This window comes from Notamacropus eugenii, chromosome 2, assembly GCF_028372415.1.
Source record: "Notamacropus eugenii isolate mMacEug1 chromosome 2, mMacEug1.pri_v2, whole genome shotgun sequence".
NCBI lineage: Eukaryota > Metazoa > Chordata > Mammalia > Diprotodontia > Macropodidae > Notamacropus > Notamacropus eugenii.
Window position 1 is genome coordinate 350,928,857 of NC_092873.1, and position 144,179 is coordinate 351,073,035.

The 144,179-nt window shown below is 41.8% G+C and overlaps 2 protein-coding genes across 7 annotated transcripts; both read left to right on the forward strand.

Moving 5' to 3' along the window:
- Positions 1–9,292: 9,292 nt before the first annotated feature.
- Positions 9,293–105,482, forward strand: FAM117A (family with sequence similarity 117 member A). Of its 5 annotated transcripts, none has more exons than XM_072646107.1 (8): positions 9,293–9,320; positions 84,856–85,025; positions 95,828–95,923; positions 98,009–98,119; positions 98,651–98,785; positions 99,554–99,755; positions 101,203–101,353; positions 104,163–105,482. In XM_072646107.1, exons 1-8 carry the CDS (start codon positions 9,308–9,310, stop codon positions 104,470–104,472), a joined length of 1,188 nt encoding a protein of 395 aa, XP_072502208.1. In that variant the 5' UTR covers positions 9,293–9,307; the 3' UTR covers positions 104,473–105,482. The 5 variants fall into 5 exon arrangements, with proteins under 5 accessions (XP_072502208.1, XP_072502204.1, XP_072502205.1 ...); XM_072646103.1 differs by lacking the exon at positions 9,293–9,320 and adding an exon at positions 54,760–55,025; XM_072646105.1 differs by lacking the exon at positions 9,293–9,320 and adding an exon at positions 68,004–68,218.
- Positions 105,483–108,146: 2,664 nt separating this feature from the next.
- Positions 108,147–114,677, forward strand: SLC35B1 (solute carrier family 35 member B1). Of its 2 annotated transcripts, none has more exons than XM_072646108.1 (9): positions 108,147–108,546; positions 109,524–109,627; positions 110,266–110,396; positions 110,638–110,668; positions 111,314–111,471; positions 112,307–112,433; positions 113,116–113,222; positions 113,386–113,539; positions 114,349–114,677. In XM_072646108.1, exons 1-9 carry the CDS (start codon positions 108,326–108,328, stop codon positions 114,399–114,401), a joined length of 1,086 nt encoding a protein of 361 aa, XP_072502209.1. In that variant the 5' UTR covers positions 108,147–108,325; the 3' UTR covers positions 114,402–114,677. The 2 variants fall into 2 exon arrangements, with proteins under 2 accessions (XP_072502209.1, XP_072502210.1); XM_072646109.1 differs by having other exon boundaries at positions 108,322–108,546; positions 110,188–110,396.
- The last annotated feature ends 29,502 nt before the right edge of the window (positions 114,678–144,179 follow it).

A 144,179-nucleotide genomic window follows, 5' to 3' on the forward strand; every position in this document is an offset into this window, starting at 1 on the left:
AGAACTGGAAACTCAGGCAAGTGTCCATTAAATCAGGGAAGGAAAAAACCTTATGATACAGGAGTGTAACAGATCACTACTGTATCGTATGAAATTAACAAAGGGTTAGTTTCAAAGAAACTTGATACAACTTATACGAACTGACGCAGAATGAAGTAAGCGGACAATATAACAGCATTGTAAAGTCAGCTTTGAAAGACTTAAGAACCCTGATCAGTGCAAAGAACCAACCAGGATTCCACAGGACCAGAAGACCGTATGCTAACTGCTTCCTGACTGAAAGGTGATGAAGTCAAGATACAGAATGAGACATATATTTCTGGGCCTAGTTAGCGGAGGAATCCATTTTGTTTAACTGTGTGTAGAGCCCTGGACCTGGAATCAGAAAAGGCCTGAGTTCAGACGCTAACTCTAGGAACCTGGGCAAATTAACCTCTTTTTTCCTCCACTGTAAAATGGGGAATGACACTTAATTCCCAGGGTTGCTGTGAAGATCAATTGAAAAGCATCTACCTTCCTGCCTAGTGAACAGTTAGCGCATTGTAATTATGATACACTTTTTCTTTCCAACAGAAGTGGGGATGGAAGGGAAATAAAATAATTACTTGTTACTTGACAAACTAAGGAATTCCTAAACAAAAGAATCCAAACTGATTCACAGTTATATCTCTCAATCTATAGAGATTGATTAAGCACTTCCTAGTCTCAGGCACTGTGCTAGCCACTAGGAATACAGTGACACAAATGAAAGTCCTTGCTCTCAATGAGACATGTTCAGATGAAACTATATACAAAAAATAAGATAAAAATTAAGCAACAGCGCGATTTCCAGCTCTGTGTACAGAGCCCTGATTTGGGTGGGGTACGAGGGCTGAAATTGTACAGAAGGAAAGAAAGGCCTTAGTGTTCTGAGCCCTCTCAGCGTGTCTCACATACCTATGGAGAAACACACAAGATGTATGAATTGTGAAGACAACCAATAGTGAAATTCAAAAAGTCTCAAAAATCTTCCTATTCATTCAACAATCAATTTTTGCGGTCATTGCCAGTTTGGGGTGGGGGAGTTAATATAATTAAAGTCAACAAGTCTGCCCTCCTAAAACCAATTACAGTCTGATAAAGGAATTAAAACATACTTCTTCAGTACTTGGAAAGATCTGTGATTTTTCTGATGTAGGTAGCTGAGGCCACTCCAAGAGTCAGATATTTCTCACTTCTTTTCTCCCACACCCCTCTCAAAGGGAGACTTTAGTTCCTTCTAGGAGGGGAAGTAGGAGGTTGAGGCCAGTGGCTTCTCTGCTGTCCTCAGAGATTGGGGATCCCAGGCTAGAATTACATCTATCTACTCCCTTAAATATTATTAGCCTAAGGGATATGATTAGGTTCCATCTAACTTCTGATCCCTTTGTCACTTTAGGGGAAAAGGGGAGTTCAGATTCTATATCCGAAGCTTAACCCTTTCCCACCTAACACCAATTCCACAATGAGTACCTATAGCTAATAGCAAAGAAACCTATTTATCCAAGGCAACATCAAAATAGGAATCAGAGAAGGTATATATACACATAAGAGAATATATGCCAGAAAATACGGAATTAAAGGAGAGTGAAGTAACTCAGTTCAACCAATAGAGAGGGTCCTGAATCTCAGCAAAGGGGAAACTCCCCAGTCTCTAGAGTAGCAAGCCAGAGACAGTGACATGATGGAGACTGCCAGTTCCTCTCATGTCTTCCTAGAATCTTTTCCTTTGGCAACATGAAGTAGGATTGGCCTCTTCCATCTTCCTTCTCAAAGTAGAAAGCCAAGAATGCCCTAAGCAATTTGATATTTAAAGAGTGCAGAACAGAGAATGGCCATGAAAAGTGTTGAAGGGGAACAGCAGAGAACTGAAGCTCTCTCTGTCTTTTGACAGCTCCAGCCCACCCCCAAGTAGAGCTGGACAGTCATCTCCACCAATAATGAGAGTGTCTCATACTAAATGACTTTGTCAGGAATTACAATTATATGACCAACAACTTAGATACTGCGGTAGGCCCTGAAATTTAAAAGCAAAGATTTGAACAGTGCTTTCTTTCCAGGAGTTTACTATTTATTGATTCCCATACACATACAAACAAATACAAAGTATATATGAGGCAAATTCAAAGCAATGGGGCTGGAAGGGACCCTAATGGCTGGGGAGGTCTGAAAAGGCCACTTAAGGCCAGGGTGGAAGGGAGATAGGCAGTGTAAGAGGAAGGAGACCTGCTTCTGTAATCTGAACCTTTCTAGCTTTGATGGAACCAGTTTATCTTCCATTGGTCTGGCTATCAAGAATTCGGTGGTCATTTCCATGAGGCTTGGAAGGAGAATTTAGTAGAGGATAAGAGAGACAGAGAAAGAGAGAGAGACATACAAATGGTACCAGATAAAAGGTAAAAAATAAATTTGTTTTATTTGTAGTTGCATGGGGTAGGATTTTCTGTGTGTTACAAGATGATTTCAACTCTAAATCCTATTAGACCATAATCTGGCTAGTGAATTGGGAAAGTGGAGAGGAAATTACTTTTGAGCTGATTTTTATGGATTTTCAAATGAGATTTCTTTAAATCAAATCTCACATATAGTTCTAAGTTTATAATGTATCATGGCTTTTACAAATCTTGGGTATATGTTAGCTATTATATTTTTTTCTTATTTCTCTTTCTAGACTATTCTGTGATCAGTTTCTAAGTAGTCTACCCTATACTTTATCCCTTCTCCAATGTATCCTTCAAACTGATGAGGTAGGAAAGAGTGCTTGAGGCAGATGGAGCAAGCAGGATGCAAAATGTAAGATGAGGTAAGATGCAGGATGTGACTGTTGAGGTCAGGGAACCATAAGGTTGAGGTTTGGGGTGCTTGTGATCCCAAAATACCGATACCCCCGTCCTACTGGAATGAATTCAACCCAAGCCTTCTTTCAGCCAAAGTAAAACAAAGTTTATTAAAGACTCGCCATATTTCGTTGACTCTTAAGACTCACCATTTGTGATGCTTGTATTTACAAGCAGGCCAGATAGAATCTGAACTAGATTGAATCTAAACTAGATATAACCTAAACTAGATAGAACCTGAGGTAGATAGAATCTGAGCCCCTTCAAGGAGGCAAATGAGATTTTATTATATACAGAAAGACTGTAGGAGGGATCTGGGGGGGAAGGGGGGTCTAGTAGATGGGAGGAAGGGTTTAGGGAGCGTCTTGAGGAGGAGTCCAAGGAGGATCTTAATGGGATTGTCAACTGATCAAGGGTGGGAAACTGCTGGAGGCAATCAGGGAGGTATCAGACAATGGAGGGCTTGGGTGGGAAGCTGGTGAGGCAATCCAGAGCTAACAGATAATAGAGGGCTTGGCTAGATTAAGGGAAGCAGATTTGGGTATAAAAAACCAGATTAAGTGGGAAGGTTCTAGGGAGAGTTCCAGGAGGTCCCCAGAATCTGTACCCCATCATGACCAGCCAGAAAAGTGATCAAAGAAGACTGTGCATTGAAGCCCCTCACCGTGGACTTATGTTTGTGCTTTCACAAAGCACCCCCATTTACCTAACATTCTCGAACAACTCTTCTCCCCTTTCCTCTTCTTCTTGCTTATATGTATGACAAAGGCGCTTCTGGACTACCCGATATTCCAGGCATTCCAGAGCTGTACTCACCTCTCTTCCCTTCTCCTGATCCCCTTCCCCCTATCCCATCAAACTATATAGCACAGAATGAATGTTATTACTAAATAATAACTGTTTCTCTTTTACTCAGGAACCTGAGGGTCTTCCCCTCCCAGTTTGGGGAATTTTTTTCTTTTATTAAAAGGGGCCATTCCTTGAGTAACTACTTAAAGAGGCCTATTCGTTGAATGGGTGTATCTCACTCAAAGTGAGAATCTGATAAGATCTTAGCCCAAAATGGCCAAGATTCCACATAGCATCCTAGCCTGTCTCCAGTCCTCCTGAGGAATATCAGGCCTCTGAACCCAGATGGCTCTGAAGGAGAAGTGAGGCTGGTGACCAGCACAGCCCTCCCTCACTCAAATCAAAGTCAACTGCAAGTCATGCCATCATCTTGATGTCATGGTCCTCTTTGAGAACAAAGGACAAACACCACAACAGTAGATCAAACACCTAATCTGGCAAATGGCCCTGCCTGCCTTAGAGGAGCAGGACCCACCTATTCTCTGCCTCATATGGGAGCAGACCCACTAAGTAATAGTACCCATTAAGTAGACTCATATGAGTGCATCCCCCCAGTAAATGCCTTTCTTTAACCTGGAGAACTGTCTGAGTGAAGTTCTTTCAGGACCTTAAGCCCACATGTCCTTACTCCATAATTTCTGGTGGCAACCCCAATATTCTTGGGGTTCACTATGAAGTCTTCAAAACCATTGCCAAATTAATCTTTCTAACATACCGCTCCAGCCTGCTCTCCAAAATCGTCAGTCTCTCATTGCCTATTGAGTACTGTCTAATCTAAACCCATGCTCACCCTGGCTCTTGTTTAGCATCTAGTTGTCCTTTAAAAAATCATTGTTGAAATCTTGACAAGGTCAGGTTATATTTCATGAGTTATATTTAATGCTACTCCTTTCATATAATCTAAGATCTGATCAAAATAGTGTATTCTCCCTATGCAGTTCTCCTATCCTCCTCTTGTCTTTGTCCATGCATTTAACCTATATCTAGAATAGATTCCTCACTCTCCTTCCTATCCTTTCCCATCCCAAACTTCATCTTTTGAATACCTTTTCCTTCCCTCAAGCCTCTACTAGAGTATCATTTCCTCCAGGAAGCAAGTTCACTCCTATCATCTCCACCTTAGCTCAAAGTGATTCCTCTCTCCTTACATCTTAGCAATTTACACTTATCACATTTACCCTAGCTATAAACCTATATCACTCCCATTATTAGATTGTAAGCTCTCTGAAAGGAAGATCTGAATTCTTTTTAGTCCCTCTGTTTAGTATTATCTTTTGCAGAGAATAAACACTTAATAGTTGTAGAATTGAATTGAATTCATGTGGAGGAGACCCTAGGAGGACTTTCCAAGTGGAAGGAGGAAATTTAAAAGGGAGAAGGCTGGCCTATTCATGAACAGTGAGTAGTTTAAAATTCACAATTGTTGCTAAGTGGTAAATGGCACTCCTCCCTTCCTCCTCCACAAAATATACATGAATTTCAGATTAGTCTTATGTGGCTGGGGTAAGCATAATCATGACAACTGGGTTTAAAACATGGTTTTAAATAGGGCAGTTTTTGAGGACTATTTGAGAAGCTGGCTTTAGTATGTATGAACTATGGAGGCTCATAAAAAGAAAAATGGAAAGATTTAGAAAACACAGAGGAAGAAAGCAAGTGTAATAGTATCTGTTTTAAGGCAACTAGGAAGGAGGGAAACCAGCTGGAATTTGTCAAGAGTTCATATTAGTTACAGGAACAGCCAAAAGAAGAGGTAAATACTATCCAGGCAGGCAGAAAACTTCTGCAGAAAAGAAACTTAATAAGTAGATTCCAGGTGGGATCTAGGGAAACAAACTGCCTCTAAGTCAGCTTCCAGGTAGCTGCAGAGAAAAATTTTCACTTGGAACTTGAAGGGTGGAACTGGAGCTCTTCCAGGAAGGACTGAAAGACTTCGAGGATTAGGGTCAAAAACCTGGGATCAGAAGATAAATGAATAGTCTGTAAATGTCTATTAATACATTAAGCCAAGTCAAAATGAATTGATGAGTGAAACTGAACTGAACCAAAATAGAGTACTCCCACCCACCCAACCTTATGAATGGTAGTGGCATTGTTTTTGCAACCTAAATTAGGGAGGGGGTTGCAGACTTACTGCCTGGGCCAAACCCAGCTGGCTTGTTTTTGTACAGTGAGCAAGCTAAGAATGTTTTTAAGTTTTACAGGGGCTGGCAGGATTTGGCCCAACAGCTGAAGTTTGCTGACCCCCTGTTCTGAATGACTGATGCGTTGCAGAGAAGGGATACTAGAGAAAATTAAAAAGAGATAGTAATGGTACAGCCCAAAGAAAGAGACAGAATCTGATGATTCCTCAAATAATGTCAAAAGAAATTATATCTTCAATGAAGTGTCAAAAAACCTTCTGTTAGGCAGTACCCTGAGCCCGTTTTTTCACTGGCCCTTTGAAAAAACTAATAACAAGTTTTTAAAATGTTCTCCGTGTATTTGTTTACATAAATTTATACATTTCATCCATACTACTGTAATATCTTTGATGTATACATTAGTCACTTTGTAACTTTTATGATATCTTCATTGCAGGGATGTGCTGCTTCTCAACCATACTGTGAGTTTTACTTGGTCAAGGACCACATTTTCTATTTTTTTTGATTCCTCATCAAAACCAATGTTTAGAAAGACTAATGTTTAGAAGTTCCATGTGCAGTAATATGCACTTAGTAAATGCCCATTCACAAGCTTACTTGTCACTGCTAAAGAATGAACCTCCAGGATTTGTAACTAAGAACCCTTTTGTACATTAGTTTCCTAGAATTAATGAATAAAGCATTTATTAAGCACTTACTATGTACAAAGCACTGGGAATACAAACAGAAAACTAAGATAGCCCCTCCTCTTAAAGAGTTCACATTGTAACAGAAGAAACAGCACATGCAGGTTTCAGCTGCAAGTCAGATGGGAAAGTCCCATGGTCCTTTGGGTGCAGAGGCAAAGTGAACGGGTATTAATGCCTTTTCTTGAATGTCCTTGCCACTGATGAAATGATATCAATTTCTGATGCAGAACCATTTGACAATGCCAAGGACTTTGGTGGCAAGAATTTTCTTTTCTGTTATTCAGTAGCTATGTGTGTTGGTGGCCTTCCAGGACAATGGCTGAGGGCAGATCTGGAAGCACTGGCATTCCCAAGACTCAGTTCAGAGTTGGGATCGTGGGCTATCTCCATTAAGATCTGAGAGAAGATGGTGGTCAAGTCAAGTGGGGACAGTAGTCTGACTTGCCTAGAACATGCTGACTCCCATCTCTCTCCTCAGGGTGCTTTGCTTAAAATATATTTCCCCATGCAGCTATATCTCTCCTTTTCTTTCAGAACTTAACTCCTTCAGGCAGCCACCTGTCCTGATTCTACTTACCCTGCCTTATTCTCATCCCCTTAGTCACTCCAACAACAACTTAAGTGCTTGTATAATACTCTAAAGATAAATATCTTTGCATAATCTAATAAACATTTAATAAACATCTGCTCCAAGAACTTGAATAAGTCAGTAGTAGTCTCTAGCAAAGATACAAAGTTGAGATCAGAGATGCCCTCAAGCACCTTTCAGCTCATAATGATGAAAATTCCCTTAGTGGCGCAGGGTTGTTGTGAGGATCAAATGAGATAACATGTAAAGTGCTTTGCAAACCTTACAATGCTACATTACTACATCAGATCCTTATCAGAATGAACTTGACTCTACCACTTAAGAAAAAAACCTAATTAGCGATCTTCCCAGAGGCAGAGAATAATAACATCACTGATGTTGAGCTGGAAGGGAACTTAGAGGTCATCTACACCATGTCCCTCATTATATATAGATCATGGATTGGCAAACTTTTTTTGTAAAGGGCCAAATATTTTTGTAAACTATTTAATAGTAAATATATTGGGCTTATTTTAGGACAAGAGGCAAAATAAAGACTGGTACTTCTATAACAAGAGAAAAAACAAACTTTCATAAATTTCTGTTGATAAAATTCAAAATATAACAATAATCAAGTACAATTTTTTTTGGTAATACAAGTCTACTAATGAGAAGAAAGGGATTATTTTTGAGAATACCATTTCATTTAATTAAGATTTAAAGTTAATGTTCCCTATCTTCAAAACTGATAGCAAAATGTTTATCTTTCAATTCTGATCTATAAGGAGATTTTATGTATTTCATCTTTGAAAATGTCTTTGCACATAAATAGGTACTTCCAAATACTGATATCTAGCCACAAAAATGTTATTTTAACTGAGCTGAATTGCTAATAGTTTTAAACAAGTTTGTTTACCCTGGACACATTTCTTCAGCTGCTGCAATCAAATATGATTTAATTAAATCACCACCAGTAAAGGCTTTCCTTGCTTAGCTAACCAATGAGCCACTCAAAAACTTACTTTGATTGCAGCCTCATTTTCATTTAAAAAAAATTTTTTGTCAAGAAATTCTTCTGTGATGAGATATTCCATTTTAAATTTTCTAATTTTTCCCTGCTATTACTTTTCTGAGTTGGGAGTACTATGATGAGTACTTAGTCTGGTAATGTATCCTTTTGGTATAGTTATAGTATCCTTACATAATGAACACAAATACTTTGCCATCTAATCTATAATAATCTACACTCCACTGTGACTTAAAAGCTCAATATTCAAAACTCTTTTTTCTTTTCTTGTTTTGATGTGATGGATATGCTCTGGTAGCTTTTTCTTTTAAATGTCACAGTAGAGCAATGTATATGGCACTCAAAATGCAGTCAGGTTGTAACTGCATCACTGTGATGTGTAGTGCAAAGTCTGCTGTTAACACTAGAAAGCAGCCATAGATGATTCATAAATGAGTGAGTGTAGTTGTGTTCAATAAAACTTTGTGGACAATGAAATTTGAACTTCATATAATTTTCATGTGTCACAAAATATTTTTCTCCTTTTGATTTTTCCAACCATTTAAAAATGTAAAAATTATTCTTAGCTCTCTTCCTCTCCTCCTTTGAAAGGCACTTTCTCAGCAGCAGCACAGGTGGTGACATGCACATGGCATGAATACCTGTGCTTGCCTCGGTGAGCCTGAAACTGGATCTCAAATATCTAGCTATGTCTTCTGCTTTGTTTCTTTTCCTGAGCACAGGTGACAGAATAGTGAGTCTGAGATGGACATTTCTAGCCATTGAGGCTGGAATATAATGGATAGGTAACACAGCAAAGTGTGCAGGTTAAAGCAAGAGTGTACTTTGAGGAGTATGAGCTCTCAAGTCATGAAGAGAGCCAACTATGGGGGAAGGAAAAAAACCCAACTCTTTGGAGGGAATCACTCTTCACCTCTTGAGAGAAAAAGGGATTTCTCTCTATTTCTTTCCCCTTCCCTCATATCTGTCTTTCAGAAGAGCCAATCACCCAGTAAAAAACAGCTTTTGCTTTAAGGCTCTATAGATTTTCCAGGGGTTCTAGGGTAGAAGCAGAATGTTAAGAGAGTATAAGAAAAGCTGATTCCCTTCTCTTTGGTGTCAAGCTTTCCCAGTACTGAGCCCAATCTTCATGAGCCCAAAGAAGGAGCCCTTTGTGAGAGGACACCTCTTCAGCCATGGATAACAATGGTAAATAATCTTAACCATAAAGTACCCCCTTAAAAACATATAGTTAGTTGAACCACTGATAGACCCTCCTTTCTTATTCTTGCTTTGGTTGGAATTAAGTATCTCTTATCTTTCTGGTCAGTCATTAATTTTGTTCTTTCTCAGGACACCCCCCCGCATGAGAGGAAGTCATTGGACAGATCCCAACAGGATCAGGCCACAGTCCTCCAGCCTCTGCAGCTGGGGTTATAAATAACTGCCAAAACTAAACAGCCAAATAACTGCATTTTGAAAATTGCTTTAAAAATCACTGTGGAATCCTGATTCGATAACACTCTACATACACACACACACACACACACACAAACACACACACACACACACACACACACACAATTTTTTCAACTTGCCTTTTCCTAACTCCCCTATCTTATTGACCCATAGCTCCCCAGAGAAGACAACAGTAAACTTGAATACAAAGGACATCTTGTGATGAAAGAGACATTCTCTTCCATATTTAATGGGACCAGAGCAATCCAGAATGTAGCTGCATTACATCATGCCATGTTGTTATGGCAGCAGAGACCTCTCTGTAATAGACAATTCTTCCCTGGGATCTCGGTATCCAAAATTTACTTACCAGGAAGACCGGGGAGTTGTTTTTATGATCTGGCCTTCATTTTGTTTTTCTGTCAATGAAGCCAAATACCTTTATTACCACTTCCCAGGGAGAAATATTCTGAAGGAACAGAAAGCTAGGCTGCAGTCTCAGGGGTAACATTAATCTCTAGTTAGTGTTACCCAGAGGACAGGGATTATGCTTTCTATTTCTTTGATATTTCCCCTTCCTCTCCTATCTTTCCCCTCCTGCTCCTTACCCCAGTTAGCCTCACTGGGAACAATATACAGAGTAGAAATGTCAGAATATCTTTTTTAGTGGGAAGGAAAGAGAGAAAGGACACAAATAGAGGGAATGTCAAGGTCCACCATTATGAAAATAAGTCAGATAATACTTAGATCATGTTAGAGGCTGTTGCTCATGAAATGTCCATGAAATGTATTGGCTCTGTGGACTGACTAATCTGCTAAGTAGTCAAGGCAGTAGACAAACCCAGGGAGAAGGTTTAGCTCATAGGGAATCAGCTTCCTATGTTTATTAGCCCCAACAAAAACAAGATAGCCTCACTGGTTCTGCATCAGTAAGGTGTAGGTCATCTCATGTGCTGGGTTGTTTTCCCAGGAGTAGAGAGTGAGGATGGGTCATCTTTGTGACTGACAAGATGCATTTGTCTATCAGGTAGCTAGAGATGCAGTCTCTGACCAATGAACGTTTTCTCTGTGACTAATTTGACCACACTACAATCCAACCTACTATTCTGATGTTGCTAGTACCGTGATCTAACTAGCTGAGCCTGGATGAGATTGTGGAGGAGAGTTATTTTCCTTTCAGTTTAAGAGTTGTACCTAAATGGAATGGTGTCCGGGTTTCTCCAGACCAGACTCTAAAGGGAATTTTCTGTTCTTGGTCATTTCAATACCAAGTTAGCCTTACTTAACTTACTTCACATATTGTTTCTCCAAGGATCTTAACAAAAATTAAAGGACAGAATGGATGCAGAGCTTTCAGATCCATCCCTGTTCTCTGATAGGGGTCATATTAACACACATCTTCCCTTGCAAACAATGCAAAAAATAACCTTTAGGGGGGCAGTAAGCACTTGCATAGACCTTGGCCAGGATCTTTAGTATTGGCAGTTTCATAACTCTTATCCAAGGGTCTCCTCTCTAGATTGGGTGGGAACATAGATGAGCAGAGAGACCAGATCTCTTAAAATGGGGAATAAGTGATAGGACTATCTGAGGATGAGAGCCATAGTCCTGGATCTATTCCAAATGCTACTACGAAGCTGATATCCTAAGCAAAGCACTCCACCTACCCTCCACCCCTTCCCTGCTGCCACACCAACAAGGATCAACCTATCTCACAAGGATGCAAGGATGTGGGAAAAGCAAATGAGTCATCTAGCAGTTCCTCGCCAAACCCCACCAGGCACAAGCCACAAGATTCCAAAGTGATTTTCCTAAAATTCAGATCTGACCAAGTATGTCATTCACCCTACTCAATAAACTCCAATGGTTCCCTGTTGCCTTTAGGATCAAATAGAAGCTTCTTCATTTGATTTTTAAAACCCTTGACTCCAACCTTCCATTGCAACTTCATTAAATATTATTCCCTTTTTTGCCTTCTTCCAGTCTAGCCAACTGAGAACTGCAAAATAATCTATCTCCCTTTCTCATTTCTGGATTAATCATCATCCATTCCTAGAAAGCAGCACCTCCTCACCTCCACCTCTTAAACCACTTGCTTCCTTCAAGACTCAGCTCAAGCACTACCCTCTAAGCTTTTCCTGATCTTCCCAACTGCTAGTGTCTTTCCTCCCTGAACTACCTTCTACCTGGTCTGCATAATATGCACATGTTGTCTTCTCTGAAAGAATATAATCCCCTTGAGTACAGAAACAATAATAGTGGTAGTAGCTAGTATTTATATGGTACCAAGTATGTGCCAGACACTGTGCCAAGTGCTTTACAAATATTAACTCATTTGATTGTTGCCACAACTCTGGGAGAGAGGTGCTATTCTTCTTCTCATTTTACAGATGAGAAAGCTGAGATAAAAAGAGGTTAAATGACATGCCCAGGATCACACAGTGAGTAGGAGTTTGAAACTAAATTTGAACTCAGGTCTTCCTGACTCCAGCTGCAACACTCCATCCACTGAATCACTCAGCTGCCTGACTGCATTCTTTTTGTCCTGGCATACTCAAGCAATCTCAGTAGCTGGCACGTAGTAGCTTAATAAATATTTGTTGAGTGCATAAAAACACTGTGAAGTTGGAATTGTATCATTTAGAAAAATATTATAAATCCTAATTAAACAATCATGTATTAAGCACTTGCTCCATAGAAAACCCTGGGCTATATTGGAAGAATTTGAAGGCAAACAGAAAAAGAACAGCCCCTGTCCTCAAGGAGCTTACATCCTATTGTTTTATTGTATTGTAATTATTTTGTATTTAATTATCCTATTTACTTATTTTATTGCAATTATTTATTATGGTAATTTATATTGTAATTAAAACAGAAAACGTAGTCCTGGAATGACACACAGCCATGTCTATCCACATCTACATATAGCATGCAGTTCTGATTCCTGGAAAGACTTAATAAGAGATAGAAAAGGTCCAGAGAAGGGCAACTACATCGATTAGGATAGGGAAGGGAAAGACTGTCTCACAGACATAAACTAAAAAGATTAGGACTTTCCCACCTGAAAAAGTGAAAGCTGAGAGATTATCCAAGTATATGAAATCGTGAAGGCTTTGGCCAAAGAAAAAATGGGTTCGTTTATCCAAGCCCGCTACAGGAGAACTAGGGACACTCCTTGGAGCTTGAAGATCATTTTCAGGAAATTAGTAAAAACATAGAATTTATTACCCTGGGGAGTGACAGAGGCAGAAAATATATCAAAAATAAGTTGGAAAATGGTTTAGATGATACAGAGAGAAGGAGAGAGAACGAAGAGAAGGATTTACACCATTCATCCTAGCCATACCTTTGCAATAATGTAAAGAAAACAATATTGAAAGATAGCAGAGCTCTGGCCAATGCACTGAGCAGTGTCAACTCGCCTTCCACCAGAGTGATGGGTGAAACATGCCTCCCTCTCAGAAGAAAAGAAGTTATGGAACCTTAATGTGGAATGAGAGTTATCAGGCCAAGATGTTGATGTGTTTTGCTTAACAGTACTCCTTGGGTACAAGGGAGGATTACTTGAGGGCAAAAGAGGAAGGAGCCACTGGGAAGTGACCCGGGTGTAAAAAAGGAGAAGCAAATTACTTTTTTTTTGAAGAACAGGTCAAGTATCCGAGAACCATTTTAACTTTAGGTCTATGAGCTTGTGCAGTAAATCTTTCTAGGTTTCAGTTTCTTTGTAAAATAAGGGGGTTGACTTGGTGTCTAAGGTCTCTTCTGTGTCTAAATCTATTATCCAAAGGCATTTGAATGCTCTAAGCGTCCCTTTTGTAATCCAATTTAGTTCAATAAACATTTATGAAACATTGAAAAAATGAAAAGGTGCAAATAAATGAATAGATAATGGTTTCATAATATATGAGAGTTAGGAAAGTATGGGACCTGTTCCTTAACCTTTTGAGATCATCTTCATGAAAGAAAACTAACATGATTCCTATGAAATGTTCCCTGGTTTTACTTTGAGACAGACTACAGACTCAATAGATCCTGCGTCTGATCTAATATGGCATTTCTCTTCTCCTTCTCCAGGACCTTAAACATATAGCCCAGATCTGTTATGGGTGCAATCCATAACATTGAAAGAGATTAAATTTCAGAAGTGTTGCATGTTGTTTAGAAATAAATGTAGTTGCGTCTCAGAAAGCAACTAGTACTGTGAGATTAAGGGTTCCCAGGCTGACAGCTGGGAAATTTTAGTTGCTGTTTCATCTCTGGTATTTAACAACACGTCCCTGGTACTTATTCCCCTAGGTCAAGGGGTGGGAGCATTTAAAAGTTGTTTCCAGTTATTTGGTACTGGTTAAAAACAGAAAAGTAGGTCAGTGGAAAACACTTGATGAGCAAGAATCAATAGTAAAAAAAAAAAATTATCCCAGTGTTTGCTGCATCCAAGAATATAAATTACTGGGGGTAAAGATTCTCTTTTAACAAGAACTGCTGGGAAAGCTAGAAAATGGATCAGCAGGAATTATAGTTAGACCAATAACTTACACCATGTATCACAATAATCTAAAATATGTATATAACCTGATGAGAAAAGGTCACAATATAAAATACAATTAGAGAAGGATGAGATTGTATACAATGTTTCATAATTGTGGCAAGAGGGAGAATTCTTAACTAAACAAGGGCTAGAGAAAATATTAAAAGATTAAATAGATAACTTTTACTAAGTAAAATTAAAAAGCTTTTGCATGAATAAAATTTTAAAAGACAGAATTAGAAGAGAAATATCAAAATGGGAAAAATATTTGTATCAAATATCCCTATAAAAGTCCGATATCCCAACGCATACAGGGAATTGACATGATTAAATAACACCAAGAGTCATTCCCTAATAAATACATGACTTAAGGCTATGAACAAAAGCTTTCAAAAGAACATATTCTAAGTACATATAAAGTATAGATAAGAACTGGGCATGTAATTTCATTGATATAGGGATTTCTTAGATGAGGAAATTCCCTCTACAAGTATAGGTCATCACCTTCTCTGAAACTTAGAGGCAACTTCATTGAGAGGTTAAGAGACAGACCCAGTCACACAATTAATTTTTGAGGGAAGTGGAACTTAAACTCAGGTCCTCTTGGATTCAAGGCCAGTTCTCTTGCCATTATACCATGCAGCCTCTAAGGTACAAACAATCCCATGAAAATATGCCCTAATAAAGGAGAAATGCAAATTAAAATACTTCTGAGGTTTTACTTCACCATACCGTTCCACTAATATGGCTCTATACAGAATGTCCCTTGATTCTTCTCTGAGATATAGCCTAGTAGGCTCAGTAAATCTTTAGTCAAATCTAGTATGACAAATTGGCAAAGATAAAGATGTGAATGTTGGTGGAGTTGTAGAAAGGTAGGCACACTGATGCGCTGATGGTGATGCTATGAAGTTTTCCAACCATTCTGGATTTTAATTTAGAATTATGTTTTTTTAAAGTGTAAATTCTCTATACCCTGACTCAGAAATGTCACCAGTGGGCATATACCCCAAAGAATTCAAAGTCAGAAACAAAGGTCTAATAAATACCAAAAAAATCCTATTAGCCTTCTTTGTAGTAGCAAAAAAAAAAAAGAAAGAAAGAAAGTAGACAGTCCCCACTAGGGAAATGGCTAAAAGAACTATGGTTTTATGTATTATGAGACTGCAAAAAAATTATGAATATGAGAAATTAAGAAAAACATGGAATGATTTATATGAACTGATGCAATGAAATAAGGAGTACCAAGAGAATAATATGTACATTTATTACAATAATGTAAGTGAAAAAAGAAGTTGGACTCTGAATTACTGATGAACTGTTGATATGACAAAAAAAATGGAGAAGAAATTAAAAAAAGATACATCTTCTCTTACAACAGAGAGGTGGGGGACTACCAGGACTGAAAATGGTATATTTTGTCAGGCTCTGTCTTTTTAAATGATGTTTTTGCTTAATTGATTTCCTTCAGTTTGAGCAGTGGCCAAAAGACTGTAAAGTAAAGACAAAATACATACAGATGGGCACATTGATACTTGTAGACTCTCCCTCTGCTGTTATCACTGAGCAACCTCTCCTCTGAATTCACTCTATCTAAATTTATCACCCAATCCAGATCCTGTGGCTATTATCTATTGGTCCCCTGGTCATTCTCCCTCATTTCTCTATGAGATCAGTGCCTAGCTCCCAGTCTTCCTTTCCATCCCAAATCTGCCCTTATACTATCAAATGTAAAATCTACTATTTGGTTTATAAAGCCCTTCATAATTCCTCTCCCCTCTTACCTTCCCAGTCTTCATATACCTCACCCCAACATACTCTGCAATCCAATGGCACTGCACTCTTAGATATTCCTTGCTCATGACACTGTCTCTTGCTTGACTGGACATTTTCACTGACTGTGTTGTTCCATGCCTGGAGTTCTTCCCCTCCTCTCCTTCACTGCCTAGTTTCCCTGCTTCCTTCAAGTTTTAGCTAAAATCCCACCTTCTGCAAGAAGCCTTTTCTGGTCTCCCTTAATACTAGCATCATGCCTTCCTTCTGAGATGATCTCCAATTTGTCCCATATCTAACTTGTTTGTACCTAAATGTTTGCATGTTATCTCTCTCCATTTGAGAGGAAAGATTATTTTTGCCCTTCTTTGTATCCCAGCTCTTAGCATAGTGCCTGGCACATAGTAGGTGCTTAATAAATGTTTGTTACTTTGACTTGACAACTTTACTGGGACACTTCAATATACTAAAACCCCCCAGATCATTAGTCTGCTCAAGTATTTTGACCCTCTTCTACACTTCTTTTCATCTACACTCAGGGATGGTCCTACCCTTCATCTTGTCATCATCTGTAAGTATTCAATTTTCATGATTAAGAATTCTGAAACTCTTATCAAATCAAAACTTCCTATAATTACATCTCTCTATGCCTTCCTTGTAAACCTATTCTTCATATTCATGTCTTCATGTCTAATCCTTGAACCCCTCAGGACCTTCCCTGGCCATCACCTCTGCTCTAGTTATAGTCTGCTTACCTTCCAATCTCAATTTTTTAGTGAATCAATTCAGCTCTACAGTTAATCAGTTCAACTCTACACTACCCTCTGTTCCTTTGTCCCATCACTGCTCATGATTTGCCAAACTCCAAATCTAGATTTTTCTAATTATTTCTCTCTCTTGCCCCTATATAAGTGAGGCCTAATGGAGCCTGAGGAAGTCATAAACCTGTTGACCAAGTCCACTACACATTTATGCTGTATGATCTCAACTCAAGCTCTCACTGCAGCAAAGCAATCCTTTTACTCCTCCCTAATTGGTTTTCCATCCAATTCACCAAAGCAGTTAAATCAAACCTCTTTTCAACCCTTCTAGTATCTTCTGCCCCTACTTGTCAAGTGAGAATTTTGCTTCACACTTTAATGAAAAAATGGAGGCTATTCAGCATGCTCTCCCTTCTTTCTCATATCACAGCCTATTAATATCATGCCCTTTTATCTCCTTTACTTTAGTCCCAAAGCCAAATCTTCTACATGTACCCTTGACCCCATTTACCTGCCATCTTTTCCAGTGGTTTGCTATTCCCTCTCTCCTATTACTCCCTCTCTTCTTCTAACCTTCAGTCTCTCTATTTATTGGCTTATTCCCTGCTACCTAGCAGGGAACCAAGCCCTTCCACATTCTTTAAAAAAAAAAAAAGCAAAAAAAAGCCCTTATTAGACCCTGCCATTCTATAAGCTATTGACTCATATATCTTTTGTCCCTTTCTCAGCCAAACACCTTGAAAAAGCTGTCCACACTTGTTGCCTTTACTTCTTCTCCCCCTTTTCCCTCTACAGTCTGGATTCTTGCTTCATTACTCAACTGAAACTGCTCCCTCCAAAGTTACCATTGATCTCTTAATTGTCAGATTTAATGGCATTTGTTCAATCTTCAACCTTCTTCAACCTCTATAAAGCAGTTGACACTACTGACCATTCTTTCCTGGGAAACTGCTTTTTCCTGGTTCCCTTCCTACCTGTCTGATCACTCCATGATATCTTTGGTTAGACAGATGATCATCTATATCATATCCCCTAACTGAGTGTGTCTGAAGACTCTGTTCTGGGTCTTCTCTTTTTTCTTTACATTCTCTCACTTCATGATCTCATCAGTTCCCATGGGTTTAATTATCTATCATCTCTATGTAGATGACCCCCACATCTATATATTGAACCCAAGATACTTCCCTAAATCTAGTCCTATATTACCAACTGCTTATTAGAACTTTTGTAATGAATGTCTTGTAGGCATCTCAAATACATGTCCAAAACAGAACTCAGTAACTTTCTCCTCCAAATCTACCACTTTTCCATACATCCCTATTTCTCCCAATCACCTAGGTATACAATTTCAGCATCATTCTAGATTCTCACTTATCACATATATCCAAGTAGTTTCCAAATCTGGCCATTTCTTGTCTCCACAACATCTCTCACCTATACCTCCTTTCCTCCATTCAGACAACTACAACCCTGGTTCAGGCACCCATCACTTCTTGCCTTGACTGTTGTAATAGCCTCCTAACTGGTCTCATTTCCTCAAATCTCTCCCCACTACAATCCTTCCTCCACATAACTTCTAAATTGCTATTCCTGGAGTACAAATCTGACCATGTCATATGTGATTTATGACTTAATAAATTTTTATGGCTTCCAATTCATTCTAAAATCACAAGCCCTTCATAGCCTGGTCCCATCCTACCTTTCCAGCTTTATTGCACATTTCTCCTTTTTGTGAATGCACTCTACAATCCAGTAAAACTGGCCTTCTTACTTTTTTCTCACATGGGACATTCTGCTCTCTATCTCAATGTATTTTCACTGGTTATTGCCCATGCCTAGAATGTACTTGTCCTCTTTACTTCTGCCTCTTGGAATTCCTAGTTTCTTTCCAGACTTTGTTCAAATTCTGCTTTCTTCATGAGGCCTTTCCTGTTGCCCCAGTTGCTGGTGTCTTTTGCTCTGAAGTTGCCTATTATAACAGACTACACAGATCCAGGGTCCTGAGGCTCCCTCTCCCCTTAAAGGGCTCCATCTCTGGACTCACACAGACTAGGTTCATTTCTAGGGCTCTCTGAACTCTAAAGAGAAGGATCACGCGCTTTCTCCTGTTATTTGACTCTTTATGTCCCCATTCCATGGCCCCAGGTAAATTCATTTAAAACTTAGCATTTAAAAAACACCTAAGATCTCCCAAAAGGAATCAATAGGGTCCTTTCTAGAAAAGTGCTCAATTTACAAAGTAAATAATGTCTAAGATATTTGTTTCCTCTTTCACATAGTGCTCTGCACATAGTAAGCACTTAACAAATGCTTTCTCATTTTTTCATTCATTTCTCCACAACAAAAGAACAAATGAGTGAATTGACAACAAAGCACACCACCCAGCAATAATACCATTTCTAGGGCAGTACCCCAAAGAGATCATACAAATGAGAAAAGGACCCACGTGTACAAAAATATTTATAGCATCTCTTTTTGTGGTGGCAAAGAATTGAAAATTGAGGGGATGTCCATCATTTGGGGAATGGCTAAACAAGTTATGGTATATGAATGTAATGAAATACTATTGTGCTCTAAGAATTGACGAACAGTCAGACTTCAGAAAAACCTGGAAAGACTTATGTGAACTGAAGTTGAGTGAGGAGAGCAGAACCAGAAGAACTTTGTACACAATTACAGTCACATTGTTCAATGACTAATTTTGATAGAGTTGGTTTTTCCCAGCAGTGAAAGGTTCTAGGACAACTCCAAAAGGCTTATGACATAAAATGCTATCCGCATCCAGAGAAAGAACTTTGGAGTCTGAATGCAGATCAAAGCATTTATTTGCTCTCTCTTTTTTGTTTTATTTCTTCTTTTTCGTGGTTTATTCTATTGGTTACAGTATGACTAAAGTGAAAATGTTTAATGTATCAGATTGCATGCTCTCTTGGGGAGGGGAGAAATGAGGGAAGGAGAGAAAATTTAAAACTCAAAAGCTTATGGAAATGAATGCTGAAAACTAAATATAAACAAATATAGGAAAAAATTTAAAAAACAGTACACAAATCACTTTATGTGACTGTGGAATAGACATTTAATATTCATCTCACCTCTATACTGTCTAGACAATTCACACAAGGTCTGTATCTTCTGTGAACTTAATGCCTGACTTCAGCTCATCCTCCTATCTGTGGGCACCTTCTTCAAGACAGAGTGGTAGAAAATTTGTCCTGCTCTCAGTCAACACTGGAGGGGGTAGGGTGTGTTCAGGGAAGATTAGCACCTCTGGTGTGAGGGCAGCTTTCCACCTTTGGTGTCTATTTGATTCAACCAACTTGGAACCTATGACTCCAAAAAGTTGTAGCATGCACAGAAGCCAAAACCCAGAAAACCATCTGAGCAGATGGGCTAAACCAGATTGAAGGTAATTGACCCACTGGTGAGTTGGGAGGTGGGAGCGGGGGGGGTGGAGATAGTGTCTACTCCAACCATGGCAGAATGGGCAGATGAGAACAACTTGTTCCAACATCCATGAAGGCAGCTGTGGAGCGCTAAGAGGTTGGTTAGACATTGAAGATGCCAAGGTACTACATCCTGAACCATTACCAGTCATCTTGATTTTTGTCTTACAGCTGGACTTTGATGACTCTGGAAGAGAGTGAGGCCAATGATTTTGTACAACTCTGCCTCACTTAAATCCAATTTATGTGCTAAACGAAAGATATCACCCATGACAGGAGGTGACATGAGAAAGGGATTTAAAAAGGTGCCTTAAAAATTGTCTATTTCACCCAACCCTTTACCAGGACTGGAGTGGATCCCACCATGTGGTCAAAAAGCACTCAAAAAGGCAAAAAACTTTTGCAGAGGTGATTCCACTCACCATTGGTAAGTGGAACATGCACACATTTATGGACAAAACAAAATCCAGTAGACCTGAAAGATGAACAGCTCTTGTTGTAAGAGAACTCAGCAGTTATCACATTCAAGTAACAACCCAGGGTGAAACAAGGCTGGCAAATGAAGGCCAGTTTATTCAAGTTGGAGCTAGATACAAGTTTTACTGCAGTGGGTCACAATGGAGGGGACCGCCTTGAAGCTGGAACAGGTTTTGCAATCAAACACAATCTAGTCAACAAACTTGTATGCCTACCAAAAGGAGTGAAGACAGGTTCATGACAATGTGATTAGCACTTGTAGGAAAGTGCCATCCACCATTATCAGTGTGTATGATTCCACTATGATAAACCCACAAAGCCAGATAACTACTAGAAGACTTAATGTCAACAGATTAGAGTGCCTCTCACTTCTCAGAGTGGGATCAGTTGTTAACTTGGAGGGCAAGCTGAACCAATACAGTTGACAGTGTTCACAGTTGACAACGGTGAAGAAGAAAAGGAGTAAGCAGTTTTGATTATACAACATTGCATTTACTCCTCTGGGTCAGAACACTCACAAACATTAAGACTGGTTTGTCAAAAATGATGAGGAAATTCAACATTTGCGAAATGAAAAACAAAAACTCCGCAGGGTTTTACCAACAGGGTAATCTGTCTCCATCAAAGATAAGGTGGAAGAGAAGTTTAGAGAGATACAGGATTCTTGGCTCAGTAAGAAGACAGATGAAATTCAGTTCTACACTGATAGTAACAATCCAAAATATTTTTATGACGTCCTGAGGGCTACTTATGGACCAAAAACCTATGGTGCATTTCAACTACTTAATGCTGATAGAACCAGATTGATTAGTAATAAGGACATGATCCTGGAGAGATGGACTGAACACTTCTACAGTGTTTTTTAATAGATGGTCATCAATCAATGCTAAGGTCCTTGACTATACACCTCAGATTGAAGTCAATCCCTCTCTAGCTGAACTTCCAACTGAAGAAGAGGTTTTGAATGCCATTAGGCTCTGCCATGTAGCAAAGGACCTGGTACACATTCCATTCCAGCAGAGATCTACAAGACAGGAAGGCCTCTGCTCATACAAAAGCTGACTGAAATTTTCTGGGTTATATGGCAAGAGGATAATCTCTGATTATCCCTCTGGAGTCCAAGGATGGATTCATTTTTTCATATCTATAAATGTAAAGGAAATAGAATGTCCTGTGACAATCATGTGAGGTCTCTCTCTTACTCATTGTTGTCAAGGTTCTTGCCAGTGTCCTCCTTAATACAAAAGGGAATCCTTCACCTGAAAGGTGGTCATTTACCTGAGAGCTAGTGTGGCCTCAGAAAGGGCCAAGGAACAGTTGATACATTGTTAGCCGCCCAATGACTCCAATGCTAGGAGCAGAACACAAAGTTCATCAATCTGACCAAGGCATTTGATGCTGTCAGTCATGAGGGTTTGTGGAAAATTACAGCAAAATCTGGGTGTCCAAAGAAGTTCATCAGTACTGTACATCAGCTTCATAATGGCATGCTTGCATAGGTTCTGGGTAATGGATGATGCTCTTATGTTTTCCCAGTCACCAATGGAGTGAAGCAGGGCTAACGTGCCTACTTCCGTGCCTTTTAGCATGATATTTTCAACAGTGTTGTTAGATGCCTTCAACGAGGATGGAAACAGCATCAAGGTTAGCTACTACACTGAGAGTAAATTATTTAACTTGAAAAGCCAAGACTAAAGTGGAGGAGAGTTGGTGCTCAATATTTTGTTCACAGATGATCCTGCACTCAAGGCAACCTCTGAGGTTGAGATGCAGTGGAGTATGGATTTATTCTCTGCCACTTGTTCTAATTTGGCCTAACAATTAACACCAAGAAAATACAGGATTTCCACCAGTCAGCACCACACCATCCATACATGGAATCATTGGTTACAGCAAATGGAGAAATATTGAATTCTGCGGATCAGTTCACTTACCTTGGTAATACACTTTCCAGGGATGTCCACATAGATGATGAGGCTGACCCACACATTGCCAGAGCTAATTTAGTGTTTGGGATGCTCCAAAAGAAAGTGTGAGAACAAAGAGATATCAGACTGTCTACCAAGCTGAAAGTCTACAGAGCCATTGTGCTGACCTCATTGTTGTATGCCTGTGAAACCTGAATCATCTACCAGCATCATGCCAGGAAACTGAATTGCTTCCATTTGAATCGTTTTAGGAAGATTCTGAAGGTTACCAGGCAAAATAAGATAGCAGATGCTAAAGTCCTTTCTTGAGCTAAACTGCCAAGCATTCCAACTCTACAGCAGGGAGCACAATTCCAATGTTTTAGCTGTGTTCAAATGCCAAAGGTACATCGGCCTAAAAGATTATTTTACAGAGAATTCACACAAAGCAAGTGCTCACATGGAGGTTAGAAGAAACAATACAAGGACACTTCTCAAGGTCTCTTTGAAGAACTTTGGAATCAACTGCATGTTATGGGAAACACTGGCAAAGGACCACCCACCATGGTGTGCCTGCATCAAAGGAGGTACTATGCTCTATGAGCAAAGTAGTAACTCAAAAGAAACATGAGATAGGTAAATTTAGAGACATTTCCACTCCAAATATTCCCGTAGACTCTGTGCCTGATCTGTGGTAGAAGCTTCTGAATTCATACTTGTCTGATTAACTACAGTCAGACACACTGTACCTTGACTCTAACATAGTGATGCCATTTTGGCCCTTTTTGAGCATGAAAGACAACAACACACCAGTCAACACTGACTGGATGACCTAAGAGCTTCCAGTCTCATCAACTCATGAAGCTGAGGACAGAAACACTTCTCTTGGGATTACCATTCAGTCCCTCATAGCCAGGGAAAGAAATACAAAGCAGAAGAGGCAGTCAGAGGGGTGAGGTCCAGCATTAGGTTCATCAAGGCCAGCACATGCCACATGTAGGCAGTTGCTCTTCTGCCAGGGAGATGTTGAGTCTGTGCCACAAAAAGCCCAAGCTACATGTTCGGAAGGGAGGAAGCCCACATCAAGAGTAGAAATCGTCTCTGCCTTTGAAGTCTGTTGAGTGGGTGACTCTAGCTGCTTAGTGGCCTCTTGAATGCAACACTGACTCCATCACTGAGCTGTGGGGGGAAAAGGATGAGGGGATGATTCATTGGAACCAATCAGAAGCCTCTAGCTGTACCTATATCAATGGATCCTCCAGACAGGGCCAGAGCCTGGAAGGGTTCTGTTCTCGGGACAGCACACATGTCATCAGAAGGGGCCCAATTCCAGTCATGGTCCCTAGAAGGGATGGTCACTGTTATGCTTGTATTTGTTTCATCTGTGTTTCTATATACATGTTGTTTCACTCATCAAAATTGTGAGCTCCTTGAGGGCAGAGGTTTTACTTTTTGTCTTATATCCCCAACCCTAGCACAATTCCCAACACATAGTCAGTGCTTACTTTAATGATTGTTCAATAGACATTTATTAAGTGTCTGTAGACTTACAAAGACAAGGTTGTGCAGAGGATAGAGCACCAGGCTTGGAGTCAGGAAGCCTAGAGTTCAAATCCTACCTCAGACACATACCAGCTGAGTGACCTTGGACAAGTTGCTTAACCTCTGTGTGCCTCAATTTCCTCAACTATAAGATAGGATTGATAATAGCATTGACTCCAATGGTTATTGTGAGGATAAAAATGAGTTAATATTTGTAAAGTGTTTTGTAAACTAAAGTCCTGTATAAATACTAGCTATTATTATTAATAAATGTTGGGATCTGGGAAGTTTTCGTAGAGAAAGGAATACTTACATTAAACCGTGAAGGATGATAAGGATTCTGGGAGGTGGAAGTGATGAAAGAGGACTTCCCAGGCATGGGGAATAGTTTATGCAAAGGATCAGAAAGGAATGCTGAGTTCAGGAAAGGGGCAGGTCAGTGTGGCTGGAGAGGACAAGCTTGGAATCAGATTGAAAAAGGCCTCTGATGCCAGGATGAGTAGAATATAATTTTTCTCATAGGTAACAGGGAGTCACCAAAGGTTTTTGAGCAGAAGACTGAGAGCAACTAATTCACAAACAAGCATTAAGTACTTACTATTTACCAGGCACCATACTAACAATCCAAAGACAAAAATGAAACAAACCTTGCCCTCAAGAAGCTTACATTCTGTCTGAGGTAAAAACATGCACACATATGGTCAAATCTGTACCTTAAGAAGATTATTTTGGCAGGTACATGTGCAGTGGATTAGAAAGGAGAATGTATTAGAAGCAGAGAGACCAAATAAGGAGGTAATTACAATTATCCAGTTGAGGTGATACAGATTTGAACTAGGATGGTGGCTATGTGACTATAGAGAAGGGCATAAATGCAAGAGATGTTGGTAGGTAGAACTGATGAGACATCAGCTGATCGATATCTGGAGTAAGGGAGAGAGAAGAATCAGGGATGACACAGAGGTTTCAACTTGGGTAACAGATGATCTGGAACCTTTAACAGAAATTAGGGTTTGAGGCATAGTACAAAGTTTAGGGCAAAAGATAAATAGTTCTGTTTTGAACATGTCTATTTTGAGATGTTAGTGGAGTATCCAGGTGGAACTGTCCCAAAGGGAGTAGGAGATATGAGAGTACAGCTCAGGAGAGAGATTAGGGCTGGATGCATCACTTTGGGGGCAGCTAAGTAGCCCAGTGAATGGAGTGCTGGACCTAGAGTGAGGAAGACCTGAGTTCAAATCTGGCTTCAGACACTTATTAGCTGTAGGACCCTGGGCAAGTTATTGAACTCTGTTTGCCTCACTTTCCTCATCTGTAAAATAAGCTGGAGAAGGAAATAGCAAACCACCCCAGTCTCTTTACCAAGAAAACCCCAAATGGGGTCACACAGAGTTGGACATGACAACAACAATAACCACAATATCAGTTTGGGAGTCAGCAGCTTAGAAATGGTGATTGAATCTATGGGACTTCAAGAGATCATCAAGGGAGAAAGTGAGGGAAAAGAAGAGAAGAGAAGGCAGGACAGAACCTTAATTAGAGGACAGATGAAGAAGTAAGGAATGGATGAGGCAGGTGCAAAAGAGATGGAAAAGGAGGAGTCAGAAAGTTAGGAAGAGAACCAGGAGTCACCGTTACATCACAGAAGTCAAGGAGAGAGGATGCAGTGGATGATGACAAAAGCTCACAGAGGAAGGAAGTTGAAAACTAAGAAAAGGCCCTTGGATTCAACACTTAGGAGGTGGCTGGTGATTTTTTTGGTGAGAAGTTTCTGTAGAAACTAACTTCTAACTATTAGCTTGTCTATGAGTGTCTCATTGTCATATTTTATTGCAATTCCAAACTGGAAGCACCAGAGCAGACTGAATCAGGAACAGACTTTAACACAGTAGAGCTCAGAAGTCAGATTGTAAAGGGTTGAAACATTTTTTTCTAGTATTTTGGCAATGAAAATGAAAAGATAGGTAAGCTTGAGAGAATGGCAGGGTCAAATGCAGATTTTTTAAGTATGGGAGAGATGTGGTTATGTCTGTGTACAGCCACAAAGGACCCTGCAGACAAGGACAGACTAAATTCAATTCAGCAAACATGTATAAATTACAAACTATCCACTAAGAGTCAAAGGAATATATAATCATAGATTTAGAGTTGGAAGGGACATTAGATAGAGGACATATAGTCCATCCCCCACATTTTACATTAGATGAAGAAAGTGAGACCATGGAGTTTAAGTGACACAGGTAAAAGTGGCAAAGCTTATCCACCTCCAGAGAAAGGACCGATAGAGTCTGAATGTACATCAAAGCATACTATTTTTCCACTTTTTTTTGGTCTATCTTCTTTCTAAACATGATTGATTGGAAATATGTTTTGCATAATTACATATGTACAACCTATGTAGAATTGCTTACCATTTCAGGAAGGATGGAGGGAGGGAACAAGAGAATTTGGAATTCAAAATTTTTTTCAAATTAATATAAAAATTGTTTTACATGTAATTGGGAAAAAATAAAATTTTACTAAAACAATAAAAGTGGCAAATGAGATTTCCAGTGGACCAGACTGCTTGCTCTAACAAAATGCCAAATAGTTTCTGTCTTAAATCAGATTATCTGGAGTCTCATCCCTGCCACTTGCCACTGTCACTATCCAAAGACTACTGAACCTTCCCCTACCCCATTCATCTCTGCTTCCATTCTTCTCTGGGCACAGAGAGTCATATATATTCAGTCATGGATAAAAATGAGCAGGCTGAGAGATATAATGACATGGCAGCCTGCATGAAGTCTGTACCTGGGCAAGAAGCTGAATTACCCAATGAGGAAAGTAATCTACGTTGACTACAAAAATGTTGTGAGGACTCAAAGGTCATCTTAGAGGGTCCTTTCAAATATTGAGCAAAAGATAGAAGGTGCTGAGAATAAACAGCAGATGTCTGGAGAATACAGTGAGAAAATTGACACTGAACTAAGAAATAAGAAACATCTGTAATGATGTACTGTCTCTTTTGGAAAAGTTCTTGATTCCTCATGCTTCACAAATAGAAAGCAAAGTTTTCTATTTGAAAATGAAAAACTACTGCCATTATTTGGCTGAGGTTGCTGCTGGTGATGACATGAAAGAAATGATACATCAATCACAACCTGCATATCAAGAAGCATTTGAAATCAGCAAAAAGGAGATGCAGCCAGTGCATCCTATGAGATTGAGTCTGGCCTTGAATTTCTCAGCATTTTGCTATGAGATCCTGAACCCTCCAGAGAAAGCCTGCTCCCTTGCAAAGACAGCTTTTGATGAAACCATTGCTGAACATAATACGTTAAGTGAAGAACCATACAAAGATAGAATAATGCAAATACAGAGCAACAACCTGACATTGTGAACATCAGACTCCAAGGAAATGAAGCTGAAGCAGGAGGAGGGGAGAAGTAACCAACCTTCCAATTTTTGTCTACCTCATTCTAAAATGTATACAATAGATCATTTGTCATCCGTGCTATCCCACAAACAGTTTTTGTTTATGATTTATGACAGTTTTATGTTACGTCTGTTTGGATATCTATATATCTTGTTATGGTTTTTATGTTTAATATTAGGTAAGTAGAGGCACATGGCACTTGGGGAGTTATCTATTTTCATCTGAGGTGGCCAATGTGGGGATGTGAAATTTTTATACACATTTTACATGTTTGGCATGGTATTTTCAATATGTCATACATTCACAAGCCAATGTTAAAACAGCTTCCATGTCTATGCAAAGAAAACTGCCTACATATTGACCTGTTATGGTGGGTGGGGGGAAGGTGGGAAAAGGATAATTGGTTGCAGCCACAGGTGTAGTTTATTGTGGGTACTTTAGGGTTAGAGCATTGATGGCTGTGGTAGAAAAAGATGTTCTATAGATACTCTTTTGCATATCATGCCATGTATATCTGTGGAATACACAGACTCAACGGGTAAGCTGATTGCAGCGGCAAAAGTATTCCATAAGAAAGTTTTAACCCAGGGGTGGGCATGGAGCCAAGGTGGCAGAGTAGAAAGATGGACCTGCTCTAGCTCTCCTCCCATACCCCATGAAATACCTGTAAAGAATGACTCAAACCAAATTCTAGAGCAGCAGAAGCCACAAAACGACAGAGTGAAACAGATTTTCAGCCCAAGACAGTCTGGAAGGCTGACAGAAAAGGCCTATCACATTGGGCTCAGAGTGGAGCCCAGCCCAGCTGTGGTGCAGCAGGGTCCAGACAGGACTGGAACAGGCTTCAGGGTGCAGAATCATGGGTAGCAGATGTTGTTCCCAGATTTCTCAACCCACATAGGCCAAAGACAGCTTCAAAGGTAAGTAAAAAAGTTCTTTCACCTGAGTGAGAGGGGAGTTCAGTCTGGCCCCAGCCCTGACCCCAGGGCAGGACTTTTGAAGCCCTCAGCCTAAAGATCCTGGGGGAATTGAGCAGCTTGTCTGGATCTCAGTTCTGAGTAGCAGTGCTGGGGTGAAGAGGAGTGCTGGCATAGTGGAACTGGTTGTGACTGTGGAGAGGGAATCCTACTTGCAGAGCCACAGCAGAAAAGAGTGCTTGTGGTTGCTCATAGACCAGAGTGCAGGCCAGGAGAGGAATAAACTCCTCTCCCTTGATTGTACCACCTTGGAGGAACTGAGATACCATCCACTTGACAAAGGCCTTAAAAGTCAAGTAACTGGCTGGGAAAATGTCCAAAAAAGGGAAAAGAAATAAGACTATAGAAGGTTACTTTCTTGGTGAATAGGTATTTTCTTTCATCCTTTTGGATGAGTAAGAACAAAGCATACCATAAGAGGAAGACATCAAAGTCAAGGCTTCTACATCCAAAACCTCCAAAAAATATATGCAATGGTCTCAGGCTATTGAAAAGTTCAAAAAAGATTTTGAAAATCAAGTAAGAGAGGTGGAGGAAAAAATGGGAAGAGAAATGAGAGCGATGCAAGAAAATCATGAAAAGCGAATCAACAACTTACTATAGGAAACTCAAAAAATTACACCTTTAAAAATAGACTAACCCAAATGGCAAAAGGTGTTTCAAAAAGCCAATGAGGAGAAGAATGCTTTAAAAAGCAGAAGTAGCCAAATGGAGAAGGAGGTTCAAAAGCTCACTGAAGAAAATAGTTCTTTAAAAATTAGAATGAAGCAGATGGAAGCTAATGACTTTATAAGAAACCAAGAAATTATAAAACAAAACCAAAAGAACGAAAAAAATAGAAGACAATATCTCATTGAAAAAACCACTGATCTGGAAAATAGATCCAGGAGAGATAATTTTAAAATTATTGGTCTACCTTAAAACCATGATTTAAAAAAGAGCCTAGACATCATCTTCCAAGAAATTATCAAGGAAAACTGCCCTGATATCTAGAACCAGATGGTAAAATACAAATGGAAAGAATTCACTGATCACCTCCTGAAAGAGATCCCAAAAGGAAAACTCCTAGGAATATTGTAGCCAAATTCCAGAGTTCTCAGGACAAGGAGAAAATATTACAGGAAGTCAGAAAGAAATAATACAAGTATGGTGGAAATTAGGAATCAAAGGGCTTGAAATATGATATTCCAGAGGTCAAAGGAGATAGAATTAAAACCAAGAATCACCTACCCAGCAAAACTGAGTATACTACTTCAGGGGAAAAAATGGAATTTCAATGAAATAGAGGACTTCCAAGCATTCTTGTTGAAAAGACCAGAGCTGAATAGAAAATTTGACTTTCAAATACAAGAATCAAGAGAAATATGAGAAAGAAAACAGGAAAGAGAAGCCTTAAGGAACTCATTAAAGTTAAACTGTTTACATTCCTACATGGAAAGATATTATTTGTAACTCATGAGACCTTTTTCTGTATTAGGGCAGTCAGAGGGAATATATATGTGTAGGTGTCTATTGGTACGTATGTGTGTGTATATTATATATGTGTAGGTATGTATATACACATGTGTGTATGTGTGTGTGTGTATATATATATAGACAGCATATGTGTATATATGCATATATATACATATATATAGACAGAGGGCACAGGGTGAGCTGAATATGAAGAGAGAATACCTGAAAAACCCCAAAATTTACTGTTGAATGGAATGACTAAGAGTAAGAGAAAGGGAGAGATAGAATGTAGCAAATCATCTCACATAAAAGAGGGAAGAAAGAGCTTTTACAATGGAGGGGGAGAGCAGGAAGATGAAAGGAAATAATTGAACCTTACTCTCATGGGATTTGGCTTAAGGAGGGAATAACACACACTCAATTGGATATAGAAATCTGTTTTACCCTGCAGGAAGGCAAGAAGATAGAGGATAGGAGAGGGAAGATAATAGAAGGGACAGCAAATTAGGGAAAGGGATAATCAGATGCAAGCAGTATTGCGGGAGGACACGTCAAGGGAGAGAATGGAATAAATGAAGGGTAGGATAGGACAGAGGGAAATGTGGTTAGTCTTTTACAACATAACTATTATAGAAGTGCTTTGCATTGTTACACATATATGACCTATATTGAATTGCTTGTTTTCTCAATGAGGGTGAATGGGGAGGGAGGGGGAGAATATGGAACTTAAAGTTTTAAGAATGAATGTTAAAAATTGTTTTAGCATGCAACTGGAAATTAAGATATGCAGGCAAGGGAGTATAGAAATCTAGTTTGCCCTACAGGAAAATAGAGGGGAAGGGGACAGAATAAGGGTGGGTAATAGAAGGGAGGACAGACTGGAAGAAGGGGTGGATGGGGTGCACACTATCCTGGGGTGGGAGGTGGGGAGACATGGGGAGAAAATTTTTAATTCAAATTCTTATGGAAGTAAATGTTGAGAACTGAAAAATAAATAAATTATATATTAAAACTTTCAAAAAGAAAGAAAGAAAGAAAGTGTTAACCCAGTCAATTTACTCTGCAGAAGGGCAGAAACAATTCACATTCCATTATTTGTGAAGTTACACCTCCATTATTCTTGCTGTACTCATTTTATTTGTATTTGAAAGATTTAGGCAGCCTAAGGACAAATGTACAAGTAAAGATGTAGTAAAAATGAATTGCTCGATATTCATAAAGTCATTGTATATCAAGAACAATAGTAAAACCAAAAACTCATGTATTTTACTTTTTTGTTAGATTTTTTGCTTTTGTGATTTAAAAAAATACTTGCTTAACATGCATATATTGTAAAAATAGCTAACAGGGAAATAACTTAAGATGATGGCTAGCTTTTATTAATGTCCTATGAAATTTACATAAACAACCCAAGCATAATTGTTAAGAACATGTGTATTAAGTTCATGTAAGTAGTAAAAAAAGTTGTATAAATGGAGTTTTCAACTGAAAACACTGGGATTTCAGGAAAGGCCTCACATGGGAGGTGGATCCTGAGCTGGGCCTTTAAGAATGCCGGGATTTTAAGAGACCATGGCAAGAAGGGTGTTCATTCCAGTTGCGGAGAATAGCTTATGCAAAGGCATGTAGATGGGAAATGGAATACCAAGTTTGGGGAATAATGAAATCTGTGTTGTAGTCTAAGCCTGATTCATGCTGGTCCAGCACTTCAGGTCTAGAATTGGAATGAAATATGACAATGAGATATTCATAGACCATCTATCAGTTAGCAGAAAGAGCTTTACTTAGCTATGACAAGGCAAGAATATTCAACAAGGACATGGCATTGATTCAGTTGGGCATATTTTTTTCTGCCTTTGTGTTGGCTGTGATGACCAAGACTGAAGGAGGAACTCCTTACTCTTTGTACAATGATTTTTGTACTTAGACCATTAGGAAGCTTAATTGAGCCTCAGTCCTCTGAGCCAATTAATTTTCAAGGATAATTTCAGTACCTTTAAAGGAAAAATTAGCCTAGCTTATGGGGTATAGCCTTTGGATATTGTTCCTACCACACCCCAGCTCTTGGTGGCAATGTCTTAAATGTCTTCAAGAAGATATTCTACCACTTAAATTGTTTTAGGGCTATTCTTGGATAACCTTGTCCTCTGGAATGCCAGAAGCCTGACACAGGCAACATTGGAAGACAAAAAAAGAAATAAAAAGATAATTTAAAAGAGAGATTTTTTTTTGCAATTATGCAAAACATTTCCATATTAGTTGTTTTGTACAAGACTCAAATAAAAGGAAAAAAATGAAAGAGAGTGAACAATGTCAGGCTTCAGTCTGAAATGAATCAGTATCAGTTCTTTCTCTGGAGGTGGATAGTATGCATTATCATTAGTCCTTTGGGATTGTTTTGGATCATTGTAGGGCTGAGAATAGCTAAGTTATTCACAATTCTTCATCCACAATATTGCTATTACTGTGTATAATGTTCTCCTGGTTCTGTTGATTTCACATGCATCAGTTCATGTAAGTCTTTCCAGGTTTTTCTGAAATCACACTGTTTATCATTTCTTATAGTACAATAATATGCCATTACAATCATATACTCCAGCTTGTTTAGCCATTCCCCAATTAAGGGGCATCCCTTTAATTTCCAATTTTTAGCTACCACAGTAAGAGCTGCTATAAATATTTTTGTACAAATAAGTCCTTTTTCCTTTTGGGGGATATCTTTGGGATATAGACCTAGTAGTCATATTGCTGGATCAAAGGTTATACATAGTTTTATAGAACTTTGGGCATAGTTCCAAATAGCCTTTTAGAATGGTTGGATCAGTTCACAACTCTACCAACAGTGCCCCAGTTTTCCCACTTCCCTTCCAACATCCAGTATTTTCCTTTTTTATCATATTGATCTCTCTGATAGGTGTGAAGTGGTGCCTTAGAGTTGTTTAATTTGCCTTCTCTGATCAATAATAATTTAGAGCATTTTTCATATGATTATAGATAGCTTTGATTTTTGTCTGAAAACTACCTATTCATATCATTTGACCATTTATCAATTGGGGAATGACTTGTATTTTTATAAATTTGACTCTGTCCTCTATATATTTGAGAAATGAGGCCTTCCTCAGAGATACTTATTGAAAAATGATTTTTCCCAGCTTTCTCCTTTCCTTATAATTTTGGTCACATTGGTTTTGTTTGTGAAAAAAATTTTCATTTTCTATAATCAAAATTATCTATTTTAGATTTTGTAATGCTCTCTATATCTTCTTCATTCCTAAATTCTTCCCTTATACATAAACCTGACAGATAAATTATTCCATGCTTTCTTAATTTGCTTATGGTATCACCCTTTATGTGTAAATCATGGATCCCTTTTGACCTCATGTTGATATGTTGGTCTATACCTAGTTTATGCCATACTGTTTTCTAGTTTTCCCAGCACTTTTTATCACACAATGAGTTTTTGTTCCAAAAGCTTAGATCTTTGAGTTTATCATATACTAGATTACTATGGTCATAAGAAAGATTTTTTAAAATTACTTATGATGGTGCCCAGAGAAACTAATAAGGGTACCTCCTCCCAAAGCTTTGTACCAGATTGTCCTTGTAGCACTGTTTCCAATGACCTCCCAAAGGCCACATAAAAAGACCCAAACAGTTCCTTCAACACAGTTTGTAGGCAACCTCCAGTCTCCTCCACAGGAGGAGAAGGAAGACTAAAACTTCAAGGCATTGTCTTCCCACTTTGGAAGGACAGAATCTTAGATTTTAATGATCTGGTCCATGTTGTAGATGATGTCACTTCTTTATAGTTCACAATGTGTCTCCCTATGTAAAGCAGTACCGCGGTTAGAGCATTAGGCCTAGAGTCAGGAAGAGCAGAGTTCGAATCCTGTCTTAGAAATTTATTGGCGAGGTGAACTTGGGAAAGTTTTTAACGTTTTTTTCAACTCTAAAATAACACCTTCCTCCTTATTTGTGAAGATAAAATGAGTTAATATTTGTAAAGTTTTTTGTAAACATTAAAACTCTATATAAGCACTAACTATTATTATTACCAAGTGCTACTAATCTACTGATGCTTACCCGAATCAGTGGTTAGCTTGTTGAGCAGCCACTATTATTATCAGTCAAACAGTATAATCCTATACTTCTCAATCATTGTTCTTATGCCTTTAGCAGACTCATTGAAAATCACCTATTAACATCTGAATGAAGGGTTCAAGTAATTTAAACCAAATACTGGTCTTATTAAAGCCAACAGTGAAGGAAAACTCCTTCCTAGGACAATCAAGAAGAAGGTAATATACTATGCCATCAACATTTAGAGTTGCTATTGTCATTGAACTTTTCCCTCATCATGCCTGTGCAATTAGCGTATACATTCTTTATCCCATGATAAAGAAGAGCAGCTGTGAGAACATCAAGACCACAGTACAAATGATGACATTTCTGGAACAATCATTATTCTTCCTGGTAGGTCAGAGTCATAAGTAGTAAGGTAGCTAAGAGATCATTACCCTGTCCCAGTGCCAGGTAAATACCAAGAATCACACTTCTTCAATGTCTCAACCCACTACCCAGGCTTTCCTCTTCCTTGGGAGTTCCGAGGTAGTGACTGGGGAAGATAGAATACCAAATCTTTGTCCATTTCTCAACTTCTTCTAAGGAACTCTTTTTCCATAGGGACTAAGTGGACAGTTTTACTTTTCCCCTGTCACTAGAAAGCAAGCTATTTGCAAACAGTACCAAGCCTTCTCTGGGAGAACATTTCAATGATAACTGGCCCTTGAAGAGCCCCATTGATTCTGGATTCCAAGGGCTATGCTGGACCTGCCTTTGTCATTGCCTCTTTCAGTGCCCACTCTGTTGGGGATCCTTCTGGTATAATGGCTGCCTATTCTACTGCCTGATGCCCCTGAGTCTCCCCCCCCACTGCCCTCTCTGCCAAGAACAAACACTGCGCTCCCTAAGGCAGAGTCTGGTAATTCCCACTTGCACCAGGCCCAAAGCACTGTCCTCCTATGCATGGTGCCTCAGTATAACTTTTAATGCTGCTATGGTTCCCTTTTACCAGATACTACCACTGCTGAGGCCCAAGTGCTGCCTCCCTAAGACCTGGACTCCTTTGGGGTCCACTCTGAGGGAATCCCTCACTCACCTTTCTCTGGAAGTCCTAGGAGGAAAAAAAAACTTATAGTTTATACGAGTGAGAGTAGAAGCTATTTATACTTTTAAACTTTTTAAAAGTGATGCAGTCCTCCCTCCCCACCCTTAACCTCAGCAAATCAAGTTCATCTAGCCATTTGTCCATATTCCCAGTTCTGGAAAGGTCTATGAGTTCCCAGGGAGGATCAAGTATTGAATTTTCAAGTGCCTTCCCTCAGTATCTTGCAGCAAAGAGTCCCAACAATGTCCTTGTGGCACAGTTCCCAATGACCTCCCAAATGCCTCATAAAAATCTCAAGCAATTTCTTCAACACAGTTCTTAGAGAATATCCAAATACCAGTCTTTAGAGTGGGCCAAGGCCTACCACAGTGGGTGGGACTGGAGAGCAATATCACTCCTAACTACAAAAATTATGCAAATTTACAAATAACAGTTTGTAGCACTTATTTTCTTCAGGAAATGGTTCTTAAAAAAACCACACAGAGCATATTCATATCTATCTGAAGTGGTTGAGTGTCCACAAACAGTTTACTCTTTTATCCCACTACCCCCAGGACAATGGTTTACTCCAACAGAAGCATGGAGGTTTCCCAGGGCTCACCTCTCTCTACATCAATCTTTCCCCACTTCATTAAGGCAATTCTGATCCAGCAATGCCAAATGTAACCAACATTGTAGGCTAGGCTTGATGCAGGACAGTCTGGTACTTCAGGTTCAGAACTGGAATGAAATAAGACATTCATAGCTCATCCAGCAGTTAACAAAAAGAGGCCTAGTTAGCCACAGCAGGGAAAGGATATTCAGCAAAGATATAGCACTGTTTCAGTTGAGAAAAACTTCCCTGACTTTATATTAGATGAGCTGGTCCTGTTGTCAGAACTTTCAGGGAGGAGTTCCTGACTTTGCATGTACTGACTTTTACGTACTACAGCCACTAAGAAACGAGTCAGTGGTTGAAGCCTAGTTAACATATTTTAAGGAAAAATTTGTCTAGCCTGCGTGTTGGGCCTGAGGGTATTACTCCTCACCCCAGCCTTCTTGGAGATAACAGACCACGTAAAGAGCAAAACTAACCAAAGACAAATGGACTTTATCTCTTGCCAAGATGAAATCAGTCTGAAAAGGTAGGTGGGAATCAGGCTGTAAATAGCTTTAAATGTTAGGCTGAGGTATTTTTTTATGCTAGAGGAAATAGAAATCTACTGAGGATTTGAGTAGGGAATCTTCAGTACTTTGGAACTGATTGGCTATGGGGAGAAGTGAGGTAGGGAAAAGAGTCAAGAATGACTCTTGAGTTTCAAAACTGGGTAACTACAAGATTGGTGGTATACTTAACAGAAATCAGAAAATTTGTAGAAGGGGTAGTTTTGGGTGGAAAATAAAGAGATCTATTTGGGACATGTTGAGTTTGAGACACCAATAGAATATGCAGCCGATGATGTCCAACAGGAAGTTAGCCTCAGCAAAAAGATAGGTTGCCTCTTCCTCAGTGGAAGGAGGAAAGAAAGGTTACAGTGAATCTTTATTTAGGTAGATTTTGAAGTACCGGGTAGGGGAGATGAGGGAACTCACAAGAGGCAACTTCAATTATCTCCAAAAAGTAGAAGGTAAGGGGTCATATGGTCAGAAACAGGGGTTAGAAGGGATTCAGTTGTTTGACTTCACCTTAGCCCAGGATTCTGCCCTATAAGAGTGAAGAATCATGGAATTTAGAACTCGAAGAGAACTTAGAAGTCATCCCGTACAACTCTCTCATTTTATAGATGAGAAAATGGAGGGCCAAAGCTGTGTGCTTTGGAATCTTGGGATCCCATTAGTTGTGATCCCAGAGCCTCAATCTCTAAACCTCAAATGGAATGAGAGAGTTAGGTTCTATCTACAAGCTGGGCCTGAGAGCTCAATGGTGTTTAGATAATGGACATTTTTACCTATTGCCAAGTGAGTGGAGGGTCCATAGGAATATGGCCTAGGAGTTCCTTCTCCCCCCACTCCCTCCACCAGCCTCACATATAACTGCATGTCAAGTAATAGGAAGTCTAGACAGGGACAAACCTTGGAAGATGCAGCAGGGGTTCTCTTCCCTTAACCCCATCCTGGGGGGGTCTCTGTTGGGCAGCAGGCCCAAAACTCACAGAAGAGAAAGGAGAGAGCAGGCAGCAAACAGGAGTGCCCAACAATTACCAACCAAACCCAGCAGTCAGTCTTTCCAGTGGAGAGCTGGCAGACTGGGTGTGTGATGGGGCCAGCATTTCTTGGCAGTAGAGAGCACAGTCCATCTAGTCAATGCAAAGCTCCCCACTCCTCCCCCCAACTCCCTAAGCTCAACCTAAACTGGGTACAAATTTCCCCTTATCCTATTATTCCCACCCTCCCTCCTTGCCCCCTCCATCCCTACCCTGGGAGACAGGGAGCAAGGAGACCTCAAGAAAGGGTGAGGGCAAAGAGGAGAAAGGGTGATCATTGACTCTATTAAACAGAATGGGGTGTTAGGTTTGGAATTAAAACTTAATTTCCCTTCCAGATAAATCTTCACCCTCTGCCTTCCACTTAGTTCTGTGTCTTCTCCCTTAGCTACTTCTGACCCTGATACATTCCTTCCAGACAACGACAAAATGCTCTCTTACTCTACCTGGCACAGAGTGGAGGCTGCTTAAGTGGTCCCTGGCTCCCTGACCTTGGCAGGATTTCTTAAAAAACAACACTCCTCTGTATTCTATACCAATTCTCCCTCTGTCCTAGATGTCTCCTCAAAGGTAATGATTTCCCAGAGGGTGATAGTAAAGGCATGTGATCTTGAGGAAGCCCCTTTAGTTTTCTTATGTGCAAAATGAGGGAGCTGAGCTAGCTGATCTCTAAGGTCTGCTTTGACTTTCATAAATTCTAAGAGTTTAAGATTCTACTTATAATCTTGGGGAAAGGGCCATGCATGGGGTGTGACCAGCTTGTATTTGATCATAGGCTAAACAGACACCCTAGAGTCAGAGCCTTAAAGAATGATTCTTACATTCAGGAGTGTGTCTTACACAAATCTGCCCTGAGAACAGAAACAGATTTATAAGCAGACGCAGGGTTTCTTTTTCTTCCTTCTTTTTCTCTCTCTTTCTTTCTTTCTTTCTCTTTCTTTCTTTCCTTCTTTCTTTCCTTTTCTTTCTTTCTATCTATCTTTCCTTCTTTTCTTTCTTTCTTCCTTCCTTTCTTTCTTTCTTCCTTTCTTTCCTTCTTTTCTTTCTTTCTTTCTTTCCTTCTTTCTTTCTTTCTTTCCTTCTTTTCTTTCTTTCTTCCTTCCTTCCTTTCTTTCTTTCTTCCTTTCTTTCCTTCTTCTTTTCTTTCTTTCTTTCTTTCAGGGGGCAGGGGGAAGGGGAGGAGAGGAGACTTGGGTGGGGAGAGACAGAGAGTGTGAGGGAAGTGTGATCCAATGGTATACTGTCTATTCAGTGGCATAGACTGTCTGTACAGTATAGTGTATATACAGTGGTATAGACTGCCAAATTTAAGAGACTTGAATTTCAGTCTCTTTACTAATCAATCAACACACATTTATCAAGTAATTATTATATGCCAGAAAAGAGATACAAAGGATGGAATGAAGCAAGCCCTATTCTTAAACAATCTATATTCTAAGGGAAAGGAGGGGAAGCGGCTAGAAGTATATACAGAATAAATATAAAGAGAATAAATACAAGTCAATACTAAATAGTTAAATACAACGTCATTTGGGAGGAAAGGTAGAAGTTTGAAGAAATCAGTAAAGGTTTCATGTAGACAATAATACTTGAGCTGTGTCTTTTTCTTTTTTAATGTATATTTATTTATTTATTTTTAGTTTACAGAATATAACAAGCATTTCCATAACATAGTATAATAAAGATGATTGCACAGGAAACTACAACTCTATTATGTACAACTTGCTATTTCTTCTAAATATATAATGAAGTTATCTTGTCAATTTCTTTTTTTCTTCCTTTCCTCCCCCCTTACCCCACCCTACAGATGGCTACCATTAGACACAAATAGGTATTATATGTAAAATTTTCTATACATACTTCTACTTATCAGTTCTTTCTCTGGATTATATCATAAGGCAGTAATTATCAAAACTATCTGCCACTGGCTAAGAAATAGGTACATCAATGGAACAGAATAGACATATAATTTACAACAGCAAATAAATAGGATAACCTTATATTTGACAAGTATAAAGACTTAAGATTTGAAAATAAAAATTGATTATTTGGTAAATAATTTGGAAATTTGAGATGTGTTTTGAAGGAAGTGATGGCTTCTGTTAGGTGAAGGTGAGGAGGGAGTATATTCCAGGGAAGGGGGATGGCCAGTACTAAGGCCCTGTGACATCCAACAAGTCACCTAACATCTTTAGACCAAAGTTTCCTACTTAAAAAGTAAGGGGTTTGGACTAGATGACCTTTAAGGACTCTAAATCTATTATCCATGACCCCATCTTTGTACCCAAAAGAAAAACAACAACCAAAAATGACTGCTAGGTCATAGACTCCAAGTGAAGAACTCATCCTTTCTAAGCTTTGGATAACTTCCTTAGTGCCTAGAAACAGGTCTTAGAACATAGTAGGCATTTAATAAATAGCTGGTGAATGCATATATGTGTGAAAGCAAATGTTCAGGAAAAGAAGACTGTAGGACGTGGAGGTAATTGACAGCACTACAGCAGCAAAGGTGCCAGGAGTGATGTAATAGGGGTAGAAGAATAAATGGCTGTCCCACAAATTGCAATATGACTGCCTTTCCAATTTTGACCTTCAATATTCAAATAGTGAAAACTTAAAAACAAAGAGTAGAAAGGGCGTAGTCTGGGCACCTTTGATGTGCTGTCCCTTTTTCTACTCTGACCTAATGCAGTCATAAGGTTAAGAAATGTCTACTCCACCAGACCACCCATCCCATCCCCCTATTTTTTTATAAATAAGGAAAAAGATTTAAATGGTGATGGGAGCTAAATGGATGCTCTAAGAAGGAATCCAGCTCTACCACAAGTTCAAGATATAATCAGCTCAACCTTTTTCTTAGAGGTACATGGATTTCTGACCATATCCTCACTCATTTGTCAGGATTTCTATTTAATCTTGACCTAGAACAGTAATCATTATTTCTATGAGATCAGGGTACTTGGTTGGAGCCCCTGTGGTATCAGGAGAATGAAAGGATCTGGGTCATGGCTGTACCTAAAGCCATAACCAATAATTCTAATGTTTGGAATAGGTATCACAAAATGTGGGAATGAAGAAAGGCTGGAGGAGAAGATTGTATCTGGGGTGCTAGAAGGCATTGAGAATCCCACATCAGCCAGCAAATGTACTGTCCATTTTCCATTGGAATATAAGCTCATTGCAAGTAGGAATCCTTTCATTCTCTGTAAGGCCTCCCTGCTTTGAGTCTCCTAATACCCCAATCCAAGGATGGGGAACCTGCTGCCTCAAGGTCACATGTAGCCTTCTTGGTCTTCAAGAGCTACACTCGAGGACCTAGAGGGCCACATGTGGTTTTGCACACTTGAAGACCTAGAGGATCATATGCGGTCTCAAGGCTGCAGGTTCTCCACCCATGTCCCAGTCTATCCTCCAGTTAGTTTTCAAAAATGATTTTACTAACACCAGGACCATGTCAATTTCCATTCAACAAACTCTAGTGGCTCTCTATTGCCTCCAGAACCAATGTAAAATCTTTTGTTTGGATTTTAAAGCCCTTTATAACATGACCCTGTCCTACTTTTCCAGTTTCTATCCCACTTAGCAAAGATTCTGTCCTCCTTGGTGTTCCTATAGTGAGATATTTCATCTCCTGATTCTCTGCATTATTTCTAGTTGTTCCCCATGCCTGGATTCCTCTCCTTCCTCCTCTCTGCCTCTTAGCTTTCTTCAAGTCTCAGCTAAAATCCTACCTTCTGCAAGAAGCTTTTCCTGATCCCCTTTAATGCTAGTGGTTCCCCTCTGCTGATTATCTCCCATTGACCTTGGACATTTTTTGTTTGTGCATTTTGCTAGTCAGTTAATAAATATTTATTAAATGTCTACTATATGCCAGGCACTGTGCTAAGCACAAGGAATATAAAAAAAAGGTAAAGGACAGTTCCTGCTCTTGAGAAGTCCACAGTCTAGTGAGGAGGTGGCACACAAATAACTGCTTACAAATAAACTTCATAAAAGATAAATAGCAAAGAATCAACAGAGAGAAGGCATTAGAATTAAGGGAGATTGGGAAAGACTCCTGTAGAAGGTGAAATTTTAACTGGGGCACGAAGGAAGCCAGGGAAGCCAAATGGCAAAGATGGGAAATCGTTCCAGACATGGGACTGCCTGTGAGAATGCCCAGAGTTGGGAGATGAAGCATCTCATGGGAGGAAGAGCGAAGAGGCCAATGTCATAGATGTTTGTATGTAATCTCCTCCATTAGTTATACCTTCTTGAGAGCAGGAGATGCTTTTGCCTTTCTTTGTATTCTGAAGGTTTAGCACAGTGCCAGACATATAGTAGACACTTAATATTTGCTGACTTGTCCCAGCATTTCTACCCTAGAAAAATGGAGACCACCCCATATATGTATAATGATAATAATAATAGCTAGGTATTCATATAACACTTTAAGGTCTGGAAAGCATCATACACACACACACACACACACACACACACACACACACACACACATATGTATTTCTTACAACAATCCTGGGAAGCAGGTGCTATTTTCATCCCCATTTTACAAATGAGGAAACTGAGGCTCAGGAAGGTTAAATGACTTGCCTCAAGTCATACAACTAATAAATATCTGAGGCAGGTTTTGAAATCAGGTTATTCTGACTCCAAATCCCATATTCTATGGACTGCACAACCTAGCTGCCTCAACTATAACCAAGTTTTCTTCGGAATATGGTTACATGTGGATTCAGATACCATCTGGTAGCATCCTAATGAACCTGCTATAAAAGCCCTGTCCTTCCCACTCTATTACCCAACTCCTCTAAGCTCAGAACCACATGGGGAGCTAACAGAAGTAGATCTAGTAACTAACCTCAGCCACATATAACCTTGGAAATCATTTGCTGTGGAAGGATCACAGCTCTAAATACCACAAGGCCAATGAGAGAGAAAGAGGAAGAGGGCCAGTCCTGTCCTCAGAGAACTTTCCATAGAGCTGATCCAGTGGCTGTAGTCATCTTGTTGACCTGATGGCATCTTGAGTGAGAGGAAGCCAAAGAACAGGAACAATCCTCTACCCATTTGGGTGAAAGGTTGGAAGAGGATTCTTTCTTGTAAATAATTTTTCCATTTTTAAAAATAATTTTGGCTTCTACTTCCAGGATAAGACAGAAATGTCAGTTGGAGAAAAAGTTGATAAGTTTGGGTAAATCACACCTATTTAGCAACTGCTCTGTGAAGGGCTTGCACTTGAGGTTTCCAGGAAACATGAAAAATTTCATGGCGTTCACGGTGCTTCCTATCTTCAAAGAGTTAAGGAGATTATGATGATAGCTGGCACTTATCTAGTGCTTTATGTATATTTTCTAAATTAATCTTTACAACAATCATGTGGTATAGGCACCCTTGGGGCAGTTAGGTAGCACAGGGGATAGTGTGAGTGCTTGGCCTAGAGTGAGGAAGACTCATCTTCCTGAGTTCAAATCCAGCCTCAGACACTTACTAGCTGTGTGACCCTGGGTAAGTCACTTATGCCTGTTGCTTCACTTTTCTCATCTGTCAAATGAGCCAGGGAAGGAAATGGCAAATCATTTGAGTATCTTTGTCAAGAAAACCCAAATGGGGTCATAAAGAGTCAGACACAACTGGAAGAACTGAACAAAGGTGCCGTTATCATCCCCATTTTACAGATGAGGAAATACATGAGTGATGCCCAGGGTCACACAGCTTGTCTATGCTCCCTCTTGACTCCCAAGTCTAGAACTCTGGGTGATATAGCTTGAGAACAATGACAATACAATTGAGAACAAAAATAATTATTGAAGATAAAACTCACTTTGGAGTAAGTTGCTTTGATCGTGTACAAATCACTTTGCCTCTCTGGGTCTCAGTTTTCTCAACTACAAAATGATGGGGGTGGTATAGGTGGTATAGGGAGTGGAGTTGAACTATGTCATCTAAAATCTGTGAAACAACATGCTAAGTATCAAGTAATATATTATAAAACCAAGTATCGTAGTACCAAGAAAAGGATCAGAGTTGAGTAGAGTTCAATTCAGAAAAACTTCCAGGAGGAAGTAAGTTTTGAGTTAGTTCTTGAATTAGTGATAGATGTAAACAGAAGTGGGGGAGGTCAGCTTAGATAATTACAATGCCAAACCCTAATATATGTATCCAGTGAAAATATATCTCTATTATTCTTAAGTGTGAACAAAGCTTGGATACCTCCATAGATGTGACAGAAAATCTTTTCTGTTGGCTGCAGGACTTGGTTCCTATTTCCCCTCATCTAACCTGTAGGAACCACTTAAACTTCAAAGGATCCACAGAATTTGGGTTTTTCCCTTGGTGTCCCAGCAGTGTCCCTGGAACGGCTGATAGTACAGTCTGCATGGGGAACTAAAGATGCACTGGATGTGATGAAGAAGCAAATTTTAGACTCTCCAAAGAACCCAACAGAAAAAAATACATCATTCCTAAGGGGAGCATCTTAAGAATTCCAGCAAAAAGATTTCTAGAAACTGTGAGTTACCAATTTGCTGCAGGTGGTCTCTAAGTTTGAGTTCACTTACACCTCGCCTCCATATATACTTGTAGAAGAGTATATCAAAGACTTTTGGGGAGATGTTTTGTACCAGTTATGCCCATATAATTAACACCCTTTTCTAAAAGCTAATTAATATGGTTGACTCATTGATATCACTGATAATCATGGCCAGAAGCATATCAGTTGGTATTCATAAGCACAAAAGAAATACTTCCAACCCCTCAAGGATAACCTAGAGCCCTGAAATAAAGTGACCACTCCCTTGGGACCTAATTTGAGTGCAAATAGAAGTGTAGGAAAGTAGTCCAGAGCACATGCAAAGATTAGGTAAAAGAATGGGAAGAAGATATTGCAGATAGAATGTACAAAGGCATAGAGGAAGTAATCAAAGGAGAATATGTAATGAATTTTTACTCCTGGCTTTAAGTCTGGGTATCTTAAAATTCATTTCATAGCCTAGGTCTCCCCAAAGACTCTTGGTTCACAATGACCAGGTTCAATCCTAGAAACTGACCAGAAAAAGTTCGTTTCTTTTATTTGGCTCATAGCCCCTATCCTTCCTCTCTCTAGCCTAAGAGGTACTAATTTTAAAAGGGCTTGTCACTTAGCAAATAAGTATGACTCACTGAGAAACATGGATACTGACAATAGGGAGGAGAGAGACAGAGACAGAGAGAGAGAGACAGAGAGACGGAGAGACAAAGTTGGAAGATGGAAAGAAACAGAGCCCAGTGAGAAACAGAGAGAAAAATGTGTCAGTGGGGGGTAGACAGATATCAAAAGGAACTTGAGGTCCGAATTCAGAACTGTCCCACCTAGCGTGCGTCATCTGGTTACTTTGGGAGTAAAAGGGACAGCTCAGGGAGCCATAGCCTGCCAGTCCAGAGTTGTAAGAGATGCTGTTCCCTTAACCTCATTTGTTCCATGGGTCTCTCCTCCTTGTTCACTGCTCAGTTCCTTCAGCTCTGACCCCATTTCCTCTGGATTTCATTCCCTGAGGAACAGAGCCTGGCGTTTCAGACAGAGACTAGGTAAAGGAGGCAGACTGGGGAAAACTAGGAGTAGAGAGTCTTTCACTATCTCCTTCACTTTATTTAAAAATGATGGGGTTTGGGGCTAGCTGGAGAAAGCCTCGTTCATTTGGTAACTAACCAAAGATTTAGACGCTTGGGGATTCACTAGGATATTCATAGATAATCCCTGGAATAAAGAACTAACCAAATAGAACCAGTTTCTTTGTTCTTTACCAGATTTGGAATTTGGGTACTGAGTTAGATACAAATGAGGATGTAACCCTATGCTTGCTGATTCCAGTAGGTTGGCTGCTGATAGAGAAAGACCCCGGGTACAACCTGGAAGGAACATGGAGCATATCTTCATACCAAAAAGCTGCTCTTTGCATTAATCACAACCTTATTAATTCAGGGCCTGAGAAGAAATGGTTAGATCTTCCTATGATACCTCCATCTTGGCTCCCTCCATATATTCAATTCAATAAACATTCACTGAGCATCTGCTATGTGCAAGACTCTGTGCTGGTCCCTGGGGATACTAAGACAAATCAATCCTTGACTCAAGGAGCTTACATTCTACTAGAGCCTTAAACCTCCATCACTACAGAGAGTTTCCTATGCGATACTCACTGTCTTTGCTGGTCACTTAGTCTGTAATACCAAGCCTTTCTGGGACAGTAGCTGCACCCAATGACTCAGACTTATATAATAATTTACAGTACAGTTTGCACGTATCTGGAAAACAAAGGACTTTACATATTTCATCTAATTTGAACTTTGAAAGAACTTTGTTGGATAGGTACTGTAGGTGCTACAAATATATTGATATTTCCATTTTTCAGGTGAGAAAACTGAGGCTCTGAGAGGTGAAGTTATTTGCCTGTGGTTCTATTGCTAGAAAGTATTAGAAATGGAATTTGTTCCCATGTCTTTATGACTCCACGTCCAGTCTTTTATTGAACCACTCTGCCCATTTCTTGAGTACAGAGAGATGCTTAACAAGAAGAGTTAACCTAGAATCACAGTTGGGGGTGGGGTGTCAGTCAATCAATCAGTATTTATTAAGTGTCTTCTATGTGTCAAGCACTGGGGTATATAAAAAGAGGTAAAAGACAGTCCCTGCCCTCAAGGAACTTACAATGTAGTGAGGGAGACAACATGCACAAAACATATTCAAAGCAAACTATGTGCAGGATAAAAAGGAAATCATTAAAAGTGGGAAAGCACTGGAATTGAGAGTCTAGGGAAGACTTCCTGTAGAAAGTGGAATTTTAGTTGGGACTTATAAGGAAGCCAGAGAAATCATTAGTTGGAACAAAGGAAGGAGAACATTCCATCTAGATATGGGGGGCAACCAGAGAAAACACTCAGAGCCAAGAGATGGGGTGTCTTGTTCATAGAACAGCCTAGAAGCCAGTGTCACTGAATTGAAGAGTATGTGTGTGGGGGGAGGGGGTGGGAAGGAATAAAAAGACTTGAAAGATAGGAAAAGGCTAGGTTATGGAGGAATCTCAGTGCCAAACAGATTTTATTATTTGCTCTTGGAGGCAATAGGAATTTATTGAGTTGGGTGTGTATGTGTGTGAAATGATCAGATCTGAGTTTTAGGAAAATCACTTCAGTGGCTGAATGGAGAATGGATTGGAGTGGGGAAAGACTTGAGGCAGGAAGGATACTTCCCCCCTCCCCAAAGAAAAGCAGTCTACTGCAGTAATCAAGGCTTGAGGTGATAGCCTCAAGTAGTGGCTGTGTCAGAGGAGAAATGGGGACATATTCCTGGGATTTGGACATTTTACTATACAGATACACAAAGTAGATGGGATACAGAACAAAATTATATATTGCCATGTTTAGGCAACCCTAATTAACCCCCGTGTTTAGGGTTTATATTGTTCAACTCTTTGTATTGGCCTTCCATTTTCATCCTTGTTTCTGTGTCTCAGTCTCAAAGATCTAAGTAGGCAGGAATTCGGCCATTCATTTTGGATATCACCCAGCTTCATGCTATATGCAGATAAGGGCCTTATGACTTGTTGAAATTGACAAGGTTGATGATAGTGGTCATGATGATGGGACCATAAAATGAGGATGACAATTGTGATAAAGACTTTTCTATCAGGACAGTGTACAATTTTCTTTCTTCTATCTTCAGCATTGATTCTACAAAATAGAGTCCCTATTGCTGAGCAAAGAGAACAGTTGTTGGTATTTACAAAATCTTGTCATCCTCTCATTATACTCACCCCAGGGACAAGGGCCATTGATAGAGAAGAGAATAAGGAGCAGCTGGCAACTTTGATACCCAGGAGGGAGAGGCCTCTTCTCTCCTATCCTTTTTGCCTTCTTCCTTGCCCGTCCAGGTGGGGCAGAATTCTGCCTCCTTTGCCAGCTCCTTAGTTTATCAGGAGAAACCATGTCAATCTGGACATGATCCAATTCTTCCACGGTATCAGTAAGCCAGTCAACAATCATTTATTAAGCACTTACTATGTGCTAAGCACTGATGATGCAAAAAAAAAGCAAACATCATTCCTGCTCTCAAGGAGCTCACATTCTAATGGGGGAGAAAATATATTTAATATGAATATGAAAATAAATAGGTACATACAAGATATATAAGAATGGATGCTAGATAATTTTAGAAAGGAAAGGACTAGCAATTGGAAAGACCAAGAGAGGAGAGAGAGCATTCTAGGTATGGTGATGGAGTTAGGTTGTGGGGTGGGGTGGGAACAATTAATGCAAAGACACAGAGAAGGGAGACAGAGTGTAATGTTTAAGACAAGTAGGCCAACTTAGTTGAATTGTAGAGTATGTGGAAGGTCTAAAAAGTAAGGAGACTGGAAAGGTACGAAGGGACCAGTTGTCAAGAGTTTTAAATGACAAAAAGAGGACTTTATATTTGATCCTGGATGTAATAGGGAACTGCTAGAGTTGTGGTGAGGGGGTTAGAGGGTTGTGTATAAGCTCAGACCTGTGCTTTCTGAAAATCCCTTTGACAGTTAGTGGAAGATGGATTGCAGTGGAGAAAGACTTGAAGCAGGAAGACTACTTAGAAGGCTATCACAGTTGTCCAGGCAAGAGGTTAAAGTGCCAAACTAAGGCAGTATCTGTGTTACAGAAGAGAAGAGGGTGTATCTAAGAAATGTTGTGAAGTTAGAAATGGCAAGATAAGATGGTAGATGTGGGGTCACTGAGGGGAAAATGATACAGATTTTGAAACTGGATGATTGGGAGGTTGGTGGTAAGTGGTAAGTAAAGTTTAGAAGAGGGTTTTATTTTGGGGATGGAAGATAATGAATTCAATTTTGACCATATTGAGTTTGATCTGTCTAGTGACTATTAGTTCAAAATGCCCAAAAGGTAGTTAGTGATATAGAGACTGCAGCTGAGGAGAAAAACTAGGGATGGATACATAGACCCACAAATCATCTGCAAGGAGATAGTAATTGAACCCATGGCAACATCACCAAGTGAAATAATATAAAGGAGAAAAGTAAAGATGGTTCAGGATAGACTAGTTGTTCATTCCACTTCATAGGCCCTGGATGCCCTGTATCCAATCTGAGGTACAGAGATGTGAAACCCATTTGTCCAGAGGCCCAATAGAATATCCCCAGCTCAACTTCCTTCTGAGGTGGAAGGCTGGGCTTCTTTCATGAGCCTGTCTAATTTTTTTTAACTTTGTAGTACTCCACTTGTTATTGTTATTTTTTCTTAACATATTCCCTGGAACAGATAGAGTAGAGATGGCTCTGATCACATTAAAATGGAGAAACTGAGATCCAGGGATGTGATATGATGCCTAAAGTCTTATAGTAACTCATCCATGAAGTAACAGATCACACCTAGGTTTCCTAACTTCAAGCCAAGGCCTGCTCATACACTAGCAATGTTCTGTTTATCTAGTGACTCCATTGGGGAAGGCAGTTTTGGTATGGTAGAAAAGAACACTGCATATGGGGTGAGAGGAGCTGGGTTCAAATTCCAGCTCTACTATTTACTACTTTAGGCAAGTTGTCTAACACCTCTGGCCCTGCCTCAGCACTCCCTGGAAACCCCAAATGTAATAGTGAAAGGGAAGTTTCATTATGCAACATGTGACATCTCATCCCGGCATAGTTTGGGAATATATAAACTTCAATTGACCTTTCTGGGCTCATTTCCTCATTTTTAGAATGTCCCAGAGCCATCACAAGGATAAATAAAAGAACAACAATGAAAGTACTGCATACTATTTGGAATAAAAGAGCCCTACAAAGAAATGAGTTTAAATTTTAACGAGCTAAAGGAAAAAGGCAGAAGAACTAGTTTATTCCTTATTGCCTTTTATGAGACTATTCCATCTTTCTTGGAAAAAAATTTCTTCACTTTCTTGGTCAATTTAAAACATTCCAAATGACAAACCTTGAAAGAGTCATTTCAAACCCATTAAAAACCCTTCACAGTATCCTCCATGGCAAACATGGGAAGCCTGTCTTCATGTCTTCTTATTTGATTTTCCTTTGGTGTATAATAGATATGTGATGCAGTGAAAAGGTCACTGGATCTGTCACTTGAGGATTTCGGTTCAAAACCAAATTCTGCCACTTACAAAAGGTGTGACCTTGGGTATATCTCCTAATTTCGTTTGCCCCAGTTTCCTCAATAGCATAGACTATTGTTGTTCATGCAGAGAGAAAAGCATTGGACCTAATGTTGAAGTCTACCCCAAAAGTACAGTCAATGATAATTTGTAGCAAAATCATTTTGTGAGATGCAAGAGGTTGCCTGGGAATCTGACGTCCAGGCCACCTGGGCAAGCACTTGAAGTAGGTCATGTACTTTTGCCACAAATTTCCATTAACTGCTTCTGGTGGGAGGAGGGAGGGTGAGAGAGGGAAAAGCAGGTTTCTCCACCTTCTGAAAGTGGATTGGAAGTCAGAAAGGGAAAACAAGGGCCAAATAAGTCTCACAATATACTTTTATATGCAGGGGTGGCTTGTCTGAGTAGAGTCTGTCCTTTTGAGTCCCAGTCAACCAATCATCTTGAGTCCTATTCCTGCTTCCTATCTGTAAGGCACCAGTGGGTGTGCCCATATTCCATGGGGAGGAGCACTTTAGATATTTCCCCACAAACATACCTTTTAATCTCATCCTTTGTACTACAGAACTCAATAAACAGAACAGTGACTCCCCTGGGCTTCTCTTTCACACACAGATGTGGACTATACAAAAATAAAACTAAATGAATTTGGAACTAGATGAATGACTTGATTCAAAATGTATAATCTTTAATGGTGCAATGTCAACTGGTCAGTAATCTCTAGTGCAGTGACCCAGGGATCTGTACTTGGTCATCCTGTGTTTTATATTTTTATCGGTGACTTGAATAAAGGAAGTAGATGGTATGCTTATCAAATTTGCCAGAGATATAAAGTGGATTATGGAGTATATATGGCTAATACGTTAGATGACAGAGTCAGGATCCTGGTTGATTGTTGTCCTTTGTTCTCGAAGAGGACCAAAATGACATTATCACGATAAAGTGAAGTTTCAGTGTATATGACTGTGGCTGATCAGACCAATACGAGCTCAGAATTCTCTGTCATATTGGGCACAGATGCTCCGTGTGAACATTTGAGATGGTTACTCCAATTTGTGCATCCTACATTTCCTTTGTGCTGTTTCAATTCTGCTTTGCTCATAGAGCACAGCACCTTTTCTGACATGGGCACACTGTCCTGAATGGTCCTGTGCCAGCATCTCCCATATCCCACAATCAAATCCAAAGTTCTTGAGAGAGACCTTGACAGTGTCCTTGTATTGCCTCTTTTGACCACCATGTGATAGCCTGCCTCATGAGAGTTCGCCATAAAATGGTCTTTTTGGCAAGCATACATTTTGCATTCGAACAATGTAGCCAGTTCATTAGAGTTGCTCTCTCTGAAGCATAGTTTGAATGCTTGGCAGTTTAGTTTGAGCCAAGACTTCATTGTCTGGTACCTTATCCTGCCAGGTAATCTTCAGAATCTTCTTAAGACAGTTCAAATGGAAGCAATTCAGTTTCCTGGCATGGCGCTGGTAGACTGTTCATGTTTCACAGGCATACAGCAATGAGGTCAACACAACAGCTCTGTAGACCTTCATTTTGGTAGTCAGTCTAATACCTCTTCCCTCCCAAACTTTTCTTCAGAGGCTCCTAAACACTGAGTTAGCTCTGGCAATGAATGCATCAACCTCATTGTCAATGTGTACATCCCTGGAAAGTACACTACCAAGGTTAGTGAACTTATCCACAGCATTCAAAATTCCTCCATTTGTTGTAATTGATGGTTCCACATATGGATGGTGTGGTAGTGGCTGATGGAGCACCTATGTTTTCTTGGTGTGGATTATTAGGCCAAAATTAGCACAGGCAGCAACGAATTGATCTATACTTTGTTGCATTTCAGCTTCAGAGGCTGTATTGAGTGCACAATCATCTGCAACCAGAAAATCATGCACCAACACTCCCTCCACTTTAGTCTTGGCTTGTAGCCTTTTCAGATTGAAGAATTTACCATCAGTATGGTAGCTGACCTTGATGCCTTGTTCATTGTCATTGAAGCATTTGACAACATGGCTGAAAACATCATGCTAAAAAGCATGGGAGCAAGTACATAACCCTGTTTCACTCCATTGGTGACTGGGAAGACAGGAGAGCATTGGCCACTATCCAGAACCCGGGCAAACATACCATCATGAAACTGACGTACAATGCTGGAAGTTGGAGCTGGATACACATTTTTCTGGAGTGGTGGCAGTGAAGGGGAGCACAATGAAGCTGGTGTAGGTTTTGCAATCAAAACTAATTTAGTCAGTAAGCTGGTATGACTGCCAAAAGGAGTGAACGACAGGCTCATGACAATGCAATTGTCACTTGCAGGAAAATGCCATGCCACCATCATCAGTGCCTATGCTCCCACCATGATGAACCCTAATGAGGTCAAAGAAAAATTTTATGAAGACCTAGAGACCTTTATCCTCAATGTGCTAAAAGAGGACAAGCTTATAATTCTGGGTGACTTTAATGCTAGAGTAGGCTCAGACTACCAGACTTGGCAGAGAGTCCTAGGGAGGGATGGAGTTGAAAACAGCAACAGCAATGGTCATTTATCGCTGAAGACTTGTGCATTGCATGACCTTCTCATCACCAACACTGTTTTCCATTTACCTAAATGCAATAAAACTTCATGGATGCGTCCTCGCAACAAACATTGGCATCTAATAGACTATGTGATTGTAAGAAGAGACAGACAAAATGTGAGAGTGACAAAGGCAATGTGTGATGCAGAGTGCTGGACTTAGCCTTTCCAAGCTTAATATTCACATTAGTCTAAAGTGCTGCCCCCAAGGCAAAATGACTAGCAGAAGAATTAATGTCAACAAATTAGAGCTCTTCTCTGAGAGTAAACAGTTTGTTCCTACAATGGAGCAGTAAAGGAGTGGGCAGCTTTCAGAGATTTGGTGTACAGCACTGCATTTGCTCATCTGGGTCAGAATACTCACAGACACCAAGACTGGTTTGATGAAAATGATGGGGAAATCCAGAAGCTGCTAAATGAAAAACGAGAATTCCATAGAATTTACCAGCAGGATAGTTCATCCATCTCTAAGAAGGCAGCATTTAATTCCATCAAAAGTAAAGTACAAGCAAAGTTTAGAGAGATACAGGATTCCTGGCTCAGTAAGAAGGCAGATGAAATTCAGTTTTATGCTGACAATAACAATCCAAAGCACTTTTATGATTCCCTGAAAGCTGTTTATGGACCAAAAACCTATGGTGCATCACAACTACTCAGTGCTGATGGAACCACATTGATTAGTGATAAGGACATGATCCTAGAGAGATGGGCTGAACACTTCCATAGTATTCTCAACAGACCATCATCAATCAATGCTGAGGCCATTGACTGTTTACCTCAGGTTGAAGTCCATCCCTCCTTAGCTGAACTTCCAACTGAAGAAGAGGTTTTGAGGGCCATTAGGCTCACTTCATGTGGCAAAGCACCTGGTACTAATTCTATTCCAGCTGAGATTTACAAGGTAAGGGGACCATTGCGCATACAAAAACTGACTGAAATATTCCAGGGTTTATGACAAGAGGAGGTTGTCCCACAGAAGTTCAAGGAAGCCTCCATTGTCCATCTCTATAAAGGTAGTGGGGATAGATTGTCTTGCAAACATCACAGAAGGGTCTCTTCTTTTAGTCATTGCTGGCAATATTCTTGCTAGATCTTCCTTAATAGGCTGATCCTTCATCTGGAAGATGGTCATATACCTGAGAGCCAACATGGCTTCAGAAAGAATGGAGGAGCAGTCGATGTGATGTTTGCTGCCTGACAACTCCAGGATAAATGCCAGGAGCAGAACAGAGGTCTGTATGCAACATTTGCACATCTGACCAAGGCCTTTGACACTGTTAGTCATGAGGGCTTATGGAAAATTATGTCAAAATTTGATTGCCCAGAGAAGTTCATCAGTTTTGTATGTCAAAATCATCCTGACAGATTAGGGCATTGGACCAAATTGAATGAGATGAAATTCAATAGAATTCAAAAGATCGACTTCATCATGCTCTGTATAGTACAGCAGCACATTTTACAGGGATGGTTGGCTGTTGTCCTTCATTCTAGATGAGGACCAAAATGACATCATCATGATAAAGTCAAGTTTCAAAGTGCGCAACTGTGGCTGTTCAGACCAGTATGAACTCAGAATGCTCTGCCACAGATTGGGCACAATTTGGGGTGGATACTTCAAATTTGCACATCCTACATTTCCTTTGTGTTTTCTCAATTCTCCTTTGCTCATACAGCACAGCACCCTTTTTGATGTGGGCATGCTATGCTGAGAGGTCCTGTGCCAGTGTCCCCCACGTTGCACAATCAAATCCGAAGTTCTTGAGAGAGACCTTGAGAGTATCCTTGTATTGCTTCTTCATCATTAGAGGGATATTGATAAGCTGGAGAGCAACCAGGATAATGCTGGGCCTTGAGTCTATGATATATGAGGATAATCTGAAGGAACAGGGAATGTTTAGCTTGAAAAAGAGAAATGTCAGAGGTAACATGATAGTTACGTTCAAGAAGAGTTATGTGGCAGACTTGTTGGCCAAATACACCAAGAGAAGTGGCTGCAAGTTTCTAAGAGGCAAATGTAGACTTGATGCCAGGAAAACTTTCTAATAATTAGAGCTGTCCAAAAGTGGAATGGACTGCTTTTGGAGACTGTAGATGTCCCCTCCTCAAAGGCCTTAAAGCAGAGGAAGGACAATCAATTGTCAGGGTCATGTATTATAGTAGGAATTTCTTTTCAGGTATGGATTGGACCAGAGAGCCTCAGAAGTCTCTTCCAACTATAAAATTCTGATTCTTTAATTTTAGGTTGAGCTACTTCACTTGGAATGTAGGGGCTGGTGGAGATTTGGAGAAAAAGAGGCTGTGAGATGGGGAGCTGAGCGGATTTGGTTCGTTGCTATTTTAATGCAAATAATATGCAAATTACGTAATATTTTGGCATGCTTCTGAGGGAGATCCCATGAAGTATAGAGAACCCAGATTCAGATGATGTCATTAGGTAAAACTGAAGAATTTCTCAACTTGAACATTTTAATGTTGTCTCCTTCACTGGGATGCTCAAGATTCACCTGAAAAGATGTCGTGATGTCACTATAGACCCTGGCCACCCTGCCCTCCCCCTCTCCTTTCATCACTTGATGTCACACAAATCATTTGCATACTACCTGGGGCTGGGCGTGACGCTCCCCCTTTCTGGGTTTTTTCATTGGCAGCAAGCAAAGACCAGCCCCCTCCCAGGAGCGCCAATAGGAAGGGAAGGAGGAGTCTTGGGTGAGGATGGACGGAAGTCTCGTCCAGTAAGTTCTGACCAGAGAATATGCGAGCCGCGATTGGGCTCCGAGTTCGGGGCCTGGTAGGCACGGGCCAATGAGAGTCCGGAACAGGAGGGGGCCGGTCCCCGCCCCGCAGGGCTGATAAGCTGTGGCGGCGGGGGCGGGGGACGGTGTGGGGCTCGCTGCGGGGCCGAGTCGGGCGGGTTGATGGCTGGGGCCGCAGCGGGCGGCAGAGGCGGAGGGGCCTGGGGCCCGGGGCGCGGAGGGGCCGGGGGGCTCCGGCGGGGCTGTTCTCCCCCAGCCCCCGTCGGCTCTCCCCGGGCCGGGCTGCAGCCGCTTAGGGCCACCGTCCCCTTCCAGCTGCAGCCACCGCCGCACCAGCGCCGGGACGGGGGCGGTCGCGCAGGTGAGCCCGGGCCGGGGGGCCGGGGCCGGGGCCGGAGTCGGGGTCTGAGGAGAGCCGTTGGGGGAAAGGCTCGTGACGGGAGAGGGGGAGGGGAAACTTGAGGAGAGGGGGAGAGGACTCGCGTGATGGGGGGAGGGCTCGGTGACCACGGGGGTGACATTGGGGGCTGGGAGGAGGAGGGGGTATTGGAGGATAGCGGTGAAGGAGGGGTTGGAGAAGGGGTGAGTGATGGGGAGAGTTCTGGTTGCTTGGACGGGGATTTGATGCCTGCATGGGGGAGGGACGTGTAATTAAAGCACCCTGGACCGGGGTGGGGGGTGGGGTGGGGGGAGGAGGGGTTCTCCAAACTCCAGTTTGGCCCAGCCTGTTCCTTCACTACAGTTCCCCTGCCTACCACTTCGTCTGAGCTTCCCTTTGTGCCACTTCCTCCCCATTCCTGACGCTGGGCAGCCCTGAGTTAATTCCATCCAAATGTCTGGATTAGGTTAATTTAGCTGCTTTCACCTCCCTCCCCAAGTTTTTACTTGTGATTCATTCCCTTCTTTCCCTCCCAGGTGGAGTGTGGCTTAGAAGTTTTTAATTCCAGGATGATCTCTCTGCCTAGTGTGGCTGCCTCATTTTCACATACTGAGAGAGAGAGAGAGAGAGAGAGAGAGAAAGAGAGAGAGAGAGAGAGAGAGAGAGAGTGAGTGTGTGTGTGTGTGTGTGTATATATGTGCGCGCGCGTTAATGGAACCTAGGCATGGTTGTCTCCTCTCACCCTGTTAGTATGGAGGATGCGGATTTTGTTATTGATACATGGTGGCAAATATTTGCCCACTCAGTTTTCCTCTTGAGCACAGCACCCAGAATGGTATCTCATGAATAGCATGAGCTGAGGACCAGAGGATGGGAGGGGTGGAAGCATTATAGAATGCAAGATAGTAACAAGTCAACTTTTCTTTCCTACCCAAAGCTGTTACTAGCCCCACAAATGCAGTCTGCTAGGAAGGATGAAAAAAATGCACTTTCACAAGGTGATTGGCTTCAAGTTGAAAGTGATTTGCCTTGCTTTTGATTCATACCAGATGTGAGTGGAGATCCTCATCGACTGAACATCATTGAACACTTATGGCACATCAGGAGTTGTACTGTTCCTATCCTCAAAGCATTAACAATTTTGTCTAGATTTTTAAATGCTACACCTCTGACACTTCATACTCTAACCCTGTGCAGTGTAGTTACTAGCCAGATTCTCTGTTGGAATTAAGAGGTTTCCTGAAGTAGAACTACTCTGTTCCTAAAAATACTTTATTTTAGATTATGTTCAGCAGTGACCATCAAATCTTAGAATGGAGAAGAAACTTATCACATCTGCTAGCAAGATGGCGACCCAGTTGTAAAAATATGTCCAGAATCCAGTGGGGAAGAGAAAGGCAATGCCCAAACTAACTTATGCTTATTATTATTTGTAAAACAAACCACAGAGCTTGAAACCTGTTAGTTATGTTTTGACTCCTCCAAACTCAGAGCCCAAGAAAATTAGTGGAATAGCAGGTATTAGAACCTTAGTCACTTTAACTGGAAATCAATAAACATATGACCCATGTGGTAGTTGGAAACCTACTGGCAGACATATTTTAAGAACAAGTGTTCATGCAACTTCCTCTGGCATATCCTTTGGAGTAACTGTTCAGTAACTTTTCAGCCAGTAACTGAACCTAAATGGAAGGGAGATAGTGGATAATATGGGATGGGATGAGGGAGTGGACTTCTCTGCCTGGGTTCTTTGCTTAGTCTGCATCAGTTAAAGTTCCTGTTGCCCTGTGATCCTAGAGAGAAAACAGAATAGAGAGCTTTCATAACATGACAGATGATTTGGAACAAGTTGTATAGCTAGCACTTTTGTAAATTTTCCTAAGTGACAGGAATGATCACCCCTTCTCTTGATCAGGGAGGTTTATTGGATTTTTTATTTTTAAAAAATGAAGTCAGAATTGGAAAAGACTTCCAAAAATGGCAGGCAGGATTTTCTCTAAAGAGTTTGCCTAGTGGCTGTTGTTATAACCTGCCCATTAATCTTGGGAAAGGGAAAAGGGAGGAGGAAACAACAGCAAAGTCCAGGGCCTCTGAAACTTAGTAGCCAAGCATTCTGAGCATGTGCCTGCTCTGCCTTGGGATGAGAGAAGACAATTTTCCCTTCCCACTGTAGTTCCTAAACATTGGCAATTCCAGTGTTTCTCCCTTCAGTGTCTGCTCAAACTACCACTTTCACATTGAGAAGCAGCAAAGATGGCTTAATGAAGGACTGTAGGATTTGTGTTAAGGAAGGAAACCCCCTTCATTTGGAAACTGCCTTCCCCATGCCCTCCCCCCAGCCAAGTTGAGAGCTCTGTTGGCTGGAGCCCCATTGCCTTTTCAGGCTTCAAAGAACAAACTCAGGTTGGTAGGAAACCAGTACTGCAGGTTTCAGAATTTCAGGGCCTCCCCTTGCACTCTCTTACTCTCTGTCTTTTAAAATGAGCATTTTTAAACAGGGTTTTGAAACCCATCTGTCTAAAAATCAGGTGAGCCTGAGACTGGGTTTCAAGAAAAATTAAGTGTCCTTAGTGTTAGTATTTCAGTTTCCCATCTCCAAGTGATGTAACGTTAACTCCAGGCTGGGCAGTTATCTTTCTGCCCCACACCCTGTCCTGTTCTTGACTAGATCAGAGCTTGTAAAAAGATTATTAATGTAAAGAGGGGGATTTACCTCTGGCTGCTGCCATTCATCTACATGGGATGTCTTCTTTCAGTCATGTTGAAAGTTTAGAAAAAAATCAGTTAGCCTTAGTGCCTTATTTTATTTTAGAAACCCAGTGTCTGGTATGAAGAAAGCCAAACTAGGCAGCCTAGAGAAGAAAATTAAGAGATTCCAGGAAAGGCAAAAATGCTACTAGTGGGGAATGTGGACCCAAGATAGAGGATTTAAGGGAGTAGATTTCCATCTATCCTCCCACCCCCTTTTTACATTTCTTCTAGTGCATTTTATACCATCTGGAAGCTCTTAACTCTTATGCTTCTCCGGGATCTTTAATGATGGGCAAAGATCAGGAAGTGAATTGACCTAGATTCTAGTCCTGATTCATTCTGGGTAAAACCACTAGTTAATGCCTCAGTTTCCATATAGAAGAAATCAGTATAATGCTTAATTCAGCTTTGTAAATAATTTTCCTCAAATCTACCATCCTGTGAATAATAACTGGTCTCCAGAGTAGCCAGTACTTTCTGTTTACTTCCTCTGCCCACCAAAATTTACTTAGAAGATAACTGACCATTATTCCGGTATAAAAGACTAGTGATTAATATATTTAATAAACTACCAAACTTTACTGTAGAGGTTAGTGAAAGAGAACTATATGTAATCACTCGGCCAAGTTTTAGGGGAATTGGGGACATCTGTTTTCAGTTAGCTCTCCCATCTGCTTGGGGATGATCCACAATAAAAGTCCAGTCCCAATCTGACTCCCCACTCCTTCCTAGCATTTAGGGGTTACCTTTTTTATCCCCGTAGGTGTCAGTTGTAGTGTGTGTTTGTATATCTTGTCTATCAGGCACTGAAACAACATTAATAAATTGGTCTCCTCATTCTATCTTTTCTTTTCCTTCTTTCCTCTTTTTCTAACCCTCCCTCCTCCATCCTACAATAAAGTGCATTTCAAAGAAATTGTTTTTTGGCTAGTCTGCTGTCCTGGATACCAATATTAGCATTTGTTTCTATGTGTACAAAATTGAGTTGACTATATTCATAGCTTCCCTAACGGCCTATCTCCTTTATAGGGAGAATTAATTGTGTATGAAGTTGGTTGGACTTCCTGGGTTGACCATCAGAATATGAGGTAGCGTGGTTATTATCAGTAGCAATAATAATTATTTTGCCACCCTTTGTGTATTGTCTTCAAAACGCCCATCCTAAGGGTTGGAGAACTCTGTACAGGAGGGTGTCTGCTTATTGAAATGCATTAATCATGGGTATGAAGAAAAGAAACCACTACTGTAAAAGCCTTCTGGGTACTGGTACTGGAACCTGTTCATGGAATAGCTCGTTCGGAGTAGAAAATGATTTTTCTATTCTAGGGAACTGCCCTGTTGTAATTTTGGCTTGGAGGTACATTTAAAATCCCCCTTCAGAACAGCTACAATTGTCACTTCCAAAGCCTAGAATTGAGGCAGCTTCTGTAGTAGGGGGAGCATTTCAAAACCAAGCATTCCCAGCCAGTTTCTGTTCATCTGTTGCTCCAAATGGTTTTAGTAACACAAAGCACTCTGTAGACTGAAATGATACTACTAAAGTGTTCAGCTCTTTAAATATTATCACCAGTGAAAACACCTTTGGAATTTGGGACTGTGTTGCATAATCACTTTGTCCTCTCCTGTCAGGGGTGTATGTGTGTCTGTGTGTTTTTATGTGTGTGGCTTGTATAGTTGCTCCATATTTGGATAGCAGAAAGAATGCAGGCTGTGAAATTCTTAAATAGTAATTCAAGACAACAATCATTAAACATCTAGTATATTCAAGGCTCTTTGTTAGCTAGGTACCAGGGATACAAAAACCAAATAAAGAACAGCCCTGTGTCTAGTATGTACTTATAGAAGTATATACATGATGATTTGAGGAGGGTGAGAGAAGTTACTAACAACTAGAGGATCACATCAGGAAAGACTTCTTGTCGGGGTGGGACACAAACCAAGTCCTGAAAGAAGCTAGAGAGTCCGAGAGGCAAAGGTGAGGAGGAAATGCATGCCAGGCCTTACAGACAGCCTGCCAGGAGATTTTGGGTAATAGGATCTTTGAGGATCGTGGTGATAGAAAGTAGGGAAAAGGAATGAGTTACAAAGGAAAGAGTTACAAAACTCCCATAGCTTAAATGGCAACTAGTATCTTCCCAAGATGTGTCCAAAGCATCACTGGTTTGGATTGTTCTAGTGCATAGGGGTGTTGCTTTTTTGTCTCAGCCCTTGATCCATTGGCATCACTGAAAATAGAGTGTTTTCTTTGAGAATCTCAATATTCCTCCAAGAATACAACACAGCAAGAGGATACAGCACATTTTTTGCTTGGATGGGACAGGACCAGCTCTTGATTTTTTTAACCTCCGTTATGAGTCAAGTCTTACTTTCAGGTTTTTGTTTGCATTTTCACCTCCTATATATAATTCTGTACTTTGGCTTCGTTTTGTAAAACAGTAAAGAACTAGAATTTTCCATTCCCCTTCCATCCCCTACTGTAATAGATGTGAGGCAAGCAGGTAATAGAGAGAACTTTGCTTAGGATAGATTACATAGGTTTCTGAAAGATGACATTCTTTCTCTAGTCTGATGGAAGACAGATGTTAGAGCCAAGGACAGCGTTTAAAAAGTTGAACTGCTTTCAACCTTCTAATTTGAATCCTCAGTCTGACTTAGTATTTCCTAGAATACTAACTACACCCTGTTCATAAGTAAGATGGAAAACATTCCGAAGTCAAATCAAAAACTTTTTGTGTTATCCACAATTTATGGATTATCTATGCCTTTATTCCTCCCTTCCCATGGAAGAACCAAGAATTGCTATTGTCATATGAAACAGAAGATGACTCGTGGCACAAGCCCTTTTTACATATATAATTTGTTGCTTTTTAACCCTCCTAGTACCTTCTCTTTCCACATTTGTATCCTTTCCTTTTTGGATTACTATTGAATAGATAGCTTTACAGTCATTAAAATTTTTATCCCCCGACCTACATTAAGCCTCAGTTTACTTTCTGTATGTGTGAACACCACCACAAATTAATGGTGATTTTAATTTAAAGGAACATTATCAGAGTATTTCATAATATGAAAACTTGATTCAATCCCCTAGGGACTCTAGAACTGAAATCTGGGCCTTGTAGAGACGCTTTCCCCATCCTTAGGCAAGCATACAGGTTTGATGGTTTGCTCATAAGCACCAGAGAGCTGACAGGTATGGGGGAGGTGGTGGGATGAGGATGGGGGTTGAGATTGGTGTGGGAAGGAAATGGAACTCCTTCAGTTGAGGCTGCTTGTGGATTAGCTGTTCATGCTTTCAGTTGCCTGATAAAAGGGATGGGGGAGACCTAGAAAGACTTCAGAGAGCTTTTGTTGATCACTAGTAGGAGAACCAGCAAGCTTTTCCTAAGGAGAATGGGAATTTTCTTCTGTTGGCTGCCTAGAAGTCATCTTCTATTTTTAGATATGGCTTATTAGCTGATGGACAGCATTTGGCAGGGTAGCTGTGATGGTTTGAGATGCTTCTTTGCTGCCACTCATCTCTCCATCATGCTTCTACCACATATCAGTTTTAGGGAAAACTTGCTTATTAGGGGGAGGCTTTGGGTTTTAATAGCCCCAGCCTGTTTGGCCTGCCAGCAGTGCCAGCTGAATCATCTGGTGCCTGAATATAAATGAAGAGATGGCAGGTAGGTATTGTAGCATCTCTTAGTTATACAGCGAAGATAAAATTAGGGAGACAGATCGTAGGCTTTTAAAAGAATAAGTCAACATCTAATGCACAAATAAAGTACATATTGAGCATGTGAATACTAAAGGGACACAATAAAAATAATAATAGCTAATATTCATGGAATACCTTAAGGTTTGGAAAGATAAGCTTTACATTTCTCATTTGATTCTATGAGATAGGTGTCATTTTTAGCACCATTTTACAGATGAAGAAACTGAGGCTGAGAGGTTAAGTGCCTTTCATTGGGTCAAAGAACTTGGAAGTGCCTGAGGCAGGATTCTGTCTTTAGTTTTCCCAATTCTTAATCCAGTCCTTGCTCCTCCACTATACCTGCCTGGTCACCTTAGTTCTCAAGTGGGATCAGGTACAGAGGAGATGAATTAAGCAGGGTTTTGTTTGTTGAGGAGTCAGTCCCCCTTAGCTAAGGTTGAAATGGTTTTCTCTACCAACACCCTCCCCTAGACCAATTGTGATTGCCCTGGCCTTATCTGACTAGCTGTTGTCCCTGCTTCCCTTCAACGTTAGCCCTCCTTTCTTGCCTGCCCTGCTTTCAGATTGCATGCTGGGGACAGCAGGTAGCCTGCCCTTTTCTGAAGGAGCCCAGCACGCCTCTGAATCCAAGAACAGAGGAGCTTACTTTACCCCACAGTTTAAGTTGATTTTTTGTATTTTTGTAGAGGACAAGCTGGGGCAGTGTGCTTATCACTGTTCAGTGGATACTGGCTTAAGTTGAATGGGAGGAGAAGAGGGGAAGAAGAGCACAGTGCCGCTCCCCCAAGTCACCCTGGGTGCTGATCCCTTTGTTTGTCCAATCACACTCAAACTTCCTAGGCCTTCCTCCCACAACTTTCTCTACCTCCCTAAGTGCTAGTTTTACTTTTATCACCTAGATTACTGGCATGTTATTTTATTCATTCTGTTCTGGACTTGAAACCTAATTAGTTCCAAGACATGGCATTTCCATGGATTTCCTACATATTTGAAGTTCATGGAGGTCAATCCATGGAAACCACAAATGTTTGGGATTTAGTTGCTTGTGTAAAACAGCAACAAATGAGAGGCTAGTTTTCTTCTAGCTACTGTTAGGTTTGTACTGAATTCTTACTGGAAGCTGTGTGGTTGAGGGAAGAAAAGGAGGTAGAATTAAACTGGTGACCTTCCTAAAATAACCCCTAATCAAGAATCAGAAGTCAGCTTAATTGTCCAGGTTATCATGGTTGTGATCAGGGTGGGATACCCTCCGCAAAGCCCACCAGGCATAGTCTGGTGATACCAGTTCACTGAGTGGAGTATCCAGGGGCCCAGGCTATTGCTGTCATCCATTGTCATCCTAACTCTTCTCTGTGTCTCTCTCTCTCTCTCTCTCATACTGATAAATATAAAAAGCAGAGATCTTTCCCTGCCTCTGATGTGCCTCATTGCCCCCCTGGTCTTGCCCTGTCTTCAGTTGTCTCAACCAGAAGTAAAGGCAGAAGGCAGGCATGACTGAAGTGGTTTTTATAAGCCTGCCAGGCTGGGTGTAACATTTGACAAGAATGAAAATATGATTGGAAGAGAAGCCACTTCTCTCACCCACCTCCTCCCTTCCCACCCCTACCACACACTCCCTTTCTCTTAAGAGCTTTCTTCTCTTTGTGCATATTTGATCGCCTACACAATATTGATAGAACCACCACTGATAACACATGTGTCCTCCCCTACAGCTTCATGCTGCTTGAAATACTGCTAATAACTTCCATTTAAGCTTAGATCTGAGCTAAAAAGCCAATCCCAATCAGATTTGGCACAGTGTTGGGGGGGGGGGGGGGCGAGTTTAGCATTTGGGGAGTGGGGGGGGGGTGAAGCAGACTGAGTGATCTCAAAATAGCACATGGTCTGGGTTTAGAGATTGGTGTGTTATGTGTCCGGGATGTAGAGGGTAGCACCTGGAACCTTTCTCATTACAACCATAATTTTGTAGTTCAGTGTTCCTGAAGCAGCTGCTTCTACAGAAAAACTCCATAAACCAAGCCTCTAGAAGACCTGCAAACTTAGCTTTGTTACAACAAAGTTGAAAATATGACCACTTTGGGGTTAGGTCTTACATTTCTGTAGTGCTTTATAGTTCTAAAGCATTTTGACATGCACAATCTCTTGATTCTCACAATTCTAAGAAGTAGGGTAGGTATTGGTTTCCTTATCTATAATATGGTACTTAGGAGGTCTAAAAAGATTATGTTAAAAGTCACTGTTATTAATCAGTGGTACAGCCAATACTAGGACTTAGCTCTTGATGCTACTCTAGTAGTCCAGTGGTCGAAGCTGACATTCCTCTGGCACTTGCAAGTCGAGTGTTCCCAGTCATCTTGTGTGGTCAGCAAATAGAAATGCTTTTGAGTAACTGAAGCAAAACAGACTTAATCAGGGAAAGTCACTTGTATATCTCTATCTATATATATCTTATCACCCTGACTAAATTGTAAGCCTTTTGAGGACAAATGCATCAAGTCTTTAAAGCTTGTAAAAGCTTTAAAGCCTAGTATAAGTGACTTTGAGACCAATGCCAAGGATCTCCAAATATAAGTAACTGAGAGTTGACTGTGTTTAGTGAGTATGAGTGACATGAGGAGACCATGTGAGAGCTGCTTGAGCTCTTTCCTGTGTTTTATTTAGACACGCATTTCCTATCGTAGAGCAATTCGCTAACCACCCTTGATGGAGAGGGGAGCAAGGAGAATTATATATGTTATATATATGCTGTTATATATCTGTCTTGAGATTTGTTAAAGGGAGAAGGGGTCTAAAATGTAGAAAGTCAGAAGTGTTTGCTGAATGTCCATGGGAGATACTGAGAACCCTGAGGAAAAACATCAAAACAAAACTATTAAATAGGAATAGCTCTTTAACTTTTCAGATATAGAGGATAGTGATAGAGAACAGCATGTTTGCCATATGACCTAGACTCCATTCCTGCAAGACTCTTGATATCTTCTTCTTGCCTCAACAGGGCCCAGTACTGCTTCCTCCACCCCCAACTTCCCCTCCATATATCCTTGTGGTAAACTGGGCAGACAGACATTATCTACTCTAACACTACATTTTCTCTCCCCTACTCGTAGACAACACTCCGTTGGCTAGTTTTAGGTTACAGCGATAGGGTTGGGGTTATTGACTACAAATGACTAGAGATCATTCAGGCATTTGCCTAGGAGGAAGTGTGGGAGGCAGTGACTTGAGCCCCTAGAAAATTTCACCTGCGTATTTGCCTGGTTTATTTTCACAGAGGTTATCTGGTCTTTCCATGATAGGTGCTATTGTGTAGACAGCTCATAGTATCAATGTAGGATGAATACAGAATAATTCTTCAATCATATTTATGTAGCTATTTTTTTCACACCTGTTTAAATCACACAGCTATTAAACACCTATATGTACAAAGGTATTATGTTGGATGCTGTGGAAGATAAAAAGATGAAAAGTGAAATTATGTTATATTTAATGGTGACAAAGAAAGCTCTATATAATAAAACCATTTCTGTGGCTCATGAAAACAGTGGTTTGTTTTTGTTACTTATTTTAGTTCCTCAAGGATCTGTGATTTTAAAGTTATTTTTTTGGGGTATCTTTTGGTTTTTCATCACCCTCATTTTCCGAATGTCCCTTCCCCTTTGCCCACCCAGAGAACCATACCTTACAATCAAAGATAAAAAATTTAAAAGGCAGATAAATAAAACTAAGTATTGCAACAACTAAGACGACTGTATATACAGTATTCCTTAAGCATACTCCTCCACCTCTTCAAAGAATGGAAAGAAGTACATGTTTTTTATGTGGTGTTTTCTCTTCTATTTCTATGGATCATATAACCCTTTATGTATTAGTAAATTCTCCGCATAAGTTACTATGGACAAAAAAAATTATCTGGTAGCTAACTCTCTGTTAATGAACCTGTCCAAACTTAGGCTTGTCCTAGGATAATGGACGTGCAGCTTCTCACGAGGCCTGCACTAAAGAAAGATCCTTTGGTAAAACTGACAAGATCTACAGTGAAGTATCAGAGATCTTTTTTTTAATTCCAAAAAGTGAGCAAGTTCATATAACAAATACTTTCTCTAATCTCTATAGATGAGCTTTTTTTTTTCTAACCTTTTGGTATTCCTTTTTAACCTGATGGTATTCTTGGTGTGTTAATGTTGATAGGGAGAAGAAAACTTTACACTGACCATCAGGTACCTGGCCCATCAGTTTTGTACCCTTCCTTCACCCGTAAGCATCCCACCCATTGATGTATCCAAAATCCTACCCGAACAGAAGAGTCCACAGATGTACAGGACGGGGAGAAATAAGTGTGAGATGTGAATGCAGGGCAATTCTTGCTTTTCCATATTATAGAATATGTCTTCGCTTGCTCACTTGCTTTAGGAAGACTGAATTTCCGCTTTGATTCATCTTCAAGTCCAATAAACTGGGAAAGTGATTTCTGTAATTATAACCAAATGATATTACAACAAAATAAATTTAAGGGCTCGTGGAGTTCATTTTGATGAGATTTTTGTCAATATGTATTATCACAATAGCTCTTAAATCTCTCCATTTGACAGATGGGGCAACTGAAAAAAACAACCCAAAAATAAAGACACTATGTCTCATCTGAGTTCACATAAGCAAAAGAGGGTGGGGCTAAGACTTGAACCCACATCTCTTGCCTCTCAGGCCAAGCAGGCCACCTTCCACCCTCGTCTTTACAAGGACAGAGTTTGCCTCAATTCCTGGCAGTGCATTTGGTGTATACCATATATTTGAACCTTTTTAGTCTAGCGTTGGAAACAGCTCAGTCATAGGGAGATATGCAGCAGTCTGAAGTTCAGGGAATGCTGTCAGGATGTCCAGGTATCTTCTTGGGAAACCAGTTTCCTTGTTGGCTTTCTGTTCCAAGTATCATTCTGTACTGTCCTGTTTTCTCTCTTGAGATGCATTGTAGATTTCATAATGTGGAAGATGAGATTTAAATGATCTTTTGTGGCCATTACTCTGTGATTTAAGCTCTGTGGTTATGCCTTCTAGAAATGCAGTTCACAGCCCATCCATGCTGCCTCATAAACTCTCATCCATGTCTTTCCGTAAGTTCGCAACAGGGGCCTTTGTGTGGAAACTATGAAATAATACCACTTTGCATTTTATTATGATGAGATCTGAGAAATAGTAATTGCAGGTGTGGTGCTTATAGAAGTCCCTGGGAGATCATTTGGTCAAGAACATACTGTTAATGAGGCCAAGCATGTAGGTCTGATCCTAGTCTCCCTGAGTGACTCAGGTTTACACAGAGAGAAACTCCATTCTCTAGTAACAAACTACCCCCTCAACTGTCTTGCAAATGTATTTCTTTGGACATAAGAAAAACCAGGTAAGGGATTATGGGTAGCACAGCTCTTTTCCCACTGTGACCAAAAGGACACTGTGGTATCCTAGGAAGATCTCTAGATGAGTGGGAAAACCTGAGTTCAGGTTCTGGCACTACCACTTAGTGGGTGTGTGGGCAAGGCACAACCTCTCTGAGCCTCAGTTTCCTAATCTGTAAAACAGGGTTAATAATACTTATCTTACCTACTTCAGGGGAGTTGGAAGGATCAAATAAGTTAATTTGCATAATGTACTTTGTGACAAGGAAATGCGTTATAAATGTAAGCTAATATACCCTGCACATAGTGGGTCAAGAGAGTCCTTTCCATATAGAAAGACTAGTACATAACTTTTCACAGAACATAACACAATGGATTTCTTTTCTGGTAGCCATTGCTAGGCATCTCTACCCAGGGGATTGCCATTACAGTCTGGTCCCCAAAGCTGCATGTCATGCACCATTTTGTGCTTCTCAAATGTGCTTGGCCTATACCTACTGTTTGCTTTAAAAAGTATCAGTTTCATTATTTTCCCCTTCTGCTTCCCTTCCCAGCCTCACTTTTTCATGTGTTCACAGTAGTAAGCCTTCAAAGCTCCAACTTTGTGCATCTTTTCTTTAGAAAATCCTGTCATGGGTTATCCTGGATGACGGTGGATTCCAGTCCCTTTAGTCTTAGGTGTATTTTCCCATTGACCACACCAGGGAAGGCCACAAACATTTAGTTTTTAATTTGTATACAATTTGTATTGACCCATGAAGGTGGTACACTGTTTTTTGGGGTTTTTTAAGTTAAAGGTTATTACTGCTTCATCCTTTTCTCTCATCCTTCTCAGAAATGACAAAACCATGAAAGAGTGCCCAGTACCCCAATTCCCTGCTGGGCCCCTGTTGATTACAGCTTGAAGGCCTGTGTTGGAGCAGCTGTGTAAACGGCTCTGCTTGAAGTATGCCATGTGAACTGAGCGGTTGCCCTCAAGTGGCTCTCAGAGACTTGACCGTGGAGACTGACTGGGGGGGAAGGGTGGGAGGTCTTAGAAACTGACATCCCACACAATTTCCATGGATCAGATTAATTCCCTGTTGCTCTCAGGAGTATAAGCTTTTTCTTTACCAGGTGAGTGAAAGATGGTGAAGTCTTAGTCGTGGCTTCTAATTTAAGGAAGGGCAGGTCCACAGCTTGTCTTATGAAGCAGAAGATGGTGGAAAATGTTTTCCATTAATGCTGAGGTGACACGCCCTGCTTTGTCTCCTCCCTTTCCTCTGGATGCAGGTGTTAAAGGACAAAATGACAACCATCTGCTCAGATACCATTGATGATCTGGAACACAAACTGTAAGAAAATCTCCTCCCTGAATGACTTACTTTATCAAAGATTCTTTCCTGAGGGGTTGATCAGGGGTTGTTTCTTGGACTGGACTTAATCTGGAGGGGCCACAATGATCTTTGAGCCTTCCTCAAGATATCTGAATAACTGGCAAAACTAGGTATTTGGAATGAGAGCTACCCTGGGATATTTATTGCCTAGAAAAACTTATGAATTATAAAAGTTTCATGTATGTTCTTTTTTTTTTCTTTTTATATTCCTGTTGCTTACTATTGACTCTCCTCACAGAACCCTCCCTTGTAACAAATAAATACAGTCAAGTGAAACAAATCAACCATTGGCCTTTACTTGATACCTATAGTCCACCATCTCTCAGTAGAGAAGTGGGAGGAATGCTTCCCTATCAATCCTCTGAAGTTACAATTGGTCATTGCATTGATTAGAGTTCTTAAATCTTTAAGTATTGCTTTTCTAAATTATTATGATCTTCTTTATACTCATACTAATATGCCCATCCATACCCCAAACATGGGCACCTATTTTCCTTCCAGTTCTTTTTTACTATGGAAAGTACTGCTATAAACTTTAAACTTTCCCTTTGACCTCCTTCGAGTATAGACTAGTAATGAAACTGCTAGGTTAAAGGTTTCTACAGTGACTTTTGTATCATTCAAAATTATTTTCCAGAATGGTTGGATCAGATTTGCCTTTCTTTCCACAGCCCCTCCAACATTTGCCATTTTAGTGTTTTGTCATCTTTGGGTCTGGATTGGAACCTTAGAGTTGGTTTAATTTGAATTTCCCTTATAGTGATGTGGAGCATTGTTAATATGATTCCTGTTAACCGTATTTCTTCCCTGAAAACTAACCATACAGTTTCTTTGACTGCTTATGTGTGGAAGAATGGCTCCTGTTTTTCTATATGTTTGTATCAATTAAAATTTGGGGATTTTGCATGGATGGAGCAGAGTATGAGATTTTGCAATTACTTTGAGGTTGTGCTGGTCAGTTCCACAATATTGAGGGCAAGGAAATGAAAACCCAGGAATGTAGAATGGGACATAGAAACTATGGATTAGAACAAGATGAGGGCTGATTTGATCAGCATCATTGATTGGCCACCTTCAATGACTAGCCCCATCTTCTGGGAGCTATGTAGGTAAAGGTGTACTGTATAACATCCTTCAGGAGCTCCCAAGTGAATGGGAAATAGAGGGTATAGAAACCGACCCAAATGTAGATGAATATAACAGCATAAAAGTTAATAGTGAGGAAACAAAAGCACCAACAGGTGGTGGTGATCAGAGATGATGACTTCCTGTAGACGAAGGGGGAGCTTAAGCAGGATCTTAAAAGAAATGAAGCTGTCTCAACTCACACAACGTTAGAATGAGGAGGTACCCTGTTGATGTTGGACTCTAGGCCCTTCATTGTCTAGCTAAGAAAAATGAGACCAGGGAAGGGCCAAAGATGGGGTATGCATATAGGAAGAATAGGTTATGTCCATGCCCTGAGGTGGGACAGAGAAAGTTGTGTGGGCACATGACTCTAGCAGCACTGTGAGACATGCTTCTCTCCCCTCCCTCTACCTTCCCCCTGGGTAAATGAATCAGAGTTTTTATTCTGAGTCTGGAGTTTTGACAGTCACACGCCTAATGAGGTGTTGCAGGGGAATAAAACATTGTACTTGAGGCTATGGTGCCTATGCAGTATTTAATCCTAGCCTGACCAGGGCTTTCTGATCATGTGACATGACCCCTGCTGATCCCTGCTTGTGGTGAGCCACAGGTAAATTGAGCTCTATTTATGCTTCTCACCTGTTGTTGGGGGGAGGGCACCATTGGAGAGACAGTGGCACAGCTGTCTGATACCCCAGTAAGCAAATTCTCCCTGTGATCTTATGTGTTTTTTTTAATCTTTTTAAATCCTTCCTCAAATAATACCTCTTTCTGAGCCCTAGTTTCCCAAAGGAGAAGCTGCTTAGTGTTTTTAATTTGTCAGTGGGCATTTTTTTATCCACCACCTCTCTTTAGGTTTAAGTACCATCCTAGAACTATAGAGTTAGAGTGCTGGATGGAGGCGATTCAGTCAGGTGAGTGTTTAACCATCTCGGATACATAGTTGTCCTTTTCTCTTGATTATCTTCAGGGTCTGAATCTCCCACATTCTAATATGAAATCTTTATGGTCAAAAAGTTCTCAGAGCCAATTCAGGTCTTTCTTTAATTGAAACCCATTTCTGTTGCTTACTTCTATAAAAGTGATACAGCCGCCACCTCAAAAAATCAAGCAACAAAAAACAACCTTTTTTTCAGATCCTGAGGAAACAGCATTAAGATTGCATTCTAGCTGGTCCTCCCTTTCGCCAGCTAACCAGCACAACTCTTTTAGCTTTCCCCCATGTATTCCTTTGTGCATTTTTGACCCTATTCTTTAATCAATCTCTCCACATCGCCTTTAAGAGATGAACTAACTCAGAGCATAGTGGGTCCATTTAACTATAATAACCACTTAAAAGTTCTGTTTACAGTCATACACTCTCTTGGACTTAGTATTTTGCTACTGTCCTTGGGATAAGGGCAAATAGGAAATAGGGATCCTTGTCTTAATTTGTATCACCATCCTTTTCATTTAAATTCTGTCACTATCTAACCCACACACAGGCTGTTCCTTCTTTGTGTATTCAAGACTCTCCATCTGGGGGAAGCTTCATTCACCCTGTTCAATTCTTCTCTCTTTCATTCTCCTTTCCCTCGATAGAGATCATAGTCCAACAGTAAGAACGTTGAATGTAACAAGGACCCAGGTCCAAATTTCAGCTCTACCGCACTACTTGTATGACCTTGGCCAAATCAGTTTAGCTTTCTGGGCCTCAGTTTCCTCATCTGTAAAATGAAGGGGTTGTATTACATAACTTCTAAGGTACTTTCTATCTCTCAATCTGCTTACCTTGTAATTCAAAGTTAACAAGAGCTTTTGAAAGTAGAAATATTCAGAGATCCAAACTGGGAAGTGGTTTGAACATGTGCCTTCTGAAATGCAATTATGCATTATCCACATTAATGACAGTGGGCAGTGGTATGAACAGTACCATATGAGGCATAATCTAAAAATAGTTTCTGTTGGGTTTGTTTGGTGACTTTTTTTTAAGAATAGAGGGAAAGCAGTGGCATTACGCTACCAAAAGTTTTTTCCCAATTCTGTTTTATTTTAATTAATGGTACATGTTTGCATTATCTAAGCATATATTAAACTCGTTGGGGCCAAGAAGTTTCCTTTGGGAGTGGAGGGAGAGACACAAGGGGAAGCCAGCCTGGGCTGCAAAGCCAATAATTCACATGTGGTTGAGTTGACTACAATCCTAAAGGAACATTTGTTTTCTTTCCCTTTATTCCACATTCTTCTGGATCAGGAAAGGAAGCCCTATGACCTGATTTCTTTGGTGTCTTCTCCCCCTGGGACATACCTGAGCAGTTTAGAATTCTTTGAGACCTAGGCATTTTCCATCTGGTCCCCAAGATGTGGTTTACTCCTCTTCTTTTTCAAGGGAGACAAGCAGTTAGAGGACAAGGACTTCTTCAAAAGAGGCCAATTCAGAAGAGGGAGACCTGAATCTCAGCTATTGTATGATCTTTCTGAACCTACTTCTTCTCCCTGAGACATGTCTGTAACTCATGGATCATTTAAACCTAAATGGGACCAGGGACCATGTAGTCCAGTTCTCTCTTTTTATATGAGGAAACTGTGACTTGCATGGTATTATCAGGATTCAAACCCAGATCCTATGAATCGAAATCAAGTGCTCTTTCTACTTTAGATTGCCAGATTGCCCTGCCTCCCACAGCAATCTCTTTCCTCTCTACTACATGATGATAGATGAAAATGTGTGGGATAATGCTTTAACTTACAAAACAGAAATCCAAGGTAGTAGTATAATCCTCTCCCTTCACTGGTCCTATTCCTACACAACTTACTGACTCAAAAGTCGACTTAAAATTTATTTTTGATATCTTTGATAAGAAGCAGTGACAAGTAGTGACAGTGCTAGAACATTTGTGCCAGTGAACTCTCTGGCTCCATAGACCACCCCAAATCCCTTATTTTCAAATACCTATGGAGTAAAGTATTAGAAAACCATTCTATTATGCTATTTATGGTAATCAGAGCAAAGGTCCAGCAATTTCCAAAGGAAAACATTCTTTAGTCAGGGACAGAAAGAGAGCACTAGAGGGAGGGAAGGAGAGAAGAGAGACACACAGAGAGGACGTTGAAGTGTGCTGCAGAGAATTTAGATTAAAGGTGAAAAGTTCACACTTCATTTTCTTCTAACTGCAGCTTCTTGAGAATTGAGCAAATGTCGGTTTGAATATGCGTACTGCCTTTGGAGTTGATGCTGTCCTCCTGGCAGGCCTGCAGTGCTCTATCCAGTGTTCCTCATATTGAGTGATTTCCTACAATGACATTTCCAGATGGGTCTCTCCTTGGGCCCCTTTTCCAGCTGCCTGCAGAGGCAAGCCTTATTCAGGGGAATGACTGTGAAGCCAGGAATTCTTTGACTTGGCTCCCCTATCCTGAGCTATAAACTATAACATAGTGTTAGTAATGAGTTCAGGCCCTTCAGAGAAATTGTTCATGTGAGTATACAACAAATGTGAGTTCTCTTTTTCTATTTATAACTCTTCTTGGTAAAGGGAATTGTCTTCTTATTCTGGTTATTTTCTCTCTATGATGTTTGATTTCAGTAACTACTGGTTGCTGAAGGAAATGTGTGAAGCCTCTCTTTTAGTATTCTCATCTGAAACACAAGGACTCCTTGTGTTGTTTCCAAGGAGCACTTGGAGTAGATGGTCAAATTGGAGACTTTAGTTTAAACACAACTTTCCTAAAGCATACTCCCTCCACAACTCTCATGCCACCCCCCCCTCCAAGTTGGACCATGAGGGCTTTGAAACCCTCAGTTTTGCTTATCCCAGCATTTGTATAAAACAGCAAAAGACAGAGTTGTTGGTGGTATTGTCCTTGCTTGCTGCAAATCCCTAGGCATCACTCCTTACTCTCTTCCAAATTGCTGTTTGCCAGAGTCAAACTAGGGCAGAGCAACAGGAGCTTTATTCCAGGCACCAACATTTTTGAGGCATACTTCTGAAGACCATTGTTCCTGTACCTTGTACCTCAGGGTACTAACTTCACTGACTTGCAGAACATGTGAGATAATGAAGGAGGGTAACGGGAAGGGGAGGGGGGAGGTAGCTGCAGCGGGTATCCAGGGAAAAGGAAGAGATGTGTGTAGACAGACCTGTCCTCTCTCTTCTTCCCCTGCACCCCCCCATTACATTTTTTTGGTTAGAATATCCCTTCCAGATCTAATCTTCCTTCTCCTGAAGGGAACAAAGGTAACTCTGGGGAAGGTAACTCTCTCCTCTCACACTTATTTTGTCCCTGATACTAAAATTCCTAGTTAGGACCCTGGAGTCTGCCACTGAGCAAACCCCACCCCTCGATATGCTCTTGTTCCTGCATCTCCATCACAGCTGCCAACTGCAGGTGTCTTGGAGGAAAGAGTGTTCTCCAGGAGAGCTGTAACCACCTTCACTGCACCCTCCTCACCCCAACCCTCTTTGAGCTTCTCCTTTCCCTGATGTTTTTTAGTTGCTTCTTTTTTCTTAATTCTGCAAAAGTCTTGCCTTTCTGAACAGCCAAGATGGTGAATTTATTAAGCATCTACTCTGTGCAAAGCACTGTGCTAGGCACTGGAGATACAGAGATTAGGCCATGTGGAGCTAAAAGCAGGCTGCTGTGATAACGCAGTACAAATAAGTATTGTTAGATCATAGGGTTTAGACCAGGAAAGGAATTATCTAGGAAAGGAACAGAGATGTAGTCCAGTGATTCTCAAAGACTCTTTTACAGTCCTAAAATTATTGATGACCCCACCCCACCACAAAGAGCTTTTGTTTATGTTGTTATATCTACCAATATTTGCCATTTTGGAAATTAAAATACCCTAGTATTACTTTGAAAATAATTTTGACCTTGTGGAGTTCCTGAAAGGATCTTGGGACCCCAGAAGTCCCCAAGACCACACTTTGAGAACTACTGATATAATCCATTTCTCTTATTTAACAAATAAGGAAACTGAGGCTCAGAGATACTAAGTGCCTTATCAGTCAACAAGTACTAAGTGCCTACTATGTCACAGGAATTAAAGATACAAAGACAATGAATAAAAAAACCATACTTGCAGTGATCATAGCGTGGAGTAAAAGTTTACAAGGCAGGCAAAGTGCTATAAGAAATCTGAGAAAGAAGGAATCACTTTTGCCTAGGGATCAGGGAAGGATGGCTTCTTTGGAAATTGAGCATTTGAGCTGGATCTTGAAGGATGGGTAGGATTTTAATTGCTAGACATGGAGAAGAGGGAAGACAAATAGGCATTCATGGTGCAAGGGGCAGTGTGAGGAAAGGCAGGGAAGTGGGAAAACATGGATCTCCCCTTCTTTGCCCTGGTCTTTCTTCCAACAAAGCTATGGTTCTGAAAATAGGTGTCTGGGCCATGTGCCCAAGGCCTAGGAGAAATCAGGTAGTGAGGCTAGAGAAGGAAAGATCTTTTTGACTTTTCCTTTACCTTCTCCTTTGATTTTGATCTCTATTTTTAAATGAATGCCTTTTGTTTTATATCTCGCTATATCACATTCATTTCCAAATATATCCTTCCCCTACCTTACTTTTGTTCCCTTATAACAAAGATTAAAAAAGAAAAAAAGAGAAAAACAGTTGAACTAAACCAACCTACACCCCAACCAGATCTGACAAAATATGCAACGTTACCCACCCCCACTAAGGGGGAGGCACCTGTTCTCACCTCATCTCCAGGGCCGACCTTGGTCTTTACAAATGCACCTGCATTTACTATCATTTTCTTCTTGCTTGTTTCCTTTATGCGACTGTATTCATCATGTAGATTTTTTTATTGATTATGCTTGCTTTGTTCTGCATGATAGATTCATACAAGCTTTTCCATGTTTCTCAGAATTCTTCACATTTGTCAGCAGTTTTTTATGGTGTAATTATATTATTTAGCCATTTACCAATCAGTGAACTCCTACTTTCCATTTCTTTGCTATTACAAATGGTGTTGCTTATGTGTGTGTATTGTATATGTGTGTATAGTGTGTATATATGCACACATACATATACACACAAAACACATTGCATATATATGTATTTATGGATGTTCATGTATGTACTTACATACATATGTATGCTGTTTTTTCTTTGATGTCCTTAAGGTCACCTAGCAATGAGATCTTTGAGTTAAAGGATATGGACATTTTAAACATAATTTTCCCATTTGATTTTTAAGGGTGCTCTCAGAATGGGGGGGGGGAGAAACATAAGGAGACCCACTTTTTAATTTTTGTAAACTGATATTTGTGTTTTGACCTGAGCTGAGGTCAAAGGGGCACAGGAAGAAATGTTGGGGAAAGTATCATTGGTCAAAGTGAACAGGGATTTAAAACATAACAGTATATGAAAGTAATTTGTATTTTATTTTTTCATTCCTCAGGTAATTATTAAGCACCTTCTATTTGCAAGTCTCTGTAGAACAAAGGTTCTTAACCTTTTTGTGTGACATGGATTCCTCTGGCTGGCTGTTAAAGCCTATGGTTTCAAAATAATGTGGTTTTTTTAAATGTATAAATTTAACATATAAAATGCATTTTTTAAAAATCCAACACATGTTCACAGACAGCAAGAGCCACTGTTCTAGAGTGTCTGACCATTTTACTTTCCATTTGGCCCTTTCTTAGCTGCTCAGTCTTGCCAATGGCAGAGTTTCTGGGACAGCTTTACTCTGGAGGATAACCTCATTCCCTTTTCTGGACCCATTCTTCCTTGCTGAGCTCTGAGGATAGTAAATAAAATAAGTGAAATTCACCTTTTTATTGTCCAGGCTAAATTGTTGTGGTGTGTAAGATCACAAGCTTATAGATTTAGAGTTGGAATGAATCTTACAGGTTACCTACTTTAATCCCTACATTTGCCATAAGAAAGAATGAGCTTGAAGAATTCAGAGAAGCTTGGAGAGACTTATTTGGATTGATGTAGAGTGAAATGAGCACTCTGCAAAAAAAAATTAAAATTTATCTCTTTATAAATGGAAAGAACCAAAAAACAAAAATCAAAACCATGCCTCCAAAAGACCAACCCCAAACTCTAAAACTTAACCCAAATACTCAGTACTGGAGAAGAAACAAGAATATACTTCTATAATCCTTCTTTGCAGAGATGGAGAAATAGGGGTATACTGTCAACTTCAGTTAATACGTTAATATTTGCTGAACTGCTTGGGCTTTTTTCCTTATCTTTTTTAGTTAACAAGGATAGGGGGATATATTCAGAAATGAAGGTGATGTAAGAAAATTTTTAGTTGTTATAGCCCAAACGAAGTTGGCCAAGGGCTATTTATTTTTCCACTCCTTCAGAGTCTCCATCCCCCATCAATGAGTCACTAGTCTAGCTGAAAACAGCAGCCATAGAGCTCTCTTCTCTTCCTGTGTCTTCTATATGCTTTTACTCTCCCTTTCCCAATGTTGTTCATGTCCTTTGTTCCCCCCTCTCTTTCCAGGGCAGGATGGGTGAAAGAAGAGGGAGAATTAGCCATAAAGAGTAAAAGCTAGGGCCATGTAGGTCTTGATCGAATTTTTAGGAGGAAGCCAGTGGAGAGAGAGAGAGGTGGTGGGGCTCCTGAGAAGGTATTTGCTCTCAAAAGTTGGATGGCAGTAATTTGTTGTGTCAGACAGAGGGAAGAGCTGCCTTGAGCCCCCTTTGAGACCTGCCAAGTGGCCTTAGCACTTGGGTTTGCTTGATTGGTTTGGAGGTTGACCTTTCTTTGGCTGAATCTGACCTTCGGGTCCTCATTATCTCAGGGTGATAATAAGGTGTTGACCTTCCGTGCATTGCTGGCTTTGGCCTATCTATGTCTTTTTGTGTGATTCACTGTTCATTTGTATTCTTTTCCTTACAGTACCTTTCCAAGACAGTAAGACACTTGACCTATTCTTTGCCCCAGCAAGGAAGCTATACAAGGGGGAGCAGCTGAGAAACAGAGCCAAGTGGTGCTGGAAGATAGCACCTGAGGCCTCTTATCTCTGGTGCCTTTTTCTTTACTGTTGCCCAAGAACTGAAAGCCCCCACCATTCTCAGCTAAAGGGTGAAGTGGCCTGGCCCTGTGCCAGGGTTCTCAGCCAGGTGGTAGGGCCTCGGAGGCTGGTGCCTGTGATGGGCTGATAACACCATCAGGGTGCTGTAAACAGGACACTCCACCCTTATTCAATGGCTTAGCCTCAGCCCCTAAAGCCTGTCCTGGCTATCCTGGCCTAAAACTCTGATTCTGGGCTTTATGGTTCCATGATCTCATTTCTGGTGCTGCATGCTTCTTTCCCTACGTGTTGATTGTCCTCCTCCCCCATCCCAAATCTGAAAGAAGGTACCCAATCCCTTCCCTAAATGAATCTAGTAGCCCTCTTAACCACAGACAGATGTGGTGACTTCCTCTTGTGGCTTTTCTTCCTCTTCCTAAGACCAGAAACTCTTCTGGGTAACGTCCAACACCCAAGTCTGTCTAAATCTTCCTTGGGAAGTCTGACAAATCCATGGGGGATAGAAACAGGGGTCAATTGACCCCCAAGCTTATATTGTGCCTACTCAGGTTAATTGAGGCCAAGATCTAGTTGGCTGAGCAGGCTTAGCTGTAGTTCTGTAGCTAGCTACTGATGCCTTTTTGAACTGAAGGCTGTCCTGGTTCCCTTTTAATAATAATAACAGCCATAACACATATTGCTACCATGCTATAAATAGGACAGTCCACCTCACTTCAACCTTTCCTCGGTGCATGGTCTTGGTAACAGAACTAGAACTCCAAATAATTTCCACAAGGACCATGGCCTGAATTGTAAATTGCCATTTCCCCTTTTCATGGGGGACATGGCAATAATAACTCACATGTAGCATTTTAAAGCTTGCAAAGTACTCTACAAACATGCTTTTATTTGCTCCTCAATTTAACCCTACAAAGTCCTGTCTTTTTCCCTCTCCTCCAGGCCCAAAGGAGGTGTTGCATTTATTTGCATTGCCCCGAGAAGGTATCTAGCTGGGCCAAGAATCTGTGAAGGGAAGAGGACTGGCAAAAGGATACATGACAGAGAAAGGTCATTTCTTTCATCTTGCACCTGACTATGGGCTGTAGCAAGAGAGGATGGTGTTGTTGTAGAGGTCAGGGACCAGGAGCCAGCTTTCTTTCTCCATCTTTCAGTAGAAGAATCTTGGTAGACCCATCAGTTCTACTTGATGACAAAAGGAGTCAGAATATAGTCCTGAATGCTCAGGTCAGAACTCTTTCTCTAGGTGAGTTGTGTCAATTTTGTGTCTGTGATTCAGTGGCTCCTGGAACCAGAGAGGCCAGTGATTCCAAGTGGGGAATATCCTGATTTTTTTCCTTGTTCTCTGCCTTTTAACTGTTAGTGTTGCTGTCTATAGCAGTAAGAGCCAGGGAAGGGGAAAAGATGCTAGTTAGTTGTTGGTCAGAGCACTAGGGAAGGACCAGGAAGTACTTATATCTTCACATATTCCAGCGTTGTAAGTACTCTGCATCTTTCATGAGTGTAGTGAATGCAAAATTTGATTATAGATAAGAAGTATCCAGTGCATGTTATTGGAAAGGGTGGTATAGAAACAGAAGTGATGTATGACTGGTACAAAATCCAGATAGATGGAACATCCTAGTCCCTTGGATAGCAAAGAGATCAAATCAGTCAATACTTAGAGAAATTAATTCAGGCTATTCACTAGAAGGTCAGACACTGAAATCTGAAGCTTAAATACTTTGGCCACATAATGAGAAGATGGAACTCAGTGGAAAAGACCCTGATGCTGAGAAAGATTGAAGGCAAAAAGAAGAGAGGACAGCAGAGGATGAGATGGATAGAGTCCTCGAAGCAATGAACATGAAGTTGAACAGACTTCAGGAGATGGTGGAGGATAGAAGGACCTGGCGTGCTACGTATGGTCCATAGGGTCACCAAGAATCAGACACAATTGATTGACTGAACAGCTACAATAGCAAAACATAGCCTAAGGGATTGGTGGAAGCAGCTCCCTTTCTCCCTGAGAACTGTGACATCCAGATCTCTTCCCTGCTCTGTGTTTTATGTTTTACCCTGCTGTCTACCTTTTTGCTCCTTGACATATAGTTTACATAAATTTGCCTTTCAGAGCTTGTGCCTTATCTGTGCATTTGTATGACTTTAGGAGAATGAGGTAACAATATTTTGCTAATAAGCTGCTCTGGGAAGTAAAAGCTCCTAAAAGAGTCAGATCTACCCTTTGATCTATAGTCAAAATGAAAGTAATATAAGGAGGCAGTGGAGAGGAGATAAAGCCTAGGTCCTAGGAGATGGAAATGATTTTTCACTGATATGCTTTGTAACTTAGGGCAAACTAATGACATTCTTTGCCTACAAAATGGTGGGAGTAATTCCTGTCTCTCCCTGCTTCAGAGGGAGAGTGAGCAAAAATTAATATAATCAAGTCTTAAATTATCATTACCAAGGGAGGAGACCATTGGTTCTGATAAAGCTAAGAACTACTAATTTTAGAAGTATTACCTTTAGAATAAATATCTTTTGATTAATAGCAGATTTGCTTTCCTAAACTTATTAAGCTAATGTTAAAAATGAATTTGTATTACATGATGATTTTTTCTTGCTTCCCTCCCTTGACATTGTAAAGTTTTGTCTTCCTTTGTTCAACAACGAGATGATTATAACTTCTCCTTTTTTGGAATCACCTGATACCTACTACATTTTGTTGTAGCCTCTCCTTATTCTGTGCATCTTTATTTTTATGTGTGTCTCTTGTTTGCAGCAAATTGTTAGATTTTTTTTAATATCCATTCTGCTATTCTTTCATTCTATTGGATTATTTAATCCACTTACATTTAAGATGTGATGGTTTTGTTATTTTCCTCTATTTCTTTTATATTGATTTGTTTATACCTTTCTTTTTTATAATCAGTACTTTGTCCCCACAGTTAGTTTTTGCTATTAGTTGACTACTTTGGTGTTAGTCTATCTCTATAAATTTACCAAGTTGCTTAGATTTACTTAAATTGTTCATTTCTCTTTCTTCCTATTTATATATGTATTTAATTATCTACCCTTCCTTTCCCACCCAGATAAGCCTGTGGTTAAAAATCTTTCCACTCCCTCTTTCTGCCCCAAACCACTTAGCTTAAGTAGCATTCTCTTGTGGTACCTCATTTTAAAAAAAATAAGTTTAGAATCCTCTTATTTCTGTCACGTTTAGTCTATTATCTATTCTCTGATTCATAAGCTGTCTATCCTTTGTTTCCTATGTCCTTCTTGAGAAGTAACATTTAGCAGCCAGATTTGGGGGAACCAGGAAAGGACTCCTGAATTTGATCTGAGTCTTAAAGGAAGGCAGAGAGTCTAAGAGGTGGAAATTATTAGAGGAACAGCCAGTGCAAAGGCATGATGATAGAGTGTCATGTGTGAGAACAGCACATATACCAGTGTGAATGGATTGGGTGGGGAGGAGGAGTATAAAATGTCAGAAGATTGGAAAGGTAGAAAGGAGCCAGGTTGTGAAGAGCTTTAAATACCAAAGAAAAAAGTTTATGTTTGATTCTAGAGGTAATAGGGAGCCTTTGGAATTTATTGGTTGCCAGGGTGTAGGAAGGGGGTTGTGGGGATGGGGAATGTGGTGACTTTTAGACCTATATTTTAGGAAAATCACTTAGGAAGTTGTGAGGATAGATTGGAGTGGGGAGGAAACTTGAGTCATGGAAACCACTTAGAAGACAACTAAAGTAGTTGAGACAAGATGACAAAGGCCTGAATGATGATGGTGGGTGTCAGTGGAGATAATGGAACACGGACAAATAAAAGTTGAACTTTACAACTCAGATGAGCTTTGTAACTCAGAGGTTACAAACTCAATGACTAGAAGGATCCTGGTGCCCTTGACAGTAATAGAGAAGTTCATAATGGGTAGGTTTTTTAGAGAAAAACAATGAATTCTTGCTTTGGACATGTTCCATTTGAGATATCTACAGAACATACTAGTTTGTAAACGCCCCATAGGCAGGACAAGATGGAATTCATAAGAGAGACTAGGGCTGGATATAGATCTGGGATTTGCATGGAGCTGATAATTGCTTTAATGGGAGCAACGGGTTCAGCAATGAGATAAAAGTCAGTAAAGGGCAGAGCCTTAGGGGACATCCACAGTTACTGGGAATGACATGGATGGAAATCCAGCAGAGAAGACTAAGAAGGGCCAGTCAGACTGGTAAGAGACACTGGAAGGGAGCGATGTTGTGAAAATCCAGGGAGGAGAGAATATGCAGATGTTATACTGATAGGGTCGGAGACTGCAGAGAAGTCAAGGATGAAGACTGAGAAAAGACCATTAGATCTGGCAATTAAGATATCATTGGTAGCTTTGGAGAAGGCATTTGAAAGTGAATGATGAAGTCAGAAGTCAGATTACAGAGGATTAAGAAGAGAGTATGAGGAAGGGAACTAGAGGTGCTCAGTGTAATAGATTTGGTTTGGTTTTTTTAAGGAGTTGAAATGAGAGATATAGGATAATTACTAGCAGGGATGGGAGTATACTAGTATTCTTTAAGGATGGGGAAAACATAGGCATGTTTGTAGTTAGTAGAGAAGGAAGCCTTCGACAGGGAGCAGTTGAAGGTTAGACAGAGTAGGGATGATTATGGCTGCCATCTATTGGAAAAGATAGCATCAAGGACCCATGTAAAGAGGTTGGCCTTTGCAAAGAAGAAGGACCACCTCTTCCTTAGCGACTGGAGTAAAGGAGGAGATACTGGGTAGTGATTTCAACGTGCCATATGAGAGAAGGGAATCAATAAAGGTTTTTGGTGAAGGTCATCAGCTGGGAGGGGTTGCCATAGGAGGCTTAAGGAAAGAATATGGCACCTTTGGAACAGCTGCTGTTTGTGAGTGGGCTAGACAGTCAATTAAGGAAGTACATAGGAGGATTACATTGGTGCAGTGAAGGCTCAGGTAATATTAGCATGAATTTTTAGTGGACCTATTCATGGTTTTGCCACTTCCTCCAGCTTTGTTCAGGAACATGACAGTAGGAGCAAAGAAAGCAGATGGTGGGATAATACAGATTTGGGGTTTGGCAAGGTATGTGACTGACAATAGGACAAGGAGGTGAGGGATTCAAGAGCAGAGGATAATATAGAGTGAATAGGTTCACTACCAGAGGGCCCAGATTGGGAAGTGACGAGAATATAGCCAGAGCAGGGGTGATGACTTGGGAAAGTACCAAGGAAGGAAAGACTTGGAGGTCATGGTAAAGATGAAAGGTAGATAGGATTAGGGGTTGAAAGGCATAGGGAGAGATGGAATGAAAAAAATTATGATTGGATAAAGGAATTTGGGGATTCATGAACATCGAAGCAGAACATGCTTGTGTGTACATATATGTGGTACAAGATCAAGGATATGACCATTTCTGTGAGCAGCAGAAAAGTAGTAGAGGAAAAATAGGTCTTCAGAAATGAGTAGACTGAGGAAATGGAAAGTTAGGGTGTTTGAAGGAACTTCGGTGTTTATGCTGAAATTCCCTAGTATGAGTGTAGAAGTTGTGGAGCAGGAATCTGTTCACTTAGGCTACCAGCATCTAGATTGGGTGATCAATTTGAAGACCTCAAAGAAATGCCTCTTTTCATTGGACATTCATCTTTTTTCATTAATGATTAAATTCAGCTTTGGAGCACATATTATTTTGGTTATGACTTGAGCCCCTTTGCTATTCTGGAGTTTCTCACTCTGGGGAGTCTGCAAAATTCTTTTTTCACTAGTGATTTTTAGTTCATTTTCCTTCATACTTATTCAGTGTTTTATGGCCTTAAATTTTATTTTATTAATTTTTGCCATCTTCCTGTCTTACCATTGGTTTATTTGCTTTGAATGTAGCCTTTTTCTTGGGCTTTTCTCCTACTTTTTAAAAAAACATTTAATTTTTAATTTATTTTTTTTTAAATTCTCAGTACCTTATCTGTGGATTTCTTCCTCTCTCTTTGACTCCTACCACTTCTACTGTTTCAGAAACACTCCCCCCCCAGAGTAAACTATTGGGAGAAAGGGCTGACCCTACATATTTTCCACTGTGGTGGAAACTCCTTTGATTTCCCTCCTCTCTTCCCCACCAACTCCCAATAGTGGCACTGACTTTCCTTGGCTAAATAGAATCAGCGACTTGTGCTTTCTATAGAAAGCCCATAGGGTTAATGGAGTGGGTGCCAGGGGAAATATTTTATAATACTTCTACCTTGTATGGTGTTTCTATCTTAGCTTTAATTATTATAGATTTGGGGACATATTTCTTCTTTTTTGATTGTTAGATCTACTGCTCTGCCATTTTACCAATTTATATGGCAGGTAGAAGTTCATCTAAATATTGCTTTGGATTGTGAGATATCAAATTGTTTGTAAACATGAAAGCATTTTGTTCTGTTTTAATAGAAATACACTTTTATGAATATATTATAGCTAAGATTCAATTATTGATGACTATTGGAATAACCTGGATAATTGAAACTTAGATGATTGAAAAAATTAAAAATTTGCCACCAGTTTCAACCTCTGCTTTCACTGTGCATCACACTGTATATACTATTGAAACAAATAAATTTGATTGGCTCCCTGCTTCCTTCTGCTTCAATTTCACTGCCTACTGAAAGGGCAGAAAGAAATCAATCCAAAGTCATGGATATTATCCAATTTGTATTCTTCATCCCCAGATAGTTCAAGTAGGCATTATTATGTTCATCTTGATTGCTTCCCTAGAATTGAATTCTGAGACAAGTATGAGTTGTCAATAACACAGACTGACTGCTTACTCTACTCAGGACCCTGTACTAGATACTGAGAATCCAAAGGGTAGGGGCAACCTAGGCCCTTTTCCAGAGAAACACAAGTCTAAGGAGAATCTGAAGACTTTTTTTCATCTAAACAAACCAGATTTGACATGGTGTCAGTAACACTGCATGTATAATTTTGTGGTCTCCTTGGAATGACTTGGCCTTCTCTAGATAGATTGATCTTTTATTAAATGTTTATTCTGTGCCAGGCATCGTACTAAGGCCTGGGTATACAAATGCAAGCAAGTAATATAGCCTCTTTCCTTCAAGACCTTACATCCTAATGGGGAAAGACAACAAATTAAAGGGCTTTCGAAAGGGGCTTGCAAGGAGGGCTTACCTATCATAGCTCGAGAAGCCAGAGGCCCCACATCCAAGGTTCTGGAGCAAGGGAGAGAAGAAGATGAGAGCTGAGAACAGCAGGCATGCTATGATGACTAATGACAAAGGGTCCCCACCTTTGCTCAAGTGTCTCTTTCTCACTTCTTCCTCTTCCCTCTCTACTTTTAAAGCAGCTAATCCAAAATAGTAAAAATAACAAGATAATTATAGAAGAAAAAATGATAAGGGTCTTAAAGAGTTAGGGAAGCTGTCTGACAGAGGGTGGTTACTGCATTTGATTCCTCTATGCTGATGTCAGCACATGGGCTGTGCTCTCTTCCAGCCAGTGTCCCGTGTTCAGTGGCCCCAGAAAAGTCGGTATGTAGGCACCGACCACCCCGAGTCCGACGCACATTCTCTCTGGACACAATCCTTGGCTCCTACCTACTGGGCCAGTGGCCAAAAGATGCTGATGGCACCTTCACCTGCTACACCAATGACAAGGCCACCCAGGTAATGGAGCTTTCCCTCATTTTCCCCAGCAGGGGTGGGACTCAGATGGGTGATACAACTAAGGGGCACTTGATCAATAACATAATTTATTCTTGCTAATAGTAAAGAGCCATGACTCATATAGTAGATATGTACTGGGATAATTTTCAAACCTAATGTTTTACCTACCTAGATTAATAGTAATACGATTTTCATTTCCTGAATACCCACCTGAATGGTGGAAGATAAAAGTCATCTTGGGATTTTAAATTTTGCTATGAATAATTCCTGTTTGGATGCCAAAATTGAGTTTGCTTTGCCTTTGGAATTAGTTACGATTATTTAAAAAGTAAATTTACCTTCCTAATGATATGCTTAAGACAGTAATAGATATTCTTCGAATATGCCCCAACTGGAAGGGGGTATGGTGACCTGGGAGTGTGAAAAAGGGAGAAATCAGACAGGAATGGAAAGTTTGCACATGTAGATAACTGAAAATTGACTTCTAGTTGTAGAGAAGGCGATAGATTTTATATCTGTAGTATCAAAGGTCCTACTTATTGGAATGTTATTTTCTTTCACCTGCTATTCTCCTATAGTATTTTTCATATTATTATTTTGTTAAACATTTTCTGATTACATGTAAAAAATTTTTTAACAAGCATTTTTTAAAGCTTTTGAATTTCAAATTCTCTCCCTCCTCTCCTCATCCTTGAGAAGGCAAGGACTTTATTTTTGATTATTCTATAATATTCTTATTGATTAATAAACCTAGCAATGTCCTTCAGAGAGCATCATCTTTTTTTGAGGTATGACACTACGCTTTCAAAGTTCTCTACCTTTCCCTCTTACCAGGAAGGAAAAGAACACTGAATTTAGAATCAGAAAATCTAGGTTCTAATCCCAGGTCTTCCACTTGATATACATGTGATCTCAGGCAAAACTTAACCTTTCTGGCCCTCAGTTTTCTCATCTACAAAATGAGATGACCTTCAGTTCATCTCAACTCTGGAGTCCTATGATCACTTGCTGTTTTCTCACCTTCCTGTCTTCTTAAGGGAAATGTTCCCCAAGATCATCCTTCCTCTTCTTATTCCTCCTCTTCTTATCCCCACTTTGACACCCTCATTTACTTGCAAAAATTCCAACTATTGCTTCTACATAAATAACTCCCAAGTCCTTATCTTTAGTGCTGACCTCTGTCGAGCTCCAGACCCATACTCAAAATGTTGAGAGAACTGACAGTCCTGTCAGCATGTCAAACTAAATATGATCAAAACAAATCTTCCCACAAAACCTCCTATTGACTCCTCTGTTTCTGTCTGTGAAAACACCATTTATCCAGTTTTATGTTTGAACCCCTGTTTTTTCCTTCTTTTTTTCTGTCTCCTTTCTCATAATAGTCAGTTGCTAAGTCCTTCCTGTGGCTCTGTTATCTCTCTTAAATATATCTTTTCTTATCTAATCCTACTGTCCCTACTGTCCCTCCTTGTTCAGACCCTATCACACCTGGGCTGCTGAAACAGTCTTCTAACAGATCTTCCTGCCTCCATTTTCCTCCCTCCTGCTCCGTCTTTCCCCATGCTGCCAGAATTATCTTCTTTATTCATGGATATGGTCTTGTAGCTTCCAAGTTCTTAAAAGTTCCTTAACCTTTCTAGAACACAATACCAACCCCTTAATATATAATCGGCTAGACTAGCCCTCTACCACCTTTCCCTTCTATCCTTATCTTAATCCCACTTATCCTCCATATACTCTGTGGTCCAGGTAGGCTAGACTCCCTCTCCCCTATGTATGACCGGCTCTTATGTAAGCTATATGAAGGCAGGTATCTTGTCTTTCTAAACTTTGTGTCTCTTCTTCCCCTCTCTGTGCCTAGGACACTGGTCTGCTTACATTAGGTACTTGTTGTTAGTTGAATTTAATTGATAGTATAACTCTCCCCAGAGAGTTATCTACCACCTAAAATTATCAATACACACCACAGACGTATTGTGGGTTTGGTTACAGACCACTGCAATAAAGAGAATATTGCAGTAAAGCAAGTCACAGGAATTTTAGTTTCCCAGTGCATATAAAAGTTATGTTTCTACTTGACTATAGTATATACTAAGTGTGCAGTAGTACTATGTCTTAAAAAATAATGTATATACCTTAATTTAGAAATACTTTATTGTAAAAAAAAAAAAATGCTAACCATCCTCTGACCCTTCAGCAAGTCATAATTTTTTTTTGCTGACGGAGGGTCTTGCCTCCATATTGATGGCTACTAACTGATCAGGGCAGTAGTTGATGAAGTTTGGGGTGGTTGTGGCAATTTCTTAAAATAAGAGAACTTAGAGGCCATTGTAGGGTTATTAATTGGCCTAATTTCAATATTATGTCTCAGGGAACAGGGAAGCCTAAGGAGAGGGAGAAAGATGGGGGAATGGCTGGTCAGTGGAGCAGTCAGAACGCACACAATATTTGTTGATTTAAGTTCACTATCTTATATAGGTGAAGTTCATGATGTCCCAAAACAAATAGTAATATCAAAGATCACTGATCACAATTCACCGTAATATATAATAATAATGAAAAAGTTTGAAATATTTCAAGAGTTACCAAAAGGAAATAGAAACATGATGTGAGCATATGTGGTTGATAGACTTGCTCAACAGAGTTTCCACAAACCTTCAATTTGTGAAAAAAGTCAATATCTGCAAAGTGCATTAAAGCAAAACGCAATAAAACAAGGTGTGCCTGTATGCACCTTGGTCCAGGGCTTCTTGGGGTTATTTTTTCCCAATAGCCATTCGTAAATCTTTTCCTGCTCAAGTTATAACCATTCCTTTTTGTCCTTATTAGAAGAGGCCAGGAGTTGGTCACCACCTTCTCTAACCCTTTCCTCATAGGTTTAAATCCCTCCTTCACACCCTTCTAAAGCCCTCTCTCCTCTCCTGGGCACATAATGCCAATTTTCACTTTTTCTTACAGGATATATTTCTAATGATCCATTAGCAAGTATTTCAGTGTCCAGCACTACCTTTCACATATTGGGATGAAGGAAATAAGATTGGGCTTGGAACTCAAAAAACTTGTGTTCTTGTTCAGAAAAGATGATCAATGTAGCCAGAAGGTGGGCAGCAGAGGAGGTAGAGAAATCAGACTCTCATTGTCAAGGGCAGTTGGCTACAAAGTGATTGACCACAGTTGGTGTTTGAGAAGAACAGTGAGGCAGGATGGTGGGACCTGGAGACAAATCTCTACATTGCTAGGTCACAAGGCTTTGTCCAGAGATTCAAGCCACTACTGTTCCTCAATCCTTAAAAAAGAGTGCCTTCTGCTACCCCAAATCCGGGGCACTTTCTCTGTTGTTCAGGTAGGAATTTAGATACTGTACTTTCTTTTGCCCAAGCAAGGGGGGACTTTTAGGAAGAATGGGGTTTTAAATGGGGACAGGGTCTGTTAGCTCTGGACGATACCTTGTTTCAGTCTACAGATTTCCTTGTACTTTGATCTGTACCCTTTCAGCCTTTGTTCCCAACTTTCGAGGAAGCCCTCATCCCCTTCCTTAGTTCCAGCTCAGGGCTGAGTTAGATTTTCCTTGGCTGGGTCTGAAGGCCTGGGCTCCAGGCTCTCTGTGTTTTTGGTCAAGCTGCAGCTGTAGGCCAGATCTTTTATATAACAGGCCCGGGCTCACTGCCACAGTGAGGCAGAGGTCAGAGATGCTCCCTCCTCAGGCTTGGCGGATACAGAGCCACACGGTTCTCTTCTTGTGGATGGGCTCCAGACCTCTAGGAACTCGTAGCAACCTGTAAATATTGTGTGGCAGCAGCAGCTGGAAAGGAGAATTCAGAAACTATGGGCATCCATTCTCTGCCTTTCTGTCTCTAAAGCAAAAGATCTGCTCTACCCATGGAGCATTCCGGTCTCTTCAAAATTTGTTTGTATTAAAGAGTCCCATTCCATTCAAGATAAGCATTTAGATCTCTCTTCAACCAAAGGGCTTCAGCTTGCTTGAGTCCACTGGAATGTGGACACCCATTAGAGGTGTCCACAGTGTTGTTTCTCTCCAAGAAATGGGTGTGTAGTCATATCACTGAATGACATGGTCCCCAAAAGAAACTGTTTGGAGAAGGATGAAGTGGGAGGGGCAGTGCCCATGAATCTTTGGAAGCTCTGAAAGCCAAAGACTGTTAAAACTTGGGGATGATGCCAGGATACACTGCTCTAACCAATGTAGCGGCTGTTACCACTCCACCCCAAACTTGTCTCCTTTCCTCTACCTTGTCACTTCTACCCATGCCAATATTATTGTCATCTCTTATACTCACTAAAACTGGGGTAGGGCCTTACCTTTGCCACCCAAGAGGAAGCAGCTGTACCTTGTATCTTGGAGCACATCTACCTCTGCTTTCCTGGCTGCTATATGTCTTTGCAGTAAGGCCTAAAGCAATGGCTATGGGCTGGGTTGCCCAGCCCTCTTCACCATCTCTAATAATGTAGATACTTTTTGAAGCAACTAAGGGTTCAACCTTGACATGGGCAGCAAACTCAGTAAATACTGAGCCCCTGCTGTATGCACAGCTGCCAGCGTTATGTAGTAGACTTGCTCTCAGAGCAGGTCAGGGTTAAAAACTTTCAACTGACTTTGACTACAATAAAACAGTCAGCAGGTATTTCCTGCCTGATCCCACAGGAGCAAAGTTCTATATTATTAGACATTTGGGGCACAGAGTAAATTCATCACTCTTTCCATTACCACACTGCCTTTCATGTGAATGGGTTCCATCTCTCCTATTAGACTTTAAACTGCCTAAGAGCAGAGCCTATGTGTAGTCTTTAGACTTAGGATACATGGGTTCAAATCCCAGGCATGACGCTTGCTAGTTATGTGGCCTTGCTAGCTATTTCAGCTTTCTGACCCTATTAGGTCATCTATAAAATGAGAATAATACTTTCACTACCTTTGTGTCAGGGTGATTGTAAATAAAGTACTTTGTAAACAGTATCATATGTGGATGAAGTGATTGTTAATAAGTACATGGTAATAATAATGACACCAGGCTGGATGGGCTCATGGTAGTAAGCACGTTAGCTGGGGGAGTGGATGGCATTGAGCCAGTGTTTCTTGGAGGGGACAGCCTTAAGTTGTGCATCTAGAAGCGTGGGTTAGATTAGGGTGAAAGAGAAAGAGGAGGAATTGGTCCAGATTTGTGGGACAAAGGAAAAAGAGGAGGACTAGAGACTTTAAGAAGTCTACTTAGATGGAGCAGACAGACTAGGTAGGAATGAAGCAGGAGCTGAGGACACATGGCAAAGGACCGTCTAGCTGGTAGAGCCTTGGAAGGCTGTTCACGTATGGATGTGATGCGGTGAGGTCACTGGAAACCGGAAAAAGACTCTAGACCCTGAAAAGGGTATTTGATTTTTTCTTAGATTGTCAACAGGCAAGCATTGAGCAGGGAGCAGACAGATGTAATAAACAGAGTGTTAAATGATTTATATAGCTGAAAAGGTATATACCTGGATGATGTGCATCTGCAGCTAAATCCATTTCTTCCCCCACACATCCTGGCGAAACAAATAATAAAAGTGGGGGGTCTCTGGCTAAGTAACTGATGGAAACATACTATCATTGTCACTGATCTGTAGGTGTTTCTGTGAGTACCTTTGAAGTATCTCTCAAGGATTTCTCTTTTTCAATAAGATGTAGTCTCTTTCCACCCTTCGCCTCTCCTTCCTCCTAACAGTTACTAGCTAAGGAGAAGCTGCCCAGCCAGCCATTGTGGATTTGTCCCGCCTAGTGAAGGGGCAGGGTTGGCAGCAGCCTGTGCCAATACCCCCTCTGCCTTCTTGCTGTGCAAAGCATTTTGTCTTCTTGTACTATATAGAGAGAGGAAGCGGTCTCACCACAGCTGAAATAACTATTTCAGAAAGTTCCTCTGTTGGCCACCTTCTTTTGTAGACAAGACACTGGGGTCCCCGCCCCTCCCTATCCCACACAGGCTTGCTCCCCTCTTTCCAGTTGTTCCTAGAGGATGTGGGTGTGTTCCCCACAGGTTGGGCTCCTTCTGGACTGACTCGGTCCTTGTAAATAGATCTAACTGGCATTTCTGAAACATGAAGGGAGGGGAAGACCAGAGGTACAAAGTTGAATATGGCTTGCTTGAGGAAATGCTCCTTCCCTTGTTCATCTTTTTGCCTTGTTTTCTGCCTCACCCCAACCCTAACAGCAGCACCTCTTTCCCCCAAACCAGTGTTGCTTTAATCTTTTTTTTTTGTGTTGTTTGAAACCAAGAAGAGATAACAAGGCCCTCCCTTTCTTAACACTGTGGCAGCATTGACAACTTATTTTGTGGGTTTATCACCCCTTTTGATAATGGGGTGATAAAAGCAATGGGGTCAGATGAAAAAAAATCAGAGGATTATTGGTCTAATTTACTTGCCTTTTGACTTTTTTGCACTTCCATTCTCCCCTATGAGAGTATGCATAGGTGTGCATGCATGTGCTTACAAGTGTGCATGCACACACAGGCATCTGGGAATGTAACATGCTGGACTTACGGGTCCTGGGTACCTTAGTACTTTCAAGCAGACTCCTGGTTCATAGACTTCTTAGGTTATCCACTTCCATTGGGCCACCCTGCTCTGCTTCAAACTGGGTTAGTCCCCAGCTGGCCCAGCTGCTGCATTACACCTAGGACATACTCTGCTGCGATAGTTAATCATAAACAAGGTGGGGAACAGGGCCCTTTGTGCTGTCTTCATGACCTTGGACGAGGCCTTTCTGGGGCCTTATTTTCCCCTGTCAAATAAGAGGGTTGGACTGTATTATCTCTTAAGTCCCTTCTAGCTCTAAATATGCTCAGTGACTGTGGTGTCTGTTACAGGCAAACAGATCTGGGTGGGTCTTGGAGACATCTTTTCATTCCAAATTGGATGTCGCAGTGACATCTAAAACTCCCAACATGTCCAAAATAGGGTGTATATGTCCTTGTTGTTTCTCTGGTTAGAATGTCAGTTTCTTGAGAGTGGGGATTATTTCGTTCCTTGTATTTGTTTCTCCAGCACCTAGCACTATGGCTAGAATATACTTAATAAATATTGATTGATTGATGCCACCTCCCTCCACCCCAACCTCTTTGTGTCCCTTCTGGACTATTCCCAGAGTGGCTCTTCCTCCTCCTCTGCTTCTCCCAGTTAAACTCCTGCATGTCCTAAACAATTATTGAGCTGCTGCCGCTCTGGGATTTCTTAACCTGCAAGTAAGGTTTCTAACGTCTGACCCACGTCTTGCTTTGCATAATCTAGCATCATCTGCACACAGTGACTGACGACACTGCCAGACATTACCACGTTTGTGATCAGGCCAAACTCTCCCCTGTGCCCTGGTGTTAAAAATAAGTCTGTTCTAGTGCACCGGTCCCCTTGATGAGGAAAATCTTTTTAGTCATGCTGTGCACTATTCCCCCAACCCCAGCAGATTTAGGACTATTTAGAAAGAATCTCCTCCAAGTACTCTGAGGCAGAGAAGGCCTGAAGGCCTGTTGATCTCTGTTGTGGCCAGGAGGTTAGAGCTTTGAAATGGATCTCTTACCTAGCTGTGACTTTGTTATACTTTTAACAATCAGTTCATTACTTCCCTGGTGCATATCCCTATGTTGGGCACTGGTATGAGACCCAGATGAACTAGGTAACAGCCTGAAGGGAAACATCATTGCCCATCTAGGAAAGACAACTTCTGCCTTTGAAACTCCCTCTTTGGTTGGAGAAGAATAAATACATATAACACTGACTTAAGAACACTTACACAGTGACATATAAACAAAGACAGAAAAATAATGATCTAATCGAGTCTGTTGGTACAAAAGGGAGGTGGAATAAATTAGCCATCAGAGCCAAGAGAGATATGCTAGGGAATGTCTCCTAGAAGAGACTAATGGGGGAAGAAGGAATAAGATGAGATGGAAAAGAACAAAGGAGGGAAGAACAGAGGGGGATCTGTGGAAGGGGATGCAGAACAAGTATGCCCAGCTAGAGAAGGAGGCTTTAGGAATGAGCAGGGAGAAAAAAGGAAGGAAAGGGGCTCTGAAGATTGGGTCGAAGAGCAGAGATTACACAATTGGCATTAGGAGCTATCTTTAGTTCCTAAACAGAGATTAGAGAGGGGCCAAAAAAGTGCTTAAGGGAAGAGATGATTCTGTATTTTAGATACTTACAGAGCTCTTACTAATAATTCATATCTGCTTCCATTCTCTCTCACACACCAGGAGAGAAAGTAGATGAAGGATAGATGATAGTAGACACTGAACACAAAATGGGCTGCTACTGGAACAGCTACCCAGAGGAGAGGGAATCCAGACTGTAGCTCTGGTGTTCCCCAGCCCTCCCACTCCAGCCATCGCCAGCTTCCCAGGTATAAAGGAATTGGGTAAGCCTCAAGGTTCCTGCTAGCCTACTGCACAGTCAAAGTGGAACAACTTCTTGAACCTCAGGAAGGGACAGTCACATACCTGCAGGGATAAAAGGGGTTCAGGAAAGAGAATGGCTGCCCAGTCTTCCTTTGCGGGGAGTACTTCCTTTCATAAGTGACATTTGTAGACATTGTAGACACCCTAAAGGAACTTCCTACTTTGGAGAGGAAGCTTTGGGAAGTATGGTAAGTTCCAAGGTTTTAGTTTACAAAAGTCCAGCTAGTAGGGCCAGAAAGTATGAGATTGGGAGTGTCAGGATGGATATGGCTTGTGTGCCTTATTTCCAGCCTTAAATATTCATGTCTAACCTCAGACTTAGGATTCCACATCTTCTCCAGAATGTCCCACTGACTTCTTAAGCTCTCCGTCCTCTCTAACCCATTTTTCACATAGTTGCCAATGTCTTTCCTAACGTACAATTCTGACCATGTCACTGTGTTTGAAAAACATCAATACTATTTATTAGGATAAAATATAAGTTCCATAGCCCAAAAGGGAATGCCCTTTACAACCTGGCTGGATCAGACTTCCCTTTCTACCATTCTTTTAGACAGCATTATTTCCCTTAACACATTCTTCATTCCATCAAACTAGGCCTTTGGCTGCTCTCCAAACTCATCCTATCTGCCACCTCTTCATTTAAGACCCAGCTCAGGTGCCACTTCTTCTCTCCTGAACCCTAAAACCCTTCCCTTTCCTAGCCACTGAAGGTGTTAACTCTCCTCCTCAGATTTTCATAGAATTCTTTTTCTAGTATATTCCTTTGCCTCACATTACCTTGGACTAAATGAATCTGTCCACACCTTGTCCTTCACACACATATACACTCCCATCATAAGAGTATAAATGCCATCATTTTAAAATCTTTGTATGCTAGCATCAGTTTCTTTTATGAGGTGGGTACTTCAATAAATATTTGTTGTACTACACTCTTTCCAGGTCAGTGGGGGAGGGGGAGCATCCTTAGCTTCTAGATACTGACCAGTGAGGGGATGCCCATATGTTTTAGGGAAGGTGTCCTGTCCAAAACAAGTTTGAATGAGATCCTAATAGATGAGTATCTGGGAAATGAAGGGGAGAGGAGACAAAAACCTGCTCTATGAGGCTGTGGTCCATCTTCATTCTTTTGCTCTGCCTCAAAAGGCAGACCGTCCTGACTGCAGTCACAGGAGATGGCTTCTGAATGTCTTCACTGAGTGACTCAATGGCTCTTGGGTTGTGGGGTGTTTTGTTTTTATTTCCTTTTCTCCGAATTTGCAGCAACCTCTTGGCAGGTGGGGGGCGCGGGGGGGGGAGCAGTTAGCAGAGGTGCTAGAAGAAGGCAGTTCCCAGACTCTCATGTTTTTGACAGTTTGTCCATAGAAGCTGGAGAGGAAATATGCCTACACTGGAAGCCTTCTTTTAGAATGGGAAGTGGAGGGTCCATGGAGCCATTGCAGAGAGCCAAAACCTTGTCATCAGACCTTTTGGGAAAGAAAAGCCTGGGCACGAGACACTGTGCCCCTGCTATAGCATTGCCAGCAAGTTGTCCTCTGACCTCTGCTTCAAGCACTCAAATAAGAGGGAACTTGCCTCCTAAGGCAACCCCTTCTATTCTGATAGTGCTTTAGGGAAGTTTTCCTTTATAGAGAGCTAAAACCTGTTTCTTTTCAACTTCCAGCTATGGCCCCTGGTTCTAGTCTAATACCTCTTTCAGACAGCAGGCCCTATGGATCCCAGCTGTCATGTCTTCCCCTTTCTTCCTCTCTCCCTTTTCTTTATCCTATATATCCCACCCAGTCTATTTACCAGATCCTTATATGGAATGTCTTCAGGCTCCCCCACCATACTGATCATTTTTCTGTGGATATGTGGCACCCAGAACTCATTAGCAGAGCCTAACCAAGTAGCTGACAGACATTTCCTGTGTTTTTTTGGAGTAGTATGCACCTGGAGTAACTGAACCAAGACCATGCATGGTCCCCTCCTGTTAGGGAACTACCTGCAGTCTGATTATCTCTACCATCAGGGTTCCTGGACAAGTTGGGGAATTGGAACATATAAAAATGTATACTTAGCAAGTTCAGATGTATTAAGTGCAAACTGCTGGAGCCTCTGGCGCAGGAGAGGATTTAGAGTCCCAAAGATATGAGGTTACTGCAACATATCAGAAAAGGTTTCTCAGAGGTGTCTTGGGAAGGAGGTGGGGAAGGTTCCAAGGATAGGCTGGAGGAACTAAAGTGGGAGGATACTCAGTGGATCCTGAAGGGATCTTTCAAGGGCCCACCTGATGCCCAAGGCTGAAGAGCTTTCTGCCTCTTCTTGCTTCCCCATAGTCTGCCATAGGAGCTGGTCCACCTCACTACATTTCTCTCCCTCCAGACACCCCTGTCCTGGCATGAGCTGGAAGGTGAGCAAACCGGCTCCTGCACCCACAAGCGCTCTGCCTCCTGGGGTAGCACAGACCACCGAAAAGAGGTAATGGTCGCTTTTCCTCTCTGGCCAGGGGATCTGCCCCTGCTCTCCCACTGCCTTTGCCCCATGGTGCTGTGCCTTCATCACGGGTTTCTTGAGTGTTTCCCCATTCTGGTTAGCTTGCTCTAGGCCACCTACCAACTTATGCAAGCTAACTCTTGTCCCACTGGCAGGAGAGGACCCAGGAGTTCAGACCCTCCTGCCAAGCATAGGCTAGGCCCAAAGCAGCTAATGATTTGCAGAAGCTAAGCACAGGGTTTGAGTCCCAGTTTGTCTCCTTTTATGACTCTGCAGCTGGAGCCAGAAGACACTTCATAGAACTAAGCACTGAAGAAAGGCAGGAATTAGGACCCTGGGAACTGACAAGCTCCTGTGGTGTTTATTACTTAATTGTATATCTAGTTTTAAAAAAAATAGCTAAAAACACTCACCAGCTCTGTTTTCCTGGTCTACCCTCTCCTCTGGTTGCTAAAAGCAGTGAACTTAAATAAAGAGCCTTAGGCTAAGATTCTGAGGTTCTAGGGCCAGCTCCATCCTCTCCAACAAAGCACTTGCAAGCTCCTCCTTTTTATCGAAGTGGGGGATACAGTATAATGGAGATGAAAATTCTTTGAAAGTCCAAGAAACATGGAAATGCATGGCTGTATTTATTAACAATGTTTAATTTTCAAGGTAGGTGAGGGATCTGTCCTCACTCAAAAGAGCCAATCACAGTAAAATCTCTTTAGTCACCTATACAAAGGGGAAGTCATGGTATAGAGATCTCAAGATAGTAAATGATCTATAATCATTTTGGAAGAACATGGGAGGACATCCCATGGCTTTGGGGCACTAAATTTACCCTCTGAATTCTATTTGGCTTGGGCTAATATTAAAATGAACATTCATTTGTTGAGTAAGCACAATTTGGGGACTTTGGGTATGGAACTGGGTATGTGCTGGGCAGAAAGGGGGCGAGTGAAAGGAAAGCAGTCCAAGGATAACACATTTGTGACAGATAATTGCAGTCCTCACTATTAGGGATAATGGGAGCCAGAAATATCCCTGGAATTCTTTCTTGAGAAAGAGAACCTTTCCCTTTTTCAACATGATTTAGTAAGAAAACCTTGGACTGGGAATTTGGAAAACTGGAGTTCTAGCCCAGACTTTGCTGTTAAGTCACTGACTCCTAGGATCCTAGATTTATAACTGGAAGGAATCTGAGGCTGCTGAGTCCAACCTCCTCACTTTACAGATGAGGAAACCGAGGACCAGAGAGGTTAAAATGACTTGCCTATGGCAGTAAATGTCAGAGGTAGGATTTGAAACCTTTTTCCTAACTTGAAATCCAGTCTTCAGTCAACTGAAGTAGACTCTGGGCCTTAGGTTCTCCAGCTGTTGGACACAGAAAATCATTTTACCCTATTTAACCCCAGGACAGGGCTACATTGAAGACCAAAATGAATTGGATGTGATCATACTTTGAGGAGTGAAAAGTGCCATGTGACTGCAAAGGAATTATTTATCATCTGTAAGAGTGTAGGACTCTGTTGTCCTGCAGTCTGTTGGATGAATATCTCAGTCTGAACTTTTGTGCCTCTTTAGTAATTGATAATTGGTGTTCACAGTGATAATAACCCTAAACTGCCTTCTTAGCCAAAGAACATTTATCACTTATGTTCAATATGATGTTACTGCCAGGTATATTTGGTGGTATTCTCCTTCTTTGAAAACTGGTGATTGGGATGCCAGATAAAGCAACTGTAGAGTTAGTTTTTATATTTTGGCTAGTAGATTATGTGGGAGAATAGACAGTTTACTGTTTTATTATCGTTGTTAATAATACTTCCCTTCATGAGAGCTGACTCAGTTGAGATTGAAGGCCCTTCAATCTACCCTTTAGTCCATCTGACTGACACTTGAGCAGAAAATGGCTCTCAAATACAAAGCTAGGCTCCCAGTCACAAAGGGCTCTCAGGGCAGAGATGGGAGTCAATTTTCGTCCTCGTGGGCTTCTTCTAAGAGTTACCACATGGGTGGGAGGGATACTTCGGTTCTTCTTGCTACTTCTGACCTCCTTTTCTCCTCTGGTCTACTTTGGGCTGCCAGATTACCAAACTGAAGCAACAGCTACAGAGGACAAAACTTAGCCGGAATGGGAAAGAGAAGGAGCGAGGCTCCGCGGTCCAAGGAGACCACACTGTTCGGGGAGCACTGAGGGTATGTGCCAATGCTAGCCTCTTAGGGTCCCTTCCTGACCCACATCTTTCTCCCCATGGGTCTGGTCATAGTTAGACCTGGATGTGAGTTTGGTCTAGCTGCTTCTTCCACTATATTGCATGGCTTGGTTGAGGGCTAGTGGCCAAATAGCTGACCAAGATGGATATTTTAATCCTGCCACTGATTTGGTGGGTGATTTTGCAAAGGTTCTTTGCTTTTTTTCTTTTAACTTTGGTCTCTCCTTATAAAATGGTAGCAGTGATACTACCCTCTCTACAAGGTTGTGGCCTCTCTCAGCCCTTGACATTGGGAAGAGCTACTTCAAATAGACACAGGGCCTTCAGCAGCATCCTCCATCACCTTAAAAGTTCTTGCTTCTGCTGGCCAGATGTTGGCAGCTCTACTACCAGCTCTTCTCAGAACCCTTTGGTGCCTGATCAGGTAGAAGAATCAGAAGCTCCAGATGCTGAAGAAATCATACCTAAAGCCCCTTTTATTTCACTTATTGGATTTATTTGTCTTTGCTCCTAGGCCTCCCCTCCCAGTTTTCCTTCAGGTTCCCCAGTCCTGCGACTGAGTCCCTGCCTGCACCGAAGCTTAGAGGGACTCAACCAAGAACTGGAGGAGGTGTTTGTGAAGGAACAGGGTGAAGAGGAGCTGCTGAGAGTGAGTAGTATCTCTGTTCTTTTCAGTATTCCCCCTGGTCCCACAAGCTCAAGCCCAAGGGTGTGGAGAAGAGCCCAAGTATCTGAATTCAAAGAACAATGAACTGATGCTTGAAATTCAGGAGCTATTAACTGTCGGTCCAAAGCTTGGATTGATTCTCTCTTGTGTGCCCAACTGAAACTCAATTATTTTGGGGAATAATAACAAAAAAATCAGGTCAGTCTGTGAGGGAAGTTATAAGACAGAGTTTTGGTCCTCTGTTGCCTAGTTGGGATATACTGCATTAGCATGGGAATAGGGGAGGAGAATGCTTACAAAGCAACATGCAAAAACAATTACAAATCAATTCTGACCAGGTCAGAATCAGAATGGCTGTAATCAGGGAAGGCTCAGAAAGCCTGGCAAGTTGAATTTTTTGAAGGGATTCAAAAAGATGAATCATGCCTTAAGGAAAGGAAGTTACCCTTGCCAGGAAGAATTTGACTGGTTTGGGGTTGGAGAAGAGATTTGTTTTCTTGGAAGTGAGAGTATATGGTGGACAGTGGTAAAAAATAAGGTTAAGATGCCAGGGAAAGAGGACGGTGGAGTGAAAAGAGATTTGAAGAGAAATGACATGATCCAAATCATGTTTGAAATAGTAGCTGTGAGAAAGAGATATCAGGATGTTAAAATTACCCAGGTGTTGAGGCCAAGTGTGTTTGTAATAGGTTGGTGGTTAAGTTGGGTTGATAAGCTGAGAATTTTTCTCATAACTTCTCTGTCTCCCAGATCCTGGATGTCCCTGATGGCCACCGAGCCCCTGCCCCTGCTCAGGGTACCAACAGCGATTCCTCCCTTCTTCCCCTGGAGCCAGGCAACCTTTCCCTCTCCCCTTCTTTGCCTCTGGCATCCCCCCAACTCACTGGCCAAGCCAGCCGTTTTGAACCCCGAGGTGCAACTGAGGAACTGACACCCAACCCCAAGGAAAAGGGTGAGTAGATGGGGTAAGGAACAGCCAGGCTGGGCTGGGGGCTAAAGGGGCAGGTGTCCCTTTCATTGCCTGCCAGGTCACTGAAAACCTTGCCTTTCTGCCTTATCAACCAATCGTAAGGTATTTATGACTCATTGACTTATTCTGATGATTATGTAAAGAGAATCAGTGTCTGTCTGCCTTTTAGGAGTGTACAGTCCAACATACCATGTGGACAAACATAGAGAAGACAGGCAGTGAACAAACATAAAACAGGTGTATTTGCATTCTGAATAGATGCACAATCTTTCCCCCAAATCCTGCCCCCTTCCAAATTTCTCTGTTACTATCAAGGGCACCACCATCCATCCAGTCACCCAGGCTCACAACATAGGAGTCATTCTGTATTCCCCATTCTCTCTTTCATCCCATATCCAATTTGTGGCCAAAGCCTGTCCATTTTGCCTTTGCAATGTCTCTTGAATACCTCTCCTTTTCTACTCTGATAATGGTACCACCCTGGTGGAGGTCCTTAGTCTTCACACCTGGCCTGTTGTGATGACCCACTGGTTGGCCTACCTGCTGCAAGTCTCTTGCCACACTAATCCATCCTCCACTCAGTGATTTTCCTAAAGCTCAGGTCTGACTATCTCAGTTCTCTACTCATTACATTTCAGTGTCTTTCTGTCACCTCCAGGATCCAATATAAAATCCTCTGCCCTTTATAACATTCCTCATGTATATTGTCCTCCTTTCATGTTCCTCAAACAAGACTCATCTCCTGACTCCATGTATTTTCACAGATTGTCTTCCATACCTGGAATGCTCTCCCTCCTCATCTCCACCTCCTGGCTTCCCTAGCTTCCTTCAAGCCACAGCTAAAATCCCACCAACTACAAGTAGTCTTCCCAATCTCCCTTAATGCTAGTACCTTCCCTCTGTCGACTGTCTCCCATTTATGTTGTATATAGCTTGTTTGCACATAGTGGTTTCCATGTTGTCTCCCCCATTAGATTGTGAGCTCCTTGGGGCAAGAACTGCCTTTTGCCTTTTCTTTGCATCCCCAGGCACAGTCTGGCACACAGTAGGTGCTTAATCCAGGTTTATTGACTGGGGAGAGTGGATAGAATTTTATGTTTAAAGTTGGATTATGGACTTTATGTTTAAAGTTGCTGCTGAGGTCAGGAATACTTTCTAGAAGAGAGGGTGGATTTCAGGAGCTATTGAAAGGAAAAAAAATGTCAGACTGGCAGTCAAGGCAGAGTATTACAAGCTTGGGTGGTAACAAGAAAGCAAAGGTTTGCCAGTGCTTGGTTCCCTTGGGCTGGGCGAAATTGGCATCATTGTGGGTGCAGATTTGCCATCTTTCCCTTTCTTAGCCCCTTATATCTTTCTAAGAGTTAGAAAAGAATTTGTGCCATTTCCCTCAAAGCCTGACTGACTGGCCTGGTACCTCCTCTCCTTTCAGCACCCTCTCCACCCCATGCAGCCCTGCTCGAGGATGACGGCCCATCTCCAGTGCTGGCCTTTGCCTCATCCCCTCGGCCCAACCACAGCTATGTGTTTAAGCGGGAGCCGCCGGAGGGCTGTGAGAAAGTTCGGGCCTTTGAAGAAGCTCCGTGAGTCATTCAAAGAGAAAGGGAAGGAGGGAGGGACTCTGGGGGTGGGATGGGGATAAGGATGGAAGAGGAATCCCACTCAGCCTCATCTTGGCACCTGCTCTCATGTTGAGCCCTCAGTTCATCCAAGTTGCCATCTTTTTTCTGTGGCCACTTTTTTTGTTCTTTTTACTGCTTAGATTATAGATATCTTCCTCTGTACAAGGCTGTTAAGTCAGGAGACACTGAAAAGGAAAGATTCTTGTTTCTTCTAGCCTTCTGTCCCCAGTGAAGATGTCGTATGGGGCACAGAAGCTTGCTCTGCTCAGCCAAAAAAAGTGGAGCCTTTCATTCCTAGCAGGGAGGAGTCATGGCAGAGTTAAACAGCTTTCTAGCCCCTCCTAGATGCTTCTCCACCTACCTATGTTATTTGAAGTCTCATGACTTCTCAGAGCAGCCAACTTAGTCACAAATAAATACAGCAGGTTCCAAAGTTGAGTTAGGAATTTCTGGATGATCTGTGCTATAGCAGCCCTCTCTTAGCAGGAGAATTGAGAGATGGGCTTGTCCTGCCTTGCCAAGCTCCTGCGTTCCCTTGAGCAGGAGCCCCAGAATCGTAGATCTAAAGCTGGAAGAGTCTTCTAGTCCAACCCTGTCATTTTACAGATGAGAAAATTGAGGCCTAGAAAGGTTAACTTGACTTCCCGAAGGCACAAAGCTAGTGAGTTGCAGCAGAGTGGGATGGCCTCAAATCCACTCTTACGTACAGGCTTTTCTACTATACCGTGATGAATCTCCATCGTTCAGCAGCCAGTGGGGAATTAAACCCTGGCAGGGAGAGATGGGACAGGTAATGAATGCTGGGACTTACAGTGTTTGTGAGAGAGAAGTAGAGGTGCTCAGAGTGGCCGCTGTGGTATGTAAGGGAAGAGAATTCTCCAGCATAGGAATTTAGGACTCAGTATTCTCTCTCTTTGCTAAAAAGGTTTTCTTTTCTCCTAAGAAGAGTTTTTAATATTCCTATGTGGTAATAGCTGCAGGAACGTCATAATGGGGGAATGGATAAAGTCTGGACATGGGTCGGAAGCAAAAGTCTCTATCCCTAGGACCTAGCTATCTCCTATTGTCAGGCATCTCCTAGAGGCTAATGATTAATTATTCCTCCAGCTACCCTTAATGTTGTGGGGGGTTTTAGCCTCTGCAGATCTGAAAATTGTTTTTCTCTTAGGTCCTTCTTGCATTAATTTTTTTTAATCTTATTGATAAATTTTATTTCAGTACAGCACAGATATTCCCAGTTGACTCTCTTTCAGTGTATATTCCCTGAAAACAGTTCAGTAAAACAACATTAGAGTGTAGAATTATATATAGTTGTTACTCTATACAGAGACCTAGATCTCCCACCAGGATACTGAGTTGTCGAGTCTCTTGGTCTTTTCATTGACTCACAGAATTAGAAGACACCTCGAGATTTTCTGGTTGGACCCTGTGCTTCTAGGCAAGCCTCCATTTCAACCATGGGTCAAGATCTCTCAAGGCCAAGATTCTGCACTTTCTTTTGGTTATTTCATCACTCTTTCCCTGAGGAATACCACATTGTTTCTTTCCCTCCTCTTTAGTTATGATTTCTAATTCCTTGATTCTTTTCCTTTTGAAAGACCTGGCCATATATTCCACAGAAACACTTGAGCCAGCAATAACTGGCACCTTGGCATTGAGTTCTGTGAGTCTAACCTTCCTTTCTCCCTAACTATGATATATACAACTGCTCCTTTTTTCCTCCCCCCATCCCTACCCCACCAGTAGAATTTTGTCAACTCCTTTCTATTGAGAGAACCCCTACCTGGGCTGTCACATTAGTGGGTGCAGGAATCATGGCAAGCCCTCTGCCTGTTCCCCTCCCTCACACCCATAGAATCTGGGACCTTCCTATCTCTCCTGCTCAGTTCTTTTCTCTTACCTCAAAGAATGTTTTGGAAAACCACAAAGGGCCATAGAGATGGGAGTTCATATTCATATTAATAGGAATAATTCTGGAACTAGAATTTCAATAATACCAATTAGGGAGAGTATTAGAATTTCACTCTTCCCTTCAGGATTTTACTTTCTCAAAGAAAAGTCTTCCCAACCCTCTCAGTTGCTTCATATTCAGAATCTCAAAGGATTTAAGTACAAGGCCTGTGATTGTCATAATCATCCCTTGAATTAATATTTTCTCATCTGAGTTCATTTCATTATTCCATTATCCTTAGTAGTAAAGAGAGTAAAGCTACAATTCAAAAAAGTAGGTAACTTGTCCAAGAAGCCACTGCCCAGAGCACAGAGAGTATAAGTAGCCAGTGGGATGGCTCCATGGGGTAGGTACAGAGAGCCTTTCCACTGTCCCAAGATGCCTCTCCTTTGTCCCCTTTGGGCATTCTGATATAGAAGGGGCGGTGTGTACTTCACCCTTTTCAGATGATCTTTAGAATGACCAGACCTCAATGAGGTCATTTGTCCATATTGCTGATTTCAGGCCGCCTGAACCTGGGGAGATCACTTATGGTCCCAGGGCCCCTTTTTTCACTGTCTCAGGAAGTTCTTCTTCCTGTCCAACTTTAGTCCCTCCTGATCCTACCCAGAGTCTATTTCCTGTTTTTCAATCATGCCTCTGGGAAGATGAACAACAGAAGGGCCTAAAATCTCTGTATCCAATCAGAGGCACCAATCAGCTCAGTGAGAAAAATGAGCTTCCCTTCTCCCCAAACTCTATATTTGTTGTTGCTTCACTCTATTTGTTCATCATGCCTTTCTCTCTCTCTCTCATTCTTTTTCTCTCTCTACCTTCTAGGTCCCTTAGTCCTGACCTGACCTTCTTGCCTTCCTGCCCTGACAAGAACAAAGTCCACTTCAACCCGACTGGCTCTGCCTTCTGTCCTGTCAGTTTGGTGAAGCCCCTCTTCCCCAGTATGGGCTTCCTCTTCCGAAATTGCCCCACTACCCCAGGGTCCCCCTGTCCAGCAACAGCTCCAAGTCCTTTCTTGACCTCTCCCCGAAAGGACCCTGATGCTCCCAAAGCACCACCACTACCCTTTGAACCCTGGCAGCGCACTCCACCCTCTGAGGAGTCTGTGCTTTTCCAGAGTTCCCTGGTAGTTTGAGGGTCTTTCCTCAAATCCCTCCCACCTTACCATGCAGACCAGTGCCTTTGTGGCTGGCTCCCCCTCTCCTCTGGATGGAGACCAAGGATTCCATCCTCTCTTGGCCTTTGAGCACCTTCCTTTTATCACATTGAAATGCCCTGATTCCTGTTTCTGTCGGGCACCAGCTCCTGGGAGGGGGAAGAAACCCGCCTTCTCCCTTGGGCTGGGCAGCTCACCACTCTTCAAGTCAGTGTTCTCATTCTTGATTCCCCTTGGAAGAGACCTGGCCATTGAGGCCTTGGCCCCTTCATCCCAAGCATGTGAGTACAGACAACCCCCTAGGAGACATTTGTCCCTTTCAGCTATCAAGGAAGCTGGTCGTGGCTCGGGGGAGGGCAAGGAAGGGGCCTTGAAAGGATCCCTTCCCTTTCCCCAGTAGAGAAGAAAAGGCCAGGAGAGAAAACTCATTGTCTCCCCTTATTGTACCCCATCCCTCATGTGTATTCCTTCATCCACGCCCTTCTCCTTGGAGGAGTCGATCCAAGCAGTTCCAAAGCCGGGACCAGCCCAGCTGTGGGCAGACAGGGGAATGGAGAGTGTTCCTGGTGACATTTTCATCTCGCCTTCATCCTGACTGAAGATTGTTGGGAGCTATGGTCCAGCTCACCTGCCCCTGGAGGCAGGTGGAGGGGTGGGGGGAAGGAGAGCTGGTGCCTCCCCTTCTAGGCCAGGCACGATGACTGAATGTATGCTGCTGCCTACCCTCTTGCCTCTCCCAGGTTCAGGTTGGATTTGAAAAATGCCTATTTTTCTTGTATTGATGTAGAAACTCTATTTTCTCCCAAAGACACTATTTTTGCAGCTGTTTGAAGTTTGTATATTTTCCGTACCGCAGAGCTTACACAGAGAAATTGAAGAGGAACGTTAATGTTGGAATTTCCTTGTCCTGTGTTTAAAGGTGGTTTTTTGTTTTTGTTTTTTGCAGATCTTGGTGTTAATAGTCCAAATAAATAAATATTCCCATCGATCATGAGCCTGATAGATTCTTCTGGAGGGGAATGGGGGAATGCTAGGGATAGAGGATCTTTTATCATCTTTCTCATCAAGCATCACATTCAAATTCAGAAACTGTGTACAAATTACCAGGCCCAGTAGGTGTAGACCCACAGAAGTCTACCTCTGCTGAAAATTATCCTTTCATTTCCATAACACTGGGGAACATGGCATGAAATGAACTCACCAGAGGGAAGCACCATTCATTTAAGGCATGAAGGACTGGATAGAGAATCTCTAAAATACTTTAGAGGTTTGCTCATTCATAATTTTTGTCAGAGAAATAAGATGGAAATTACGGGCTAGTAAAAGGCAGGGTAGTTGAGGGGAAGAATCATATGCTCTGGAGACAGAGGTCTTAGATTCATATCCTTTCTCTGATGCTTACACTTTGTGGGACCTTGAGCAAGTCCAGTAACTTCTTGAGCCTCACTTTCCCCATATGTAAAATGAAACTTGGACTGACCTTGCTCTGAGGTCCCTTTCAGCTTACTCTTTCTAGCTCACTTCTCTGTTGCTCCTGCCACTAGAACATAAGCCTCTTGAGAGTAAGGGACTGTCTTCCTTTTTTGTGTTAATTCCCTAGCACTTAGCACAGTAAACCTGGCACATAGTAAGCACTTAAATGCTTTATTTGTGATCCAACTACGTATCAAACACTGCCAAGTGCTGAGGGGGGTTAGGGTTTAGATAAGACACCATAGTTCCTATCCTCAAAGAATTTGGTCTGGGAAGGTGTAGTACTCCCGGATAACTGTAAAGCACCGTATTATGTGCTTTACAGCAGTGCTGAACAAAATGTTAATTGTAAGAAAGAAGAGGCAAAATTCTGAAAGGATAATCATGGAAAGCTTTCTGAAAGGAGAGGGCATTTCAACTGACCTTTCAAAGGTGAGTATTTAGTAAGGAGAGAGAGGGATGACATTCCAGGCATAGAAAAGCAACCAGAGCAGAGGCTGGGAAGCCCAGGGCATAATCAAGGACTAGTCCTGTCCAATTTGGATTTGAGTTTAAGCACTACTAGTGTGGCCCCAAACATTTGGGTCCCATAGAATTCTTGCCCAGAGAAAACAGACACATCAGACCAGTTACATGAAGAGACAGTGATAGATGTCTATCAGCCATCCTGGAGTAGGCCAAGGTCCAAAAAGGCTCCTTAATGAAGAGTAGACTTGTGGGGCTAGTGGACTGATAAATGGTTAGTTAGTGAATGTTGAAATGTGGGCTGTCCAGGAACATTGAATGGAATGTGAGTTTATTTAAATAGTTTTATTGTGAGATTAAGCAAAAAGGGGTCCCCCCCTTTAGATGAGTCAGTAGTTCCTTCCTTTCTTGTATTTGTGAAATCAGTCGAAGGGAGAAGGCAGATTTCCCTTCGCTCTTGGACTGCTCAATCCCGGCACCTCACTCTTTAAAATTTAGTAGGCTAGAGGGGATAAACAGCCCCTTATTCCAGTAACTTGTATTTCATCTGTGGGGGACCATTTGCAAAGATAGAAGCTAAATTCATTGAGAGTCAGTTAAGGAAAACAGCAAACAATTGCAGAGAAGTCCCTTGGTGGGGGGTGGGGAGGAGCAGGAAGGCTTGCCTCCCTTTGCTCCTGAAAAATAAAATGACAAGATGCTCTAACTCTTTAGTGCAAGTCAGGCCTAAAGTCATGGGTGTGGTGCTGCCCAGTGTTTCCTTCCTTTGGCTGAGATGATGCCAAAGGAGGAGGCGGCTACAAGAGGAGAAACCTTCACTGAGGCTGCAGTGGCTCTCAGCCCGACGGCTGTCTGAGGTTTAGATCAACTGAAAATGCATGTGGTTGGGGGGTGGGGGTGCTCTGCAAGAACACAGAGACCCGAAGGCTGCTCCCTCTGACCCTGGAGCTTATTGGGCAGGATTCTACAAAGGCGAGTGGAAAGGGCACCAGAAAGCTCCCTTGGGCCGCCATGGGAACCAGGCTGGAGGGCCTGGGCTTTACAGCCCTGATCAGTTTCATGGTCCTGAAACTTACAGAAAAAACCTCCCTCTGAACCTCTTCTCTTCCTCCCAGGGATTATGGGGGAATAAGTGAGACAGTGCTTTGAGATCGAAGTGACAATTACATCTGCAACCGCAGGCCGTTTCTCCGCCTCCAAAGTGCTTTCCCATGCCTTACCTGCTCTCGTCCTTAGGACCATCCTGTGTGGCAGGGAAGGGCCCAGTTTACAGATGGGGAAACCGAGAACCAGAAGGTCGTATGGCTAGTGAGTGGAGTCATACCCAGTTTTCTTTTTCACTTGATCTCCCCGTCCTGCCCCGCTGGATACCTACTGCTAAACCAGGGGACTAGAGGGATGGGGAATCCAAAGGGGCTAAGTGGTTAGGCTGTAGGCACTAGAGGGCGCCACAGGGTTTCAAAGCCCAAAAGCTGGAAGCGACAGTAAGCACTAGGATCCAGGGGAAGCCTGAAAGAAGGCTATTTTGATCGGCTTTATCTCCCCGATTCTCCGCCCCCTCCCTCCGGCACCCTTTCAACAATGTGGCCAATCGGCGGCCTCCACATCCAGTTACGTCACCTTAGAACGCCCCCGCTCCCCAAGGTCCCCCACAGGGTTTTTTGTTGAGGCTGCCCCGGAAACCGCCTGGTTGGAAAGACTCAGGATTCCGCCTTTTCCCCTGCAGATCGGGGCGTCCCCGACCGTCGAGAAAGACGTCGAGGCCCAGAGGTGCGTCTTCTTCGGTGAAGTATGTCGCGAGAGCCCGCGGCCACTTCCTCCGCAGCTGCCCGGATCTGGCAGCTACGGAGATAGCCTCGGGGCCTTGCGGCGCCGGCAGTCGCAGACAGCCCTTATGAGGGCCGCGTCGCCGGTTTGCGATGTCCGGCTCGAGCTGCCGCTGCCCGCGCCGCCGCCGCCGCCTTCTCTGGGGACTCTGAGTGAGGCTCGCGCCGGCCCGGCCCCGCGCCTCATGGCCGCCAGCGGCGCCCTGGTGCCCGATCGGCTGCGCCTGCCGCTCTGCTTTTTCGGCGTCTTCATCTGCTACTTCTATTACGGGATCCTGCAGGAGAAGATGTGAGCGCCCCCGACCCGGACCCCGACCCCCAGGGCTGCCAGGCCCGGCCAGATGCCCCAGACGCTCTGCCCCTCACCCACCTCCCAGCTGGAGGAGGCTTCCCGCCTCTGCCCCTCCTCCACGCGCCCGGGCTCCCCGCGACCACTTCATCCCTGGACACTGCCTTTCGCGGGCCTCGGGGCCACGTGGGTGATGTGGCTTGTGTCCAGACCCTCCACGCCGTCTGTGACGGGAGGGAAAGACAGCCGAGCTCGTCCGAGGGGAGGGGGCGACCGTGGGACCCGGAAGGGTGCCACGAGTCACCTGAGGACAGCCATAACAATAGCTAGCTAGGGCTTATGTAGCGCCGAGGTTTGCAAAGCCCTTTACAGGGGTTATCTCATTGATCCCCCACCAGAAACCTGGGGGGTATTATCATCCCCGTTTTACAGATGAGGAAACTGAGGCTGGGAGCGGTTAAGGGATTTGCCCAAGGTCATGCAGCTAGTAAGTGTCTGAGGCTCGATTTAAACTCGGGTCTTGGTGATTCCAAGTTCGGATGCTCTATGCCCTGTATGGGTATGTAGGGCAGAAAGTTAAGGAGTTCTATTTTAAGTAAGTGTCAAAAGGGAGACTTGAACTCAGATCTTCATACTCCTGAGGCCTAGATTCTTTCCATGGCACCAGCACTGCCCAAGACTAGTGATCATCGTGGGGTAGTTCTCCCATTGTTTTCCGGAGAGGTGGCTTGTTAGAGTCAGGAAGGCCCAGGCTAAATTTCATTTCAGGCTTACTAGCTTCCTGACTATAAGCAAGGTGGTTTCCTCCTTTGTGAAATGGCAATAATAATAAATAATAACCCATCCTCATCCCACGGCCCGGGTTGTAAGGAGCCAATGAGATGTCTGTAAAGTGCATTGCAAGCTTTTGAGCACCATATTAATAGCTGCTCTTGTAATTATTCTGACTTCCTTTTTTCCTCCTATTTCCTTTTCAGCACAAGGGGAAAATATGGGGAGGGTGCCAAACAAGAGAAGTTCACATTTGCCTTAACCTTGGTCTTCATCCAGTGTGTGTTCAATGCAGTATTTGCCAAGATCTGTGAGTACTTAATCAGGGGGAGACCACACTCAGGCCCTGGGTGCTGGGTTATCCTTGCCTGGCCCCATGAGGTTTAAAGTCCTAGAGCCATGTTGATGCTCTCCCTATCCTGTCATTCTGCTTTAGAAACCACTGATTTGTTTGGGACAAGATTCCTTAAGACAGATCCTTTATGTCAGAAGTAATAAAGGAGGAGAGTAGGTGTCCTGTGTATTTTACACCGTTGCTGAAGGTGTTATTTATTTCTTTGCTCTAACTCTTCTTTCTCTATCAACTTCAGGAATTTGTTGTCCCAGTTAGTTTAGATGATTTGTTCCTCTTAGAGTCACCTCTATCTTCTCTCTTTCCTCCCCTCCCTTGACCCTAGTCTTACTATAGGATTAACTATAATCTGAAACAGAATGTCTTCTGGGAAATAAATAGCCCATGACTAGGCCCTGAGAGTAGACTTAGAGAAAAGAGAACACACAGTCCCTTAGAAAGTTTACAGTTTAATGGGAATAGAAACTGTTCCTTTCCTTTGGCAACTTCCTGTCTTAATGAAGAACCATTTCTTTCAGAATGTCCATGCCTGTCTGCCCTGTGGTCAGTCCTAGCCCTCCCAGGCTTCTCTTGTATGTTTTTTTGTCTTCTCCCAGTGATCCAGTTTTTTGACACTGCCAGGGTGGATCGGACCAGGAGCTGGCTCTATGCAGCCTGCTCTCTGTCTTACCTAGGTGCCATGGTCTCCAGCAACTCTGCATTACAGTTTGTCAACTACCCAACTCAGGTGAAACTTCAAGAAATGGGTTGGAGGGGTGACCCAGAGCAGATGCTCTTTTCTTAGATTTGCATCTCTACACTAAAAAAGAATAATCTTGAAATGAGGCTGCAGGGTCAGGCTCAGTGAAAGAGGGAGATTTTGATGGGAAGTAACAGTTGAAGAGTGAGCAAAAAAGTGGAATGTTGGCAGCATGTAAGTCATACGGGGATAGAATTTGATCGGTTGTACCTTTCCTCCTTTTCTAAAGGTCCTTGGCAAATCCTGTAAACCTATTCCAGGTAAGTGATGTTGGATTTCCCCATTCTTATTCCCTCTGTGACTTGAAGCTACATCTCAGATCCTTTATAATCCCAGTTCTCCATCTCCTTCCTGTCCTGTCATCTAACTTCATCCTGCCCCTTGACTTCTGCTATCTCACTCATCATTATATTCAGACTTGAGCGATTCTGACTTTAGAATGTATTAAGTATAATCTCATTGTAAGATTCAAGATATTCTCTCTTCTCTCAGCCCCTGACACACATTTTATTTCTGTTGTTTTGAATAGCCATGAGTTGGCATTCTAGTTTCATTCCTCATGGGAATGAGGGGCTGGAGGCTAAGGCTTATTTCTTTCAGATAATCAGTTATATTAGAATTACATCTGTCAGATGCCATAGTCAACTTAATCCAGTACTTTGCTTTTCCCTGTGTGATACCTTCTTACTGGCTTCACCTTTGCTCTTTCTCTCCAGCATGGTATGTCCTTTGCTCTTCTCAGCCCTATTACCTAATTAGCCTTTTCTCCATGTCAGCCTTTAGACCTTCTTCCCATTTTACTGGTGCCCTTCCCTCTAGAGAACACTTTTCTACAATGAGATCTTCAGCTTCTTCCTGTCTCCTGGGAAGGTGGCTGAATCTCTGCTTTTGCTTCCTCTCTGCAGTAATGCTCCTTGGAGTGACCCTTCTGAAGAAGAAATACCCAGTGGCTAAATACCTCTGTGTTCTCCTGATAGTGGCTGGAGTAGCACTCTTCATGTACAAGCCCAAAAAGGGGGTTGGAACTGATGAGCATTTGGTTGGCTATGGAGAGCTACTTCTGGTATGAAGTTACTGATGGGGAAGTTGTAACAGTCTTTGTTCTGAAACACTCAATGTCTTTTTTCCTAGCAAGGATCCTTACCCTGCTGAGGCTATTGGAAAAGGCCTGGGTATTGAGCTGCCTCTCCTTCCCCAGAGGGTGCATGTGAGGTTTTTAGCCAAGGACGGTCAGCTTTGTGTCAAGAAGCCTCCGGCTAAGCCCTGGACACTATAGCAGGACATAACTAGAGATTATGGTTCCAAACCCCAAAGTCCAAGGACTGAGAGGGAAAGAAAGAGTTCTCTTTCCATTCTTCCACACCTGGGTTCTGAGAACCCTAGAAACAGAAAGAAGCCTGTTATGTTCTGAGTCAGGGTTGGCTTTCTCTACTCCAAACCCTCCTGGTCAGCCTCAGGTGTAGTGGGGAGGGAAGGTGCCTGTTTCTCTGGAAAGTGCTGAATCACCCATCCCACAGATGACCCCACTGCCCTGGAGGCTGGCTAAGAAAGAAGCATGATTTGCATGACCTAAAGAGCTGAGATGGGGCATCTGTTGAAGCAGCCTGGCAAGGTGGACAGGGCCCTGAACCTGGAGCCAGGAAGAATGGACTGAAATCCTGCCTTCTGGGCAAGTCACTTAACTGCCCTGGGCTTTAGTTTCCTTATTGTCAAATGAGGGGGTTGGACTCAGTGACCTTTTGGGTCCCTTCCTGCTCTAAATCCATGATGCTGTGAACCATGACCTCTGCCCTAAAACACCTGTTCTCAGAGAAGTCCTGAAGGGGAGAGCCATACCTTCCCTGGGGCTTGGAGCTTTGCTGACCCTTTCCCCTCATGCTGCTCCCTCCATTTCTCAGCTGCTGTCTCTGACACTGGATGGACTGACAGGTGTCTCCCAGGATCACATGCGAGCTCATTACCAAACAGGCTCTAACCACATGATGCTGAACATAAACCTCTGGTCCACATTGCTCTTGGGAGCTGGTAAGAAGCCAGTTCCACTCTTTCCACCATTTACCCCTGGATGGCAGGCTCTCCTGATCTAGGTCAGCCACAGATTCACCTTCCTAATGCCCACCTTTCAGCATGCCCGTCAGCCAGCCTTGGCTTCAAGATGTCATATATCAGAGACCCTGAATTACGGAGAAATCCCTTACACCATCACATTTTCACTGCTTGTTCTCTATATTCAGCACATTGAGTTAGTGGGTATTGATTGGGTACCTGCTATGTGCAAAGCCCTAGGCAAAGTGTCCAGAGAAGACAGAAGGTTAAGAGGAGATTACAGTCTTGAGTGGGGAGACAGCCTGCCTTCAAGAAGCATATAGTCTACCAGGGGAAGCAAGAAGCAAATGTAAATTTAACTCACTTCTACGTACTGGTTTCTACACTCTGGTTGCTTGAACAGGATTAACTAGTTAACTGCCAAGGTTTGAGATTCTGATTTATCCAGTTAAGAAGAGTCAAGAGACAGAACAGGGAAAGTTGCATGGTGGGACAGGAATAATTTTTTCCATATGCTGTCTTTCCCAGTCTTAAGTCTCCAGAGATCTGAGTGACCTTCTAGGGGCTCAGGCTTCCTGGTACCTGTGTGAAGGGAACATTTGTGAGGGAGGATCCACCTCCTTCCTCACATCAACTTTGGTGTCTTGTTGCTCTCCTTCAGGAATCCTGTTCACTGGGGAATTCTGGGACTTCCTTAGCTTTACTGAGCGGTATCCCAGTGTCCTTTACAACATCCTTCTGTTTGGCCTAACCAGTGCCCTCGGCCAGGTGAGTCCCCCAGAATGAAGCTTGTCCAGGGGAGGGGTGGTCTCATGACCCATAAATGTCTATGCTGCTTTTCTTTCCTTTTTTTTTTTTTTGGAAGACTTAAGTCTTAGAATCAAATGCCTGACCTTGGCCTGAACTTATCTCTCTGTGTTTCTCTCTCCAGAGCTTTATTTTCATGACGGTTGTGTACTTTGGCCCTCTGACCTGCTCCATCATTACCACAACCCGAAAGTTCTTCACCATCTTGGCATCTGTGATCCTCTTTGCTAACCCTATTAGCTCCATGCAGTGGGTGGGCACTGTACTAGTGTTCCTGGGTGAGTGTTCCTCCCTGGCCCTGACAGTGGCTTAAACTTCAAGCATGATGGTTTCTATTTTGAAGGCACATCTTGAAGCGGGGGGGGGGGGGGGCCTGTGTTAATTTTTTTTTTTTTTGAGACTATATCTTTCTCTTTTGCTCACATTGGAAATACATTGGCCATTAATGGGCCTGATCCTAATACTGATTGGTACAGAGGCTTTAACCTGTTCTGGTTTTTTCCATCTTGTCTCCTCAAGCCAACCCAGAGGCTCACCACATTGGGGCTGGACTTAATGCCAGTTTTCATTTGTATTTGCCTCCCAGACTCAAGTAATCCACCAGTCTGCCTTCCCAGCAGCAGAGACTACTGATCTGCACCACCTCATTCAGTGGGGGAATACATTTAGTTATTAATTTCCTTCTTGTGTCTGATTAATTCAGCCTAGCCATAGTCTGCATCAAAATAGCTTTGAAGTTGATACCAAAGTAACTTTCAACCCTCCTACATTTTGCCAGTATTTTCCATATTTTCTGTATTTTAGGGTTGTTTTAAGTTGTTACCTGAGCATGGCTTGTGCTGCTAAGGAAGGTTCAATACCAGTGGTGTGTATTCCATTTTATTTAAAGCCTCTGGTTTCTTTTGAGTTTCACCCAATTTGTTTCATATCCTGACCATGTGTAGACCAATAGAGCTGGTCTTAAGGCCTATCTCCTCTGACATTTCAAATTCCCTTGGCGATGCTAAGTTCATCTCTCTCTCTCTCTCTCTCTCTCTCTCTCTCTCTCTCTCTCTCTCTCTCTCTTTCTCTCTCTTTCCCCCCACAGGTCTTGGCCTGGATGCTAAGTTTGGCAAAGGTTCCAAGAAGACATCCCTCTAGGAAGATCCAGGGATTCACTCCAAGGCCATTTAACTTATTTTCTTGAATCTCACTATCTCCTTGAGAACTGGACTCAACAAGGGGAGAGGAAGGGATTCTAGTTTTTTGTTGTTTTATTTTGTTTTTAAGAAAGAAATCATAGATTCTAAAAAAGTGATATTGTTGGGTTTTGCATTTTTTTTTGAACAGGAATGAGTAATGACTTTTGTTTATGATAAGTTGAAGGGGGTGGGGCAGTAATGTAGCCTACCTCAATAAAAAAAAAGGAGATTTTGATCATTTTCCCAGGTTTCTTCCTCTGTCTTGGTCTGATTAGGTCAGGCAGAAGATGCTGGCAGTGTGAACAGCGGGGGGCATTTTGAGAGCTCAGCAGATCCAGCCATTTCCTTCTCTTTAGTTGAGGACTATTGTCAGACATCTCTGGGGAGAGTCCTCAAAATAAGCACTTCATATAGTTCCTTCTCCAATAATTTATCTTTCTGGTGTCCAAGAAGTTCTTAGCAAAAGTAAAAGTAACTTATCTCCTCATGGATTTTCTCTTGTTGTAATAGGGGTGAAATGCATCCATAGCTGCAGAACTTGCTGTGAATTTGATATTTCTGACACCTCTCTCCCCCGAGAGAAGACGACTTTCCAAAATGGAAACTCAGCTTGTGTGGGAAGGGAGTTGGAAAGGTGTGTGAATGTACTTTTTCCTGCTTACCTCCTTTGCTCTCTCCTGCTTTTAGTTCACCTACTTCTCCCCTCTTCCCCCTACCCTCTGGGATATAGGGAGGTAAGGAGAACAGCAAGATTCATTCCTCCTCTTCCTCTGTTCTCCATAACTGTTAAAGATTCACAGCCCTCTGTCACACAGTCCTCTGCCAAGGTGCCACAGTGCCAGCTTCTGCCTGCTGAAGGGGGCACTCACAGAAAGCCCTGGCAAGTTGCCCCAACTGAAGTTTTGTTGTGAGTGTGTGTGTGTAGGAGAGCCTCCCTCCCAGTGCTGTCTTCAAAGTTGGAGAGCACAATCCTCCAAAGAGCAAACTTTACACATGAAAGTGCATTTTCACCAGCTGCCTCTCCGACTCCATCTGTTCAGCAGCCCCAGCCCCTTGGCTCTCCAGATGGGAGCCCAGCCTCCTTCCTGAGCAGTGGCTTCACCTCCCCCTAGCCAACCTTTCAAGCCCTGGTTCAGATTTCATTAATCTCCCTCCCTGGGCGGGGAAGGGGTGTTTCTGTAGTTTTGTCCCAAAGGGCTCCTTTCCCTTTAAACTCCACCTCCTTGGAAGAAGAGTTGTAGTGTACATCTGCTCACATCTTGCTCTTTGCCACCTTTCCCCCTTTTCCTTCTTCCTCGCCTCTCTTCATTCAGAAAGCTTACATCGATTAGCTCTCTTCCTGCTGAGAAAGATCCTTTCCAAACCTAGCTTCTCTGATGGGTTATCCTAGATGGGTAGAGCATGTTGTTAACAAGGCTCCAGTAATTGATTTGGTTCCCACCTAGTCGAGTTAACTCACCACTAAGAAAAGCTGGCTGCTTTAAAAAATGCCCACTGTTGGTCACTGGGGTACCAGGCAAGGGTGTGGGTGGCTCAGCATTATCTCTCCCTGCTACTGAAGGACAGCTCCTAGCATGCATCTAATTAAAATGGAATAGGAGTACCAGCTATATTCTGTGAGAGAGATGAATGTGGTGGTGTGGGCTGGTTCAAAGTGATGGGAGGAAAAGGGTATTTTAGTCCACAAATAAAAAAGGAAGGTGAGAGAACTGATCTGGATTCTCTACCAGACTTCTCTAGGAATCTAGAGCAATCCAGCCCTAGACTTGGGAGTCAGGAGGACCTGCATTTAAATACTAGCTGTGTGACCCTTGGGCAAGTAATTTAACTTCTCTGACTTTTCAATTTCCTTTCTAAAATGAGGTGGTTGGACTTCATGGCTTCCAAGATCCCTGCTAACTCTAAATGTGTGATCTGATTTGAAGACTGAGTTTTGTGAACCCCAGGGGCTTGCTCAGTGCAGTCACAGAAAACCTTTATTGTCTGCTCTTTCTTCAGGAGAGCAGAGTGACCCCTGGGTTATTGGAGCAAGGTTCTATCTTGCCATCAGAAAAACATACCTTTAATTTGGTCCAAGTTTGTTTACTCCTAATGGAACTGACTTCAAATGCTAAACAGTTCAGGTCCAAGAGCTCACTTTGCTCAGCCAACTCCCTAAGGTATGGAGACTTAATGCCTCAGATTTGCAAATCAAAATCACTTTCACCTGTGGCCCTCTCTAGGCTGGGAGGGAACCTTAGGCACTATAGTTAATCTTTAATCTGATGGTTTGTTGTTAGAGTTGTATGCATTTCCGCCCCCCCTTCTCCTAGTTTTTGTGATTTTGATTAGTGTTGAAGTGAATGAGTTTCTTGAGTATTATTACAGCCATGGATTTAGGGGTGTTGGCAGGGAAACAAGATCTAGGAAAACCAGCCTGGGAGCAAATAAATATAATAAATCTATGATAACCTATAAAGATTATCTTTGAAAACTGCATAATATCCTTTGCCCTAAAGTTCCTTTAAGGTAGGGAGGTAAGGTAGGCTTTGTTATGTCCCTTTTGCAGATGAAAAACTGAGACCCAGAAAATGTTAAGTAATTTTCTCAAGGTCAGTGGAAAAGCAAGAATTAGAATTTAGGATTTCTGACTCCTAGTTCAGTATTCAAGCATTCACAGTTAGTGTCTTTGTGATGGTCAAACACCCAGGATGACATTGTATGCCCTTCACCATCTTCCCTGGTGTTCTGCCTTCCCACTTCCTTTGGTCATGATTAATCAGCATTTTACATTTTATGAGGTACAACTGGTCACTTGCCTCAAATGCCCTGGCAAAAAAACTGTCCTGGGCCTCCGCAAGATCATCCAACCCTCCCTACTGGGAGAATACCATCTGTCTCTAGGAGTAATAATCTTTGCATTTTAGAGCTCTCTTCCTTGGAGAGCACTTTGGTATTTAGCATCTTGTTTTATCCTCACAACATCCATAAGAACTAAGAATGTGCCTCAGTGGAAGGAATTTCCACAATAGGAAGTACCCACAGTAACCAAATCATAGGTCTGTGACTTCTCTATGCCCCTCCCTCCCCCAGCAGAAAAATGATGAGAAGCAGGTACCCAGAAGTGAATGATTCTCCCTGTATGAAATGGGGAAATAGAGCCAGAGAAGGGAAATTACATTCCAAGGTCACACAGTTAAATCAATTGCAGAGCAGAGACTAAAATCTACTTTAATGAAAGTTAATTTTCCGCAGACAAAGAGTGAGCAGTCTCTTTGGCTCTGAGTGGCCTTTGGTGCTCCTGGGTAATGCTGTTACACCTCCTGTGTGTAGGAGAGAAAGGGGAAAGACTGGAGAAAGGATGTCAAGGAAAGGCGGAGTACGTTGTATGTGGGTGAATGGCTTCTCCGAGGCTGTCAGCTCAGCACAAGGAGATCCCACTAAGCCAGAAAGCTTTCAAGTATGTCTTGGCTGAGGACCAACCTAGCTCAATATAGGGATGCTCTGATCACCAGGTTGGTTGCAGATGATGAATTTTGGGACCATAACAGCTCTTCCAGACCACTTACGCCCTAGAGAACTTGAAATCAACAAGTATTCATTAAACATCTACCATGTGGTTAAGGGATAGGGAAAATGCAAAAGTGAGACAGCCCCTGCCTTTCCACAGCTTCTGTGTTTAGGAGGGCACGAGTCCAACCTTTGTCATGGACCCCTCTGGTGATCTGGTGGAGCCTGTGGGCCCTTTGTCAGGGTAATGCTTTCACATACATAAAATACGTTGGATTACAAAGAAAACTGCTTATGTTATTGTTATTAGATTAGGTTGAAGTAGTTATTAAATATTTTAAAAATATATTTTTTAAGTATACATATACATATATATGGGGTTTTTTTTAAGTTTGGACCCCAGGTTAAGAATTTGTACAAGCATACTACATTATATAAGTAAATGCAACATATAAATTAGAGTGATGGGTAAGGGGGATAAAACACTAACATCTGAGACAATTCTGGAGGCAGAACCATGAAAGGAGGTAAGGGTTCCAAAAGATGAGGAGGAAGAGCATTTCAGGTATAAAAGGATGACTATTGCAAAAGCATGGAGTCAGAGGATGGAACATATACATGTACATATGCACACACATATACATACACATACACACGTATGCAACAAGCAAACTGTTTTGGCTGGAGTGTTGGACTGGAGCCAGATTATGAAGAGCTTTAAATTCCAAACAGGAGTTTGTATTTGGCCCTGTAGTCAAAGGGAGCTGCTGAAGCTTCCTCAGCAGAGTGACACGGTCAGACTTGTGCTTTCAGAATATCAATTTGCCAGCTTTGTAGAGACTGGGTTTGAAAGGGGAGAAACGATGCAGGGAGACCAATTAGGAGGCTAATCAATCAATACATAAAAACAAGTCTGCCCAGCAGTGTGCTAGTCCATAAGCATACAAAGACAAAAAACAAACCTCTCAGTGGCCCCTAAGGTCCTGGGTTCTAGCTCTAAAGTGATAACCCTGGCCTCAAGGAGCTTATACTCTGTTGGGGGAAGTATACATGTATAAGAATAAGCAAAGGTTATTCCTGAACATTTCCTGAGTTCAAATCTGACTTTAGACTCTTACTAGCTGTGTGACCCTGGGCAAGTCATTTAACCCCATTTGTCTCAGTTTCCTCATCTGTCAAATGAGCTGGAAGAGGAAATTCCAAACCACTCCAGTATCTGTCAAGAAAACCCTAAAAGGGGCCATGAAGAGTTGGACATGACTGAAAAATGACTTAGTGACAGTCTAGGTACAAGAAACAATCATGAGGAGTGACAAGACTGTCCATTTGGGCAGACTGAGATGCATGAATATATAATAATCCTGGAAAGGTATTTTGGAGCCAGGTTGTGAAGGTCTTTAAATCCCCAGCAAAACAGTTGGTATATCATCCTAGGGAACACGTGGACTTTTCCTGAGCAATGGTGTGCCATGGTCAGACCTCCTCTTCTTAAAGAGTATCATTTTGGCTGCTATGTGGAAGATGAATTAATTGAAGAGGGAAGAAAGCCATCAGGAGGACAGGGGTCTAAACAAGGGTCAAAAATGGCCGTGTGAGTTGAGAAAAATGAGATGTGAGAGACTGGAGGTAGAATTACTAAGACATGTCAACTGAATGGATAATACATGGAGTGGGGAAGCAAGATTGACTCCAAAGAATCCAACCTCCCAGGCAATCCTGAAAGACTGAAAGGATGACGGCTCCCTTGGTAGATAAAGGGAAGTTCAGAAGAAGGATAGATTTTGTAGGGAAAGATAATGAATTCTGATTAGGACATGTTGAGTTTAATATGCCTACAGGGTACATAGCTTGAAATATCCAATTGGCAGTTGGTTATATAAGAAAGGAGCTTTGGAAAGAGACTGAGCTGGGAATATAGATTTGGGAGTCATTTTCATAGAGATGATAATTGAACTCATGGTAGCTGATGAGGTCACTCAGAGAGAATGTAGAGAACTAAGAAAAAGACAGTACACTCGCAAAGAATAGACAGGACATGAAAGACTGTAGCAAAAGGAGACTGAGAAAGAGTGGTGGGTCACACAGATAAGAGAAGCAAGAGAGGAGAGGTAGCCAGTAGTCCAGGTGAGAGGCAATGAGGGCCTGGACTAGGATGGTGGTAGTGTTAGATGAGAGAAGGAAACAGGATGGCATGTCATGTTTAGATAAGTAAAAACAGTATGTTACTAAAGTATACAGCAAGGATACTAACAACTGGAGCAATTCAGAAAGACCTTTTGAAAGAGGTGGAGCCTTAAAAACTGGTGAAGAGGAAGAGCATTCCAGGTATAGAGGATGGCCCTCTATCAAGGCATGGAGGCATGTGAGATGTTGAGGAGGTGGATTCAACAAGACTTGGCAACCATTTCCAATATGGAGAGATGTGAGTGAGAGCAAAGGGTTAAGAACAACTAGGAAATCAATTTGGTGGAGGGACAAAACAATGGAACATGGTAGGGAAAGACAAAATGTCACCAGCAATTGCCAGGTACCAATCTCCTGTATTTAACTAGGGCTCTCAATATCCTGGGATAGGAAAACTCCAGAGAAGAAAAGAGAAAATATATTATGATGCAATAGAAAGAAGACTGGATTTGGATTCATAGGTCTTGGGTTCAAATTCTAGCTTCACTTCTTTCCTGCCTGTGTGACCTTGAACTAATCACAACCTCTCTGTTTCCATCTCTTCATCTGTTAAATGAAGGAATTGGACTTGATGTGCTCCAAGGTACTTTTTAATTCTGAATTTATGCTTCTATCAATACCAGAATACTCTATGTTAATGCATAGAACTCCCTCTGGTAAATTTTCTATCCACCTCCACAGCCCTCCCCTCCAGAGCTCCTGCTGATTGGGGCCAGGGGAGGATGGGCTCAGTGCCTCTGCTGAGTGGAGGGATTGTTTGTGACTTCCTGCCCCCTGCCTGGTGCTGTATCTTTGATAGCATCTGGGTAGCTAGAGTTGGCACCGTCGCTGTGTCTCAGGTTGGCACCTGACCAGGCTCTCCCTTTATTTCCTCTTGTTCAAAGCCTTAGAACAGTGATAATACTCAGACTGCAGCTCTCCCATCACATGCACCTCGTTCAATGCAAACCTGAAGCTCTTTAGGTCTGTAAAAGCCTCTACACTGCACGAGGGAGTCATGTGCCTCTTTTGATTACAGGGGAGGCAAATGTAGCTCCAAAGACAGAGAGGCACAGAGTGTCAGAGCTGAAAGAGAGCCTAGAGACCCTCTCAGCTACCTCACAGAGGTGCTCGAGACAGAAAAAACCGGTTGTTAAATTGTTGGTGTGAGCTTTTCACCCTGAAAACGGGGAAAAATCCTACAAATTAGGGTTCAATGTGTTCTGTCAATTGTCTAGACTTAAGAAGGTGATGGAGAAATGTTAATAAAGCAGGTGAAACTTAAAAGTGTGTCAGGGATAGAGTTTTTCCACCAGAGAGCCAACTCTTAAACAATTAGCACACTCAGCCCCTCATTTTACAGAGGAGGAAACAGAGGTCACACAGTGAGTTGGTGAGGGATTTAGAACCAGAACCCCAGGGTCAGAGTTCTTCCCACTGTACCCTCCTGGAGAGTGCTGCTGCCTACTGGCCTCCCTCTCTCCAAAGCTCCTCCCTCCAACCCATCCCCTAGAGATCTGCCAGTGCAAACCCCACCTGATCCTCTTCTCAGTCAACTCTAGGGGCTCTTTAGTACTCCTAGAATCAAATATGAGCTTCTTTGTTTTGTATTTTTAGCCTTTTATAACATGATCCTAACCTCACTTTCTAGCCTTGTTATAGCTTTGTTATTCGGTTGTGTCTGAATCCTTGTGTCCCTGTGGGCCATACTGCCCATGTGGTTTTCTTGGCAAACATACTGGAATGGTTTTCCATTTCCTTCTCTTGTGGATAAAAGCAAACAGAAGTTAAGTGACTTACACAGGGTCACACAGCTAGTGTGTGAGGCCAGATTTGAATTTAGGTCTTCGTTCTAGGTCCAGCGTTCTATTCACTGAGCCACCCAGCTGCCTTCTTTATTATACCTAGGTCCCAAATAATGAAAATAATGAATCCCCTGAAATGGTCATGTGTTCAAATTTGTACCATTTGAAATTATAATTGTATCAAATGTGGTCATTGGTTCCATCTCAATGGAAATATTCAGTGCAAATGTGTAGGTACACATTGCTCCCTTTTATGTTCCTTATAGTCCAATCAAACTGGCCTTCTTACTGTTCTTCATATATAGCTAGAGGTGTGGTGGTAAATGTTTAACAGTCAACTGGGGTGGGGAGGGAGAATCCATTAAAAAAATATGCCCATGACATTTTTAAATTGAGTGAGTATTAACATTTTTCATCTCTTTCTTAAGTCTAGACAACCAACAAAACAGTTAATCAAGCTCCGATTTTTATCCTTTGCACATTTCCAAGGTGCAAATACTCACACTGAAAATTTAACAACTGGCTCCAGTACATCCTTCCTTTTCCCATCTGGGAGCCTTTGAGTTGGCTGTCCTCATGTGTGGAATGATTTTCCTCCTCTATTTCTTAGAATTCCTAGTTTTCTTCAATGCCCAGCTCAAGTTCCACCTTTTTTTAAAATTAAATTTTTTCCTTTACAATGATCAAGTATTTCTTTTGCTCCCTCTCTACACCCATAAGAAAGAAACAAAACTCTTGTGACAAATATGCAGTCAAGCAAAATGAATTCCCCCAACTGACTGTGTCCAAGTGTGGGTGTCTCATCCTAGTTGACTGGTTGTTGTCATCAACAAAGCCCCAAAGGGGCTGCAAAGAGTTGGACATGACTGAACAACAATTAAAGATTGTTGGTGGATTAAGAGATAAATGGTAATCATCTTAAAGGGTTCTGTGATTAAAAAAAAAAGGGTTGCTGACATTCCAGAGGAAAGAGGGAAAAGAACTACTTAATTCCACTCAGAGTTTGAATGAAATAAATCAGAGTTCTGTGATAATACATGTAGACTTTAGGGAAGGATTATATCCCTTAGAGGAAAGAGGGTTGAAGTTAGAGTCTGGAAAATGAGTTTGAATTTCACCTCAGATATTAATTATCTGTGCAGCTATGGGCAGGTCACTTAACCTCCCTAAGCCTCAGTTTCCTAATTTGTAAAAGAGGAACAATGATACTTGCACTATCTACCTCACAGGATTATGGTGAGGAAAATATTCTTTAAGTATATTATGATTTCTTCCTTTTTCTATACATCCCTTAAAAAAGCATTTGTTAAGTACTTGCTATGTGCCAGCTAGGTGGCACTATCATGCACAGAATGCCAGGTCTGGAGTCAGGAAGACTCATCTCCCTTAGTTCAAATGTGGCCTCGGACACATACTAGCTGTGTGACCTTGGGCAAGTCACTTCACCCTGTTTGCCTGGGTTTCCTCATCTGTAAAATGAGCTGAAGAAGGTAATGACAAACCACTCTCGTATCTTTACCAAGAAAACCCCAAATAGGGTCATGAAGAGGCAGACACAACTAAAAAATGAACACACGTAAGTACCAGGCACTGTGCTGGATGCTGAAGACATAAAGCTGAAAACAAAAGCCCTCAAGTACTCAAGGAACTCAAGGAACCCTCAAGGGACAACAGGTACACAGAAAAATACATATAAAATACCAAGTTAATAGTGGAGGGTACAGCCTTAACAACCTGGGAGAATAAAGGAAGATGGGAGGTTTGAGAGGTAAATAAATGAATGAATAAAGACTCTACTATGTGTCAGGCATTGTGCTAAGTGCTGGGGATGCAAATGGAAAAATAGGACAGTCTGTGCTCTCCCATTCTGATGGGGGGAGACAACAAGGTGGTCCTTGAGCATTTTAAGTAAATAATATCCTTTATTCAGATGCAATGATCTTTGGTGTATAGATCTCCAGCTAGAAGGGACCTCATAGCCCACCAGCCTTATTCTGGATATATTCCTGACACATAGTAGGCACTTAATAAGTGCTTGTTGAATTGAGTTGAAGTAGGATTTTGATCCAGGTATTCTTGGCTCCACAAGAAACTGAGGAGCCCTATAAGGAGAGGGAGGGGAAGGCAGAGACAAATGAGGAAGGAGACAAAGAAGAGTGAGGCAAAAAAGCAAACCAAAACCAAGGAGATGACAGAATAGATGAGAAATGAAGGAATGGAAGAGCAGAAGACAAGGAAAAAGCTGGAAGGAGGGATAGGTCCAAAGAAGAAATTAGGGAGAATAAAGAGGTCAGTCTGAAAAACCAAGAGAAGAAAGTATGAGAACAATGAATGGAAACTCAAAGAATACTATCCTCTCTAATTACCCTAGTGGCAGTCAGAAGGCCTAGAGAGGCTAGGGGACTTGCCCAGGGCCTCTGACATCAGATCTAGTTGCCCACCTGCTGGGATGCTGTTCAGAAGGAAGGACGACTTGATTGAAGAAGGGGTAGTGAGAAGAGGGATGATGAGGTGGTTAATCTCTGAAGCAGTGCATCCCGTGCATCTCCTGGGACCAGGCACCTTGGACAGCAGTCTAGTTAAAGGCATGAAGTAGGAACAACCCAAGACTAGGAGAGTGTAAATTTGGTTATCTCATCCCCACTCAGTGAGGAGGGGCTATAGTTTTTACCACCTTGCCTCACTGGCACCACCACTTGCAGCAAAAGCTAGGACACAGAAGACATGACTCAGAACCATGGTAAGAAACATGAGATGATAGATTTGGATCTAAAAGGGACCATTTAATCTCATGTTTTATAGATAAGGTCTACCCAAAATCATACAGGCTGGGCTGAGATTTGAACCAAGGTCTTTGGACTCTGAATGCTCTGCCTCTGAGACCCCTGGCAGCTCCCACACCAATTTTTCTTGTAGGCAAAATAGGGCCCTGGTTTTCCGAAAGGCCCAAGAGGCAAAATGAATTAAGCAGAGAAACCTTTCAATTTCATTCTGGGTATGGAGGTGTAAGCCTAATCTCTGTCAGCAGGGGGCATTGTTTCCTTAAAAGTGCATCTGATTCCTAGTCTTCCCAAAAGCTTTGGGTCAATCATTTCAAGAGTGGGGTTTCTTTCTGCCCCTTCCTATCCCTTTCCCTGTGGGTTCTCCTGTACCTGACCACCACCACAAATCAAACATTAGAATGCCCTACTCATTGTTTCCCTTGTGCTCTTTGCAAAGGAATGATGGAGCAGGGGTGGAGGGATGGATCCCAGAGGACTTCCTGAAACCAACCATTCTGCTAACGGTTAGTGCATGAACTATACTTGGAGTGAATGAATGTGTGTGCACACACATGATCCCTCAATTGCGTGGGTGTGACAGTTGGAGAAGTGTATGTATCTAAAAATCCTCACCAGCCCCTATTTTGGTGGGTTCCTTTGTCACCAAGGAGGAGGAGGAGGATGCAGATAGATCTTGCTGCCTGATGTCCTCACTGGGGCTGCTCTAATTAGCAGCCAAAGTGGGGAAAGATGGGCACCAGTGAAACCATCTAGCAAAGCTGCACGATGTCTCCTTCCGTCTCTTTCTCTTCCCTCTCCAAGCTCCCATCTCCCATCTCCGATCCGTTGGCAGCTTCTGCTATGCAAAAAGCTCTATGAGCCAAAGGAAAGATATCTCAGGCTTGGCCCAAAGGACTTGTACCAAATCAAACCTCACCCAACCTTGAAGTGGAAACCTGAGAGAATTCAGATTTCCTGTTTTGTTGTTCTGTTTTCATCATCGTGTTGAGGAAAGTTAGCCTAGAGCACATAAGAGTCAGAGATGAATAAGAGAAATTTTCCTTCCCATAGCAGTACATGAGATAAAATCCACAATAATGCCCATTGTGTATCAAGAAGTTGCTGCCACCAAACCATCAGCAGAATGGTTGGTTTCAGTTTTTTAGCACCCTCCCCACCCACATCCGCTCCCTCAGCACTGAGGCAGTCAATAATCTTTCCCAGCTCCCCCTTGAGATGGATGCCCAAAGGTAGGGGTCTAATGTAAGAGGGAGGAAAAGTGTTTCCTTTGTATCAAACTAACCAATAATAACTCACATTTGTACTCAGCAATATCATCTCCTTTGAAGTTTACTCCATTAATATTTTTCACCCTGTGCATCTCCTAGCTGGGTGACTGTTATCTATTATTCTCAAGGTCATTCTCCTTCCTTCCTTAAGGAGTTTGGCACCGGACTCTCTGATTTCTTTTCTTTATCACCTCCTATGTTATACCAGAGACTTCAACATTCATGTTGACATTCCTTCAAACACCCCAACCTCCCAGGCATTCAGTCACCTCATATCTGATGACCTCTTCTTCATTCCTCCATTCTACCTCAGTTAGGCACAAAGATGGTCATACTCAGGAACTCACCACTACTCATGCATTTCATTTCCATGATCAAAAACTCATGTTTCTCCATCTGACCATCCTGTCCACCATTCCAGCTCTTCCTAGACTTTACTCCCATACAGATCTTTGATTTTTTCACCCTTCAGTACTTTGCCATCACTCTTTTGTTGATTTGGCTTTCCTCCCAATTTCTACCTTAAAATGAATCAATTCAACTCCACACAGTCCTTTATCCTTGAATCCCTCATGCCCTTGTCCTATTACTACTCGTCTCTTGTATAACGGAGGTAATCAGCTGAGTATCCCTTACCCTTTCTTCCTGTCTGAACGACATGTACAGAAGGCTTGGTATGACATCATTTAGGATGACACAGCAGTCCCTTAGTTCCCTGATGGTGGTAAAGCATACCTAAGTCACAGAGGATTGTCTGCTGAGCCAGGAAGAAATGCCTGTTTGGTGAATTTATGGAGAGAGACAACTTCTGCTTTCTCTCCCCAGTGTATGGTATGAGCCTTTCTGTCTCTGGATCTTCCCATGAGGTGAGGAGAGGAGCACCTTCTCCCAGCCTGCTCCTATGGAGGCATGCTCACACATGGCAGTGAGAACATGTATTGCCTAGGTGACCCTTAGTGTAGGGTTAGGCCTGTGGCTACATTTTTTACCGTGTGTTTTCTTCCCCTGGTTGTTCAGCTGTTCCAATTGCACCTGACTCTTTGTGACTATGTGTCCTGGGTCCTCTTCTCTTCTTTTTCCTCACTCTCTTGGTTGATGATGTTTTCAAGTCCAACATGTTCAATAATCATTTCTAAGTTGATGCCTCTTAAATTGATATTATGGTTATTGTTGTTTGATTGTGGCCAATTCTTTGTGACCCCATTTGGGGTTTTCTTGGCCAAAAATACTGCAGTGTTTGCCATTTCCTTCTCCAGCTCATTTGACAGATGAGAAAACTGAGGCAAACAGGGTTTAGTGACTTGTCCAGGGTCACACAGCTAATAAGTGTCAGGCCAGATTTGAACTCACAAAGATGAGTCTTCAGATCATTGTACACAGTAACAGCAATGTCGTAACGATGATCAGCTGAAAGACTTGGCTACTCTGATTAATAAAATGGTCCAAGATAATTCCAAAGGACTCATGATGAAAAAATGATATTCATCTCCAAAGAGAGAACTGATGAATTCTGAGTGGAAAGGGAAATATAATTTTCTCACTTTATTTTTCTTGCTTTTTTGTGAAATAGCTAATATGGAAATATGTTTTGCATGATTTCACATGTAAAGAAAAAGGAAAAGAAAATTGAAAGAAAAAACCCAGTATATTATAGAGACATATGGCAACTTATGAAACAGTTCTGAAGCAATGTAAAAAAACAAAAGCAAACAAAAAAACAAAGATGAATATTCCGACTCTGGGGCTGGTGCTCTATCCACTGTGCTACCTAGCTACCCTTGCTGCAGGGACACTTGGAGAAATGTTCCCTAGACCACTATTTGGACTGCTATGTTCCTTGGCAGGGGAAACCAAGAGGGAAATATATGAGCTTCCCTATGTGCTATGTGGGCCTGTGAAGGAATTTTCACTCTGAATAGTTTGATTTCTTACCCAAAAGTAAGCAAGTTGTCTCTAATCCCTGTTGGAAGAACTCTGAGTATTTTTAGAACTTATTTGGTGCTAGAGTTTCTTTCTGAGAAGGAAAACTCATTTTGTATTTTGTTAGTTTTTTCATTTTTCCCTTCTCGTTGCTTAAGTTGGGGCAGGCCCTTATAAGTATCACATAGCCAGTAACTCATGAAAAATGTTGTTTGCTGAATTAACTTAATTTTGTATGTGAGGGTTTATTGTACTCTTCCTGCCTACCAGCCATGGTGGGCCTGGGCTCTCACCAAAGGCTTAATGGTGCTGAATGGGCTGCTTGGGCCTCTAAGTAGCATTGAAGAAGCCATTAAGAATTGTGCCATGTGGATCCTGAGAGTAGTCGTGTGAAGCACTGAGAGAAGGTACTGGGAAGGGCAATGTTTGAGCCCCTTAAGGCCCCCAGAATGCTTTCCAGAATTGGGAATATGGATAAATGTGACAAATAGATCCCAACTGATTGGCAGATAACAACAAATATTTAACTGGAGGAAGGATGTAAAGGGCCTATCAGCTGAACCCCCCCCCCCCCCCCCCCCCCCCCCCCCCCCCCCCGTCTGTGGCATCCTAGACCACCTTCAGTAGACCCCCTGCAGAGCTCAGGACTAAAGGACCTGGAGCTTTGGGATGATGCAACCTTTGTTAGATCCTGTGACAATGGGGGGAGGTGTCAGAGAGGACAGGGAGGATGGGCTGTGTCAAAGTGAAAATGTAAGAGATGACGTCCACCCTTGCTATTGCTTCTTCTTCTCTTGGAATTTAAGGCACGGAACTCTCTATCTGGGATTCTCCATGGGGGAAGGAAGGGAGGATGTTTCCTTTTACCATCCCATAATCCCTAGCACATGGCAATGAGAGAGAGAGACAGGGACAGACAGACAGACAGACAGAGACAGAGAGAATGAAAGAGAAAGAAAAAGAGACAGAGACAAAGAAGGGGGGGGATAGAGAGAGAGAAAATGAAAGAGAAAGAAAAAGAGACAGTGAGAAACAGAGAGGGAGGAGAGAGGGGGAGAAAGAGAGAATGAAAGAGAAAGAGAATGAAAGAGAGAGATGGAGAAAGTGAGAGAGAGATGGGGAGAGAGAGAAAGAGCATACATGCTTGTGCTTTATGCCCCTGGATGCCTCTGCTGTTTCATATTTCTTTCCCTGAGCATAGGTGACTAATGAGATCTTTAGATGGATATTTCCATTTTGTGAGATGACCTCATGAATTCCAATGGTTGGGAGCTCCTGGATCTCTTAGTTGGTGCTGGATGAACTATGGGAAATGCTCCCTATGGCTATTACAATACCTTTCAGAGGAGACGACCAATAATAGCAGGAGGAGTCAATCCCTGGCCTGGCTTGACCGAAGACATCAACCTTAAGGGAGTTGTCTGGAGAGCACAGAGTAAATGAAGTTGCCATGACTAATTCAGCAGTCCTACTGAATGTCCCATGTTTTAATATTTTAAGAATCAGCTTCTCAAGAGAGCCTAATAGGAGCTTTAGGGTACTGTACCATGCTTAAATCTTTGTCAATGAGCTCTTTGAAGTATTCTGTGTTCTTAGCATTTCTTTGTGCATGTGGAGGAAATAACTATCTGTCCTATACCTGATCTAAGCTGTAGATTGAGCATAGTTCTATTCTCTCTTGGGGGCAGAGAGGTGATGCAGTGGATAGAGCAGGAGTCAAGAGGACCTGAGTTCAAATCTCACCTCAGACATTTGACACTCACTAGCTGTGTGACCTTGGGCAAGTCACTTAACCCCAATTGCCTCATCCTGGGTCATCTCCAGTCATCCTGATGAATATCAGGTCACTGGATTCAGATGGCTCTGGAGGAGAAGTGAGGCTGGTGATCTGCACAGCCCTCACTCACCCAAAACAAAGTCAAGTGCAAGTCATGTCATCATTTATCTGATGGCATGGTCTTCTTTGGCAACAAAGGACGAACACACATTCTCTCTTGGGGATGCTCTAGACATGAACTAGGCCTAAGCTGGTGTGGGGCTCTGAGGCTCTGAAAGATCCAGGCTCCACCAAGACTGAACCTAGTGTGCCTAAATCCAGGGCCTGGAGGTGCTGAGAGGGAGATGACATGCCAATCTCCTCACACAAAAGTGGGAGCTATAGTCATACTTGTCAGACCTCAGCCACTACTCCCACCATTTGTCTTCTCCATGCCCACTCGGAGGCTACTGAATGGAACTAGAGGAAGTCATACAACCATGTCAATTTATTATATTACAAACTGATATTATCTAACCTCACTGGTCCTTCACTGAGTCAAGGCAATATTTTTTTCCTCTTTAATTGATTCTCTATCTCACTCAGACAGAAGCTATTCCTAAAACTTCCCTTCTTTCTTCAAGCCTCCCATATCTCTCCTCACCCTCTCAATAAAAATCTTGTTGCTTACTTTACTTAGAAGCAGCTAGGGAGCAGAGTGGTTAGAGTGCTGGACCCAGAGTCCAGAAGACCTGAGTTCAAATGTGACCTTAGACACTATGTCCAAGGTCTGATTTGTACTCAAGTTAGGGGTCTTCTGTCTGTCTAAGTTTTCTCACCTGTAAAATTCAGATAATAATAGCACCCATCTCCCAGGATTATTATGGCCTCAGACACTTAGCTGTATGACCCTGGGCAAGTCACTTAAATTCTGTTTGTTTCATTTTCTTTATCCGTAAAATGGGGATAACAATAACACCTACCTCCCATGATTGTGGTGAGGATCAATTGAGATATTATTTGTAAAGTGCTTAGCACAAAAATGCTAGTTATTAATATCATTATCATTTTGTGAATGAAAAGAAATATTTGTAAAGCATTTAACACAGTACTTGGTATGTAGTAGGTGCTTCATAAGAGCTTATTTCCCTTCTTTCCTTCCTTTGTTTTTTTTTACTAAGAAAATTGCTAAGAGAATCCATTCTCCTTGAGTTCCCACTTCTCTCCTCTTCATCTCAAAACCCTTTGACATTATCCCCTACTCTCTTCTCCTTTCTTTCAATCTCCAATAAGGAAGTGACCTTTCTCTTTTCAAGGTCAATCCCTTGAAACCATTATTTCCCTTTTCTGTTAGATTGTCCCTTCATTTCCTGCCACTCCCACCATCTTTAATCTCTCCACATCTACTAGTTCCTTCCCTCCTGGCTTCAAACAAAGTTGTGACTTGGAAAGTTCTAGTTGATTTTCAGTGCAGCCATAGAATTGTCTCTTTGCACAGGAGCCCCACTGGCTGAAGACAAAGGAAGTGTCTGCTTAGGAGCAAAGCTACCACAAAGAAGACAAGCCAGACTGGCCTTTTGACAACTGGATTGTACAGGGACCCAGGAAAGTCAAGGCAAAAAGTGAATCAGCAGTGAAGGAGCAGCCCTTAAAATGATTTCATGTTTTAATGAAGCTTAACTGCCAGCCTCCCAGAAGATTGAAATTGTAGTTTTAAGTTATTGAATTCTTTTTAAATTATTCTGTTAATATACACTACAGTTCTTCTACCTGTATCATAATAAGAAAAAGCAACTAACCTAACATCTGATTCACATTGCCAGTTGGGTTTCCCTTTAGGGAAAACCCAGACTTGAACCTTTACTATAATTAACATCTCCCCTGTAGTCAAGGTTTATTAATGAACCAAGGAGTACAGGAAACCTACTGCCCCTAATTAGAGGTCAGGCTTTCCCTGACTGAATTCAAGGCAAACCACAATATTTGGACATGGGACATACAGTAGTGCAGGATACCAACTCTCATGAGCTCTGAATGAGTAGAGCCTCTGTCTTTAACTTAAAAAAAATACCTTCTCTAGACCTCAATATCCCTTTGAGGTATTGTCCTCTACTTCTCTTTTTCTTAGCCAGACTCTTCAAAACAGATGTATATGCTCATTGCCTCTATTTTCATTCACTCCTTAATCCTTTACAATATGATTTTGGATCTCATCAATATATTGAAAACTACCAAAAATCTCTTAATTGCCAAATACGACGGGCTTCTCTTAGTCCTCCCCATCTTCTTGACCTCTCTGCATCACTTGACACTGTTGACCATCCTCTCCTTCTGGATATTTTCTCCCTTCTGGGTTTTAAAAACTTGCTTCCTCTTACCTGCATGGATAATCCTTCTCACTCTCCTTCACTGGTTTACCATCTATGGTACATCCCTTAACTATGATTGTTTCTCAAGGTTCTGTCCTGGGCTTTCTTCTCTTCTCTGTCTACAATTTCTCTTCCTGATCTCATCAGTTACTGTGAATTTAATTATCATCTCTATGCGGATGGCTCCCCCAGTCTCTCTCTTGAGTTTTAGTCCCACATTTGTAGATGTTGCTGTTCCTATTCTTTGTGACCTTATTTGGGGTTTTCTTGGCAGATAGTAGAGTGCTTTGCCATTTGCTTCTCCAGCTCATTTTACAGATGAGGAAACTGAAAGTGATTAAGTGACTTGCCCAGGATCACACAGCTAGTAGCTTGCCATTTGCTTCTCCAGCTTATTTTACAGATGAGGAAACTGAAAGTGACTCGCCTGGGGTTACACAACTAATAAGTGTCTGAGGCCACATTTGAACTAAGGAAGATGAATCTTTCTGAATCCAGGTCCGCCATTCTATCCACCGTACCACCTAGCTGTCCCACATTACCAGCTACCTATTGATATTTCAAACCATTTATCCCAGAGATATTTTGTCCAATATATCCAAAACAAAACTTGCTTATCTTTCCCCTTCTTCCAAATTTCCTGATTTCTGTTGAAGGCCCTATCATTACTCCAGTTTTCTCTGTTTGGAGCCTCAGCATTATCCTCACCTGTTTACTCTCACTTATCCCACTTATCCAATCAGTTTTGCCCTTACCACTCCTCCAAAAGCTGCTTCTTTCTCTACATTCACACAGCCATCATCCTGATTTGGGCCCACATCAACTTTCACCGAGACGATTTCAATGGCGTCTCTCATTTCTCTCCTGACTCAAGTCTCTAAACCATCCATCCTCACAACCACCAAAGTGATTTTCCTTAAGTGCAGATCTGACAGGGTTTCCGCTGTTCAATAAACTCTAAAGCCTCCCTACTGCCACTAGTATAAAATAACAACTCTCCTGGTTGCCTTTTAAAGCCTTTTGTAACCTAGCCTCAGCCTATATTTCCAACCTCATTATCCTTCACTCCCCTTTCTAAACTCTATAATCAATACAAACTGACCCCTTCCCTCTGTTCCTCAAAGGCGACACTCCAGATCCCATCTCCTTGACTTTGCCCTGGCCACCCTGGCTTCCTTCAAGACAAGACTGAAGCTCCACCTCCTGTAGGAATCCTCTCCTGATGCCCTCACAACTAATGCCCTCATGCAGTCCCTTAAATTTAATTACTCTTTAAATCTAGTTTAAAAATATCTCTGGGACATGTGGTTTGAAATATCAATAGGTAGCTGGTAATCAGTAGGTATCTAGGTGGTATTGTGGATAGAATGGCGGACCTGGATTCAGAAAGACTCATCTTCCTTAGTTCAAATCTGGCCTCAGACACTTATTAGTTGTGTGACCCTTAGCAAATCACTTTTAGTTTCCTCATCTGTAAAATGAGCTGGAGAAGCAAATAGCAAGCCACTAGCTGTGTGATCTTGGGTTAGGGTTGGATGTCTATTCTGTTTATTCTAAGTATACTTACATGTGCACAGGCTGTCTCTGACATAGAGTGGGGATTATTTCATTTTGATGAGCACACGGCCCAGAGCCTTAGTAAGTACTTGTCGCTGACTTGCTTGATTTGTATACTAGTTCAAGCACTTGGTTCCCTATAGGATAGGGAATATGAGTATTTTGTTTGTTCCGAGACTGTGATTTCTTTTTCAATAACATAAATGATTATTGATAACTTTTGGTTTAAAGTCACCTTCATTTCCCAGCATAACCCTCTATGCTCCTTCTCCTAGAAAGCAATGGCTTATATCAAAGAATAAAAAAGAAGAGGGAAAAAAATCATTTCTGGAAAACCAACCATAACATTGACCAAATCCTACATTATATGTGATGTGGCATAGTGAATAGACTGCTGGGCACAGAGTCAGGAAAACTTGAGTTCAAATCTGGTTTCATATATTTACTAGCTGTGTCACCCTGGGCAAGTCACTTGCCCTCTGTCTGCCTCAGTTTTTTTCCACTGTAAAATGGGCATAATAATTGCACCTTCCTCCCAGGTTTGTTGTGAGGATAAAAATGAGCTATCTGCAAAGCTCTTAGAATGCCTGGCACGTTGCTGTTTTTCATCCTTTGTTCTTGAAAAGGATCAATGACATCAGGAGGGTGATGTCTTGATTTGCAAGTGAATTGGATTTAAGTGTGGCAGAGCTGGGCAAAGTCATCAGCCTCACTGTCTCCTCCAGAGTCATCAGAGTCCACTGGCAAGACATAGTTCAGGACGACTGATGATGGCCCTGGATGCAGTGGGAGATCCTGGCCTTTTTAAGCTAAGGTCTTTTCCAGTCTCAGTTTGTCTGAACAACTGAATTCAGTACTTTAAGGCTAGACAAGAACTGAGGCAAAAGATGGTCTCGTTTGCCTTCACAAAAGATTCATTCTCAGAGTCTCTGGTCCGAGCAGAAACAATTGCTATTTACACTCACTCAGTGTTTTGATGGCCTGGCACATAATAGGTATTCAATAAATGCCTGTTCCTTTCTTATCCTTTTCCCTTCCCTGTAGTTCCCTTCTTCGTGATACAAGTGCATTTTCATCTCTTCTTTGAGGCTAAGCTTCATTATTTTAATTTTATAATATTTGGTTTGGGGTCTTTGTTGTTCCATTTACATTACTGTCTTCTAAGTATATAACATCTACCTGAAGCTCTTTGTGTGGTAGCAAAAAAATGCAAATTAAGGGAGGTACCAATCCATTGGGGATGGCTAAGAACATTGTGGTATATATATGGACATAATGGAATAATAACATTGTGCTATAAGAAATAAAGAGGATTGTTTCAGAGAAACCTGGGGACACTTGTATAAACTTGGGAGAGCAGGACCAATTTATATGGTTGTAGATAATTAGATATACCAGTTGTATGTAATTTATACAATAACAACAACCTTGTAAAGACAAACAACTGAAAGACTTGGAAACTCTGGTTGGTGCAATAACCAACCATGATTCCAAAGAATTAATGAAGATGTGTGCTACCACCTCCTGATAGAGAGGTAATGGACTCAGGGTTCAGACTGAGGCATATTTTGGGAGGGGACGTGGTCAATGTAGGAATTTTTTTTCTTGACTATGCATATTTGTTTGAGGAGTTTTGTATTTCTTTCTTTTTCAATGATGGGGAAAAGAAAACAGATTGTTGTGCATTGAAAAAATAAAAATTTAAAAATATTTTGCTGATTCTGCGTACTTCCCTTTGCATCAGTTCATAAAAGTCTTCTCATGCTTCCCTGTATTCTTTCATAATCATTATTTTTTAACACACAGCAATATTCTATTACATTCCCTTACCACAATTTGGCTAGCTGTTCCCTAATCAATGGATATCTACTTCGTTTCCAGTTCTTTTGGACCTGTCATTTCACTGGTGTAAGGAGCACTCTCAGTGAAGAAATTTTCTAATTACAGATTGGCAACTTTTTGGAAACTTAGAGTCTCAGAAAGTCTTCCAGGGGCACCCAGAAGTTAAATTTGCCCAAAGTTTCACAGGAGATCAGAGGTCACTCTTGAATCCAGGTCTTCCTTATTCAGAACCTCCCTCCCTCTCTACTACTCTATGTTGCTTCATGAAAGTATTATTCTTCCCATTTTATAGATGAGGGAAGTGAGGTCCAGAGAAGTAAAGTTACCCAAAGTTATGTAACTAATAAGTGTCATAGGTCAGTATTTGTTTTTTTTATTTTTAATTAAGTTTTATTTTATCATCATTATTAAGCATTTATTTGTTCTCTCTCCCATCCTCACTAGAAAACAGAAAAATATAATCCTGGGCAAGCAAATCACAGATCTATACTGGCTGTGTCCAAAAATGTGCCTTATTCTGAATATTTAATCTGTCACTTCTCTGTCCACAGGTCAGTAGCTTTCTTTATCATGAGTCTTCCGGAATCATGGTTGGTCATTGCATTGATTACAGTCCCTAAGTCTTCCAAAACTGTTTTTACCATATGGTTGTTATTGTATAAACTTGCTGCTCACTTCTTTCTGCATCAGTTCATGTAAGTCTTCTTAGGACTCTCTGAAACCACCTCCATCAATTTTACAGAGCAAAAAGCTTCTATTATATTCATATACTTATAACCCAGTATTTGAACATGTCAACTAAACCCAACTGGCCTCTAACTTGTGCATCGCCACAGCCAAACAGAGTAGGCTAGAGACAGGTGGGTCAGATATCAAACAGAAGTTTAATTTCAAAGTGAGAGAAACAGTATTTAAGCAAGGAGCCAAATTAGACACCTGTGCTGGGGCTCTGCCTCTAGTGGGGGGACTGGAATTAATGTGGCTAAACCTTGATTTGTCTATTTGTGGCTAGACAGAGTCAAACAGTGTAGTGTAGACATAGTAATGAGGCACAACAGCAACAACGAGGCAAGGTTGTCTAGTGACAAAAAAGTCCATTCATAGTTGGGCTTTATATCTGGGCCTGTTGGTGCTTGCCCAAGCTCAGGGGACCACCAGTTCTGTGATTTAGTTGCAGCAAAGTTCATTCAGAGTGCAAAGGATTATTGTGATGCCAAGCTCAAGACACAGCTTGCTTGCTGGATCTTAGTTCTGGAAAACAGAGTGTCTCCTAACAGTATCTAGACAAAGGTCAGGTCTAGCGTTCTTGTTACTATACATACTGCCTCTCAAAGTAACCTGTCCATAGTGCCAACCCATTACTTGGTTCTAACTGAATAAGCCAGCCCAGAGAATGGTGGCTGCCTTCTGAAACTGGAAGGATAGATAGTTGGTGATGAAAGACTAAAGTACCTTCTAGGCTAGTCTATGGAAAGACTTTAAAATTCGCAATAATAACAACAGACTGCTAATAACAGCTAGAATTTTATACAGGGCTTTAAGATATCAAAGTTTTACAATTGTTATCTCATTTGATCCTCATAACAACCCTGGGGGGTAGACACTATTATTGTCTCCCATTTTACAGATGAGGAAACTGAGGCAGGCAGAGGGTAAATGACTTGCCAGGAGCACCCAGCTGGTAAGTATTGGAGGCAGGATTGGACTCCCTGACTCCAAGTTTATCATTCCCTGGCCTAGCTAGGGGAGAGTCCGATGAGATGTGTCAGGATAGTATGACATATTGGACTGAGCACAGGCAGAACCAGAACCAGAGCTAGGAATTTTCAGACGTGAGACAAAACAGAAAAGGTACCCTCAGTCGGTGGGAGGCAAGGCAGAGACCCTGCAATATAGTCGTGAGGGGCATAGGAGAAGAGGTCACTTTTCACCATTTGATCGCACACTATTTGATAGCTCCCCAAGTGATCTAACAAGCAGTTATTGAGTTTATGCAACACACTTTTAGTCAGTGGGGCTACAAAAATCAAAGGAAGCCCACACCTTATAGGATACATTTAAATGCAAGGAGATACAACGTGCCTTGATGATGTAGTGAGTATTAACAAATAAGGACATCAGAAAAGGTCCCAAACCAAGTTGTTCTTTGTCGGATCACAGAATGTTGTAGAAAAGGTTATCAAGGGAAAGCTGACTTCAACTTCCCCGGATCCTGCTGTTGAGGGTCAGAGCCAAGAGCAATCCTGATACCTCCTACCAGCAACTTCTCCTCTGCCACAGAAACCCGGAGCTGTTCAGCCTCCTCCAGTGAGAGCTCGCTCTTGCAGATTCCCTAGATCCCCAACAAGGGCCCTTTCTCTGTGCAGCCAAAGTTTCCATCTAGCCCTATCACTGATCTCTTAATTTAGAATCATCTACATAGAGATGATAGTTGAATCCACAGGTGCTAATGAGATCACCAAGAAAAGTTCTAGAAAGAGGAGAAAAAAGAGTCCACAATAGAGTTGTGGGACACATACCCACAAACGGAGCAGGGGGATGAATTTTGTTTCTGACAAAGAGATTAAGAGGGATCTGACAGGTAAAAGGAGAATCAGCAGAAAGTGGAGGAAGTATCCAGGAGAGAATTGGTTAGTAGTGTCAAAAGGCTTCAGAGAGGAAGAGAAAAGGGGGGAGGGAGAGGGAGGGAGAGAGAGAGAGAGAGAGAGAGAGAGAGAGAGAGAGAGAGAGAGAGAGAGAGAGAGAGAGAGAGAGAGGAGGAGGAGGAAAGGAAGGAAGGGAAGGAAGGAAGGAAGGAAGGAAGGAAGGAAGGAAGGAAGGAAGGAAGGAAGGAAGGAAGGAAGGAAGGATTGTCCTGACAAAAAGAACTCATTGGCAACCTTGGAAAAAATTTTCTATGGAGTGGGAGAGTTAGAAGTGAGAGTGAAAGGATTTGAAAAGCGGGAGGTGAGAAAGTGGAGACAAAAGTGTTAACAGCAAGAATAGAAGTTTGGTTTTGTTTTCCTTTGTATTGTATTGTATTATTTTGCTTTGTTTTTGTAGGATGCTGGTTATAAAGGGAGTAAAGACCTAGAACCTTGAGGGTATGATGAGCCAAGTCAGGTGAAGGTTTTTGAAGGGTGAGGGAAATCTGAGCATGCTTGAAAGCAGTAAAGAAGGAGGCAGTGGGTAATGACAAATCTTACCCTTGCAAGCTCCCTGTCTCTGAGTACAAGATATTGAGCTGGAAAACTTGGATTCAAAACCCAGCTCTGCCACCATATATCCATGTGCAAGTCTCTGGGATTCAGTTTTCTCTTCTGTAAAATGAGGAGCTTGGACTACATAACCTGTAAGTTCCCTTCCAGCTCTCCATCTACACTCAGAGTGGTTTCCAATATGTCATCCTGGTCCTACCTTGAATGCTCTTTCAGGCACAGTGTTAAACACGGGGATGCCCCTTACTGGGGTGGAAGTAAACTAAGGAAGTGGAGCTTTCTCAAGAGCAATGGGGCATGTATTCCATGTAACCTAATCTGTTTTCCCTTTATTGAGAGCAAGATGGCCAGAAGCCAGCATTACCCAAGGTTTTCTCCCAAATTTGGACCCTTTTTATCAGTGTCAGTGAGTTAATAAGCATTTATTAAGCACCTATTATTGTGCCAGGCAGCACTGTAGATGCCACAAATCAGTCAATGCACTTATTAAATGCTTAGTATATACCAGGTGCTGTGCTAAGTTTTGAGATACAAAGACCAGCAAAATGTTGTCCCTGATCTCAAGCAACTCATAGTCTAATGGGGGCCACAACATACCAACAACTCTGTACTAACAAGATACATGTGGGATAAATCAGGGATAATCTCAGAGGGTGGGCACCATTATTAAGAAGGAACAGAAAAAGTTTCTTGTAGAAGGTGGGACTTGGAAGCTAGGGAAGTTATGAAGCAGAGAGAGGAAGAAGAGAATTCCAGGCATGGAGACAGCCAATGAAAATGCCCAGAATCCTGACAGAGAGTACTTTGAGGAAGAGCAGGGAGACCAGTCACTAGACCCTTAGGGTAAGAAGCCTGGGAAGGTAGGAGGCCCCAGGTTGTAATGGGCTATGAATGCTAAACAGAGGATTTTATATTCGATCCAGGAGGTGATAGTGTTGCGGTCTAGGGGTGCTAGGAACCCCAAAATGCAAGGGCAAGGGGGGTGTGCCTCAAAGACTGTTCAAGCCTTCTTTCAGTCCAAGTAGCAAATTTATTAAGGTACTGGTTAGGTGGGCTAGATTCCTAGTGAGTCTGCGGTATTTGTGATGCCAAAACAAGAGGGCCAGATTCTTAAGGAATCTGTGCATTTGATGACGATGAGACTGATATTTTTAGACAGAAAGACTGTGGGAAGATCTGGATGGGATTAAGGAATGGCAAGTACCCTGGGGTGGGCCAGGGGGCCAGGTGCAGACAATGAGGGCCACATAACAAGGGTAGTTAAAGGGGCAGTATACTGGGATGGGCCAGATGCCTCAGGCAAAGGATCCTTTTTAGGGGTTCCATCAATACAAAGCCAATGGAGTTTATTGAGTGGAGGGGATGGTGGTGTAGAATGTGACGTGGTTAGACCTTTACTTTAGGAAAATCACTTTGGCAGATGAGTAGAAGGATGGACTACCATGGGGAAAGATTTGAGGTAGGGAGACCACCCAAAAGGCTATTGCAATAGTCCAGGTCTGAGGTAATAAAGGGTCTGAATCAGGGTGTTGTTGAGATTTGGGGTGCTTGGGACCCCAAAATAACCACCCCCGGGTCCTGCCTGAATGAATTCAACGCAAGCCTTCTTTTAGCCAAAGACCATATTGGATAATCTCTTAAGGAGCCTAAGCATTTGTGATGCTTGCAGGCTAGATTGAATCTCAGCTAAAGACAATCAGAGCTAGATTGAATCTGAGCACCTTCCTGGGGACAAGAAGGATCTTATATACACAAAGACTGTGGGAGGGATCAGGGGGGATGGGGCTTAGGGAGGGTCTTGAGGAGAAGTCTAAAGAGGATCTTGATGGGACTGGGGTGACTGGAGGTCAGAACCGAGAGAGTGGAATTTTGATGTGATCAAGGAAGCAGCTGGAGGCAATCCAGAGGTAAGAGACAATGAAGGGCTAGACTAGGTTAAAGTTAACAGATTTGGGCATGAAAAGACAGAGTAAGTAAGGAAGATACAAGGAGATTTCAAGGGGGTTCCCAGAATTGGTACCCCATCAGTATCAGTGTCAGAGGAGAGAAGGGAGGCATATGTGAGAGATATTATGAAAGCAAAGTTGAAAGAACTTGGCAATGGATCAGATATGGTGGGTGAGAAACTGGGGAGTTGAGGATAACACAGAGGTTGTGAGCCTGGGAGGATAAGGATGCATTTAAGACATCCAGTTTGACATGTCCAACAGGCAGTTAGAGATGTGAGACGAGGTTAGGAAATAAGTTAGGGCTGGATAAGTAAATATGGGAATTATCAGATTGAGATGATAATTGAATCTATGGGAGTTGATAAATTCACCAAATGAAATAATACAAGTTTAATACTCCAGTAAAGTAAGTGCTTTCAATACAACTGTGAAAAGCATTCCCTCATTTCTTCCCTGGCTCTCATTTACAGAGAGCCATAGAAGTATTTCTGGGATGTCTACTTGAGTCTCCAGCTTTCTTTTTGCCCAAGTTAACCACACTTAAGAGGGGAAAAAAAGGAAAATAGCAACTTCCTTTTCCTCTCTTCCCCAGGGCTATGATTAAGCCTGGACAACTGGGGGTGTTACTCAGGGTGTTGAATTGTGAGGCCACTGAAAGTACTTGTAGTACTTCAGCAAGGTAGAACCAACAGAACTTAACGTCTCCTTAGCTAGAGTAATATATTAAAATATGAAGCTAACAGAAAGTGAACTGGGCTGAGCTCCTTTCCCATTTTGCATCACTCACCCTGACCTCTACCCTACCTCAGCTGAGGGCATACTTCATACCACTTATCCTGGGAGCAGCTTGGGATATTCTCCCTGGGTGCAAAAATTCCTACTTACATTTCTGGCTTTCCCCAGAAGTAAGTACATGTATTTCAATTTAATCTAATTGGGCAATTTAGGTGGCACAGAGTTCTAGGCTAGAAATCAGGAAGACCAGAGCTAAAATCTGGTGTCACTTATTAACTGTGGACCCTGGGCAAGTCACGTGATCTCTCTCACAGTTTCCGCTTCCTGATCTGTAAAATGGGAGTGATAATAACACCTACCCATAGAATTGATGTGAGGATTGGATGAAATAACATATCAAAAGAGCTGTTCACACCTTAAAGGACTATGTAAACGTTAGCTATTGTTCTCTTTGTATCTAAGAGTCTCCTCTCTCCCTTCCTCCCTCCTTTTTTCTTTGTCTTCCTCCCTCTCCCTTTCTCGCTACCTCCTTTTCTCCTCCTTTCCCCCCCCGAAATACCTTCCTTCTCAACCGATTTCTGATTCCTTTCTCTCTTATGGGAAGCCATGGTTTCACTTCTGGTTGTAAGCCCTTTCCCTGGCATTGGGTTCCCAGGTTTCTTGCCAGCCATCCCAACCAGCTTTGAATCCTCTGGTCAATTATCCTTCTGTCACTGCTAACACAAGTTCCAACGATCCCTTCCCCTCCCCCGTTCCCCACTCCCAGAATCCGTCCATCCTTGCTTCCTTCCCCAATACTGATGGCGATGGTAAAGCAAAGGATTAGTTTCTATTTGTGGAAGAAGAACCGACTTTAAATAAGCCAGAGGACATTGGCAGCTCCGTGAGCTCCGTTGCTCAGTGAGCCCCAGCAGAGTTAAGAGAATCTTAGGGAAGGAGAAATCATTTCGCCGACCATTAGGGCTGGGAGGAAGCAGCAGGCTCAGGTTTTAATGAATATGGGATCAAAAGCATCTTCGAGTAAACCAGCCCTTAAAAACAAGTGCCCGGTGACTCTGGAGGGAGCATCGAGGCACTTCCAAGGGAAAACAAAGCTGTGAGTCAAAGGCATTGCAGAGCCACTTCCTCGCTTGTCCACGCTCCTCAGGATAACGTCTGGCTTAGAAATTAACTTTGCTGTTGTTCCCGTGTGGGTAAAAATAGAATCCTTAAACACAGCCACTGGTAATTTCTAGCTTTGAGGTCTTTTCAGGGAGGGCTGGCTCCCCACTGAGGGCCCTGAGGAGCAGCTGACGGGCTAAAAGGGTTGAGGGCAGAACCTTCCACGGGCCGGAAAGAGGACAGCAGGAGTCTGGGAGTGGGCTGGTACTCCGAGGCCAAGTTCCCAGCAGAGACGTGATGGTTTGGGGTTTTTTGTTTTATTTTACCCCTCCACCTCCCATTAAGATTATTTTGCCTGCTGAATTTCATTGACCCCCTCTCCTCTAACTCCTAGTTACAGTCGACCTCTCTCCAGATTTACCGATTAACCCTATCCTCACTACTCCATGACACTCTGCTTTTTGCTGTGATAATCACAGCTGGCATTTTTATGGTGCTTTATAAGGCAACTTGCATCCGTTGTGGCATTAGGACAACAGTGTTGGAGCTGGAAGCCCTGGGCTCAAACCCCATCAAACCCTAGCTAGCTTTATGAATCTTGGGCAAATCACTTAATCTCTCTGAGCATTCCTTTTTTTGTAAAATGAAGACGAGACAACCTAGGGCGGGCTAGTAAAAGTTTAATACCTGGTCCTCTGAAAAAAAATACCCCGTCTAAACTGCATTATTAATATTTTCTCATCCTTTTCTTAAAGTCTTGACAATCGACAAAACGAAATCAAATCCTGTTTTGTAGCATTTGCAGTTGGACCTGGCTTCAGCACACCCTCGGAATACCTCCCAGGGCTATTGTATCAAAGGAGATAATGTATGTAAATTGGACTACAAAGAAGAGTAAGTGGTATGACCTTGGTGAAATTGCTTACTTTCCAATGGTGGGGAGGACGGAGAGAATTTGGAACTCCAAATTTGAAAAAAGAATGTTAAAATTGTTTTTACATGTAACTGGGGAAAATAAAATATTTTTAAAAAGAAATAAAAAAACACAAAAAGAAGGGAATGTGTGAACATTACTTGTATTATTTCTATTTCCAAGTCTTGTATTGTGGTTGTCATGTTCTCACAAAAAACACTGGGAAGTGGATAATGAAAACATTACTATCTTCATTTTACAGATAAAGAAATTAAAGACTTGAAAAAGTTAAGTGATTTGCTCCATTAATAAAAATGTAGGTCTTCTGGATATAGATCTCATAGACTTTTCACTATTACAATGCCAGGCACATAGTAAATACTTTGTAAGACTATCTACATACATCTATCTATCTGTCTCTATCATATCTCTCTACTCATCTCTACCTATCTTTATTCCATTACCTGGATCAGTGTATAAGTAAGTATGTACTACTTGTCTCACGTGTGAATTGTTTTGTCTCCTCACCTAGAAGAAGTGATGTAATATAAGGAAAAGAACTCTGGCCTGGGAGTAGGGAGAACTGGGCTGTAATTCTAGCATGTCACTTTGGAACTCTGTGACCCAAAGAAAGTGATTTTCCCTCAAGGACTTTTTTTTTATTTGTAAACTGAAGAGCATGTATTAGAAATGAGATTGTACTGGAGAAGGCTAGCCTTAGACACATCCTAAATGTGTGACCCTGGGCAAGTCACTTAATTGCTATCTAAATCAGTTTCCCCATCAGTAAAATGAGGATAATAATAGCACTTTCCCTCCCAGGGTTGTTATAAGGATCAAATGAAATAATATTTGTAAAGCATTTTGCAAACCTTCAGGCCCTATGTAAA

Bases quoted from the DNA above. Each gene is read 5' to 3' on its own strand.
- FAM117A (XM_072646103.1), top strand. From the start codon at position 54,827: ATGGCTGGGGCCGCAGCGGGCGGCAGAGGCGGAGGGGCCTGGGGCCCG. The intron at 98,786-99,553 runs GTGAGTAGTATC...TCTGTCTCCCAG, and splicing joins GTGAAGAGGAGCTGCTGAGA to ATCCTGGATGTCCCTGATGG. The intron at 99,756-101,202 runs GTGAGTAGATGG...CTCTCCTTTCAG, and splicing joins ACCCAACCCCAAGGAAAAGG to CACCCTCTCCACCCCATGCA.
- SLC35B1 (XM_072646108.1), top strand. From the start codon at position 108,326: ATGAGGGCCGCGTCGCCGGTTTGCGATGTCCGGCTCGAGCTGCCGCTG. The intron at 110,397-110,637 runs GTGAAACTTCAA...CCTTTTCTAAAG, and splicing joins TTGTCAACTACCCAACTCAG to GTCCTTGGCAAATCCTGTAA. The intron at 111,472-112,306 runs GTATGAAGTTAC...TCCATTTCTCAG, and splicing joins GCTATGGAGAGCTACTTCTG to CTGCTGTCTCTGACACTGGA.